A 144179-nucleotide genomic window follows, 5' to 3' on the forward strand; every position below is an offset into this window, starting at 1 on the left:
TCCCTCATGCCTGGGAAAAAAATAAGTGGAGGCAGTGGCCTCGGAGGCTCCTAGCAGGTATACTTACGGGAACGGGATGCCCGTCCAAGTCGGAGCTGATCTTCCTCAGATTCAGCAGCTCTGCCTCAGGGAGGAAGCCAGCTTCAGCCCAGACTGCATACAGGATGGGAGCTGCATGGCCCTGCCGGGAAGTGGAAAGCAAAGGTGGTCACATAGAGAGCCAATAATTGGGGCTTTTCCTATTGCATGTTGAGCCCCAGGGCCTGGCTGAGCCAGCTCTGAAACAGTATCTGTTTCAGAGGAGGAAGCAAATGAAGGCCACTTCTCCCCTTTCATCCCTCTTCAGCCTCTTGGTTTTCAGCCTGAAGTTCCCACAACCAAAGCCAGGCAGGCACTACAACAAGTGCAGGGGGCACAGCTGTGCAGCTGAGTGAAGCCAAAACCTCCGCAGGCAGCCGGCCACTCTAATCCCTGGTTTCTGGCATGTGACAGATTTGGACAGACTTCTAAGCCTTACTATAGCCTGCCCTGACACCAGAAGCTGCTGAGCCAAGCCTGAGGACAGGTGGATCTCAGGCAATTGCTGTATGGTTTGTGCCTGTGACTTTCACCAAAAGAGGAACAAAAGAGCGACCCCATCCCAAACACTATTGAAGTGGACCACCTCTTCTAAAGGGGAGCAAGGTGTGGCCTTCTTCTGAGTGCTAGCACACACAGAAAGACTGGGCCAGAAAGCCACAATGTAACCCCAGACCTGGATTCAAGTTCTGCCCGCCAATGATCAAAGCAAGTGGAATATTCAGCAGAAACATCATTTCCATTGGCCTCTACCTCATTCCTCTGGGTTAGAGCCTTGTTAATGTATCTGGCTCTGTGGAAGTGTAACCTGTTAACTCCATCACATGTTCCTCAGCTCAGGTTAAGTTTGCTGGTTGGGTCAGCACAGAGCAAGGTATCAGGACAAACAGGTGGAGAGGTTCCTGGGAGGGCTGCATCAGGCCTGGGCTTTAATTGGGTGAGTAGGGGTAGCTCTCCTTGCACTTACTATTCCAGGGCCCATGTGACACCCAGCCACAAGTGAGCGGTGCTGGCAGTGGGTAGGGGTTCTTACCTTGGAGAGAACAAAACGGTCATTGTGAGGGTTCCGGGGGTCCAAGGCTTTGTAGCGCATGGTGTGGAAAAAGAGGACAGCCATGATCTCAGCAGCGCTGCAGCATGATGTGGGGTGGCTGTGGCCCAGAAGAGAAGACAGACACATGTATCATGGCCCCAGACTCCTCACCTATGGCACTCACCCCAGGCCTATGTATTCCTGTCCCTAGGAGGATCACACAGACCTGGCTGACCACACAGCCACATGCTCCTGTTCCCTGGTCTCGAGGAGGCCACTGCTAGTGGCTTGGGAGCTGCCTTCTAGTGGATGCCAGGGACAGTCATACCTTCCCAAGGGCACCAGCCTAGGACCTCAGTCATGGCCCCTGGAAAATTCTACGGCTGGATTACAGCCAAAGAAAGGAGGGGGCAGGAGAGACCAAGCACAGCAGATTCAGCCCAAAGCCAGCATGGGAGGTGCGGGAACTATGTAGCAGTCAGTATGGGGTGGAGCCCAGTTTTCACTGCTAGCAGTAGTGTAAGGGCTCAGCTGAGGAGCCATGGCACCTCTACAACTGACCAATGAACCACATCCCAACAGTGAGTCCGGGGTCTGCTCACTGTGAGGGGCACCTTGCCCTTTCCAAGATGCTGGTCTTCTTGGGGCCATGGGGCAGTAGAGACTGAGGCTCACTTACCACAAACCTCCCAGCAGCCTACACACAGGGGTGGGAACCTGAAAAAATCAGGTTTTGATTTTTCTAATCATATAACTGGGCTACCCTGTAGCTTTTTAAAATGGGCATTTTGGGGGTTAGTATAGTACTTGGAACCACATTTTTGTGTAGAAAAGGCAAACATACAATGTCATCCTCTACAAAGGCTAAAATTGTAAAAATTAAAACCTTTTCTGTCTGTGGGTAAGGGCTGAGGTGGGGCTAACACAAGCAAGAACCTGCCCTTCCAGCCCGGGAGTGGTTGGGCCAAGAGGGCGCCCCTCTTACACTCTTGTTTTAGTAACTGAATGGCTCCTGAGCAAAGGAATTAATACGAGAAAGTGCAAGGATGACATCCTAGAGATGAGATTTGTTCAGGTCTCCAAAGACACCCCCACCTGATTAAGCTAGTCTCTGCCTCTGAACGGGGCCAGAGGCTGGAGGTCCTGCTGGGCATGCCGGAACTCCTGGTTAACCCTGGAGCCCTGGTCTGTAGTTCCGTTAGGAGCTCAGCCTCCCCTACATGCAGCACTACTCAGCCCTGACACTGATCTTCAAAGAGCTTCACACTAAAACATGCCCAATGTCAAACCCAAGGGCACATGCAACACTGGGGACTCATAGAAGCCACCTCACAGAGACCCCTTTTCCCCTCCATGTCTCCCCCCACTGGGTTAGGGGTGAGTCACTCCCAAGATAGACACATTAGTAGAGGAATCGAGAGAACTGTCCATGCTGGTTTAGTGTCCACGTTGCCAGCACACAATCACCTTATACTTAACCATTTCTATGAACTCCTGGTCACGGGGGAATGACACTACACCTGAAAGAGGGAGGTGAGGACATGTAAACAAGAATCTTTCCTGCCTGGCAGGGACCCTAATCCCCTGCCCCCAGTGCCAACTTCAGCTGGAGGACACCTGGATTAACACCAGTCAGGCGGACCTCCAAAGGCAGCCCCACCCTCCCAAGGAACCCTGTTTGAAAAGTCATGGCCCTATAATGAGGAAGTGATAGTGGGGAAGGAAGCAGATAGATTCTGGGCCAAACTGCTCTAAGGAGAAAGAAGTCAGGATCAGGGGCTCCACTCACCACATCCACCGAGTGACCACAGGGTAACATTTCCACATGCCCACTAGGAGGAGCTCCAAGGAGAGAAAGGGCATGCCGTAAGTGCTCTCTGCTTGTGGCAGAGGCATGCCAGAGAAAGGGGATGTGGAGGAAGGTGGTCAGCCATGAGAGACACCAGAAGCCACAAAGTAGATGCAGCAGTTGATTTTATGCTCTCCTTGCTAGGCCCCTGAGGAGCTTGCAATATTTTATTCCTTTCAAAGCCTGTGTCTGGTCAGCTCCTGGCACTGTCTCCACACCCACCAAGTAAACACATACAAAATAAAAAAAAAGAAAGGTCCTCCTCAGTTCTTTTGAGGTTCTCCCTTTGCAAAGTGTCCTGGAACGGGGATATGGGCTGTGCCAATTGAGGTGTGTGACTTACTCCTTTCATTTCTCTGGGGCTTGGCTTCTAAACTTCAAATGGGGATGCTGTGAAGGGGTACTGGGGGGGGCAGTAAGAGAATTCATGGGTAAAAGGTACCCCCATCCCCACTGCCCACCATCAACTAGGGGACAGGTGCCAAACCTTTTGGTGCCTCCAAATCCTCATCTGCAAGCTGGGGATCTACGCCAGCTATGGGCAGGCAAGAAGGAAGAACTGAACCAAGGACTGAGATAGGGCTCTGTGTAAAGTACTGAGCACACAGGAGGCTCAGCTGTTTTTAAGTTCAGCCCAGCAGAGGGCAAAAGCAAAGAGTCAATGGCCTTAGGGCTCAAGCTTTTCTTGAAACCTCCACCTGCCTGAGTCAAGACACCTGCAGGTAGGGGTCCCACCCTAGGGTCCGGTGTGTGACACACCCTAAGATGCAGACTGGCTATAGAGGAAGTGAGGGATAGGGTGCAGGGGCAATAGGGTATTTACCCTACCACCTGCCTCTTTGTGCTGTACAGGGGTCACGTGTAGACTTGACAATTTGTTCAAAAAGCTACCTTAGCCTGAAGAGTCCATTTTCAGTACGAATTAGTTCGATCGATGCAGGATGTGGGGAGCTTGGAGCTAGGCCCACAGTTTCTTGAAGATCATCTTTCCTACCTGACCTCCTGCAGAACACACATTCTTCCAGAGTGGCTTCTCTCACCTTTTAGCACTCACTCCTGATCACAAGACTTCCTGAAGGAAAGAACCAGAGAAGGTCCCTTCCTCTGGCTGGCTCCTTCAAGAGATAAGGACATAAGCTTCCTCTTCCCAGATGCAGGCTGGGCCTGAATGAGGAGGGGTCACAAACTTTCTCAGTGAATGAACAAACCAAGGAAGCTAAGATCCTAAATTACAGCCTCACCTTGGCAACTGTGAATGGTTAGAAACTACAAAAGAAGTTAAAAGAAAAAAAAAGAAGTTATAGAAAGGACACAAGCACCCAAAGACAATCAACTTTTATCAAATTTCTGACATTGAAGAATCAAGAGAATGAGAAGAATGACATCAGAAATAAAGTAAGGGTACGAATAAAGATGACAAAAAGATACTCTGAACTATATGATGTAAATAAGTTTGAAAACAGGAAAATTTCTAGGGCAAAATAATTTACCCAAATGGGCTCAAGAAGAAATAGAAAACAAGAATAGTATTTTAACAATGAAGATACATAAAACTATGCTGAAGATGTACATCCCCTAAGATCAATTCCAGTTGGAGGAACACAGACATACACATGAACTCTGTGTGTGTTCTAAGAAACAAAATAGGGGTGTCCCCACACTAATGGCAAGGGCATGACCTGGAACCACCCACATTTACATCAACAGAATAGACTGACTCCAGCACAGTCATCTAATGGAGTAGTATGCAGTAGTGAAAATGAGTGATCCACACTTTACACATCCAACACAGACCCATGTTATCTCAAAAATATAGTATATGGAAAAAAGAAAATCACAGATCTGCAGAGATAACAGAGACCATATTGTTTAGAATATACAAAATGTTATTTTTATATACTATAACGAAACAATGGAATGACAAAAAAAAAAAAAAATCCAGAGTGTTCTTTCTGGGGGAGTAAAGATGAGGGAGGGACTACAGTACTCTTGCTCATTGTTTATAATGTATGTATGTTATTTATATTTATTATGCACATACAACTATAAAGGATTTGGAAGACAATCCAGGATGGCGGAGTCTAAGTTCCTCAAACTACTAAGCCAGATTCTGCCTGGAATGAACCTGACTCCAGACCTCAGACTGTTTCTTCAGTTCTTTGCCCCATGTTATCTCCTCTGAGAAGCCATCCCTGACTATACTACCTGATGCACAAACCTGCCACTCTCTGACATTATGTGACTACTTACTGCCTGTGTGTCCTACTGAACACAAGCTCTCTGAGGACTTGGAGAACGTTCACTTTGTGTCCACGGCCTGAAAAGCACCTGACACACAGTGAAGAAATGATGTATCCTGACTCTGTGACCTTGGGGCTATGACCTCTTAGCTTCTGTTTTCTCTCTGTAAAATGAAAATAAGAGAAACTGACTAAACAAGGTAGTGTGCACGTGTGCAGAATAGGGTACAGTGTGCAAAAATTGGCAATTGATCACTTAATGGTCACTTCTACCAGTATCAGAGATTAAATTTAAACTCTTGAATTTGAGGATGGGACACTAAGGTCCACAGAAGACAAGTGACTTGCCCAAGGATAGCAGAACCAAGACAAAAGCAAAATGCTAAGGGGGAAAAAAGGTAAGAGAATTAATGAATAAGCAAAATGTGAAATAATCACAAGGAATATTCAGTCATAAAAAGAAATCAAGTACTAATCTGTGCTATTATCTAGATAACTTCTGAAAATTAGGGTAAGGGAAAGAAGTCAGACCTCAAAAGACCTCACTCTGTAATGATTCTATTACTATGAAATGTCCAGAAGAATTAAATTTGCAGAGATAGGAAAGTATAACTGGTGGCTGCCTGGGACTTGGGTGGGAATGTGGAGAGATTTCAAGTGGGCAGGTGGAATCTTTTAGGACCATGAATGGCCTAAAACTAGATGTGATAAATTCACTAAAATTTATTTTAAGTCACTTTTTAAAATCCCAGATTTGTACTCTTACAATGGTATGATACACAAATTACACCTCCATAAAGTTGTAAAAGGAGGAAAAGGGTGCTGAGAGCCCAGTGGAGGAAGTTCTCAAGTGTCTGCACTTCTCTCACCAGTTGTGCAACCCTTGGAGATTATGTCCAGTCCATGACTGCAACTGACTTCTGAGTGTGAACCTCATCAGGCAGACCCACCTGCTGGTGGAACTATGCCAGTTCCCAGCAGATCCACTCACCCCCATGTTGGCTCCATGTAGGGCAAGAGCAGAAGTCTGCCTAAGAGCTCAGCTCTGTGTAGGTCCCAGCTCTCAGGGAGCACTCTAGGCAACCAGGGTAGGTAACTGTGGTATGTGCAACAAGAAAGTTCCTGATTTTGTGGGACCAGGCTCTGGTGACAACAGGCCTGCTGAACAGACCAAGTTCAAGGGCCAGAGTTACAACAGGGGCCAGTGTTGAAGTTCACAAGAAGTTATGTCTCTCTCAGACCCCAGCCAGGGAACTACACCTTGTCCCTAGCTTTAAGAATCAATGACCATTAGCCATGCTGAGTTCAGAGGTCACTTGGGCAAAGAACTCAGTCGTCTCAGGGAACCCAGGTGTCTTCACACGGAATTGAGCAATACTGTTGCAGCAGCTGTTGAGGTAATCTCAACGACTTTGCTCTTGCCTCGGTCAGGGTCAGGTGGGACAAGAACTAGAGGTTCCAAGGCAGCCTGAATGGAGAAGCTAGCCCAGGACAGCCCTTTCTGCCCAGAGATGATGTATCCACATGAGGCCAGGACCCAGTGGTGGCACTCTTGAGCACTTAGCTAAAATACCTCTGAAGGCCAGAGCTAGGGAACAGGGATATAATCCCAGCCACTACATAGTGACCTTAGTACAAGCATGTGAAGCTATTACAGCAGGTTGTGGGACCTGCTCACTGTGCTCTTCCAGCTCCACTCCTAAGGAATTCAGTTTAAAAACTAACTGTCATGGTTTTTGATGTCTCTCTCACAAAAGGTTAGTGTTTGAACCTCAGTCTCTAGTATGGCAGTGTAGAGATGGTGTGGAACATTTAAGAGAGAGCCTACCGGCTAGTGGCTCAAGTGGTAAGAGTGCCTGCCTAGCAAGTGTGACGCCCTGAGTTCAAACTTCAGTGCCACCAAAAAAAAAAAAAAAAAAAAAAGATGTAGCCTAGTGGGAAGTTGTTAGGTCAATTGGGGGCATACCCTTGGACTTTCTGATTTTCCTGACTTTCTGAGGAATTGCTCTCTGGCTTTCTGATCTCTTCACCCACCCCACACACTATGCTATCCACCATGAGGGGGAATGCTTCACCAAAGCCTACACTATGCTATTTGGACTTTATAACTATTAGCTAAATAAACCTATTTTCTTTATAAAGTTAACTGACTCAGGCATTTTACTGTAGCAAAGACAAAACAATATACCTTTCTATGAACCTCACCTTTAAATATGAACAAACTGAGTCTCTGGAATAGGCAGGGCCTTTCTGACAAGGATACAGCTGCCTGGAATAGAGCTGATTTAGATTCTTCATCTCCTTATGCCCAACAGCCAGGTTTGGCTGTAAGAAGTCCTGGGGGACATCTTCCATTTTGAATCAGGCCTGACTGTGATGGTATCTAAAAATGACACTTGGCTCCATTTGCTTAACAGTCTGGCCCTGGTAGGTAAGTACTGAAAAATCTTTCTGCTAGGCTCAGCATCCTGGTTACTTCTGATAAGGCCACTGGGGTTTCCCCTTTTTTAAAAGCTTGGATGAGTTGGACCCTTGCCAGTTTCCTCAGCCCATGCAGGGAGATGACCCCAGAGACATTCTGGCCACTGTCACAACAAAAAGGCCTCTGTGAAGGCTCTGTCCCTCTGCCTCTGGGCCCAGCTCCTAACACAGGAGCCAGTGTGCTCACTTGCTGGGGCCTGGTGAGGTCTATTGCCACAAGGTTGGTGATGGTATAGTACTGAAAAGCCATCAAGAGATCAGAACTTCACCCAATATCATTGGTCCTCACTGATAGAACATCTGAGTCCAGCCTCAGTGGGGGACCAGCAAAGACTGGACTAAAGTCCTGTTTCATCACCAGATTGTAAATTGTCCTTGAAGAGGGGACACTCTAACAGGGTGGTCACTTCAGCTGTGACTGCAGCCCAGATTGGGCCAGGACCTTAGTCTTGAGTCTTTCCTTGATAGAACTCACCCACTATGGTGAGGGAGTGGTGGGGCAACCAAAAAAACATCAAGGAACCATGTCTCAAGTTTTCTTTGAATATTTTTTGTACACACAATTCTTTGCACATACATTTCAAAATCTCTCTTGTGACAAGTGTTGCATAAAATGTTACTTCCTTCTGTAAGTATTTCTTTTCCTGCATCTTTTACTTATACAGAGGAATCACAGATTTTACACACCTCTTTTTTTCTTTTTGCAAATTAATACTTTAGAGTTCAGTAAATTCCTCCTTAAGGCTACAATGTAAACATGGGTGTAACTCTCTGTAGCAATATGCAGTATCTTTTCTGGGTGGAAACTATCTAACAAGGACCATGAGCCCTACTTGATTAACTGTTTTGGGAGCCCCCTACTGTTGTAAATGTAAATGTTACTTTGTTTCTCTCCTAAGTACTTTTTAAACTAGTATCTGCATTGCTGCACCTGCCTTTCCCCTTGCCTTCCTTTCCCCAGTCTGGTGCTTTCCAAGTGCCCAAGAGGATTTACTCATGACAGCCAGACACCAGGCAGTGTGTCTAAACACCACCAATTACCAGCGGGGGCAAATCACTTAACACACTAGCCTCAGTGTTCTCATCTATAAACATATGAGCATAATACAATCTGTCTGACAGGGTTATTCTCAGAATGCAATCAAGGATGCTACATCGTACCAGGAATATCCACTTAGCTGCTTAGTGACCCTGTAAATGTCTGCATGTCTTATCCAGCTTTGAAAAATGCTCAGATATGTAACACTAGCTGGGTAAGTTCTGTCTCTCCATCAAGATCTCAGACCCCATGAAATATCCAAAAGACGCAGATCCGGTAGTACCAAACAATATTGCAGTAGTTCAGCAATATAAGGTGTGTAGACCCACTGTGTACCAGGTTGGGGAGAGGGGCACACTGGGAGGAAGCCAGGCCCCTGCCTGGGCAAGGCATATCTCATATAAGGCAGGGCTAATTAAAACCCAGGAGAGATAACAGGTCCAAAGAATGCATGGAGTGGGGTGGGAAGAAAGTGACTTGCAGAAGATTCAAACCTCTTGAGAACAGTGTCTTAACAGCTCAAAGGGTGAAAGCATACCTACACTGAAAGGCATGAGTTACTTTTGGGGCACTTGCTGTAACAGGGCCTCACACCAGGCCAGAAGTGGAGCACTGGAATCTTTGACATCACCAAGTGTGGAGACACCAGGACTTCATCACTGCGCTGGGATCCTGGAACTCCTTAATTCAATTAGCTTTCCAAGTCTCCATCCGGCCTTCCCAACTCCCTACCCCAATCTCCCGCCCCAGCTTAAGATCTCAGACCTCCCCTTTCCACCGCCTGGAATCTGCGTGCACGTGCCGCTTCCCCCCCCTCCCCCCAATTCTCAGCAGCCCCCACATCCAAACTCCAGACCCATCCTACTATTAACAGTAATGTGAAGTAGTGACGAGGGGAGTGGGGGAAAGCACAGTTTGAGATGCTGAGAAGGCCGGCCTGGAGCCTCCCGCAAGATGGTGGATGGAAAAGAGGCATTCTCGAATTGGAACTGCTAGGGCTCAAATCCCAGCTCTCGCTGTGTGATCTTGAACATCTGACCCAAACTCGGAGCTTTGGTTTCCCATTTGCAAGGCGGAACGCTACCGAGGGAACCCACAGGCTTGTGAACAGGGCCTAAGCGGGATGCGCGTGCGGCGCGCACGGCACAGGGCCGGCTTCTCCAGGAGAGCAATAATGGTGGCTTTCTCGGTGGCGTCGCAGAGGGATGCTTGGCGAAATTACGAGCACCACCCCCGTGCCACGGTGCAGAGCGGGGAGCTGGAGTCTAGGACAGCTCCGAGGACCTAGGCCCACACGGCCGAACCGGGAAGCCGGGGCCCGAGTGCTGGCGCAACGGAAGACGCCTTCCTCCCCGGGTCCGCGAGGCGCAAGGCTCCGCCCGGCCGCCTCCCTCGTGGTGGCATCGTGCAGAGCGACACAGAGCCTGCGAGGCCGCGGTTGACGGCTCCTCCGCCCTGCCCGAGCCGCGCCGTGCCAGGCGCTCCTCCCCGGGCCCGCGCCCTGCGCTCACCCCGAGCCCGCTGCCGTGGTGGCCTGGATGGAGCTGATGCGCAGACGGTTGGCCGTGTCCTTCAGGGCCTGCAGTTTCTGCTGGTCAGGCTTGTGGTAGCCTTCCATGGTGCGGCGGGGCGAGGGCGAGGGCGCCGAGGGCAAAGACACAGCAGGGAGCTCCAGCGGCGACTGGCAGCGGCCGAGGCCCAGCGCCTCGCGGGGGCGCGTTAAGACTTCCGGAGACCCGCCCCTGGAGGCGGGGCGGCGGGCGGGGCGGGGCGCCGGATCACCCCAGGCCGACGAGGGGACGCCGGCCCCGCCCCGCCCCGAAATTGCTAGACACCTAGAGGCCGCCTGACCGTGTGCGTCAGGCTGCGTCGTCCTGCTGGAATTTGCCCTAATGCGCTACTTCTACTACTGCTAATAATAATAATAATAATAATAACAACTCCACGTTCCAGGTTTGGCTTAGAATTTAACTTTTTCCTCCAGTCTTCGGTGAGAGAGGGGAGGTAATCAGTGGAAATCCCACTTTACAGAAGAGCAAATTGAGATTTGGCAAGGTCAATCAAGGTCACAGGGCTAGTGGGTGCCAAGCTCTGTCCCGGCAGACCAACCCCAGCTTTAAGAGATGCCAGGGTTTTATGGGGTGTACAAGCGATGAGAATATACTAGTAGTAGTAATGATAAGGCCAGCTAATGCTGAGAAATTACTAGTGACAGACTCTTCACAGATTGGGCTATCGAAGTGGCTCAAGCGGTAAGAGCGCCTACTTAACAAGCATGAGTTCAAACCTCAGGGCAGCCAAAAAAATCAATAAATCTTACAGATTGGCCGAGGGGCAACTGACTCAGGGAGACTACCGGGTTTGCTTTCAGGGATGTAGGGACAGAAGCATCGACCTCTGTTTTGCCAGACCTCGTGGTCCACAGAGGGATGAAGCTCCCCAGAGTGGAGATAAGGGAAGGGACTGTCATCACAGAGAGTCTCATTGAATCCACTCACCACACACACTCTGAGATCTAAACTGTTTAGAAGCCTATTTTCCAGAGGATGAAGCTCCATTTTACAGAGAAGAGATAAGGGCAAGCCCTACGAAAGGGTGGCTGAGCAGAAGGCTGAACTCCTGAGAGATCAAGAGGCACCACTACCAGCCCTGGCCTGGGTCTCCTCTGGGTCCACTCCCACATAGCCCATACTTAGAGAGCGATGGTCATGAGACAATGGGTCAATCTAGATGAGTCCCCTCTCCTTCCCCTCGGTGCTCCTTGACTGGCCTGGTTTCAAGATGGCTGATAAGATGCCAAGTGTGGCATCCCATAGCTGGCTCCTGCTGGCCCACACCACAGAGTCTGGCCCCATAGTGTCTACCTGCTGAGGATTACAGGCTAGGATTGGATTAATATGTCCCCAGGGTGCACCACCCTCAGAGGCCTGGAAGGTGACACCTCTGTCCTCAGGCTACTCACTATCTGGTAAAAGCGACAAACCCTGGAACCTTTTGAAAGCTCTGTGCCTTCTAACTCTGGTTATTATGGAAGTGGCTCCCTATTCCAAACCAATGGGACTAATCCTGTCCTCTCTGTATCCACCCTAGTCTTGGATGATGGTGCATGTCTCATTATGGGTCTGGAGACTCAGTAAGATGGAAAGAAAAATGCCCTCTACCCCTCATGAGACCTGGAGGCAGCTCCCTCTCATCTTGGTGATCTATATGTATGGGGTCCAGTTCATCCTGGATTTCAGCTACATTCCAGTCTTCTCCAAGGATTGCTTTGGAGTCAGAAATCTGGGCTGGCAGGAGGTGTTGCCAACATGCTATTTGTCCAGAGTTGTTACCCTGACCCCAGGTCTAGGGTCTTTATTCAGATGCACACAGCTCATAAATTCCCTAGCATTTGATAAGGAGTCCTTGAATCCTGCCTAGCTTCTAACTAGCTGCCCTTGTACAGCCTCTTTCAGCCTCTCCATGGCAGCCAGTTTTGCTCCCTGTTGATCTCCCTCCACCTTTGAAATAAAATTCACCATCCCCTTCCCATTTTCCTGCTCTTGTGCCCGCTATCCATTCTAGCTCACTAGATTTCTTGGTTTTCTTTAAGAAGACCAAGCTCAGTGGGACATGGTGGTATATGTGCAATCTCAGCACTCAGGAGGCGGAGGCAGAAACATCGTGAGTTTTAAGCCAGTGTGGGCTACATACTGAGACCCTATTTTAAAAACAAAAACAAAATAACAAGGAAAACCCCACCTAAACATAGAGGTTTTGCCTCTGCTATGCCCTGAACCAGTAAAGCCCGTCTCATGGCTCTTCGCATTGCCTGGATGTAGAGCAGGCCCCCCCTTTGCCACAAATCACCTTCCTGTCAGTCTCTGCAGGGCATCCCTTCTACCTGCATTGTCTTGTCAGCTTCAGGAGTGCAAGTGGGATGAAGACTCTTGCTCTGACTCCATCCCCAGGGACCACAACTCTCCCACATACACAGAAGAAGGTGCTCAATTAGTGCCTGCAAAATGAAAGCATGACTGACTGTCAGGTGATGTGCCAAGATCACAGAGTCAGCAGGAATCAGAGCTGTAGCCCAAGGAGAAAGGGTATCAGGGAGACCTCAAGAGAGGGAATCTGGCTGCTCCAGCACCTGCCCTCCATTCCAGCCTGTCCAGAGTAGAGACACAAAGATGCTCTGTTGGAGAGTAGGCAGTGGCACAGATGTCTTGCTGCCAGCATCAGGTGATAGCAAAGGCCACGGCCACCTAAGAGCAGAGCCACACACTGGTGTTGTCAGCCTTTCTTCAGGACCCACACAGGACCTAGGGCGAAGGGCATCCTTAGGGAGTCAGGATCATTTAAGTGGCCACATGAGTGTCCAGCTCCCAGATCACCAAAACACACTGAGGGGAAATAGGGGTCATTAGGGTTCATTGGGAAGGTGCTAATGGGTCATAAAGGCTGCCTCCAACAAATTCTTTTTAAATTGTGTTTGTGACAAGCTCTCCCTACACATCCCAGGAAGGCCTCCAACTCACTATGAAGGCCAGGCTGGCACTGAACTCTCGCTGCATCTGCCTTCAGTGTCCAAAGTGCTGAGATTACAGGCAAAGTCTGAGTTGCAACTCGGCAGGAAATGCCAGGACTGCTCAGCAAAACCAAGCTGGGGGACTAAGATGGGAGAAGGGCCACGCAGACACCCACTTCTGGGGGTTCTATTGGGTCCCCAAAGTACTGTAGTTGGGCCATTTGTGAGAAAGCCCAGGTTTCAGGGCTCATCTGACATGCACGCTCATACTCTCTTGTACACTCTCACCGCCAACCCTCACACTCACACAGTCACTGTCATGTGCTCACATACTTTCATATACACACCCTGTCACACATCCTCACTCTCACACTCTTAAATTCTCACCTGTCACACTCTTACGTTCACCTATGCACTGGCAGGCACATGCCCTCACACACTCACGCTCACTCACCCTCTCTCACACTTGCATGCATGCATACACAGCTCTCTCTCCTGTTGTCATGCACTGCATGACATGGCTGAGCAGCCCAATGGGTGGTCATTTTTCTAGGCCAGTGTGAACAGCGAACCTTCCGAGATTATTTTTTTTTAAAGATGTGCTATATGGTCCAGGATGGACTTGAACTCATTTATGATCTTGCCTAAGCCTCCTGAATTCTGGGATCATAGGCATGCACCACAATGCCCAACTCCAAACCTCCTGAGAAAGGGCATTCTTCTCAAGTATATTCACTTGGGGACAGAAAATGCAAGGGCCTGCTGAAAAATGTTGCCCCTAGTGGTCTCAGCAGACATAGCAGTCCTCTCACTGGTCAGATGGTAATTGTCTGAAGTGGTTTTTAAATTGTGTTTAACATCTAACCTTCTGTGTCACTCTCTGGAATGGGGTCTGGGACTCTTCATTGCTAATAAGACCCTTGGGTAATTATGTTGGGGTTCTGGGAACTCTCCAGGGAAAAAACACAGACCAGGCTGCTAGGACTTGTTTCTGAAGCTGGACGACTCTGGGTTCAATGTTTTGCTAGGTACCCACGAGGACTGAAGGCACATTTAAAGTCAGCACGATCTGGGTGTGGTAGCATATGCCTGTAATCCCAGCATGTGGGAGGCTGAGGGAGGAGGATCATGAGTTTGAAGTCAGCCTGGGCTATAAGACAAGTGCCAGGCCAGCCTGGGCTACATAGTGAGACTCTGTTTCAGAAAAACAAAAACACATGTGCTGCCATGATGTCTGTAATACACTGTAAGCAGAGTAAAAAGCAAGGGATAGAACAGCAGGTAAGTATTTGTTTCTGTCAAAAATGTGTGTGTGCATATGTGTGTGCACTCATTGGGCAAAGCAGAAAGTCTGCCAGGACAGACTCAGGGGGGATTGGAAAGGTGGGATCAAGGGAGACCTACAGTATCTTCTTTATTCCTTTCTTTTCTTGTTGGGTTTTAGTGGCAACGAATATAGTGGGCTTCTATAATCAGCAGAAAGCAAAAATAAAATTCCATTTTGAAAAACATCCTGATGAGGTTGGGGGAGGTGTGCCTTTGTATGAAAGTGCATTTTCTCTTCATTTCTCATGATTATATAAAGCTGTGCCTGTGTTTCATAAACCAGGCTGCTGCCCGGGATGTTGTTGGGTTGAGAGCAGAGCCCCAGGCTGTGGGAGCTCCTGCCCTTGCTTGGCTGTCCACGTGCAACTCAGAGCAAAGCTACCCTGATGTGCTCCGGCATGTCTGCCATCCGCTCTCCACCAAGTGGGCACCGATGAGGCATGAATGGCCCTGGGCAACTGTGTTCCTGAGTGACAGTGCTGGGCATCGTTTTGGCAGGGTTGGGCAATGTGTGTGCTTCCTGGGGCATGTCTTGGCCGGATGCTGTGAGCCCCAAGCCAGCACAGGGCTTGAATTGGAGCCAACATCTGCATCTGTGTCCTTGGGACAATTCCTTTGACTTGCATCCAAAGCTCCTGGTGAGCACAGACATGGGATGAGTCCTTGTGGGGTTAGTGCCCAGCCTTGCCCCTCCCCACTGCCTCATGGGCATCTGACAGAAGCTTATAGGTTGATTTATGGAGTTTTAATAAATCCATCTCTCCCCCAATGCCTGAAATTTGCTTCTAGAGGCACTTAAGGGAAATACCTCTTTTGATAATGCTTCCCCAGGAAGGAAAGAATGCAAATGGTTCCCTCACAGAACCTCTGATTTCACTTGTATTGAACTGGTTTTGTCTTGTTTAAAAAAACCAATGGGACTTTTCTCCTATTTCTTGTGTGAGGAAACAGGAAATTAAAACAAACAAAGAAACAATCCTGTAATCTTAGCTACTTAGGAGGCAGAGATGGTGAGGATCATGGTTCGAGGCCAGCCTGGACAAAAACTTTGACCTCATCTCAATCAATAAAAGCTCTGGAAACAGCTTTGCCTCTTTGGGTATGGTGGCATATGCCTGTTATCCCAGCAATATAAGTGCACTTAGGAGGATCTTCACCCAGGCTGACTAGGCATAAAGAGCCAGACCTTATTCAAAAAAAGGGCAGAGGGCTGGCGGAGTGGCTCAAGTGGTAGAGCACCTGCCTTGTGAGGCCCTGAGTTCAAACCCCAGTACCACCAAGAAATAAAACAAAACACTTTTAATTTCTGATTATAAAATGAAAATATGCTCATTGTAAAAACTTGAAAAATATATAAAACTAAATCATGCATGATTTTACTCAAACAGGACACTGTTGCAGTCATTTGTTCATCAAATACTGATTTATTCTAATTGTTATGAAGAACTTCAAACAGGGGCATTAGGTCAGGATCTAGGGATTTGCTGCAGAATAGGAGTGGGAGGTACATATATGCCTCAGACAGTCAGCCAAGACTTAAAACAGGTGGTCATTGCTTAATATATGTTTGCTATTGTGGCTCTCTCTCTCTCTCTCTTTTTAAAGAAAAAGTGTTAGAATCATATGAAATATACCACTTCTCTTACATTTTCCCCCATAGTATTTCAAAAATTCTTCAAAGACATTTTCACTGCGTATTGTCTGATCATACGGCTATGTCCTCCTTTAGAGACCACCTCCAGAGATGAGGGTTTGTCTCCTGTTTTTCACCATTATATATTTGCCCTGCATTAATATTTTGGAGTCTACATCCTTGTCCTGGTAGGCTACCTCCTGGACCAGAGCTTTAAACAAGAAACTACTGGGTCAGAGGGTGGCAACCCTTCCAGAGCTCTGGATACAAATTTGCCAAGGAGCTCTCCAGAAAGTCTGGTTCTGCTGGCTCTGTCACCTTTGCCTCTGACTGGTGAAATTCCATCCTGGGCTTGAGAGACAGTGTGGAGAGAGGGAACCTAAAGCCTAATTGGCCTTGGGCAGATCTTTGCTCTTCCCTGGGCCTCACTTTTCTCACATCTGTAAAATGGGTTTTTTCTTGCACCACAGAAAGGCTGTATTCTCCCTTTGTGTCAGACCCTATGTGCTGGATCAGACAAAACCTTGTGGGCAGGTCTCTGCCTGGGAAAAGCAAATCCAACTAGGCTAAGAGGGCAGAAACCTGCTGACATGTTCAGATAATGACTTTTCAGGCAGTGATGGGCAGAGGCAGGGAGGGGATTGGACTCATGAGGCCAGGAAGCAAAGGGAAGTGCATAAGAGGAGAGATTTGGGAGTTTTGCAGAGCCCCTTCTCCAGGACACCTGCAGATTCTAGGGCCCTGTGCATTGGATGGCCTAAGCCCCATTTAAGGGTGATAAGGGCAAGGAAAGAGAACTGCAGACAGAAAAGATATTCTGTAGCCTCTTGGCTTTGCTAGCAGCCAGCTCCCTCAAGCATGTGGCTTTCCTGACTCTTTTCTTTCTCACTTGTTGACTTTATTTATTTATTTTTGGTGGTACTGGGGTTTGAACTCAGGGCCTTGTGCTTGCTAGGTAAGTACTCTACAACTCTGAGCCATGCCTCCAGTGCTTTATTTGTTGACTTAAAAAACAAATCACAGCCTTATTGGGATATAATGAATATACTATGAAATTTATCTTTTTAAATTAAACATTTTAAGGTATACAATTCCATGATTTTGGGTATTGAGGTATAGAGAAAGAAAAGCAATTTTTTTCTTATTCTCATACAACATAGACCTACTTCTGTGACCCTGGACACCAGAGTGTATGGGGCTTTCTCTCCATCATGCCATCCTGCAGCTCACACCAGTTCTGGTCCTCTAATTTAATCCGATCTTGACATCATCTACCTGGAGATAGGGACAGGTCTCTCAGGTTGAGAGCTCAGTCCCAGAAGACTGTCTCTCCCTACCCCTGACCCAGAACTTCTGACCAACTGACTATAAATTGGAGTTTCCACAACTCTCTCACTGGGTTTGACTAACTCATTAGAGTGACTCACAGAACTCAGGTAAAAATTTGACTAATATTTATCCATTGTTATAAATGATATTACAAAGGACACTGATGAACACCAGATGAGAGATGGTTAGGGTGAATTATGGGGTATGGATGCTGAGCTCCCATGCCCTTGTAGGGGCACCACCCTCCCAGTATTGCCCCATGTTCATCAACCCTGAATCAAATAATCAAATATTGTTCAAGAAATTTTTTCTTACCTTTCTTTCCCCTCCTCCAGATCTTCTCCAGCCATCTGCTGGGAATTGAACTCAGACACTCATAAATGCTAAGCAAGTGCTCTTCCATTGACCTACAACCTCAGCCCCCAAGAGTTATTATAGAACTTCATCTTCAGCCCCCTCCTCACTTCCTAGAGAAGGGGCAGGTAAGTCCCAACCCACTATTTCTCTAATCACTGGTCTCCTCAGCCTGAGGCTTTCTGGGGAACCTAAACTAAGTCACACCAACAACATAAAATCAGGTGTTATCAAGGGGCCCTATTCTCTAGAATAACAATAGACACTCCTATAGATTCCACAGATTTTGGAACTGGGGACAAATATCAAATATATTTCATATACTACAAGTATGTTTATAGGACTGCACAACCATCACCACTCCAGCTTTGGTTGTGTGTGTGTGTGTGAGTATGTGTGTGGTACTGGGGGCTGAACTCAGGGCCTCAAACTTGCTAGGCTCTACCTCTTGAGCCACTCCACAAGCCCTAAGCTTTGGAACATTTTCATTACCCCCAAAAGAAAAGAGAACTGGACCCATTAGCAGCTGTTCTCTATTTTCCCCCTCTTCCCCAATCCCAGACAACCACTACCTTCATCTCCTTCCCTCTCTATGGATTTGCCAATTCTAGATATTTCATATAAATGACATCATATAATTTGTGGTTTTTATGTCTGGCTTCTTTCATTCAATGTTTTCAAGGTTCATCAATGTTGTAGCATTTATTAGTACTTCTATTGCTGAATAACAGTCCCTGGATGGATATACCACATTATCTAGTCATCAGCTGTCTCACTATTATGAACAATGCTGCTTTGAATGGTGACATGAAAATGTTTATGTGGATATATGTTTCCAGTTCTCTTGGGTGTATGCCTAAGAGTAGAATTGCTGGATCAGATGACAGTTCTACACTGTAACCATTTGAGGAACTGCCAAACTATTTTCTAAGTCACTATGTCATTTTCTATCACAGTGGAACTCCCTGTAGAGGGTTTTTTTTTTTTTTTGTACTGGGGTTTGAACTCAGGGCCTACATCTAGAGGCACTTCACCAGCCTTGTTTTCTTGTGTTGGGTTTTTTTCAGATAGAGACTCATGAACTATTTGCCTGGGCTGGCTTCAAACCATGATCCTCCTGATCTCTGCCTCCTGAGTAGCTAGGATTACAGTGTGAGCCACCAGTGCCCAGCCCTGTACAATTATCTTAAACAAACAAAAATCAAAAATGTCTTTTTTCAAAAATAGAACAGGAAGGTAAAACAGATCCTGTTTGGGGGTTGGTACCAGCAGGAAGGGAAAGGATATAAGGAAAGGATGTAGGGGGGTGAATATGGTAGAAATATTATGTACTCATGTGTGTAAATGGAAAAATGAGACTTGTTGAAACTATTCCAGGAATGGGAGGAGGGGGATAAAGGAGAATGATGGAGCAGGTGAATTCAACTATGATATACTGTAAGAACTTTTGCAAATGTCACCATGTACCCTTAGTTAAAAAAAAAAAGTCACCATACCTTATTAAATTTACCAGTGATAAATGAGGATTCCAGTTTATCCTTGACCTTGTTAATACTTATTAGATTATCTGTTTTATTTTAACCATGCAAATGTCATTTACTGCTTATTAATTTTTTTTGTGGTGGTGGGGATCAAATTCAGGGTCTTACAAATGTTAGGCAAGAGCTCTACTAGTAAGTTATACTACCACCCCCCCCACTGCTTTTTTTTTTTTTTTTGGTGGGTGGGACTCGGGTTTGAACTCAGGGCTTTGTGCTTGCAAAGCAGGCACTCTATTGCTTGAGACAAACCTTCAGTGCATTTTGCAGTGCTTTTTTGAAGATGGAGGTCTCAAGTGCCCAGGGTGGTCTGGAACTGTTATCCTCCCAATCTCAGCCTCCCAAGTAGTTAGGATTATAGGCATGAGACTGATTTCTGGCCCCTCTGGCTTCTTAAAAAGGCACTGTGGAGATTCCAAGACGGCGACTAGAGGGAGGAAGCAGAAAGCATGCTTCCTAAAGTAAAATCTTGGACAGATGCTGGAGATACACCTTACAGGAAAAACCACCCAGAAGAGGCAAAACTCCGACCCCTCCATACCCCCAGCCCACATATAGCATCCCCACTCCACGTTAAATGGAGAAACCATTAGGGCTCCCGCGCCACCAGACGCCAGCTTCCAGACTGCTTGGGAAGACGCAGACCACCAGAACTAGGACTGGTTGCTGAAGGACTAATTGAAACTGTATTGCATTTAAATTTGGGATTTATTTGTTTTGATGTGCTTTGGTTTTTTCATTATTTTGTTTGTTTGTTTGTTTTTTTCCCCTTTGATGAGACAATGTCAGAACTTTTTCCCAGACACCAACACCAGGACTAGAGGATGAAGGACTAACACCAAAATTATTAAGACTGAAACTTTATTGCATTTGAACTTTGAACTTGCGGATTTTCTTTTCTTTTTTTTTTTTCTGCTTTACTATCCTCTCTGTCTCGCTAATGCCTGTATAGCTCACTGTTGATTAGTACACTACCTCTCCCTGTTTATTTCATTTGCTCTATTTTTAATGTGTGTGTGTGTGTGTGTGTGTGTGTGTGTGTGTGTGTCTTTGTTTTGGTTTTTTTCCCCCTTTTTCTTTACCTTCTTTGCTTTCCCTCTTCTCTCACCCTTCCACGCTAGAAATCACCATTGTTATTATTACAAGATAGACAATATGAAATTACACATAGTACAGGGAGGGGTAATAATTGCAAGGGCAATGATGGGAAGATGGAAAAAAGAGGGAAACCACTTTCCCACCAATAATAAATCAGTACAGGAGCCAGAGGGAAATGAAGAAAACAGATACCCAGATCCAGACTCCAACAAAAAGAAGATAAACTATGCCAAGGAACCCAAGGAAGCACATAAGAACATGCTGAAAGAAGAATTCCTACAAGTAATCAATGAGAATTTTACAGAGATGATACTGAATATGGTTAACCAAAATGTATAGGAGACACTCAAGAAATTCCAAGACAACAAAAATAGAGAATTTGAGAAAGCACAAGAAGAAATAAAAGAAACTATAGAAGCATTATACAAACACCAAAGTGAAACAAAGAACATGATTAGTAAAGAGATAAATGAACTCAGAATGAAAATAGACAATATCAAAGAGGAAGGGACTCAGGATATAGAAAACCTCAGAAAAAGGAATGAAACAGAAATGCAAAACAAAATGGAAGGCCAATCCAGCAGAACAGAACAAGCAAAAGACAGAATCTCAGAACTTGAAGACGAAATGGAAATTAAAGGAAAAAAATGAGGAACTATTAGTTAAATAACTCAAGACCTGTGAAAAGAAAATGCAAGAACTTACTGACTCCATCAAAAGACCAAACTTGAGAATCATGGGCATCGAAGAAGGAGAAGAGGTGCAAGCAAAAGGAATGCATAATATATTCAACAAAATAATAACAGAAAATTTCCCAAATCTTGAGAAATCTATGCCCATACAGCTGCAGGAAAACTCCAGAACACCAAACAGACCTGACCAAAATAGAATTACCCCACGGCATATTATCATTAAAACAACAAGTACAGAGATTAGAGAAAGAATATTGAAGGCTGTAAGAGAGAAAAAACAAATAACTTACAAAGGTAAACCCATCAAACTCACAGTAGACTTCTCAACAGAAACATTAAAAGCAAGAAGAGCTTGGGGTGAGATCTTCCAGGCACTGAATGAAACTAACTTCAACCCTAGAATACTCTACCCAGCAAAACTATCATTCAAAATAGATGGAGCAATAAAAGTCTTCCATGATAAGCAGAAACTAAAACAATATGTAACCACAAAGCCACCACTACAAAAGATTCTTCAAGGGATTCTGCACAAAGAAAGTGAAACCCAATGTAACCATGAAAGGACAGGCAGCACCAAACTACAGGAAAAGAAAAAGCAAGAAAGTAGAGAGTAACCTCAACTTAGGTACACAACACTGAACTTTCAAACAACTAAGACAACTAAATGACAGGAATCACCACATACCTATTAGTACTAACGCTTAATGGACTTAATTCACCCATCAAAAGGCACCGTTTGATGAACTGGATTAAAAAGGAAGATCCAACAATTTGTTGCTTACAGCAGACCCATCTCACTGACAGAAATAAGCATAGTCTTAGGATGAAAGCCTGGAAGAAGATTTACCAAGCCAATGGCCCTGAAAACAGGCAGGAGTAGCAATACTTACCTGACAAAGTAGAGTTCAAACCTACATTGACAAATGAGATAAAGATGGACATTCCATACTAATAAAAGGGGAAATAGACCAAAAGGAAATAACAATTATCAACCTGTATGCACCCAATGTCAACGCACTCCATTTCATCAAACATACCCTGAAGGACCTAAAAGCATATATTAACTCCAACACAGTGGTTGTGGGAGACTTTAACACCCCATTATCATTGCTAGATAGGTCATCCAAACAAAAAATCAATAAAGAAATCCTAGATCTAAAACATACCATAGATCAAATGGACCAGGTTGATGTCTACAGAACACTTCATCCAACTTCTACACAATACACATTCTCAGCAGCTCATGGAACCTTCTCCAAAATAGATCATATACTAGGGTACAAAGAAAGCCTCAGCAAATGTAAGAAAATAGAAATTATACCATGCATTCTATCTGATCACAATGCAATAAAACTAGAACTCAACAACAAAAATAAAGACAAAAAACATGCAAACAGCTGGAAACTGAATAACTCATTGCTTAATGAACAATGGCTCATTGATGAAATAAAAGAGGAAATTAAAAGATTCCTGGAAGTCAATGAAAATGAAAACACAACTTACTGGAACCTATGGGACACAGCAAAGGCAGTCCTGAGAAGAAAGTTTATAGCCATAAATGCATATATTAAAAAGACTGAAAGATCTCAAACCAGTGACCTAATGATACATCTCAAACTCCTAGAAAAACAAGAACAAGCAAAATCCAAAACAAGCAAAAGGAGAGAAATAATAAAAATAAGAGCTGAAATCAATGAAATAGAAACCAAAAACCCATACAAAGAATTAATGAAACAAAAAGTTAGTTCTTTGAAAAAATAAACAAGATCGATAGACCCCTGGCAAACCTGACTAAAATGAGGAGAGCAAAACCCAAATCAGGAAAATCAGGAATGCAAAAGGGGAGATAACAACAAACACCTTGGAAGTCCAGGAAATCATCAGAGACTACTTTGAGAACCTATATTCAAATAAATTTGAAAATCTTAAAGAAATGGACATCCAAAACTTATGATCATCCAAAACTGAACCAAGAGGACATTAAACACCTGAATAGATTATAACACAAAATGAAATCAAAGCAGCAATCAAGAATCTCTCAAAAAAGAAAAGTCCAGGACTGGATGTATTTTCTGCTGAATTCTATCAGACCTTTAAAGAAGAACTGATACCAACCCTCTTTAAACTGTTCCATGAAATAGAAAGGGAAGGAAAACTGCTGAACACATGTTATGAAGCCAGTATTACACTTATCCCAAAACCAGGCAAAGACACCTCCAAAAAGGAGAACTATAGGCCAATCTCCTTAATGAACATTGATGCAAAAATCCTCAACAAAATAATGGCAAACCAATGGTGGGGGGGAGAGGGAGAGGGCTGGAGAAGGGGGGAGAGATGACCCAAACATTGTATGCACATATGAATAAAAGAAAAAAAAAGGCATTGTGTGTGTGTGTGTGTGTGAATGGTATTTTGTAGATAGGTTAAAGTTGAGAATTTGTGGATTTTTTTTTTTCAGACTGGGGTTTGAACTCTGCCTCATCTTGCTGAGCAGGCACTCTACCATTTGAGCCATTCCACCAACCCTTTTTGTGTTGGGTATATTTGAGATAGGGTCTCTTGAACTATTTGTCAGGAACTGGCTTCAAACCTCCTGATCTCTGCCTCTTGAGTAGCTAGGATTACAGGTGTGAGCCACCGTGCCAGGCAATCATTGATTTTTAAGTAAAGATTATCCCAGATAATCTGGGTGGCCCGACTCATTCAGTTGAGAGGCAGAACAGGAAAAAATTCCTTTTTGGACAGCAGCTTCTCCTGTGCTGAGAGTCTAGCCTGCCCGGCAGATTCCTGATTTGCCTGCCAGCCTCCGAGTAGAGTATGCCAATACCTTGCAACAACTAACTTCAGCTATCTCCCTGAGCCCTGACTTACACAAAACCAGGAAGAAAACATATAATCCTACCTTGCTACTCAGCGATCATCACTGACAACACTGGTTTTTTGCTTAAAGTCTTTATTTTCTGTGCATGCACATAAATATTTTAAATAAAGTCATGAACACTGTGCAAATCCTTTTTACATCATTGTGCATTTTAAACCTTTCCCCACATGAATCCACTATCCTTTCTACCTAGGACTACTAGTGTACAAAGGGAAATCAGTTATTGTCCCCATTAGTTGGACATTTGTTTTTATACACTAAGACACAGCACTGTGTTTTGGTTCCAGTCAGCACTGTGTTTCTCGGAGAGGACTTTGGTTGTCACCACAGACAGGACTCTGAGTGTCACTGGCCAATCCAGACTGTATTGTTGATCCTCTGACTCATCCCTGAAGGCTCCTGGCTGGAGAGGCCTGGTGTTTCTGAGAGGCGAGAGCCAGGGTTGAAGCCCAGCCAAGCCCTGCCAGGCCTGCTTTCCTTGTACATAAAGAAAAGGTGCTTAGTCATTGCAACTTGTAATTTGAGCAGTGGGGTCAGATCCTGCCTGGCACTGCTGAAGGCCTGGGTACCTCCCTGGGTGCTACCACCTTACAGCAATGTTCTGCAGCCCCTGTGGGCTCTGACTCAGGGGCACCATGCCAGGCTATGGGCTGGGCTTGAGTGGTGTTAATACTTAGAGTACTTTTGGGGGGTTGGGCCTGGCCTAGCACAGTCTGCAGGACAGAGTGGGAAGAGATCATCATCTGTGGCTCCTTTCCTGGAGGCTCTTGGGTTTCCCTGTGTGAGGCAGGAGTGATGGAGGTGTCTCTGATGCTCTCATGGATATAAGATATGCTTTTTGGTGAGACTGGGGTTTGGACTCAGGGCAAAGCAAGCACTCTGGCCTTGAACCATGATTCTTCTGATCTCAGCCTCCCAAGTAGCTAGGATTATAAGTGTGAGCTACTGGTGCCTGGCATAAGGTTAGTTTTGTTCTGTTTTGTGGGTAAATTTTCTTCTGGGCTGGTTGTTGAGCAGCTGAAGTGAATGGCTGCACAGGGGAGGACCAAAGAGCACTGAAGAGTCTGGTAGGGGCTGCTTAACTGCTGTGAGCCACAACCTCTCCTGGGAAACATGGAAGCCATTAGCAAGTTGGGAGATAGGGTTAGTGTGCAGATGTGTCAAGTCCCAAGTCTGAAGGTTCCTTGGTTTTCCTCACTCTCTCCCAACCCCTACATCCAGAATTAGCAATGCAACTCAGTCAGCTTCCTGTTCTGGTTACTGGGATGAGGCATAGAAAAAACATTTGCTCTGTGCCACTGTGCACAACAGAAAGTGCTGCTATTGTTGGTCAGGACCAAGAAATTCTGCCGATGTCATCCCTTTGAATCAGCTGTCAGTTCACTTGCCAAGACCTGTGTGCAGGGTGCCATGTGAAATGCTTTGGACAGCAGGATGTCTTGGTTCTGGGCTCTGAGGAGGTCCCAAGTCTGCAGGAACCTGTGTTCCTGGGATTTGAACAAAGAATTGCCTGCTGAGACTGCAGATCAGGGAAGACTCAAGGAGAAGGTGAACACGGACAGCCTATTTTGAAATAAAAATATTTCCTGAAACAAAAAACTAAACATGGGCCAAGCTGGCATGGGTGAGAAGGTGGAGGCAATAAACTCCTTTCAGCTGGCAGAGTGGCTCAAGTGGTATAGCACCTGCCTAGCAAGTGTGAGGCCCTGAATTCAAGCCTCAGTACCACCACCAAAAAAAAAAAAAAGAAAGAAAGAATATACCATCCTCAAATGTACAAGCACTGAACTATAAAGTGGCAATGGCCGTAGAGGAGGAAAGAGGGCTAGGTCTATGCCCACCTCCCACCCTGGGCCTCAGTTTCCTCTCTTGGCTTGCGTCCTGGCAGGATGCTCTGGCTTAGGGCTTGAGAAAGCTCTCTGAAAGCCATACCTTTCAGTAGTTGGGAATGGTCATGACAAGAGAAGAATTCTGAGATGTCCAAAATTTAGTTGCAGGCTGAAGAATGGAAGAAAGGAAAAGAATAAGTGGTATTTATTTATTTATGTTGGTGCTGGGCATCCAACCCAGGTCCTCAGCTTGCAAGGCAAGCACTCAGCTATGAGCTGTACTGAGCTCACATCTCCACTCACCTTCCTTTTTAGTTTAATTGACAACTTTGGGCTAAAACAACAAAGAAAAGAAGAAAAACTGCCCCTTTCCTTTGCTGTACCTTGAAGACTAGCCTTTAAGGTACACTGCAGTCTACTTGCAAAACTAACCAATCAAGAAGCAACAAGCACTTCTCCTCAAAGACCATCGTCCCATCCCATGAACTTGCCCATTCTTCCTATGCAGCCCATGCAGGTTCCGTGTAAGGAATTTGTGACTACGCTGCTCAAATTCTTATCATAAAGTACCTTGGCTTCTTGGGGTCTGTGGACATTTTCACAGAGCTATCTGGTCATGCTGCTGTGGGCATAGGGGATTTGTTCCAGGATTGGTCCTTTTATTCGTGCAATCTTTAGGTCTCTAAATTTTGATTTAGTAATGACAAGAGGCAAAATAGTCCCTTGACCTTATCCATTGGGCACCCAGGGAGCAATGTCACTGTCATTTCAAAATACTCACAATTCTTCAGGGGCCTAGAGGTCTGCTCCACGCTCTGCAAACCCAGAGGAAGGTGTAAACCGTCCTTGCTGCTCTCTAGATGAGTGAACTTAGGCTGAATGTCTCAATTTACTCAGTGGTTCTTTCATCTGTAAAATGGGGTAACATGTCTTCCAGATTGTCATGAGGGTGAAATTCATTCCAGTCAACAAATATGTACCTCTGGGTGCCACCCTATGAGCACAGGGTCTAGTGCATGGACTAGACATGGACAAGCATGGACGCAAGCCACTCCCAGCCGGATGATCAGATGAAGAGACTGACAAATAGCTTGTGTGTGTCCCTTCTCCCTCCTTCCTGCCTGCCCACCATTCCATTGCACCCTCTCTGAGACACAGCCTAGGGAGGTGCTGGTGATTCCAAGGTGCTGAGCCATCATTAAGGACTCCAAAGTACTCTGGGAACTTTAATTAGTAATCTCACCAGTTTGGGTTAGAGCACAAACAGCTCCTCAGTCTCCTTTTGGACAGGAGCCCGGGTGAGTCAAGAGCTGTGAGAGGCTGAGGGCTTGGGCTGGGGGTGGAGGGGCTGATTCCCAGGTATGATGGGCCTTGGGCAGGCTGCATATAGGCGAGCAGTGAGCTTTCCAGGGAAGTAGAAAGGTGGTAAATTGAAGACCAGGGGCCCTCTATGAAGGCATTTTGAGGATTTGTAGAATTAGCCCTTGGAAATTACATATTTAACACAGAATAATCATTATTACTTTAAAACTTCTTTATATCACAATTATTTTAAAATAATAAGTAATAATACGATTTTAAAATAAATTAAATGGAGCTGTGGCTCACACCTGTAATGTACTTGGGAGGCAGTTTGGAGCCAGCCTGGGCAAATACTTCACGAGACCCTATTGCAAAAAAAATCACTGCAAAATAGGGCTGGTAGAATGATTCAAAGTGGTAGAGTGCCTGCCTAGTAAGTGTGAGGCCTGAGTTCAAACCACAGTACGGCCAAAAAAATAAAAAAATTAATGACTAAAGTAATAACTATTACTAAATTTTTAACAAAAAACTGTGTGGAGTTACAGGCTATATTTTGTGAATTCCAGGTCAGGACAAGCAAAGGGGAAAAATTAAGCACATTTGTTTATAAAGGGAGTGAAGTGCCTGTTGGGGGTCAAGGCAATCTCTGGGGGCAGGGACACACAAGAGAAACAGCAAAATGGGGCTTGCACAAAAAAAAAAGTGTAGAGGTCTGGGTTTTGCAACAGGGCACTGTTCCTAGCACTGAGACTTGCCACAGGAAGTGAGGGGTTTTGCTAAGAGTGCCACATACAGCTTTGCTGGGGCTCAGGCAATGCCAGATCCATCATTCTGAGGTGGCAGGGACCTGGTAAGAAGCAGCAATTTCTAACTAGGCATGGTGGTATACCTATAATCCCAGCACTTGGGAGCCTGAGGCAGGAAGACTGCAAGTTTGTGGCCAGCTTGGGCTACATCCTGTCTCAAAAAAAGCAAGCAAGCAAATAAACAAAAACACCATTAGTTTCTGAGGATTCTGACTGCTTTCCTGGCCCTGCATTCTTTTCAGACTGGTGGACTGACACCTGCTCAGCCACAGCCAGTGCCCCGTCCATTTGCAGGGGACTTTCCCAAGGCTACCCTGGGAATAACCTCTCCTTGGGGGTGAAGAGGAATTTAAGGAGAATGCACCCAGAGCACAAATTTGTAACAAATATCAGTTATGAACTTCAAACTTATTCAAACTCCTGTGAAATGTTTGTTGAATATTATGGGACGGACTGTCACAGTAACTTTGCCCTATGTCCTCCCAAGCCATTCTACCTTGGTGGATTATAAAAAATCTGTTACTAGCTGCCTTTACTTTCAGTTATTGCAGCCTGGGGAATCTGAGATGTGTGTAAAGTGTTTTAAGACTCTTGAAAAACTGGGAGCCAGATCCCCTTACCACTGTGGACAGCACAAGCTCCCCATGGACCCCCTATGTCTGGTACCATCTTAACCCAACTTCATTTGGCAAGCTCTAAGAGGTTTAGAGTCCTGAATTGGACTGTGGGGGGAGGCAGGTAGCTCAAGTGGGAGAGTGCTTGTTTAGCAAGCTTGAGTCCCTTGGTTCAATCCTCAGTAATGGGGGGTGGTGTGGGGGACTGAATCCTGAATTCATCTATGCCCCTTAGAAGCCCATCAAGACTCTTCACGTCACATGAGAGTGGTACCCAGTTGCACGGTCTGAAACATGGAAACATAGCATCAGGATATTTGATTCTGTGACTGCTTCTTCCTGCTTCCCCTGCCTCCCTCATAGTGACAACATGGCTGCCTGATTTCTAGCTTCTCCTTCAGTAGGAGACTGGCTGGTTACTGACAGTTCTGGGACAAACACCATTTCTCAGAAGCCTTATTCAAAGATCAGATTTTTTAGGAACACTAATCTATGAACCATGGTAAGCAGTGAGTAAAAACTCACTGTTCATTAGAAATAATCAAGAACTTCTCCCTCTCCAGTTTACATATATATATTTTTCAAATCTTTTATTTTTTTTTTTGATGGTAGTGGGGTTTGAACTCAGGGATTCACACTTGCTAGTCAGGTGCTCTACCACTTAAGCACTATCCCAGCCCATCCTTGTCCCCCTCCCCACCCTTGTTTTGTGGTATGGTAATTGAACTTAGGGCTTTGTGCTTGTTGAGCAGGCACTCTGTTGCTTGAGCTATATCCTCCCGCCATAGGCCTATGTTTTCTTATAAGAGATTTATACTTTTAATTCTTACATTTAGAACTTTTGAGTTATTTTTGTATATGGTGTGGAGTCAAATACACTTTTTTTCCCTTTTTGTTTTTTTGAGACAGGGCGTTGCTATGTAGCCTAGGCTGGCCTCAAATTAGAGATCCTCCTGTCTCAGCCTCCCTAGTTCTGGGATTATACACATATGCCACATGCTTGGTTCAAGAAAGAAATTCTAGACTAGTCCTGCAGTCCTTAACCCACTACTGGCTTAATATGTAGCCTTTGTCATATGCTTAATAACTCTCGGCTTCAACTTCTTTCTCCCTAAAGTGAATTGTGAAGATCAGGGAAATATGGGATAGCAATTCTTAAGTGCTGAATGAATATGTACCATTGACTGGTGTGTGTAAATAAGCTGTTAGCTGTAAGGTAGACAGGCGTAGCAAACATTTCAGGGAGAGCTGTGTGTGGAAATAATGTACCCTCTATCTGGGGAAACCTTAGAGGATAAGCAGAATTCCTGCAATGCCCCTCCATGTGGCCACACACTTCATGTTTTGTTACGGGGGAAACACGTTTTGTGTTAGGCACAGGACTCAAGAGGCTTCACACTCAAGAATCATGGTGGCCTGTGAAAAGGCTGAGTGATAGTTAATTTTGTGTTTGCTTAACTGAGCCATTATTTCTGGGTGTATCAATGAGAATGTTTATTTTTTCCTTTTTAAAAATTTTTTATTAGGATATATTCATTATATGGGGGGCAGATTTACAGTGACAATTCCGATTAGATTTATACTGTACATTATTTACATTGTCCCCAAGAGTGTTTCTTGAAGAGATTAGCTTTTGAGTTGGTAGACTGAGTGAAGCAGGTGTGCACCCTCACCATCGTGGGTAGGCATTATCCAAACCCCTGAAGCCCTCAACTAAAAGAAAGTAAGAGGCTGAATTAATTCCACCTGACTTTTTAGCTAGTACAACCAGTCTCCTGCTTTTGAAGTTGCTGGTTCTCAGACTTTCAAACCAGGTCTATAATCTATACCAACAGATTTCCTAAGTCTCCAGTTTGCGGGTGGCAGATTGTGAACTTCTCAGCCTCTGTAATTGTTAAAAAAGTAAAATTTATAGGTCATTGTTTGGACTGAGTTTCTAAAGTAGGCCCAACAGACTGAACCAAAATGGAGTCACTCAAACTGAAGTTTCATGTTAGCAAGCCAAAGCTAAGTTGATATTCAGAGAAATCAGGAGAGATCATAACCAAATCCCTAAACAGGCCATTTTTAGCTAACATGATTAGAAGTCTCATCTGTTTTCACTTTTGTAAGAAAAGTTACTGTGAAATAACCAATTACCTTTTTGTTTTCTATTATAAAATCAACCTTCTAGGGGCTCTGGGGTGGGGGTAGTTTTCTAGCTTAGTGCTAGAAAACTTGCCCAGAACACCTAAGGCCCTGGGTTCAATCCCAAGCACCAAAAACAAACAAACAAAAAACTGACAGAATGAGATGGTGCAGGATTCTAGACTTAAATAAAGCCAATTAAGATCCATAAACTGAATTTGTTGGTATTTTATCTTTTGACATAATAAATTTCTTGTTTATCTATTATCTTCTAGTGGCTCTGTTTCTCCGTTTCTCTGTTTTTCTTCCCTCCCCTTTCCCCATCTCACCAGTACAGGGCTCTGGCAAGGTACAGCAACTTGTTAAAAAATTCCTATTTCTACAAATGAAATAAAAACACAATTAAAATTTAGTAGGTGCTAAAACTTGGTTTTGAAATTTTATTAAAAAAATATATTTGCAAACATATAAAAATTTAGGATGAAAAATGCTCATTTTAAAACATGTAATAACTTAATATTTGCAAACATACACAGATGGTACAAAATCCATACCATTAAAATGTTAATGATGCAGTATTGCGCTCATGGAACAAAAACCTTGCTGTCACTCCAGAGCTTCTCATCTCCACTTTTCAGGGAGCTGAGAATCCGGTACAATGAAAGTCATGAGAGCCACATGACCAAAGCAGGAATACAGAATAAAAGATCATTTAGAACGCATATTTTAAAAACATATTTTCTAAGGATTCACACAGATAAAAGGGAAACACAATTTTGCATTTTTCCCACTTCAAAGTGATTGATATTGCATTTTAGCATTTTAAAAAAAGATGTCAAATCCAAATCTGAGTGAAACATTGCACACGTTTCTCCTGCTGAAATTTGCTGAAAGCAAAATAGGCTCCTCAAGACCCTAGCCCACTCATGAAAATGTTCTCAAGTGCAGCTTTTAAAAAGCCTAGTGTAAGTTGCTTTGCTCTGTTCAGATCTTAGTATTTTAGATACCTGAAAACACAGGGCGTTGTTGGTTCCATAGAGTACTCTGAATAGTACTGAAGAAAACCAAAGGTAGGCAAGAAACACATGCTTCACAGCAAATGTGCAGCAAGGACGTAGGATTGCGCCCGTGATTCCTAGTCCTCCTCACTATGTGGGTGGAGTCCACTTGTGCCTGTGCCACCTCTCACTCCTCTGTGAGTTACAGTATGATGGCTGATTTTATTTTTTAAGCAGTTAGGCACCTTCAATTTCATGTTGCATTATTACTAACATGATGGCAGTTATGGCCTCTACTACCAAAATGAGAAGATTTCAAACTACATTCTTTGGGGGAGGACAGTAATAAAGCTGCATGGTTTAAAAGTATTTACCTAGTAGTGGATTCAACGGGGGTTTATAATTGCCACAAGAAATAGGACGAATGCTTGGACATGAGATTCTGGTCAAACATATTTGAAACTAAGCCTGTGCATCTATCTTCCTTCTCTGCCAAGATTTTGACTTAGATTCTTAGTAAACTACCACTCTTTTAAGGGAAAGCTGAGGATGTTGCACATGTGGACTACATGAAATGCTTCTCCTGACACTGACAGTCACTTGAAAATTTAGGATTCCAAGTCAAGCAGGCCAACTTTTACATCTCACAAATCCTGAGAGAGATGCAGAACAGAGGGGAACAAGTAGTCTGGGAGGTATCAGGGGTGAGGTGTGGTATGATGAGTATCCATTCAAAGATATCACATTAACTACAACAAAAAGAAGAGCAGCATCACCCACTCTTGACACCCCAGACACACCATAATGCAAGCTCTGAGCTGCTCCTCCCAGAGCCTACACTTGGACTCCAGGGGCAAGGCAGGTGGGTTGGGTACACAGCCTAAATGCAAGTCTTCTGGGGTTCTGCAAAACCTACCAAGAAGCATTTCCATCTTGGTGTCTATTTCAATTCAACTAAGGTTCCAGTAAAGGACACTAGCATTGTAAACATGCAACCTAAGCTAGCATGAGGTTCTGGATAGCAAGCCTGCATGAGGACTAAGGCAACCAGATTGTGGCTTTCAGGCCAGGGCCATCCAGCTGCAACTATTCAGGCGTGGCTTGGCTCTCTGGGACTCTTCTGGCCTGAACTCCCTGGTAATCACGACCATGAGCTTCTGGCTTCGAATCGTAAGTAAATGCTTAGAGTATATACATTTGGGAGTTGAAACAGGTTTACCCTTTTCAAGTCTCCATCACTTGGGCACTTAAATGTTTATGTTCACACTAAGGAAGCCTTACTGTAGATTCTCTTTTACTGTCTATTATATTCATTCTTAGGATTAAAGGGTGAAAATTAACAGACTTGATTATAGACCCTCTTTAGGATATTCCCTCTTTATACTCTCATAATATTCTACATTTTCAAAAGCGTTATTTAAATTTAAATGTCAATTATAACAAGACTCCCTTGATTTGTCTATTTACCGAAGCCCACTGAGACCACACTTGGGGTAATCTTGGTCAAACCTACTGGAGTATTCATTTTATGAGAACAGCCACGTGGTTCCCTTGGACACCACCTCGTGTTGTCAGCAACACTCCTTATTTTACTACTGCTTTATCTTTCCCAGATGATGCACGAGCAGTTCAGTTTTGGTTGCTGAATTTACACACTATCTTTGAAAACAAACAATTCCTTACTGAGTATGAAAACTGATAAGCTTCCCTGAATTCTGCACAATTCACACGTAACTAGGTAGACAGCAATAGAAGAGATTAAATCAAGAAGCAGAAACATTGTCCAGGAAGCATGTTAGATTAATGCAAGCCAATCGAAGTTTGAAAAACTAAGACAAAGTTAAAAAACTAAGACCAAACTAAAAAAGTATGTAATTCATAAGTAATTTTCTAAAATTTCAGCTAGAAAGAAATCTATGGACTTATGATCAAGTTACCATTAAAGCTTAAATGATTGTTCCAGAGGAACCATCACATCTGTCAGCATTATTCACAGCTAATCCTTATGCTAGCTGGTTGAGCCAAGTGGGTTTTTTACCCCGTCATTAAATAGTGCTCAGAAAAGTAAGCAGTGCATCTTAATTGGTTAAATACTACAAAATGACCTGTATCATAGAAACAAAGACACTCATTCAAAGAATATCTTAAAATTACTATTGCTGAAATAAATCAAATTTTACATTAAAATATTACTAAACGTCATTACATGCCATAAAAGAATAAATATAAATCATGGCAGATCAATAGCAGCATAACAAAGCATCTTTACATATTTTCACACTGTGGGCTGCAAAAGTACTCACAGCCTAGGAATACATTGGTAAAGTTCTGAATCTCACACTTTTCTTTTTTAACTCCATATTCTACAACAAAGTAAGGGCAGTGTGAGTAACAGCTCCCTTTTCTGCATAGCTTTAAAACTGTTCTCAGTACACTTGAGGAATGGAACCAGAATGGCTTTGTCAGATTGGTCCACTGGTCCTTTTGTCAAAGTGTTAAGGAAAACAATCAACAATGATTTCTAACTGTGGTTAGACAGAAAAGGAAAATAAGGCTGTGCTTCACACACAAACTTAACATTTTCAAAACCACTGGAGAGTTTAACTTAAAATGGAGATTTCTGGTAGGATTTGGGCATATGCAGCCCCAGCCTCAAAGGTGTGACATATCTTTTCCCACATTAGCCTCACAAGGCCCTGTTCAAACAGCAATGCTGCACTGGAGCTTACCACCATGGCAGGACTGGGACCACTAAAAGCAAAATGCAAAGAAATTTCAGGACTTTTAAGGCCCAAATGGGAGTGTTCATATAAAATACACTTCTCTTTAACAAACAATTTCTAATTTATCAGCTTCAACTCTGATCCTTAAAATTTAAGCTAGTTTGTAGAGCTGACTACTACTTAGTTCAGAGCTTGACTGTCAGCCCACATTTCTAGGTGACTGGAGAGGGGAAAGAGTGTGGGTGAGGCTGAGCTCTGCTGAGCTCTGCTGAGCTCTGCAGCAAGGCTGGTGGCTACTCCTCCCTAAGTCCTTGAAAGTGAAAGCAAGTTGAAAATCAGACTCCTCATTTCACATACTTGCTTACAGCTGATGAAAACACCATATAACACAATGATCTTTTTTGTTGTTGGTTTTGTTTTTTTTGTCAAAACAAAGGTCTGCTGGTGATGCTTCACAGTGAAACCTCCATTATCACTGAGAATGTCACTTGGAAAACATTCTTAAGGAGTGAGTCTCTTTCTCATAGGCTCAATTTCAGGATTCTCAAAACTCAATGTTCTATTTAGAAACAAGTTTCCATGATGAAGCCTATTTGTTTTTGAGGTTGCTCCTCTACCTTCAGATTTGCTCCACTCCAGTCATAGGTTGTGGTTGTCTTTGTTCTTGGTCAGAACCTGTAAGTACACTTCATGAAGTGTACTGAGGAAGCTGGAATCATTCTGGAAGAGATGGCAAAGGTAAAAACATGTAACGTTGCATTTACCTCCTAAGAGCTTATTCCTCAATTTATTAACAGTTTAGGAAAAAACTGTATAAATGATTGGTATAACTAATTACAAATCACCCAAATAATCTCACTGCTTGGAGATAATCATGACTGATATCTTGAGTTTACTTAGTTATTATTCCACCAGGAGTGAATGCTGGGAAGAGAACATTACTCCTAGCTAATCTTCTGAATTTACCAGAACTTAAACCTTGTTTTCTTTTATTAAAGAAAAAATTCAAAGACTAAATTGACATCCCAGATACCTTTATTAGATGTATCAATGTATCCTGGAGCTGAGACTTGCTGAGAATAATGGAAGGCTTTCTCTGATTTTCTGGAGTTCCTGCAGTGAGGGGAGAAGGTGAGCTTGCTCTCCTTTCAGGGTCTGTGGGCCGTGGAACGGACTGCTGGAAAACGCTTGGGGACAGCAGGACTGCAGACACTGCTGTTGTTGCTGCAGTGATGAGTGCAGGACCTGCAGCCTGCAGGGGAACAATGGTCATTTTGCACTGAACGTACAAGCCAGCAGCACCCATAGCCCTCTCTCGCTTTTATATTTCACCTTCTCATGTACAGACAGCAAAGAGCTTGCCAGAGCTTTAAGTCTGTGGTCTCTGGTATTTGACCCATTTAGTTTGCTTTTTGGTACAAAACCAGGCTGAGAGCTCTTGTTGATCACCACAGAGCAGGACAAGCAGGCTGGCTTTAATTCTGAGCCTAAAGGAGAGGTATACAGGCTTAAAGGCAAGTGGGAATATGACATGAAAGGAAATGAAAAATAGAATGTGCATTTCAAGGTGTGTGGGTGATGGAGAGTGGGGACAACAGATGCAAAAAGTGAGGTCAGGGCTGGGTTTGGTGGCTCATACCTATAATTCCAGCTACTTAGAAGGTAGAGATAGGGAGGATCAGGGTTCAAGGTCACCCTGAGCAAAAAGTTGGCACGATCCCATCTCAACCAATAAATCTGGCACAGTGGCATATGCTTATAATCTCTGCTATGTGGGAAGTAGAGGTAAGAGGATCGTAGTCCCAGGTCAACCCTGGGTAAAAATGTGAGATCTCATCTGAAAAATAACTAAAGCAACAAGGGCTGCAGGTATGGCTCAAGTGGTAGAACTCAAACAAGTGTGAAGCCTTGAATTCAAAACCTAAGACCCACAGAGAGACAGAGAGAGAGAGAGAGAGAGAGAGAGAGAGAGAGAGAGATACAGAGAGGGAGGGAGAGGGGTACAGTATCAGGCCAGGAAAGGATAAACAAGGGACAAAGCAGGCAGGCCTGGGAGGCTTTGTTATCAGTAATGGGAAATGAAGAGGATTGTGGCAGGAGTGGTTCTGTCCCCTGTAACATCACAGCTCTGCCAGGGCACTAAATATTTCCTACTTAGAAAAACCATGCTGACATACTCTCAGCAGTCACCCACTTACAAATGTCCAGTGAAGGCCCACCCAGTGGTTGATCTGACCTCTATACACTCAGGGAAGACATTTACACAGGGATGACATGTGGCTTACTAAGGCCACAGCAATGAACTCTGCCTGGGGAGCAGAGTGGCCCAAGATGGGTCAGGGCTTAGAAGCTAAAACTTTCACTAAGGCAGCAGTATTTTACCTCAGACCCAGCAGAACTTAAATACTGAACATGTCCTTAAGAAGGGCGTGCTTACCGGCATGGCACTGGATAACACCTTAGGCTGGGCAAACACTTCAGGATCCTGGTTTTGCTGCATAGACTGAAATGTTCAATAAGAAAAGATGAATAGAGGTAGGTAGCAAGTTTAAATTAATTACTGGTGAAAAAGCTAGGCTAGAAATAAGGGGTGGTTCAGACATTAGCCAGCTACTAGATCGCTGAGGAGGCAGACAGGAACTGTGACACTGCAACTAATGACTCAACTCTACAATGAGAACGTTGGACAGCACCTCTCTTGAGTTCCCCTGAGAAAACGTAGGCAGTCTTTAAAGTGTCTCAAAAAGAAAGGTGGTGCATGCCTATAATCACTCAGGAGGTGGAGAATGGGAGGATTATAGTTCAAGACCAGCCTGGGCAAAAAGTTAGTGAGACCCCCCACCACTTCAGCCAGTAAGCTGCCTGTGGTGGCACATGCCTGTGATTCCAGCTATGTGGGAGGCATATGTAGGAGGATTTCAGTTTGGGGCCTGCCCCAAGCAAAAGTGCAAGACACTGTATGAAAAATAACTGAGGCAAAAAAGGGCTGGGGGCATGGCTCAAGTGGTAAAGCACCGGCCTAGCAGGTGCAAAACCCTGAAAAAAAACCTGAACAATCAAAAACAACCAAAAAACCCCTCAAACATGTATCTTTTATAAGAGCTGAGGATCAGCTCACATCCATTTTGTTGCTGAATGTGTAGAGGGATCCTGGCAGCTGATGCTTTTTCTTTTTGGCTACAGTGCTGGTACACTCACATATGTATATTTGTGGTGTTGAGGAGCAAACCCAGAGCCTTGTATGGGTGTGTAAACACCTACCACTGAGCAGCATCACTAGCTATAGTTTTCTAAGCTCATCAAATGCTTTCTTATCTTCAGGCCTCTGTATACACTATTCTCCTTGTCTCAAATACTGCTCCCACTCTGGAATGGTCTGGTTAACTTGAGTCTTCACAAAGCAGCTGAAACTAGGAAACTTTGTTTGACCTTCAGATCTGGAATGCTCTTATGGTATCTCCCCAGGTCCTTGGCATGAGGTAGGCACTTGTAAGTGTACTGAAGAAAGTGGTAAAGGACCTAAGCTTGGAGTTATTTGGATCCATGGTCCTGAGACAAGTAAGGCCTTCTAAAACTATCAGGTAAAAATGAGGACCCTAACATGCATACCTGGATAGGAAAATATTAAAAAATATAAATATGGTTTCTTAGCTTTTATCAGGTGAAAGAATTCTGGGAAGCAGAATTGAGCTATGACACCAGTTACCAATCAAGACTAGTACACACAGGGCTTCTTATCGCCCCTTTCTCCTAGCCCCTGATATACTTCATTGTTTTTTTGAGACAGGATCATCTTGTTGAGTAGCTTAGGTTAGCCTTGAACTCATAATCCTTCAGCCTCCTGAGTGCTGGGATTACAGAACTATGCCACTAAAGACCCTGACATACTTTACACAGATAACTCTTTTTAAAAACTACTCTGTCTCATGTTAATCAACACCAAGGTCTTTGTTGTTTCATCCAACCCACACCCTCCTGCTCCTACCACTACCTGAAGGGGAGCAAGCACCACGTTGCTCAGGGAGGCTGAGGCCGCTGCTCTTGCTGCTGCTGTCTTAGAGGGAGGCTCTATGAAACTGTCAGGTGTGGCCAGCTGGCCAGCTGCTGAAGAAAAGCTGGGTGCCACTGCACCTTTCCCAAGTGGCTGTGTCTGTATTTGGTCATGCTGTGGGGTCAACCTGAGTTTCTGGAGAAGATCCACACATGGGAGGGACGTGCCAGCTGTGTTTGTCAAGCTCAGTGAGGCTCTGAAGGGGTTCTGGCTGGCAATCAGACTGGCTTGGCTTAGCTCATGGACTGGCTGGTTCAGGAGTGGAGACCTCTGTCTAGGCGTGGCCTTCACTGCCTGCATTATGGTGCTGTTTCGAGGTAAGCTGGGGGGAACCTGTGTGGTGGGAACTTCTGCTGGTAGAGTCGGACTGAGAACAGGGCTCAATGGGATACTGTAGCTTGGGGCATGCTTTTCACTAGACTGTGTGATGGAGGCTGGAGTGATTAGCACCGGGGTAGTGACCTCAGGTTGGACTGTGTGGTGGGTAGCTGAATGGACACTCAGGTTTTCTGACTGAGGGGCTCCTCCTGATTGCTCAAAGGAAAATGGGAGGAATGAGCTGGGCTCTTTCTGGGATGCATCTCCTGGAAGCTTTTCTACTTCCTCTGGATCCAGACCCACAACTGCTGGCTGTTCCTTTGGCAAAGAGGTTCCAAATAATTCTTCCACCGTCAGATGTTTGTGTCCAGATGAAGCAGACTGCAAAAGAAATCAAACCATCCAATGAAAGAAATCTCTGGAAACCTATGCAACCAAACTTCTTTTCCATCAACCAAAGCAGTCTGCAGACGCAAGTACAGATGGAGTCTGGAAATAAGGAATGGAGCAAACTGACAATGTACTAGGGGTTAAGACCAGGTATACCTAGTCTCTCCAGATTGGTAGATAGAAATCTGCATTACTAATAAATTTAAATTTTTGGATTCCAGATAATAGTGTTAGAATTTACCTTTATTTCTTGGCAAATGTATGTAAGGTGAAGGGATAATCTCACCTTATTACAAAGCTAACTGTGCCTAATTGCCCCATAGCAGTAACACACATAAGGAAATGATTCTAGAGAGAACAAAGGGTACTCGAGAGACCAGATTCTGATCAAGTGATTTATTTTTACTGTTCTTGATAAAAACCTAGCACTGCAACTCAGGGATTGGGTCCTAAATACCAGAAAAAAAATCCAACCATTTAATAGCAGGCACTGTGCTATGACTGTGAGGTGGGAAAAGAGGTGAGGACAACTGGTGACATGGGCTGCTAGGTCCCACAGAGGGAAAGAGGCACCCAGAAGGCGGCCCTTAAGCTGAGAGGAGAGATGAAGGAAGCCAGCTGGAGAGGCTGGGTGGAAGAAGTGATGAAGGAAGAGAAAAACACTGTTCATACTGTATTGTGTCTGAGACACACTGGGAATCTGGATTTTACCCATAGGGCCCCGGGACAAGTTCAGGGAAGGAGCCATTTAGCTTTTACTGTAAGATGTACACTTTGGTGGCCATACAAAGGATAGATTGGAAAGGTGAGATTGAGCAGAGTCTTGACTAAGTCCTGGCAGAGAAGTCAGAATGACAGGAATCAGTGGCTGGATAGCCAGTAGAGTGGAGCCAAGAACACCCTGGTATCTGGATGGTGGTGTCACTTCACTGCTTGGGCAGGCAAGCCCAGAAAAGGTCTCCAGAGGGGTGGTGGGGAGGGGAAGCTGAGGTAAAATCTGAACACAACTGAGGTCTCTGTGGGACACCTGAAACCTACAGGCATGGATTTGGAAGTTATTAAAAGTGTTAATACAAAGGCTGGGGATGTAGCTCGGTAGTAAAGCACTTGTCTAGCATGTGCAAGGCTCTGGGTTTGATCCCTAGCACCACCAAAAAAAGTGTTAATGCATGTCCAGGGAGCCTAGGCATTCTACTTCTTCGGGAGGTTATAGGGACAAGGCCTCAGCACCCTGCCAACCAGCAAGGGCCTCTAGCAGCACTGCTGCTGCCTGGCTCTGTTTCTTTCTAGCTGTCCAGCTAGCGCATTCATTCATTTCTCTGAGTCTCAGTAGAGTAGGGAAGTCTGGTGGAAGTTGGAAATGTATACAGCCTAGCACATAGGAAGTGCCTCTTTAACGTCAGCATTCCTAATAACAGCAGTATAGAAAGTAAATTCTTCCAAGGCACTTTTTTTTTTTTTTCCGTTTATTCCCTAATTTACCTTGCCCTTCTCATGGAACTACCACCTAGTACCAAAGACTCAGTAAGTACGTAGTAGAGACTCAACAATGCTCTCTCCCCAAGTCCTCCCAGGAGGGCATGCAGTGGGCCCTGTGGGGGGAGGGCAAAGGATTCCCTCTATCAAGGGAAAGACCAGTATCTGGGATTGATGGTGCAGGGGAGTTTGCATGTAGTTAAGGGAGTGCCATTTTATACTTTCTCTCAGGTGTGAGACCCCATGTCAATTATTAAGCTGGGTATGGTGGTACACTCCTGTGGTTTCAGCTATGTGGGAGATCACAGGCAGTGGGATTGCAGTCTGAGGCCAGCCTGGTGCAAAACACATGAGACTCTACCAGAAAAATAACTAAAGCTAAAAAAAAAAAGGGCCGCAAGCACGACTCAAGTGGTAGAGTGCTTGCCTAGGAAGCATGAGGCCCTGAGTTCAATCACAGTACTGGAAAAAAAAAAAAAAGAGAAAGGAATTATATAATATTCAGGCACCCACTAATAATGCTATAGTAACAGTGGTAAGATGACCTGTCACAACATTTCCTAGCACTTTAAAAAAAGGAACTTTCTAAGCTTAGGACCTCACATTAGATATAAGGCAACACTGACATCAATTTATAAACTATGGATATAAAAAAATGCTAAGGATTTTATATGGGCCAATTTCCTCATATTTTTGCTTCAGAAAAAACTGTAGAGTTCAGGGTTTGAAATCAATTATTTCACAGAACTGTTGTAAAAATGTAATTCTCAGTATGTTCGGTGCCCAACAAGCACTTCATAAATTGACTTATTATTACCACAACCATCATACAGGTTTTTTTTTTTTTTTTTTTTTTTTGGCGCTGGGAGATCAAATCCAGGGTCTCATGTATGCTAGGTAATCTACATTCCCAGCCCAAGCATACCACCTTTTGTTGTTGTTTTTTTGGGGCAGTATTAGGGTTTGAGTCCTGGGCCTTATGCTTTGTACCAAGGTGCTCTACAACTTGAGCCACTTCACCAGTCATTTTTGTTTTGGGTATTTAGAGATACTTGCCTGGGCTGGCTTCAAGCTGTGATCCTATTGATCTCTGCCTCCTAAGAAGCTAGGATTACAGGTGTGAGCCACCCGGTCAAACATACTATCTTAAGAGCAATCATGACGAATATGTTTGGATACTTTTTAAGGAATACTTTTTAGGTAAAATCTTGGAATAGTAAAAAATCTATAAAATACTTCTGCAATATCATATCCCCATAATGCAAAATCATATCACAATCACCTAAGGGGACACCAAGGCTGTGCTATTCTAAACCAACTTGTTATTCCCTGAAGAAAGGAATAATTAAGAACATTGCTTTTTGTTTAAAACTCCCTGGTAACATTTCACATTCACTCAAGGTAAGTAAAAATAGACAATGATTTCCTCTCTGGGATATAATTTTCAGTCTAGGACACATTACTGTAGTCAAGTGCACAGATTCCATTTGCTACCCTCAACATTGTGACTTAATTACTTTTGGATTCCTGGTATCATAAATGTCTATTGATGGCAGAGATAATTTCTTTCTCCTCCCCCACCCTCCTTAAAAAAACCATGGTTGGACCCTTTTTTTACCAAAATGGCACTGAAAGGGAAGAAGGAAGCTCCTGTCCCTCCCAAAACCTAAGCCTGAGCAAAGGCTGTGAAGGCCAAGAAGGTAGTACTGAAAGGTGTCCATATCCACAAAAAGAAGATATGCATGTCACCCACCTTCCTGTGGCCTGATATGATGCAGCTCCAGAGGTTGCTCAACTACCCTCAAAAAATACCCCCCAGAAGATGCAAGCCTCACTACGTCATCATCACCTTCCCTGTGACTACTAAATCAGTCATGAAGAAGACAGAAAATACACTGTGTTCATTGTGGATGTCAAGTCAACAAGATGTGAGGAACCCTTATGACACTGATGTGGCTAAGGTCAATACTTTGATCAGGCCGGCCGGATGGAGAGAAGGCATGTTTGGCTCCTGATTATGATGCTTTGGATGTTGTCAACAAAACTGGAATTATCTAAACTGAGTCTTACTGGCTAATTCTAATATATATTTTTTCATCATTAAAAACAACTCCCTAAACCTCCCCGCCCCCCAAAAAAGCAAAACCGACAACTGTGATAGAGCTGGGCACAGTGGCATCTGTGTATAATCCCACCTACTTGGAAGGCTGAGGTAGGAGGATCACTTGAACCCAGGAGTTTGAGGCCAGAATGGGCAACACAGCAAGATCCCATCTCCAAAAAAAAAAAAAAAAAGTTGCATAACCATCACCACTATCCAATTCTAGAACTTTCCCATCATCCCAAACAAATATTTTGTTCCCTTTAAATAATACCTTCCTATTTCCCCTCCCGACCCTCCTCAGTCCCTGGTAACCTCTGTTCTATTTTCTATTTATATGATTTTGCTGATTTGCCTAGGTACCTCATAAAGTAAATGATATATTATTTATCCTTTTGTGACTAGTTTATTTCATTTAGCATGTTTTCAAGGTTCATCCATGTTGTACCATATGGGAGAATTTCATTGGCTAGTAGTATTCTACTACTAAGCTACACCCCCAGCCCGAGTTTAACTTTCTGAGGAACTGCCAAACTGTTTCCATAGTGGTTGCATATTCTATTGACACCAACAATCCAAGAAGTTTACAATTTTTCCACATCTTTCCTAATACTTGTAAATTTCATTTATTGATATTAGCAATCCTAATGGGAATGAAGTAGTATCTCATTGTGCTTTGGATGTCCCTATTGAGCAATTTTTCACGTTATTTACTGGTCATTTGTGTAGCTCATTTGGAGAAATGTCTTATGGGTTTCTTTTCTCCTTTTTCTTTTCTGGTGTTGGGAGTCAATCCCATAGCCTCAAACATGCCAGGCAAGCACTTTACCACTGAACTACATCTTCAATCCTGGAGATGTCTATTTGTGTCTTTTGTTCATTTTTGAACTGGGAAAATTTTCTTTTTTTCCTGAGAAACTGGGGATTAGACCCAGAGACTTGTGCATGCTAAGCAAGACTCTCCATCTAGCTGAAATCTAGCCACCTCCCACTGTCTTTTTTCAAGACATGATCTCATTCTAGGCTGGCCTCCTCTAACTCTTGATTTTTCTTCCTCACCCTTCTTCTTTTTTCCAGTACTGAGGTTTGAACTCATGGCTTACACCTTTAGCCACTCTACCAACTGTTTTTTGTGATATGTATTTTTGAGATAGGGTCTCTCAAACTATTTGCCTGGGCCAGCTTTGAACTGTGATCTTCCTGATCTCTGCCTCCTGAGTAGCTAGGATTACAGGCATGAGCCACCAGTGCCTGGCTCTTCCTCAACCTTCTGAGTGCTTCGATTACAGGCATGTGATATTATGCCCAACAAATTTCTTTATACACCAACTATGTTTAGAATAAAAGGGGCCAACACTGTTTGACAAAAAAAAGTCCTGGAAAACAACCCTAATTATAGTGTTCTAATTATAATTATAATTAGAGTCACAAATTATGTGACTCTTAACTATCACTTTCTGTTATAATATATACAATACAGATATACCTACTTTGTAAAGCAGAGTATACTGGGGATATTTTACAGAAACTTCAGGTAAGAAATACTATTTTAAGAAAGGGGTGATCAAACAACAGGATGTGAAGAAAGCTCACAGCAAAAATCCCTGAGGTGTGACCATGTAAAGCAAACAAACAAACAAACAACCCAAAACAAACAAGGGAAATAGAAACAAGAAATTTTTGCCATTTGAGACAGGGTTTTTCACTCATGCAGCCCAGCCTGGCCTCAAACTTGTGGGACCCTCCTGCCTCAGTCTCCTTGGTGCTAAGGTTATAGGCCAATGCCATCACACTCAGACTCAGAGGAATTAAAAAAGTGAACTGTGGAAATGCAATGGAATTTAACACTGTTAAGGTTTGACAGCACACTTTTTTCCTTAGCACTAGATGGCAGTGTTAATAAACAAATGCAGTAGCTACCTTTAAGGGTTGATTATGAATTTGGGCTATTTCTAGGTAATCACATGACTTCTAAAATACCCAAATCTCAGTATTTAGTTTTTAAATTTTGGCCTAAAAGCAGAATTTCACTGAGACAGGATCTTGCTCTGTAGCCCAGCCTGGCCTTGAACTGGAGACCCTCCTGCCTCAGCCTTCCCAGTGTTGGGATTACTGGCATGTGCCACCATGCCTTGAAAAAAATGGATTTTAAAAGTATGTAAGAACTAAAGGAATAATAAAGGTATCAGCACTATTTGCATTAGAGGATACATGTCCCTAAGTATGCATTTGAATTTTGAATGTTTACACATCTATCCATCATTGGTGCTGTTGTTAAAAGGCTGAGAATCTATGGCTTGTCACACTCATCTTCCAATGGGCAGTACTTTATATTTTTTTTGCGGTATTGCAGTTTGAACTCAGGGCATATACCTTGAGCCACTCCACCAGCCCTGTTTTGTGGTTTTTTTTTTTTTTTTTGAGATAGGGTCTCATGAACTATTTGCCTAGGCTGGCTTGGAGCCTCAATCCTCCTGATCTAGGTAGCCAGGATTACAGGCATGAGCCACTGGCGCCCAGCCTTTACGGTTCTTAAAGCATTTTTTTTCTGGTACATGCTACCTTTGGGCTGCACAACAACTTTGAGTTAGCAACGTAAGAATCCTTAACCTCAAGATTCAAAAATGAAAGGGGAGGTAGCTATCATATTGAATGCTCCTGGCTGATAAATAGAACAAAAGGAATCTGTGGGCCTAACTCTCTCTTGAATGAAAAAGAAAAAAAACCACATATATATACACACACACATATATATGTACATATATCTTTTTTTTGAGACAAGATCACACTACGTAGCTAGTGTAGTGAGTGTAGGCAGTGAGTGAGGCTAGCCTCAAACTCACTACTGTCCTGCCTCAGCCTCCTGAGTGCTTGGTTAATAGATTAAAAAAAATTAAATGTGTAATTAGATTTTTTAAATAGAACCATATTTAATGTATATTTGACCTTCAGGAACCTAAATCCAAATATAGTAAAAAAAGTAGAGCATGAGAATATAGTATATAGAAATCTGGTTTAAATTAACTATCATATAGCTACCCCAAAATACTACGGATATACTGCCGATGGTGATGTAAAATGGTGCAGCCTATCTGTAAAAAAACTTTGGCAGTTTCTTGTTAAACTAAAACATGCAATCACCAAATAACCCAATGTTTGGGCTCTTGGGGCATTGATCTCAGAGAAACGGAAGTTTATATTTACATAAAAAGATGTAGGTGGAGTGGTAGGGAGGTCATGGGGTGGATAAAGGGATTCATCAGTACATATTATATGCATGTGCTGCAATATCACAATGAACCCCACTAATATATATTATTATGTTAATAGAGAAAAACCTGTACACAAATACTCACAGGAATTTTATTTGTAATAGCAAAAATACCAAAAATCAAAAACCAAACACCCAAAACAAACAAAAACAACAACAAAAAACTAAAACAACCTTTATTAGGTGAATGGTCCAAAACAGTTAATGAAATTATGGTACAGGTGAACATCCCTAATCTGAAAATTCAAAACTCAAAACTTTTTGAATGCTGACACGAGACCAGTGGAAAATTCTGCAGTGACCTCATATGACAGGTTACAGTTAAAATACAGATACACTACAAATACTATATAAAATTATATTCAGGCTATGTGTATAAGGTATATGTGAAACATAAATGAATTTCAGGTTTGGATTTGGGTCCCATCCCCAAGATATCTCATTATATATATGCAAACATTATATACATGCAAACATTATATATATGCTTCTGGTCTGAAGCATTTTGGTTAAAGGATACTCAACCTATACTTCCATATCATCTAATACTCCTGAGCAATAAAAGGAAAGAAACTTGGTCTAAGGACTTAGCTTAGTAGTACAGCACTTGTTTAGTATGTACGAAGCTCTGGATTTAATCTCCAACATGGAGAGAGGGGGGTTGCAGAGAAAAAGGGAACAAACTTGTCACATACAACAACTTCAATGAATTATGCTGAGTGAAGACAGGATCTCAAAAGGTTACATATTGTTTGATTGCATTTGTGTAACGTTCTTGAAACGACACTATACAACTAGAAAACAGATTAGCGGTTGCTAGGCGTTAAAAATAAAGGTAAGGGGGGAGGCAGAGAGGGTATGCCAGGGAAATCGGTATGATTATTAAAGGGTAACACAAAGGATCCTTGTGATGGAGATAGTCTGCATCTTGCCTGTGGTGGTGGATACACAAAGCTATACAAGAGACAGAACTACATAGAACTGAACACACACACACACAGTACAAATAAAACTGAGGAAATATAAACAAGATGGTGTGGACTGTGTCTGGAAATATTATACTGTATTTTATAAAATGTTATCAATGGGGACATAGGGAATGGGTACATAGGCTTTTTCTTATTATTTCTTATAACTGCAAATCTGTAGTTGTTTCAAATTAAAAAGTTTAATTAAAAACTATGGGTTTGACTTGACATCTGTTTTTACATCAGAGAGATTACGAAAAGAACGAATTAATTTATCAGATATTAACAATGTTAGATGCTAAAAATACAGCACCGAACATGGCTCACATTTGTGATCCTAGGTACTTGGGAGGCTGAGATAAAGAGCTTTGAGGTTCAAGGCCAGTCCGGGCAAACAGAATGCAAGACTCCATCTTCAAAATAACCAGAGCAAAACTGACTGGAGGTATGGCTCAAACAGTAGAGAGCCTGCTTTGCAAGTGTGAAACCCTGAGTTCAAACCCCAGTCTACCCCTTCACCCCCCAAAACTGCTGCCTCCATGGAGTTTATATTTTGGTTGGCATGAGACAGACCTAAATAAGGAGAAACAAACCATGTCTACTGAGAAAATAAAGCAAGCAGGAGGATGGAGAATGGGGAGGGTTTTAAATAGGATAGAGAATGGACTGAAGGAGTGACTCAAGTGGTAGAGCAAGCACAAGGCCCCGAGTTCAAACCCACTATGACAAAAATTAAAAAAAAAAAAAAAGAAGGAACAAGAACAAAGACTGGTTTTGAGTTAGGTGCATGCCTGGCACATCTGAGGAAAAGCAAGAGAGCTAAAGAAGTTGGGGCTACCCTACACCAAGATTAACTCAAAATGGATCAAGGATCTTAATATCAGACCCCAAACTCTTAAGTTGATACAAGAAAGAGTAGGAAATTACTCTGGAGTTAGTAGGTATAGGTAAGAACTTTCTCAATGAAATCCCAGCAGCACAGCAACTAAGAGATAGCATAGATAAATGGGACCTCATAAAACTAAAAAGCTTCTGTTCATCAAAAGAAAAGGTCTCTAAACTGAAGAGAACACCCACAGAGTGGGAGAAAATATTTGCCAACTATACATCAGACAAAGGACTGATAACCAGAATATACAGGGAACTTAAAAAACTAAATTCTCCCAAAATTAATGAACCAATAAAGAAATGGGCACGTGAACTAAACACAACTTTCTCAAAAGAAGAAATTCAAATGGCCAGAAAACACATGAAAAAATGCTCACCATCTCTAGCAATAAAGGAAATGCAAATTAAAACCACGCTAAGATTCCACCTCACCCCTGTTAGAATAGCCATCATCAGCAACACCACCACCAACAGGTGTTGGCGAGGATGCGGGGAAAAAGGAACCCTCTTACACTGTTGGTGGGAATGGAGACTAGTACAACCACTCTGGAAAAAAATTTGGAGGCTACTTAAAAAGCTGGACATCGATCTACCATTTGATCCAGCAATACCACTCTTGGGGATATACCCAAAAGACTGTTACTCCAGAGGCACCTGCACATCCATGTTTATTGCGGCACTATTCACAATAGCCAAGTTATGGAAACAGCCAAGATGCCCCACCACTGACGAATGGATTAAGAAAATGTGGTATCTATACACAATGGAATTTTATGCAGCCATGAAGAAGAACGAAATGTTATCATTCGCTGGTAAATGGATGGAATTGGAGAACATCATTCTGAGTGAGGTTAGCCTGGCCCAAAAGACCAAAAATCGTATGTTCTCCCTCATATGTGGACATTAGATCAAGGGCAAACACAACAAGGGGATTGGACTATGAGCACATGATAAAAGCGAGAGCACACAAGGGAGGGGTGAGGATAGGTAAGACACCTAAAAAACTAGCTAGCATTTGTTGCCCTTAATGCAGGGAAACTAAAGCAGATACCTTAAAGCAACTGAGGCCAATAGGAAAAGGGGAACAGGTACAAGAGAAAAGGGTAGATCAAAAAGAATTAACCTAGAAGGTAACACCCACGCACAGGAAATCAATGTGAGTCAATGCCCTGTATAGCTATCCTTATCTCAACCAGCAAAAGCCCTTGTTCCTTCCTATTATTGCTTATACTCTCTCTACAACAAAATTAGAAATAAGGGCAAAATAGTTTCTGCTGGGTATTGGGGGGGGGAGGGGGCGGAGTGGGTGGTAAGAGAGGGGGTGGGGGCACGGGGGAGAAATGACCCAAGCCTTGTATGCACATATGAATAATAAAAGAAAAATGAAAAAAAAAAAAAAGAAGTTGGGGGTAAGTAAGTAAGGAAGAGTAGCAGAAGATGAAGTCATAGGTAGAGAGGCCAGATCAGGTAGGGCCTTGTGGGCCATTGTTAGGACCCTGCCTTTTATTTGAGAGAGACAGGATACCACTGGAGGGCTTTAGGCAGAGAAATTAAACTTTTTTTTTTTTAAACCAAGTTTACTCTGGCTGCTGGGTTGAGAGTACAGCAGGCAGCAGCAAGGGCAAAAGGTGGAAGACCAGATAGGAAGCAAACTATAGATGAAATAGTTACATGGGCACAGGAAATGACCTGGATAAATATTAGTATGCCTTTGACAGATAAGTGACACAAACTTGGAACAATTAAAATTCTAATAAAATGTTACTCTTTGTTTTGTTACTGTGGACAAAGTTAGGGGTTTAACTGTACCAACCTTATCTTGTGACCCAGCGGGTATCTCTTCTAGAGTCTCAGTGCTTCCCAGATTGGAGAGCTGAGTGCTTGGCTGTAACCCAGGGCTGGAGATATTTGAGTCAGCCATCTGATTCTTGAAAAAAATTGTAAGAAAAACGTATCATTTGAAAAAAGTCTGTCACCTATAATTTGGCTCATAAACACCATTTCAAGTTATCAGAAATAGGATAAAAAAATAGGCAAAAAGAAAATCCCTAAAAAATGCCTCCTCTGAACTTTCATATAAATACCATATAATAAAATTTCTATAAAACTGAACATATACTTTTAGACATTAGCCACAACTGTTACAGTTGTTACTTTTTATCACTACTCCTTTTTAAGGAAAAGCCAATGGCTCTTGTATTTTATGTTTTTAAGCTAACATATGATGGAATTAATTGTTTTGGGGGTATACAGTTCTATTTGTGCATTCTAACTCCACAGAGTCAGGATACAAAATAGTTCCACCATCACAAAAAGCTCCCTTGTGATGTCCCATTGTAGCTATATACTCTGACCATTCTTGCAACCAGTGGTATTCTGTCACCATAGCTTTGTCTTTTCAAAAATGTCATATAAGTAGAATATAAGCAGAATGCTAGCTTCTTTCATTTAGAGTATGCCCCTGTGATCCATCCAAAGTGTCACAGGGTATTAATGATTCATTCCTTTTTATTGCTGAATACTATTCCATTATATGAATATATTATAGCCTAACCATCCAGTCAAAGAACACATTTGAGTTACATTAAGTTTTTGATTAAGAATATAGTTCTAAAAAGTCTTGTGTAGCTGGGGACTGGTGGCTCACGGTTGTAATCCTAGTTATTTGGGAGGCTGAGATTGGGAGCATCATGGTTCAAGGCCAGCCAATCTAGGCAAACAGTTTGCAAGACCCCCATCTCCAAAATAACCAGAGCAAAATATACTGGAGGTATGGCTCAAACAGTAGAGAGCTTGCTTTGCAACCATGAAGCCCTGAGTTCAAACCCCAGCCCCACAAGAAAGAGGGTTTGTGTACACAAAAGTTCCATTCCTCCAAAGTAAATTACCTCTTGAAAGTATTTCTGGGTCATATGGCAAATATATTTTTGTTCTAAAAGTTTCACAGTTTTACATTTACTTATTTTGGGGAGGTGATATTGGGGGTGTGAACTGAGGACCTTGCACTTATTAGGCAGGTATTCTACCACACCCCTAGTCCTTTTTTTTTTGCTTTATTTTTAAGGTGAGGTCTAGAATTTCTCTCTGGGGCCAACTTCAGACTGTGCTCCTCCTACCTAGCAGCTTCCCACATAGCTGGGACAACAGGTGTGCACCACCACTTCCACCTTATTGAGATGAGGTCTTACTTGCTAACTTTTTGCTTGGGCTGGCTTAGAACTGTGATTCTTCTCCATCTCTACCGCCTAAAAGAAGATAGGATTACAGGCATGAGCCACCACACCTGGCTCATACTTTTGTATTTTACATTTAGATCTATGACCCAGTTTGAGCTGATTTTTGATAACATGTTACATTTAGGTTGAGGTTCATTTTTTTCTGGAAGTATCCAATTATTTCAACACTCTTTAAAAATTTAACTTACATATGACACTAAAAGTGAAAATGCTTTTGATCTTAAAAAGAAACTTCAAAAATCATCATTAGATGAACATGGAATCATGAATTTTTGGAAACCTAAATTATATCCGGGCTATCTGATTTAGCAACTAGTAAGCACTGTCCATCTCAAAATAGCTTTTTAAAAAAGTTCCAAACTTCAGTTCAGAGACAGCATAATTTTGATAACATACAATAAAGACACACACTTAGCACAGGAATAATACTTAAATGTTAAATGAATGCATAATATGTATTTTTTTCTACTCATGTGACTTAATATATTATTCTGGAACCCCATTTACCCACTGTTACTCATTTAAACTAGGGCAAATTAGCCTATGAAATATCTTAATACTCTAACATACCTCTTTGAGCAGTATCAGCCCCATTATGGAGAATGCTTGGAATTGAATTCTTTTAAGAGAAAATATAAACTCAAAATATTGTTCATAACAAGTTCTTAAAATAGATGATATAATGTTCAAAAACATTAAAAAAGTTGGGAGTTTCCTTGTAAAATCCAGACTTGTCATTTTCAGAGAGAGGCTGAATGATTTGGTACTACTAGGTCATCTGCAAGCACTAGCTGGGGCTGAGCTCTAACAACCCTTTTACCCAGTGAACCGAACAGGCTCTTAGTAGGTCTCAGTTCCATTCTGGCCTGTTTTCACACTACCATGATCTACTCTTTGTGGCATTTGAGTTTGTAATACTTAAATATAAGCTACAGGATGGGTTATGTTGTCATAGTATTATTTAATAAAATTTTTTTTTTTTAATAAAAATTCTTAATCTCAGGTAGTTTTGATGCTTGTGTAGGGTCTTTGCTGAAGGTTTACTTTATGTGTGTTAGTAATGGCATCAAAAGTGTGGAGAACAGTGGCCTATAATCTGTTACTTGAGAGAGAGGTAGGAGGATCATGGTTGGAGGACGGCTTGGACAGAAGTGATCATCCTATCTGAAAACCAAAACTAAAAGGACTGGGGAGTGTCTCAAGTGTCAGAGTGCTTGCCTAACAAATGCAGGGCCCTGAATTCAATCTGCAGTACCATCAAAAAAAAAAAAAAAAAAAAGATCCTGTGTTTATAAGATTGAGAGGGATATTCATAATCAAAGACAAACTTGCTGGAGCTGGAGGGTAATTTTACAATGTTTGGTTAAAAACATTTTAAACTTCCCAAATTCTTTTATCTACCAATTCCAACTAATTTATCTTAGGAAAAAAAATTAATGCTATATATAAAGACTTACCTCTAAGGTTATAGTGTTGAGTTCTTAATAAAGAAAATTAGGCATTGTTTGTATAAAGCATAGAAGGAGAAATATACAGGTATCAGTATCATAGCAGTTTTTAAAAAAAACTCACTTTACCAAATGAAATCTCACAGAGACTTCCTGTGAGATGATTACTGTTAACCAAAAAGGCAGATCTTTGGGAAAGAACCAGTTACAAAAGGATTTTTGATAAAAGTAATGTACATAAACATACCATATATATTTGGACACAGTTTTGGAAGGATACATAAACAAAGTATTAGCAATGATTATTTCTAGTTGGCAGAATCATAGTATTGTCTTCTTTTTATTTTATTTTACTTTTGTAGCAGGAGATTGAATTCAGGGCCTTGTACATGCTGGGTAAGTGCTCTACCATTGAGCAACTCTTCCTCCAGCTCTTTGTGTTTACCTTTTTTTTGTTTTGTTTTTGTTGATAATGGGGTTTGAACTCAGGGCCTCATGCTTGCTAGGCAGGCGCTCTACCATTTGAGCCACTCTGCCAGTCCAATTGTGTTTAGTTTTTAAGCATAAATTTTCTATAATAATATATACTGCTTATATAACAAGAAAAATAATGGTATTTCCCCTCTCCCCCCTTTTCCTCAGTACTGGGTATTGAACCAAGGGCCCTGTGTATGCTGGGCAACTCTACCACTTAGTCCATGCCTTTAATGTGTACTTTTGTAAGGACAACAACAACAAATCTGTCCTTAAAGAAACTTATTTTTTTGCAATTAAACTAAAGCAAAACAAAACAAAAAAATCCCCACCAAAATTGAGGAAGAGCTAGTAGAAGCAACTCAAAAACGGGTCAACTACAGAAGACTGTGGTTTCAACTACTTTTTATTACATGAAAAGCTGAAAAGTTGGTTAAAAGACATTATAGGACTTTTATGTAGAATACCCCACTTAAACATCTGGACTTCTCTAGTACAATGAAAAAAACAAAACCAAAAGAACAGGCTGAACTTGTGCTGGATGTGGTGACATGTCTGTAATCCTGGCATTCAGGAAGCTGAGGCAGGAGGATCATGAGTTTGAGGCCAGTTTGGGGTACACAGTCAGACCGTGCCATAAACCAACCAACTAACCAAACATCTGTTTTTAAATCCTATATACACTGGACAGGTGAGATTTAGAGTTGGGATTAAATCCCACAGCTGAAGCCTGGCTTATATCCCTGCCCTTGACTCTAACAATCCCCCAAGTCTCTACCAAAGATAAAAAGAGGGACCATGCTAAGCCATGTGGCCACTGGGGACAGTCCATCCAAATACTAAGATGGATTCAAAGGTCAGAGACAATACCAGACCAACTCCATTTGGTTACATGCTAGGCAAATGCAGACCAGAAAACAAAACTCTTATTTAAGGAAGTAATACCTATTACAGTCTTCAAAAACAGAAGGAATATGACAGAAATGTTAAAGATTTAGCTAAATCCCCAAAAGTTCCATTTTAATCTTAGACAACATTTACTTATTCTATACTATAGAAGAAATTTCTTTACAACAGAAATGCTATGTTCTCCATATACTTTACTTTTCTAATATTTATGAAACTAGAAATCTTCCAGATTTTTCTAATATTTATGAAACTAGAAATCATTCCAGATTTTTAAACTGCCCACTTGACACTAGAATTCCCTTAAAGCTTTGTGCACAAAAATAAGATCTTGGTGCTGGGGGTGCAGCTCATTGGAAGAGCACTTGTCAGGATGTGAAAAGTCCTGGGTTCTATACCAAGCACTAGAAATTTTTTTTTAAAAAGGACAATAGTAAGGTCTTACTTTCTGTTTTCCTTTTGTGGCTACACAGCTAAAGGAGTAAGCCAGGCTACTTCCCGGAGTAGTTGCCCTAGTGTGCAATAACGACAGTTTCTATCTTGTGAGCACTCTTGAGTCATCACTGGGACAGTGACTTATTACCTACTTACGGGAACATAGAAAGGCCTTAAAAAATAGGGTAAGGTATCTATGCAGGTAACTCAGATCTCATTAAGAATATGAGAGGGCATTTGGGGGATATAAGGTAATGTTTATATTAAAAACAATGAGTTTTGAAATTTATTCTTTTTCCTAAGAATCAAGGAATTCATTACAGAGATGAATACTTTTCCAATATACAATTTCTACAGATACACAAATTGTTCCTATTTCTCTGAGACACTGAAGAATTTTATTACAACTTGGAATACCTCATGGGCTCTAATGAAGCATTTCTACATCCAGGAGGTTGGACTGCTGTTGGTATTTGGACATAGGTTTATTGTACTTTATGATCAATATGACTTATTTTTTCTTTCCTTTTTTTTTTTGTTTTTTTTTGAGAAAGGGTCTAGTTGTACAGCCCAAATAGGCCTCTTAACTGGTGATCCTCTTGCCCCAGTATCTAGAGTGCTGGGATTATAGCTATACACTACCATTTCCAGCTTGACTCTTCATCTTTAGTTAGAGGAAACTACCATCCAGTACACTTTTTCCAAACTTTGTTTCCTGAATTCCAGATTCCTGAGCAATTAAAGGGTAGTATGTGAAAAATGGTTTTGTAGTCAAACTGATATAGGAACTCTTGTCACTGTATCATTTATTGTGGAATGTCTCAGAATTAAGGACTGTAAAAGGCCTAAGAGGATTCAAGGAACAAGACATCTAACAGTATTTCCTGAATTCTTCTGACCTGTTTGAACTCCCCCCACAAAGGATTATCTATTAATAACTAGGAAACATGGTTTTAGATGGTGGGTGTTGGGATCAAACTCACAGCCTTGGTAGGCAAGAACTATTATCACTGAACTATAACTCCAGCTAGACAGTACTTTCACATTTTGACCCTTGAAGTTTTGGTGAGGTAAAGATGAAACAGAAATGAAGAATAAGGTAACAACTGTAATTCTGCTGAAACAAAGTACAACAGTAGAAAACTTTGGTCTCACTCAAATGAAGTATGAGGCCTAGAAGTTCTGATGTCAAGGAAAAACCAGTACCGACCCACTGCCATAAGGTTTGAGACACTGTCAGGAAGCACCCACTGTTTGACACATAGTGAATGATTCAAGAACATGAGTTGAATAAATTGAATAATGTACCACAACTTTCACTTTATTTAATGACTGGGAAAAAGTTTTATCAGTTAAGTTACAAGGTAAATGGAAAATGGAAGAGAAAGAAAACAGCGAATTTCAGAAAAGACTCACTCACATTTGGGTAAAATTCCAAATGATGCTTAATGAATGAGGGTTGTACGCCTATCACCAATTAGAGATCAGGAATGTGCCTTTTAAAGTTATGGGGTACAAATTATCAGAATACTTTCCAAAATCTACATACAAGATTATTCAGCACACTAACAGAAATTACAGGGGTGAAGAAGCCCAAAAGCTTTTCCAGAAATATCTGTTGTGGGCTGACTTCTACCCTCAAAAATCATTTTCTCCCATGGTAATTTTACACTGATGGTAGGAGTAAAAAAAGAGCATTCTAAATTTTCTTTCCTAAGCAAGCACTCTCAGGTGAGCAGATTTTCCTAGATCTTTTAGGCTTGAAATTATAGACCTGCTTTCTTTTTGAACTAATGATTACTGCTGGCCCTGGAGGTGACTTCCTCAATCTACTAGACTCCTACAAGCCTCATCTCCCTCTTCTGGTGTTGTGTCCAGTACCCAGAGAGCCTCACCCTCTCGTACTCATCCTTGGCTCTGCTCAGCATCTCTAGAATGTCGATGGGCCTCTGTTCGCTGCAGCCATTGGCCTGGCTGGGACTCTGTTTATCTCGAGCAGCTTGCTGGGATCGCCGTGTCTCCTCTTCTACCACGCTAGAGGAGGAGAACCAGGTTTTAGAAAGGTCTTTTTGCACTATCTGACCCCAAAACTCTTTTGGACAAAGTAATAGTCATATGATACTGTTCTTACAATAGGTAATACTCACTCCTGGTTACCTTATTCCAGAGATACATGATTTACCATTTCACCATCTCATTCACAACAGTGCCAATGAATATATTTCACCTTTAAGTGGACAAAAATGCAGAATTTCTTCATATAGGTGGTAGAAGTTGGTACATTAAAAACTTTACTAGAAGCTGGGCACTGGTGGCTCATGTATATAATAATAGCTACTCAGGAGGCAGAGATCAGGAGGATCAAGGTTTAAAGAGAGCCTGGGCAAATAGTTTGCAAGAGCCTATCTTGGAAATACCCAATACAAAAAATAACTGATCTGTGATTTTGATTCAAAAGAAGAAAATTTCTAACAGTCACCACTGTCAACCTAGGAAACTGGAAACCTCAGGAAGATCACCACTACTGAAAGTAAAAGCTGGCAAAGGTAGTATGGAAGGGTTCAAAACAATATTTTCAGATAGGCCTTCAGTCTTTAGCTTAATATACCACCTGAAGTCTTGCATTTAGAGTACCACTAAAAAGGAAAAAAAAAAAAGTCTGCTAAGGAACCAGAAAAGGAATTCATCCTTCCATCCATCTTTCCTTCCCTCCTCCCTACTATATTCACTCTTCTACACCCTTCCTTATATTCTCCACCCTCCCACTGGTACCAACCCCCCAGACAGACCTATTTTGCCTTCACATTTTTGTTAAAAAACAAAAAACAAACAACCCCCACCCCAAATTTTGTTTAAGATGCTATGCAAGGTGTTTCACTGTGACATTTCCATGTACATATGTATTATAACCTGAATTGATTCATCCCCTCTATTTTTCTCCCTTCCTCCTAAGTCCCCTTATGGTGATTTCAACAGGTTTAAAAATTCTATATTCATTCTTATAAGAAGTACATCAACTATATTCATCTTCAACTTCCTTCATTTACCCTCCCTGTCTCATATGTGACCCCCCCACTCCCTTTTTTAGAGTGACCTGTTTTCCATAATATTGCTTGTAATTGTATTGGAGAAGTCTGTTTTCACTGTCACTTTCAAAACTAAAAAAAGTGATCATGGGCTGGGTGTATAGGTCAGTGGTGGAATGTGGGCTTAGCATTTGAGGGGCACTAGTTTCAATTCCCAGAACAAAACAAACACACAAATAAACAAACAAAAGACCCAGCACCTCCCCTCCCACCTCCAACAACAAAAACTCAATGAAATAAATGCCTTTGCTAGGACAAGAGGTGAAGTGCTTCAAGATGGCATTAGTGGCTTTATAAGAAATATAGAGCTAAGCTAGCATGCTTGCTTTGTCATTGATGCCCTCCATCATGCTTTGATACAGTTAAGAGTTGCCCTGTGCTCCTGGACACCTTTGAGCTGAATATACTTTTGTTCTTTATAAATTAAATGAACGCCTTAGTTGAAAAATAATTTTATCTTTTTTATATATAAAGTGTTCTAAAAAGGAAATGTGCTTATAATAAGAGTGACTACAAGTTTCCAGGGAGCAATGCCCTCTGGGGTTCACCTAGTAATAAATATGGGCCTATCTTGCAAGCTCACAGCCACAACAGATGATAAGCAGGAGGCTGATAAACATCCAATCAGTTAGTTCTGGAATATAATTTGGCTTTAACTATGTGTACCTTTAAAAAAAATGTAAATATATCTGGAACTGAAGTCTTGGGGATAGCTATTTATTTGTCCTTTTAGGAGAATTAATTAAAAAATTAGACTGTTAAAAAAGTTAGACTGCTTTCTTCCAAACATGTAGATATAAACCCTGCAGAAGAGCAGGGGAATTTTGATCTGATAGATAGGGAAGGGAGGTCCATAGATGATTCAGGCAAAAATTGAAAAGGAAGCAGAAACATATCACCTACTGCAACATTTCACCTAAACTCTGTAGCCCCTCATGCCCCTCCAGCACCAGTTTCTTGGACTTTCAGAATCCACAGTGGTAGTCCAGTTATAATGATAGGCCATATAAAGGACAGTTTCCAAAGGCTAGCTTGAGAAAGGATGAAGCACCCTTTAGAACATTAAGTGAAAATTATCTAAATTTCAAGATTCTAAGTTAAAAATATTTTCTGGAAGACAATCTGTTAGTGAACTGGGGTGTGCTAAACCTAGTCTGTGTCAAAAACAAGTTCTCTTAAAGGAATCAAACATGGATGTGTGCGGGAGTTCTCTATCAGGCTACTGAATACAGTACCATTTGTCAACACTGGAAATTTGGATAGCCACTGCATTTGGCTGTAAGGCTGTGCAATGGAGGTAAGTGATATCCTCTGGAGCTAAGCAGTTTGGTAGCTCTAACCTACAGTAAAGTTCTGATTAAGTTATAAAGTTCCTATAGTATTTGATTCAATGCAGTTATTATACATATACAGAGAAAAAATTTAATGCCCTGAAAAAATGCTGTTGACACTAAAAGCAGGATATATAGCATGCCCTTATTTTTATAAAAAACAATTACACCTATGAACCTAATGTACACACAAAGAAAAAGACTGGAAGGAAACAGATATTTGGAAACACTTGGGAGCAGTAGGATCATAGATAATTTTAGTTTTTTTTAAAGTTCTCCTGCCTTATTTGAATTTTTGGCAATAAAAAGGAAATCAGGAGGGTTAAATGAATTAGTAGACTTTAGTAATAAAGAGAAGTAGGACACATTTATCATTAATTAAACCTATGTAATAGTAAATACTTACTCAGCCATGAGTTTTGCTATGCGGTGACAGTCATTCTTGTCATAAAACCAGATACTATATATTGACACTTGAAAAACAAAGGAAAAAAAGATGAAGGGAAGTGAGATTTTAACATCTGAATATATATAAATAGATATTCTTACCAAAGAATATTACTGCATTTATCATTAGAACCCTAAATTAATAATAATTCCTCTGAAGAGAAAAAAAAAAAACAACCAAATAAACAAACAAAAAACAGAACAAAGACCTCCCCCTGCCCTCGTTAAAATCAGGACAGGTGAAAATTGCAAAAAATAAGATGGGCGTGGAGACTCATGCCTCTAATCCCAGCTAATCAGGAAGCTGAGGCAGGTAGATAGCAAGTTTGAGAGTTCAAGGCCAACCTAGTTAACTTAGTGAGACTCTGTTTCAAAATATACATGAAAAATGGCGGGGATGTAGCTTGGTGGTCCTGAGTTCAATCCCCAGTACAACACACACACACACACGCACACGCACAGACACACAAAAACTTGGCAAAATGTAGTTGGTTTTAGACATTACTAGGTCTCATTGAGCCTAGGATGCCACTGTACCTAGGATGCACTATTATTTATTATCAAGGAGGAAAAAAGACTGCCAATTAAACTAAGATTCAACCAATATTAATTGTAAGATGCATTCTAAACTGATACAAAAATATTAATTATTGAAAACTAGTTCACTGACTAACCAAAGACCAGAATCATTTGAGTCTATTTCTGAATCTTAAAATACAGAATAAAAATTGTTACAGTAAAAATAAAGTTTTCATTAAAAAATAGGTCTACATCCAACCCCAGATCAACTGTTTACATGTGATATGAATTGGGCTGAATCACATGTCTTTTACCATCTTTTTTTTATTCCCAGTATAGTGATCAGTACAAGAAAAGCCTTCAAGAAATATTTGTTGCAAGATAAATGACCTTTTCATTATTAAAGATGACAGTATGTAAGAGCTACTGTAAAGACTTTTTTTTTTTAGATAAAGTAGGTAGAAATACTGAAGATATACTGAAGATACAAGTCAAAACAAACACATGGACAAGAAAGACTTTTTGTTATCATGTGTACTGCTACCATGTGCCATGGGACCCTCACAGCTTGTCCTAACTTACATTTCCTTTGATACTTAAAATAACTCTCTGGCGCAGGAAAGGTGGATATCACTATGCTTTTTTTTTTTTTTTTAAATAAACTTATAAGCCAGGCACCAGTGGCTCATGTCTGTAATCCTAGCTACTCAGAAGGCAGAGGTCAGGAGGATCATGGGTCAAAGCCACCTTGGGCAAATAGTTCACAAGACCCTATCTCAAAAATACCCAACATAAAAAAAAGGCTGGCGGAGTGGCTCAAGTGGTAGAGCCTTGCAAGCGTGAGGCCTTGAGTTCAAATCCCAGTAGTTGGAAAAAAAAAAAAAGAGATTTCAGTGTCCTCTGTTTTCTCCAAATATAGAATTTTATATAACTATAGTGTATTATCACAACTGGGATACTCACACTGACTGATCAAGATACAGAACATTCTCAGGTCATGGATCCCTGGTGTCTTTTTATAGCCTCATCCACCTCCTTTGGTCCTCTTCTGATTCTGACTCCTGGCAATCACTAGATGTTCTCCATTTCTATAATTTTGTCATTTCAAGATAGTCATACAAGTGGAATCATAGAGTATGTAACCTTGCAAGATTGACTTCTCTGGGTCAGAGTCTGTAGAGTCATCCAAGTCGTTGCTTAAATCAGCAGTTGGTACCTGTGTAACTATTCACACATCTAAGGAAATTGAGGCATTTCCAGTTTTGGGCTATTATGAATAAAGCTGCTATGGACATTCATACATAGACTTTGTATAAACATAAATTTTCATTTCTCTGGATTAAATGTCTAAGAGTACAGTTACTGAGTCACATGGTAGCAGCATATGTACTTGAGCAGGAAATTGCCAGACTGTTTTCCAGAGTGGCTGCGCTTCTTACAGACCTTCAAGCACTGTGTGAATCATCTAGTGCCTCTACATCATTGCATGTGCTGTCACTATTTTTAATTTTAGCTATTCTGATAGGTGTAGTGATATTGCATTATAGTTTGGATTTGTATTTCCTCAATAGCTAATGATGCTAAACATCTTTTCAAGTGCTTCTCTGCCATCTTAAATCCTTTAGTGAAATGTGCTTTCATGTCTTTTGTCCCTTCTAATCAGTTTTATTTTTATTTTTTTTTTGGTAACTGTTTAGTTTCAAGATTTTTTTTCCTTTATATTTGAGGTACCAGACCTTTGGTGAAAAATATGGATTGAAAATATTTTCTCCCAGTCTCTATCTTGTCTCTTTAAGCTTCTCTCAGGGCAAAGGTTCTTAATTTTGGGCTGGGTATATAGCTCAGCAGTAGAGAACCTGCATGGCATGAGGAGGCCCTTGGTTTTAAAAAATTAAAAAAAGGTAATTTTTAACAAGGTCCATGCTTTTGGTATCAAGTCTAAGAGCTCTGTGTTTAGCTTAACTTCCAGAACTTTGTACTTTTTTCCCCTACATGGTTTACAGTTTTATACTTAAGCTTGAGGATTTGTGTGTGTGTGTGTGTGTGTGTGTGTGTGTGTGTAAAGCATGAGGTCTAGATTAATTTTCCTTTTTGCAATACTAGGGTCGTATGCATGCTAAGCAAGCACCCTACCATTTGAGTTACACCGTCTTTTGCTTTTGTTTTCGAGAGAGGGTCTCAGTACTACCTTCACTTAGGCTGACCTCAAACTTGCAGTCTTCCTGCCCCTGCCTCCTGAATAGCTGGAATTACAGATGTGAACCACTATGCCTGGCTGCGTTAAATTTTCTCTTGATCTAATATTCTAGCATTATTTGTGGGAAACAACAGCTTGCCCTTATTGAGGAGTCTTTTGTACTTTGGCAAGGTATCAATTGGGCATATTTACATAGGTCCATCTCTGGATTTTCTTTTTTTTGCGTGTGATACTGAGGTTTGAACTCAGGACCTACACCCTGAGCCACTTCACCAGACATTTTTTGTTTTGGGTTTTTTTCAAGATAGGGTCTTGCAAATTATTTGCCTCGGATGACTTCAAACCATGATCCTCATGATCTCTGCTTCCTGCTAAGATTGCAGGCTTGAGCCACTGGTGCCCAGCTGATTTCTGGATTTAAAAAAAAAATTGGGGGGGCAATACTGGGGTGTGAACTCAGGGCTTTGTGTTTGCTAGGAGGGTGCTCTATCAGTTGAACCATGCTCCCAGCCCTTTTTATCCTAGTTATTTCTGAGATAAGGTCTTGCTTTTTTGCCCAGGTTGTCGTGGATGGTGATATTCCTGTTTGTGCTTCCTGAGGCAGCTGGGATGACAGGCATGTGCCACGCACTCAGCTATTAGTTGAGATGGAGTCCCATTAACTTTGTGCCGGCTAGCCTCAACTTCCTGAGTAGCTAGAATTACAGGCATGACCTGCTGCATTTGGCTCCGTTTTTCTGGATTCTTTATTTAGTTCAATTTACTTATGTAATAACTTACTTATTCCTTGGCCAATACCATAATGTTTTGATTACTGGAGTTACATGATAGGCCTTAATATGTAGAGTAATTCCTGCTGGGATTCAAACCCATGACCCTCACTCATGCATCTTACCACTCCCACCCAAGTAAATTTTAGAATAAGCTTGTCTGTGCCTACAAAAATCCTTCATTGGTGTTGATGAGAAATGTATTGTCAGGCATAGTGGTGCGTACCTATAATCCCAGTACTCAGGAGGGTAAGGCCATCCTGGGCTACATAGTAAGACTCTGTCTCAAAAAAAAAAAAAAGTATTAAACCTATAAGTCAATTTGGGGAGTCTGATTTCTTTCATCACTATTTTTAAATTTCTAACACATAGATCCTTATGTTAAGATTATATCTAAATATTTAATTTTCTTTGGAGTGACTGCAAATTATTTTTGTTACATTTCTGATTCAAAGTCTCTTTATGTAGCTTTGAACTCTGTACTCTCCTTCCTATCTCCCAAATACTAGAATTATAGGCATGCACCTTCATGTCTGCTTTAAGGTACTGATTTTTAACTTTATTTCCTATATGTCATTAGTGTGTAAAAATGAATATATTATTGCTTTAAGTGTCAATTTCTCTTCTATTATTCTTAGTTCTGCTAAAGTTTTATAAGTTTAATTGCCTTTTTTCCCCAAAGAACAGCTTTTTGTTTTATCTTCTCTACTTTCATATTTTCAATTTCATTGACTTATGCTCTCATCTTTATTATTTCCTTTCTTCTGTTTGCTCTGAGTTAATTTTCCTTTTCTTTTTCTAATATACCGAGATGGGAATTTCCTAGGGTCTTAGCCAGTGCTGCGTAGAGAGGTGGGAGGAGTTTCCTGTGGCCAAGCACCAGGTGCCTCTACGAGGGGATGGGAGCATCTGGCCTTTGTAGATAATGATTGTTTCCCAGGCCAGGATGACTGAGATATGATCCCTTTTGCTATTTCCATCCTACCCTCTTCATGGAAGGGATGGTACCTCCATGGTGGCCACTTATTATCAGGAGGGCCTCCAATTTTGCCATTGCTTGGTATGCCTACTATTGATGGCAGGAGTATCACTCAATCTAGGGGAGGCATGAGCTTACCCTGGGCCACCTTCTGTCACTAGGCTGGAGGTCAACAAACACTAGGCCTGAGTTTTCTTCTTCTGTGAGGTAGTATTTAAAACACACTGCTGCTGTGTTGGTCCACACTTCTGGGACTCTGATTAAACTGTCTCCCTCTTTCTACTTTTCAGAGTTCTTCTGATTATTTTTTGTGTCATTTCTACGTTTTATAGTTATACTTAGCAAGGAGAAACAAATCTATGCCATTTTGTTTGATCATTTAAGTCTAATGCATTTTTATGATCAGAAAAAGAAGGTTATCAGAAAGTCCTAGTGACTTATTTATAAATCCGAGAAAAAAAATTAGTCTTAGGACCATAATTAGAACATAGGTCTTCTCATTCCTAGGTCAGCTGTCTTGCCACTACATATTAACATAAAACCTTTTTATAGCAACAAAAAGTTAGTGAGCTTCAATTATGTTTGAAGACTAATGCTTCAAAAGAAAAAAATCTTAAAGAAAAAAGTTCATGAATAATTAGGGTAAAACTGCATGTCAGTACATAAAACCAGGCATGATGGTACACACCTATAATCCCAGTACTCTGGAGATTGTGGCAGGAGGATTGAGAATTTGAGGCTAGCCTGGGCTACATACTGAGATCCCATCTTTGAGACTGTTAAAAGATCTCTTTTTTGATAACTATTGACTTAACTCTAAAGATATTACTAGTATACAGCAATTAAAAAAATTGTTAATAAAGATTACTTTAGGGCTGGTAGAGTGGCTCAAGTGATAGAGTGCCTACCTAGCAATGCCCTGAGTTCAAACCACAGCACTGTCAAAAAAAAAAGACATTGATTATTAATTATTTGTTTCATCATGAATTAGAGCCATTATTTCACAAAAGAGGTCATGGCAAACTACAACTTAAAAAATTCCGTTCTCAAAAGATATAGAAGTTAAATAGAGCAAGCAAATGGCTTCATTTTAATGAATAAAGATCATGAACAAGAATTCTCTTTTCCTACCTTGTTTATAAGGGGACTTTTCTGGCAGGGAAGACCTCCAATTACACTAAAATTACCTTAAACCTTTGGGCCCCATCTCTGGGCATAGATCCTTAAGGTGATGACACTACCGGAAGGCAGCCCAGGCTGGCTAGCCTTTGAGCCTTCACCCTTCTGTGGCCTACTTCCCATGTTTGGAACTCATTTTCACAGTGGCTCATGGAATCTCAAAGTACTACAAGTGCTTCCAATGAATAATAAGAAATTCTGGAGTGTTTTTCTTTTTATAGATCAACAGATTAACTCAGCTTTGACATCCTAATGAAAGGAACATAAAAGTAGGCTTGTCACACAGATGATAATTATTAAGCATTGTCTACTACTGCAATGTCTTAGTTATGCTCTTAGCAGCTAAAGCTTACTCCAACATAAGGTACATCAGATTGGGGCCCTGAAAAGATTCCATATATGGCAATTACATACAATCACCTTTCTTTAAATATTCCTCTTCCTGCTTTGGCTAAGGAACAGAAAACACCAAAATCCAAATACAAAAGATTCTAGTTTTCCCCTAACACACCAATATTTATCTGGATTATACCCATATGATATACAGTAATGAGAATATTTTTATGATATGTAACACTAGCCTCAGGGAGGAACACAAAACCTTTTCTAGGCTAAACAGAGGCATTTAAGTTTGTTTCCAGAGGGAATTCTAAATTAAAACTCTTTGGAAACAATTCTACATTGAAAATCAAAATAAGTTCATCAAGGCTGTCAATTTATGACAATCTTCGCTTAAGTCCCCCGTTTCTTTCAAAGAAATCAAATATAATTTAAAAATAAAAGACACATGCTTCTATACTTGTACATTATCAAATAAACTGCCAAAAAAGAGTCAAACACTTTTAAAGGCATGTTTGCAGAAGAAATGAAGATAAGGAAGCTATAATGATAGCTTAATGGGTAAAGGATAAGAGTCACACTCAATTCTGCCAGAAGCAGACCTGTACAGGTTCAGAGACGCATCCAAGAATCAGCTCTGTCTGCCAACATATCAAATGCTCAGTGCATGCAACTGGCAAGAAAGCCCAGAGAGCTGCCACTAAGCCTGTCACTGCCACTAGTGAGGAAAGACAGATAAGTTCAGCAGATAGCTAAAACTGCAGAGAACCTTGTCCCTAACCAAAGTTAAGTATTGTTCCCTGAAGGGAACTTCACTTGAAGGCCCAGCATATACCGCCAACAATTCACTTGCTTTGACATTCTGAAATAATTTTCTCTGATTAACTATACCAAAGAGGATTTAGGCTTTTTGCAATACAGTATTATTTTGCCATAGCAAGTAATGATAGCACCCTGCTTTCTAAATGGCTTTTCTCAAGATGAAAGTAAGTGAGTTAGTTTATCCACCATATATCATGAACTCTAGTCTTAAGTCGGGTATGTATATAGGCAAGTCACTGAAAAGTCAGGGAGTGTGACAGAACACTTGATTGCCTTTAGGTTGTACTTTCATGAAAAATATTAAGAGAGTCAGATAAGAAAATCCTGAGTCTCAAACAAAAGCCCTTTCCTTTTGAAAATGTAAAAAATAATATTAATGACAGAGGCTAAAGGTATTTGGGTTATATAATATTGAGAAAAATTTTATAGCTGAAGGGAAGCTTTCTATTCTTCTAGAAACCCTGTTTGAAGATTTAGCTGCTTATTATGATTTGATGTTTTACTTTACTCAGCTTCTCATCTTGAGTGGTATATGACTCATACAAGATGAAGAAAATTCAAATGATTTGGAGATTTTGTCAAATCCTGGGAGTCTTCTAGAGATTCTGTAAATTGTCACAAAACAAAGCTGAGACTCTCTCATATATATGTTATCATTTTGATTCATTTATTATTTAGATTTGACCTACTTTCTAAAAGGATCTGAGACTAGAGATTTTTTTCAGTATAGTGCCAAGGAAAAAAGGGCACATTTTTCCTTGATAATGCCTTTTGGTGGTGGTATAAAACTTCTGGGCTGGGGATGTAGCTCAGTGGTAGTATACTTGCCTAGCACGCACAAAGCTCGGGTTCAATTGCCAGCACTGAAAAAATAAATAAAAAGTTATAAAACTTCTGAAGATATTGACAAAGGTTTTTTGCGCCAGGAAACAAAAACAAGAAAAAGAGGGCTTTAAGTATAGCAACTATACGTTTATACTTTTATAATCAAAAGGAAATACAAAAGTGGTTTACTGAAGACACAGATGCGTGCGCGCGCGCACACACACAGACACACACACACACACACACACACACAGAGAGAGAGACAGAGAGAGAGAGAGAGAGAGAGAGAGAGAGAGAGAGAAAAGGGAATGGAGCCAAAGACTGACTGGTTTGCAATTACAACAGGAGATTTTGATAGGCTGCAAACAGCAGGTGAGAAGATTCTGTGCACCTACAAGTGAAGCTGGTAAATGTGGCTCGGTTACCTTAGCAATGTATCCTTTTTGGCCAAAAGAACAGTCATCTCAGAACACTATTGTGGTAAAGAAAGAGTCCAATTTCTAAAATTTAAGTGGTAGTATCTATTGAACACAGGTTATTTTAAAAGGCTATTCCAAAAGCTTCTCAGTTTGTAATTTTAAAATTTGGTACCCTTTTCTAAATTAAGTCAGAAGGTATTTATCAAAAACAATGCTTCCAGTTTTTTTTTTTAAAGTATTGCAGTCTCAGTAGGATTCAGACACTGTGCTTCTTTGGGGAATTAAGAAAATAAATCCAACAGTTTTATGACTCATCATTCCTATTTATCAGGTTTTTATTCTTAAATGATGGGCAACTCGAAATAAAACTGAGTCACACTAGAGTTTTGCCTAAGCTGGTAGGATTTATAGCCACTACTGCCACACAGTACTCATCACTCTTTAAGGCTTGGCTTCTGAAGTATGTGCTGGAAATGATTATGGATGTAACAACATGCTCGTATAACAGAAACTTCTTTTCTCTCCTTTTCCTGACTTCTACTCTCCTACATTTTTTCTACCAATTTACTTAGAAATCATCCACATTAGAATTATAAGCACAGATGCCTAAGGGTATAAGAAATCTCAAAGTATAATGGGATTAGAGTTCTGACCCAGAACTCTGGCTATCAGTATTTGCAGGAATGCTAGTGCTGTATGGCCATAAAATCCATGTGTATGTGTGTGAATAGAATGTCCTAATTTTTAAATGTTGATAGCAAATGCTCATCTTGTGCTTTCCATTTTCTGAAAAGAAAAACCTGGGCATGCCTAGAAAAAGTGACTGTGTCACATGTCAGTCATTCAGGTCTGTCCAGAGATCTGAACCTGCAATGGTCAGTCTTTTTTTTTTTTTTTGCAGTGCTGGGGCTTGCACTCAGGGCCTATACCTTGAACCACTTCACCAACTCCCTTTTTTTTGAGACGGGTTTTTTCGAGATAGGGTCTCAAGAACAATTTGCCTGGGCTGGCTCTGAATCATGATCCTCCTGATCTCTGCCTCCTGAGTAGCTAGGATTATAGACGTGAACCACCAGCTCTGGGCTAGGGCTCAGCCTTGAGTGGCTTCAGTCTTCCTGGACTTCATTGCTACTCTGGAGACTTTGTAGTTAGTTACTTTTCAATAGTAACTTTTTACAATCAATGTTAATAAATCACACTGAACTTCACTATGCAAATATGTTTGAACCACATGTTACTACGTTAACATATTCTTGTCAGATATAATTGTACTTTGCTTTGTGAATTCTCAAAAGAAAACAACTCATCAAAAGTATTAAATACTTAATTACCTAAAAGAGATCAATGGTATATATATATGGTTAATCTTTAAAATAATGAAAATAATCCACTTTGGAAATTCTAAAATGTTCATGGACTCAAAAAAAATCACCAAGAAGGCACTTGGTAAAGGCTCTATCAGATTACTAATCAGTGGTCTACAAAGAGATAGAAAGCAGTACATATTTTTAAAATGTCTGACCTCACAGCATCAGGGTCAGCCTTTCAGTCTAAGTTCCTATATGTTCTCATGGTGTTTTTACCTCTTCAATCTATCAATGTGGCAACAGTGAGGCTCTTTCCTTATCTGGGTCCAGGAGGACAGACTAATGCAATTGCCACAGATCCTTTCTCTTTCACTGATTACAGAATCATACCAACCACAGCAGTGCTGCAGCTGATGGTGGGAGACTGCCTTTCTTCAGACTGTGGAAGAAATACTGTGCTGAACTGAAAGATTACAAAGAATGAACCGTGGAACTTTTCTTATTGTTTATAAATTCCTCTTTCAGTTTGGAGGTAGAACTCACATTTTTTGACTTGATAAATTATAAACTCATCTTGCAAAGAAACTTCTTGCACTGTGCTTTAAGTCTGAAGATCTGTTCCAAATGCCAACAGTCACCTACCATCTCTACTGTTCTGAATTTTGCCCTTGAACTGAAAAAGGACTAGCAAAGAGACAAAAAAAGCACACACTACAGCATTTCTTCTACAAAAACTTTCCATTTGGCAGCTGCATTTTTCAACACTATGGAAATGAACCTACCTACTTTTTCTAGTGATTTAATCTTAATTAAAAATGCTCTTTATCAAGAGACTGATGCCCGATATAAAGGAAAAGTTGTAAGTGAAGTGGAAACAAAGGGGTACTTCTTCAAGGCTTTTGCAGGTAAGTTCTTAAAAATATTAAGTAGCAATAATATTTTTATTTTTAATTGTATTTGTTAAGTAATTGACTTTTTTTGTTAAGCATGCAAAAGACTAATATACTAGACTAGTAACTATTTGTCATTAATGCTTTCTTCAGAAAATTTCAGCTGGATTCTACCTGCAGATGATTGTGTTTTATATAAACCACAAATCCATTTCTGTAGAAAAGTGTCAAGGTAAAATAAAACCAAGATCTATTTAAGTTCTTTTGAAAAACTTAAAAGGACTGTTTTGTTAAGTTTTCTAAAACTACATTGGAATTATAGAAAACATTTTAAGATGATAAAAGTAGCACCCAGTGGAAGATACCTGCCTTAAGGTATTGGGTAGAGAAAACCCAAAAAGTTGTCTTTGTTAAAATGATTACCTTCCAGTAAAAAGATGTCAAGTTTAACACATACATAATATAGTCACTTCTCTTTTGGTTAAGACTACCATTACACAATTTCCTAAGAACAGAATAAAGTTAGCATTGAGAAGAGAGAATCTAGACCACACACTCTAATTAATGGATGAGTAGTTACTGAAAATGACCAAGAACATGTAAATATCCTCACATCTCTCTGACAGAGCATACTTTCACTATCACTAGCTAATCATTCAAATTTACTGACTTTAAGTAATTCATTTTTACATTAATCCACAGGTGGTTGGTTAAAAATAAACTTACATAGCCGGGGGCTTTATTAATGTAGCAGCATATTTCATTAAGAATCTCGATCCTTACAAGGAAGGCAGAGCTCTGCCATCAAAAGCTCCAATATACTTTAATGAATTCTGTTTATAGTTCTCTAAGAAAATAAATATAACTTAAGGCCTAAAAAAATAAAGTTCTTTAAAAGTATATGAAAAATTTCAGGTATGCATCTAGAAAAGTGCTCTTTATCATCTGAGTTAAATTTAATCACCTTTGTTTAGTTAAAAACAAAGTAAATAGCAATACTGTTTTTTTTTTTTTTTTTTTGCTGCTTGGGCTTGAACTTGGCTTCTTACTTGCTAGGTAGGCACTCTACCACTTGGGCCATGCCACCAGCCCAATACTGAAATGGTTTTTGCTAAAGAAAATCATTAAACGCCAGAACTGATTTTATAGAGCTCGATGGTACCATAAACCTGGACCTTAATATTTTCAATTAATCAAGTTATATTGTATTATAGACTGCCATCTAGCTATGAGAAAGAGGGAAAAAAGGTTTTATTTTCTTATTGATTCACATATTGAGTTTTATATTTTTAAAATATTACTCAGAATTCACCTTACAAAATATTCCTGGGGGCATTTCCTACTTAAGTGATAGGTAAGTGTACATAAAAAACCCAGATTCCAGGTTACCACTTTCACTCTAAGAGGTATCCAAGAAGTAGTAATCAGGGCTGGTAGAATGACTCACTTAGTAGAGTGCCTGCCAAGCAAGCATGAGGCCCTGAGTTTAAACCCCAGCACCCCCCCCCCCAAAAAAAAAAGTAGCAACCAAAGAACCTCTGACATTGGTCTTTGAGAAAAGCACCTTCTAGAAGGAGAAACATTAGTGAGATATGTTGTTTGTGGCAGGTGCTCACCACCTTGCTGAAGGAATAGTGGGTAAGAGAAGTATGATTTCCTCACACAAAGAATGGCCTGAGGAGACAAGTTTCCTGTGTAAAGAAGAACAGAAATGTATAGATCCTGAATCTGCCTTTTCTAGGCTAGTTTGTAAATGAATAGTTCTAGTATCATTTATTGAATAGAATATTCTTCCCAGCATTTTCTTTAGATGTGAGGTGAGAGATTTCTAAACCATTAGACCAAATATTTTATTGTTTATGAGTCCATTCTGATCTATTTATGCCTGAGGACGTTTTTGTTAAATTGTGCTTTTCTAGGAAACTCCTTGTCAGATATCTAAGTTTCAAACTTATTGGCAAAAAAGTTCTTCATAGTGGTTTGTTTGGAAAAACTGCATTTTAAAAATCTTTATTAAAATACATATATATACATTTATTCCTAATATTGCTGATGGAGCAATTACATTATGAGTTAAGCTTTTTTGTGTTGTGGATTTGCTCTACTGTTTTATTGCAATTTCTACTTTCTGCAATTAATCGCTACTCTTATCTTTATTTTCCTTCATCTCTACTCAGATATCTTTTTCTTGGGCTGGATGATCTACATTCACTATCACATAATCTTATTACTTATTTCTTTTATCTCAATGTGATTAACTTTTAACCCTACTGGTGCTTTCGACCAGTTTTGCATGATAAATCTCACTCTACCTCCTACTTTCAACAAATAACCTATAGGCAAATTCTTATGTTTATCTAATCTCAGTCTTCTTTAACTGCTGGAGACAAACATTCTGCTTTTATTGAACATGTCTTTGTTCTCTTTAGCTGACTTGCTGTTTGTTTTTTCCTCAATCCTATAAGGAGTATGGTGTTAGTGTGACTGTGCTCCTTCTCAATTAGCCTTTGGTTTGTTTTAGTATCACAATGTGACACAGTGGGTATTTATTTCTATTATGCTTGGGGCCTACTCTACTGTCTAAATCTAACACTAATATCTTTTGTGGATTTTGGAAAAATTCTGTCATAATCTCTTTAAATATTGTCCCTCTAAGATCTATTTTATCATTCTGAAATTTTTATCCATCATGTTAGACTTTATAATTTCATCCTCTCTGTCTGTTCCATTTTCATTTTTTCCTGCTTTTACATATACATTTTGGATCCCCTCAGATATTTCTTCTAGCTCATCAATTTTCTTTAGCTGTTGTTAATTAACTACTGAATCCAAGTAGAGAGTTTATCTTAGTAATTAAAAATACAATTTCCATGAGTTCTATTTGGTTACTTTTCAAATCTGTTATTTTAATACTATTTGATTCTTGTATTTTCAATTTCTTTAATTCTTTATTTTATAATCTACATTTGATAGTTATATATACTGACATCTCTAACTGATCATTCTATTAAATGAAGTTTTTAGGAAGAGTTGTTTAAGTCTGCTTTGTGTTGTGTATCACTTCTCACTCTCTGACCATCACTTCCTTGGCTATTTAGTGACTTTGGACTATGAAACTTTTTTTGTGAGATCCCAGGGCAATCTGAGTTAAGGATGTTACCTTGCAAAAGGTTTTGCATTTGCTTCTGCCAGTTATCCTAGAGTACTTACATGACTGGTTTTATGTAGTTTCTTGGCCTGAATAAGAAATTATACTAAATAAATGGTATAACTTGAACCCCCAATCTATATGAGGAAAGGCCCATGATTATAATTTTCAGGGGAGACATTTTCTTCTAACTCCTAACTCAAACTGAGACAGATAAACTTGGCTATCATCCTCATAGGTTGGTGGAAAGATGTCTTTCTTGTGTGTGTACTACACATAGTACTGGGGTTTGAACTCAGAACACTGCACTTGCTAGGCAACTGCTCTACCTCTTGAGCCATACCTCCAGCCCTGGACAGGTATCCTTATAATTAATTTATATGTAGCTCATAGGAGATCTGGCTATATACTGGCATGTGTGCCTCGGCTCTAACTGCACCTCATGAAGTCTTATGTCCTAATTTTATTATATTTATTACTTATTTTTTTGGCAGTATGGGTTCGAACTCAGGGTCTTATGCTTGCCAGGCAGGCACTCTAACACTTGAGTCATGTCCCCAGCTCTTTTTGCTTTAGTTATTTTTCAGATAGACTCTTGTACTTTTTCCCTGGGCTGACATTGGACTGTGATTCTTCTACCTATGTCTCCCATGTAGCTAGGATTACAGCTGTGTGCCACTACACCCAGTGTTAGCTGACATGGACCTTGCTACCTTTTTGCCAGGGCTGACCCTGAACTGCAGTCCTCTGACTTCCACCTCCTGAGTAGTTTATATACATTATTAACAGCATCCTTAATTACGGGGAGCTCTCACACCCAAGGACCTCATAACAGTTGATGGCCAGTGTCAGCTCATACACCTCCTACTTTAGCTTTCAATTTTTACTTTGATGCTGGCCCATGGAAATGTTTTCTACTCCCTTTGGTTAATGCTATGAATTATTATTTTTTTGGGGGGGGGGCAGTACTGGGGTTTGAACTCAGGGGTTATTTAATATTAATCTTCTATAGCATTTCTTTTTTCTTTTTTTAAAGTATCAGTTTTATTACCATATATTAGTCGCCCAAAGCAATGGATTTTATTGTGACATTTCTATACATGCATATAATATACTTTGGTCATTTATACCTTCTTCTCATATTTCCTTCTCTTTTCTCCTTTTTCCTTTTCTGTATCTCCAATAGTCCTCCTTTTACTTTCATGTCTTTTTTCTTTCCTAGATTCCACATGAGAGAAATCTTGTGACATTTGTGTTTCTAACATTTCTAAATGTCTATAGAGGGCAGATTTTCTGTCTAGGTATTGCTGGACAATAGTTGAGTATTTTCGTCAATGTGCCTATGTGTTAGAACTCCTAGAAGTTTAGAATCTTCAAGGAATGGTTTTATAATCTAGTTAGTTACTCAAAGGGATTCTGTTTAAAAGCGAAAACAGATCAGTAGATTGGTGATAATGTATGTTTACACAGAACTCTGTAACACCATTACCTAATCATTAGATTTATTCCAATGAAAATTTAGGGGGGAAAAGAAAAAAAAGTTTGACCCCGTACTGCTGGCCCCGCCCCCAACAGTCAGGGGGCTGGGGATGTAGCTCAGTGGTAGAGTGCTTGCCTGGCATGTATTAGGCCCTGGGTTTAATCACTAGTACTCCCCCCAAACCAAAAGTATCCTCAAATATTTCTTTCTCTCTTTTTCCTTTGAGGTACTAGAGATCAAACCTAAAGCCTCACGCATGCTAGGCAAGTACTCTAGCACTTAAGCTATGCCCCCAATCCTTTATGTTGTTTTTGTGACAAGGCTGCAGTACTGGGCTGGCCTCAAATTTGCGATCTTCCTGCCTCCACATCTTGAGTAGCTGGGATTACAGGCATGTACTACCAAATTTAGCTTAAGATTTCTCATTTGTAATATACATATTTTTTCCAACTTACCATATACCAGACTGTCTAGTAATGGCTCCTAAAACATTTGAAAATAATATTCATAAAGAGAAACAAAGAGGTCTAGGGGTGTAGTTTAGTGGTACAGTGCTTGCCTAGCACGTGTTAAGTGCTGAGTTCAAACATTAATACTACAAAAAGACAGAAAGAGAGAAAAAAAAAAACACCAGAGTCTCTAGCTCCTCTACAATACTAGTCAGAAGGGATAGGAAGAAGCACACTACAGGCCTAGCTTACAAAAGAACTTTGATATACTGAAGTCCCTACAACTGTTTCATTAGTAAGATCATTTGGTTTGAGTCTAGAGTGGAGACATAATCTAATATATTTTATATTTATATGTGCTTGACAAAAATATCTTATGTTCATGATGTTCTTTCAATACAAGCAGGTCAGATCAGTGGTTTAAATGACTTATCCTGGGTTACTGTTGGTAAAATGGCAATGCAATGAATAGATATGCAAACAAAATTCTATGCCAAAAAAGTGTTACCATGGCAAAGCCACCCTCAGAAATATATTCTGCAGCTTTTGTATCTAGAAATCATGTATAAATTTCAAGAAGAATGACTAAGGATTTAAAGCCTAACCCAAAGCTTCCCAAGTGATTTTTGATTCAGGCATGATACAACCAAAGGTATGTTAGTGTACAGATTCATGTGTTACGAGTTTTATTCAATGTTGTAGCCACCAGTGCGTATAGCTGTATAAACACAAAGGGATTACATAAACTGAAAAATTTAATTTTTCATACACATTAGCCACATTTCAAGTGCTCAGTAGTTAGTCACTTGTGGCCACTATATCAGACAGTGCTGGTTTAGAACTTGTCCATCATTGCAGAGTTCCACTGGACAGCACTGCTCTACAATGTGGACTGATGAATTATATAATTTTACTATTGCAGTACTGGGAAGAACACTGGCTTTGCAGAACAACAGTCCTAGATTTGAATTCTACATCTCTCACTTAGTACCTCTGTGACTCTTGAGCAAATTTCTAAACATCTTGTTTCCTCAATAAAGAGGCAATCAGAATTCAGGCGATGAGAATATTACCACTGATCAATCTGTAATCCCCCTATTCTTTACTGAAGCCCATTACAGCCTTTGTGGCTGCCAGAAGGTCCTTGTGCATAATGAAAATACAGTGCTTGTGAAAGACCTGAGAGAATTATTAAACCTAGGTCCTTAGTTAATGAAAGCATTTTCTCTGTAACATTTCATCTTTTTCTTAGGAGTGGAGAATGTGGGTAGGCATTTTGCATAAATACAAACTAAAAAAGTAACTGAAAAAAGTTATAGTTCAATAGTATGTTACACTAACTCTAAAACTTGATTTGAATGAATGAAGCTGGATATGAAGGTATAATTTGAATTAAATGGGTCAGGTGTCTTGGAGGCTATTTCCCTCAGGAGACCCAACAAAAGGAGAGCTACAGAACCAGGTATAATTACCCATATGCATCATCAGATACTACTTTTTATTTAAAGAACAAATCCCTAAACAACTCAACAGCTTACTGACCTGACAAGACTATTTTCTACTTTTTTTTTAAACTTTTCTACACACTCAAGAGAGGCCTAAATTCCCAATATCACTGAATGCTGTCTTGTCATTTCTTTCTGAGAAAGCTCTTTCTTTAAATACCTTCCCCAACGGAATGACCTGGTTAGGTGAGTTTCCTGTTCAAACAAGGAAACCTTTGTTTCTGGCCTCTGTTGAAAATCTTTCTAAACCAAAATGCATTAATTGACTTTTCTCCTCAAGAATATTCTAATAAGCATGATAATAAATACTCCTGATGATTTAAGGTGTTACTACAACAAATTAATCTACAATACTGTATTGGGGTTAAACTTATAGAACATTAACATTTTTTGTTGTTTTTGACTATAGTACAGATACCTGCAATGTTTTCACAAAATAAAACCTGGTATTTAAGCTGGAGGTGTGATTCAAGTGGTAGAATGCCTGCCTACCAGGCGCAAGATCCTAAGTTCAAACCCCAGTACCACCAAAATAAAGAAAATACAAATACGTAAAAAAACCCAACAAACTAACAAGAATTCCTGACATTAGCTTGTTTGCTTACAATCTGCCTTCATTTGTTCTGCACAAATTATTTCCAAATAACTGAAACTCTAGTAAATTAGGTTCTGGATGATCATGGTTCAATTATATGTCATACGTTTAATTTCACTGGTTCCTTTACTTGTGAGAGAAATACAATTCACTACACGCCTTATACTAATGGTAATTAGGTCCATAAGTCTCTTAATAATTTTCCCTTGCCAACTATTAGAAGCAATAGATTGAGTTTCCAGGTAGAAAAGAACATACTTAAGATAATTTCATTTCTTAAAAATAAATTGGATCTGTGTTCCTCTGAAGAATTTCTCCCTTAATGGAATGTTTACCATAAACAAATCAGCCATGAGAAACAACTCTACTTTTATCCTTGACTCTGCTTTCAAATGAATCCATCTGAATTCACAGGTATTGAAAAAGCATTTCCAGTATGTCCACCACAGAATTTAAAATTTGAAAGGTAATTATCTGACAAATAATTTACCAAAAAGTCAAGTGATAAACCCTATTTCATTCAGATATTTAAAAATGAGTGAAGAAGAATTTGTGGCCTCCAACAAAGAAGACTTTGCTCATTCAGGGAATTAAACAATATGTACTATCTAGTGGTTTTTTATGTTTTATACTGAAGACATCTTCCAATAACAATTACTTCTCAGTCAAGTAAAATTTGAACACAGTAACTTTTACTTTTTAAGTTTAAAACAGCATTTGTCCCTCAATACCCTCAGGTGAGCATAACTACTCTGTTACCATAACCAGTTTTGATATCCTTATGGTCAATGCCCAAGTGACTACCTTCTGTCGTCAATTATCCATACTTTTCATACCCGCACTGAAATACTGGAACATGTTGTTTTCTTTTCTTTCTTTTTGCAGTGCTGGATGGAAGCCAGGGGCACACACTAGGCAAGTGTCCACCACTGAGCTACACTTCAGCCTCAGAGTATACTTTTTAGTACAGATGATCCCTTATTTACGTAAGATTTTTTTTGACTTTACAGTGAAAGCGATACACATTTAGTAAAACCAGTAGTCAGAATTCTGAATTTTTCCCAGGCTAGCAGTATGCAGTATGATACTGTCTTGTGGTGCTGGGCAGCAGCAGCCAGTCAGAGCTCCCCGTCAGCCACATCATACAACAGAAAGCTGACACCTTACAATATATGGTATACTATGTCGCTAAGCTATGAAGTATGTTAGTTTAGCTCTACTGAGTGCATTTTTCAACTTAAGATGGTTTTATCAGGAAGTAACCCCATGATAAGTTGGGGAACAACCATACTGTACTTTTATTGAAAGGGCCACTCTAAGCATTGCTGACTTCACTCAGTCATTATTGGATCTCTAAAATGCCTGAAAAGACCCTGGACTAGGAAGCTGAAAAAGGGTTATAGTCCTAACTTTCCAACTAAGTGTCTATCATGCATCTCTGAGTTTCAGTGGACTAAATTACCTCCCTATCCCATACAGGTCACTGCATCTTTAATACTGAAGCACAATAGCTTTTGGTGTAGCACTCGCATCCAGTAGACATTCAAAACATCACTGTTCAGGGCAAAGACAGCATTTCTATGTAGAAAGAAGCATCAGTATCTGTTCCCATCTTGTGTCTCCCAAATCAAGTTCTGATGCTCAGGGGCATGTCAGCCAAGAGTTCAGTGATAAAACAAAAACAAAGGAGGAAAACTTATTTTCATTAAAAAAAAAAAAGTGCTGATTGTGGTGGCTCACACCTGTAATCCTAGCTGATCAGGAGGATCGCGGTTTGTGCCAGCCCCCACAAATAGTTCTCGAGACTTTATCTTGAAAATATCCAACACGAAAAAGGGCTGGCAGAGTGGCTCAAGTGGTGGAATGCCTGCCTAGCAAGGGTGAGGCCCTGAGTTCAAACCCCAGTGCTGCAAAAAATAAAAACAAATATAATGCTAATAAACAGAATAGTATAGTTAATTAAAATAGTAAGCTATTACATGCAAATTTTAGAGCCAGCTTAAAAATCCTGACTGAGAGACTTGTTTATAATCATAAAACAGAGTATAAGCAGTATTTTGTACTGTAATTTGAAACTCCAAAAATAATGTGATGAAAATAAAGTCACTCAATAATAAATGAAAACAGATATACTCACAGCTTGCATTTCTGTAAAGAAGAAATGGTTCATGGAGCTGAAATTCCAAATCTTTATTCACTGGTTCAACTAGATTGTGCATATTCAGTCGATTTACAATGGTAAAACCATGGTAAGGTGATGCTGACCTTAGATTTAAAAGAAGAAAATCCAGTTACCTTTTAATATGCAGAAATGTTATCTACTACTTTATCTTTTTTTTAAAAAAGTGAGATGGAGGCCTGGCTTAAATGGCAGAGCACCTGCCTAGCAAGTGTGGGGTCCTGAGCTCAAATTCCAATACCACGAAAAAGGAATTAATACATTAATACATTATACAATATTACCAGCACTTAAAAGCATAAAAAAAAATTTAAGTTAGGTCATATTCCTCCTCTGTCCCTAAGTTTTCAAGGACTCAGTTCCTCAGTATAAAGACCAAAGTCCTTACCAAGGCCAATAAGGCCCTATCTGATGTCCTTATACCCACCCCCACTTCATCTCCTATGTTTCTTTCCTTACTTCCCCTGCTTCAGCCACATTGGGCTCCATGCCACTTTCTTTGTACCTAAGGACCTGTGCCTGGACCACTGTCCCCAAATCTGCACAGCTACCCCAACTCCAGCAAGTATCTGCTCCAATGTCACCTTCTCATTGGGGACTACCAGAACTAACTACCCCTTTTAATGGTCCCAACCTTAATACCTCTAACCCTTTTCTCTTCATCTGTATTTTTTAATAGTCTTTCTCCTACCCCTAGAATGTAAGCTCCACACACATGGGGATTTTTGCTTTATTTCTCATAGATGTATCCCAAGATAGACACACAGTACATGTGATCAATATTTGCTGGGAGAAATATCTTTTATTTATTTAAAATGTGGTATAGAACTAGCAATAATGACTATCCACCATTATAGTAATAATTTCTTATCTCAAATATGTCTTTACACAGTTTTCTTAAGTTAGATGGAAAATGACTTGACTCCTACAACATGAACATCCTTAGTCCCCATCAGGGGATTCAGTTTACAATCCTTTGGACACTCTTCACCTGTATCTAATACATCCTAACTTCTCATTTGTTTCTTTGTGATGTACATGGGGAGACAAGAGAACCCTATTCTACAAACTAGGAAACAAGGTTAGCATGATTAAGGCTTGTGCCCAAAACCACAGAAATAATGTAACTGAGATTCAGCTGGGTTTTTTTTTTTCTTCCTGTTTTAAAAAGCTCCAAATCTAGGATTCCTCTAAGTGATTACTGCAAAGTGATAATCTGACATGCTGGTATAATCATCCAAGGCATACAGAATGTTCTTGTATTTCCCAAATAGTTTGAGTCTCTTTTTTATTAGAATCAATGTCAGATAAGCCTCTCTGAATTGGATTAAACTAAAGTCACTCACTTTATGAAATCTCACATTTTCTATAATCAATAGGTCTGTTCTATACTTTAACAATACGGCCAGTAATACTTTCCAAATATCAGAGATAATATGGTTCTAATAACATTTAAGAGTTCTTGGATTTATATTGCTAATTAAGAATAATGAAGGGGTTTTCTGAAGATTTTTTTTTTAAAGGACAAAAATGATTAACAGGAAACAAAGTGGTAAAAGAAAGAAGAGGCTGGTGTATAAATACCAAAGCAGTTACACTTAAAAGAAAGATGTGGGGCTGGTGGAGTGGTGCAAGCAGTTGAGTACCTGCCTAGTAAGTGTGAGGCCCTGATTCAAACTCCAGTGCCACACACACACACACACACACACACACAAATAAACAAACAAACAAAAAAAACCACCTTAAAAAAATAAAGATGTGTTTAGACAAGATTTCAAAGCTTTACACCAAAATTTAGAAGAATATTTGATAAAATCTTTTAAATTAGCAGCAATGGAGAAAGGCAATCTTTAAAAGATAACACACACACACACACACACACACACACACACAAAACAACAACAACAAAAAACCAGATGCCAGTAATGACTCCTCCTGCTGCCTCCTAAGCTGTAGAAAACAAGGGGAACCTGCCTCTGTTAGAACAAGACCTAGAGGAATCCAGGACATCAAGCATTCTATGACTCTCAGTTACCTTTAGGGCTCCTATGTTGCCCAACAACACAGAGTTACAAACCAGTCACATTTTAAAATAATTCTTATTAGAGAAACTGACAACAAAAAATGTACAACTATGAGTAATCCAGGCTTTCTAAAGAACTCTCAAACTAAAAATACTATTACTAAAGTACATAATCCAGAACTTTTTTGGGGGTGGGGGGGGATGGTGGCTAGAAAGAGGCAGAACCAGTCACAAAAGGGACTTCTCATTTAGAAAGCACAGACCAGAGGGACCAACCTCTCCATTACTTTACTTTATAGAATTAGTGTATTTATTATATTTTCCTCATAGATAATACAGGGGGAGGCAGGCATCTGTTTCCGATTTATTTCTTATTAGGAAATGCTTCCTATTTGAAATCTCTCTCTCTCTTTTTTTTCTTAAGTGGGACTGGGGTTTGAATTCAGGGCTCTGTGCTTACAAAGCAGGCACTCTACCAATTGAACCACACCTCCAGTCCATTTTGTTCTGGTTATTTTGGAGATAGGGGCTTATAAACTATTTTCTCAGGCTGGCCTCAAACCTCAATCATCCTGATCTCAGCCTCCCAAATAGTTAGGATTACAGGTGTGAGCCACTGGCACCTGGCCTGAAACCATTTTGCTAGGTTCCTATACTCTATTTCTGTTCATTCTGAATCAGAGATGGGAAATAGCTGTTAGGATCTCACAGCTAGGAATGGATGAAAACTTGAAGGGGACAAACAGGAAGGTTCCAAAGACAAATAAATACACAACAGAAATGAACCATTTCATGATTATGAAATGGTTTCATATGACCATTAAAAAAAAAAAACTCCGTATTTTTAAAACCTTACCTTCGATATACAAATAAGGTCCCTTCTATATCAGTCTTCTCCTATAACAGATAAATAAGTCTATTAGTTTTTTCCTCATAATCCAACCCTAAGTAATCCTAATGGAGAAGATCAACTTGTTTTATTTACTGTGAAATTAATCACTTTTAAACAGGTAAAGCAAGTCTTCCTTTCCACAAATTGCTACTACTAGTTTCTTATATATCTATTTAATACTGTTGATGCACACAAAAGTATGTGCGACATTCAACATTACTATATCTGTAACATTTTTGATTTTTTAATTAGCAAAGCAGAAAAAGTGAAGTTTCTAAAAGCTAAAATGTTTTGATTAGATTTCAAGGTTCTGTGTATGGCAATTTCTTCACTTTAATAAAAGTTTATCAAAATTAACACAAAAAGATTTTCTTAGAAGATACTTTGTTTCATCACTGGAGTATTTTGGAATTTTTCAAGAGTAACAATTTTTATGGTTAGCTAGGCTCACTATCAAACTGTTATTTTTAGAACTTTTGAAGAATCATGGATGCTGGAACTACCACTCTATCTTAAGTGATTATTATAGGATTTACAAAGAATTAATTAATTAATTTTGTGCTACTAGAGTTTGAACTCAGGTCTTCATGCTCGCTAGGCAAGCACTTTACAACTTGAGCCATGCTCCTAGCAGGAATTAAACAAACAAACAAAAAAATTAAAGTAAAAATGGGATTAAGAAAGTATAAATTGAGCTGGGGTTGTAGCTCAGTGATAGAGTGTTCACCTAACATCCTCAAGGCTCTCATCTCATCTCATCATCCCCAGCATCTCAACAAAAAACAAACAAAAAAATCCAAGAAAGCATAACTCATTGCTATCTTTCACTTACTAAGAGTGTACTTCAGTTTTAACCAGTTATAGTGTTGTTTTTTTTAAAATAAAAATAATGAAACCAGTTTGTAGTTCATGGCCTAGACTGGATCTAAATATTTTAATGTAATGAACAAACTTTAATGTCAGCCATATCACATTGAAGTTTTGGGAATAAAAAAATTAAATTAAAATCAATTACTATAAAAAAACCAACTGGTAATCAACTGCCTCACAGCAAAAGAAAATTTGCCTCCTCTGAAACATTGTGCAAAGTTACAACTCTCTGAAAAATAAAAGAAAAAAGATAATGGATTTGTGCTATGAACCATGATCCAAATAAACAAACAACATCTTACTTTTCAATTGTTTGTTACAGTTTCTATTCAATATTTAAAACAGAACTCCATGCTTTAAAATTCTAAAATGCTGAAAGTCTTTGTGAAAACTACAAGTTAGGTAGTAAGTCTTAGCCTCAAATCTTCACCATTTGTAATCTGTATTTCACAAATTTATATATAGGTTAAGAAAAATGATTGAAAGCACTTCAAATGAAGGCAATGTCTAAAAGAGCTGTATTTATAAAACAATCTATACTTTTATTATTTGTGACCTCCCATACCTCTTTCTCTTCCAGGAAGTGGAAAGATGATTATTAAAACTCTTAATTTGAATGAACTGTTCACGAAAGCCAAATAAGTTCCACAAAAGTACTATAATTTGCGCATGGGTTTTATTTTTTAATAAACATTACGCTGATGTTTCAGTTTTGTTACCTTAAGGATTTCATTACTTATGGAAATGTGGACGCCAATCACTGATGAATTAAATCCAGCCAACAATTACAGATTATAAACGTGAAGTTTATAGTTGAACGAGTTAATTAGAAAAGAGTCAATTACAAGGAAACGGGATTATTATGTAAACATCTAGAGAAGTTTTCAAGCAGAGGTTAACAAGTCAGTGGAAACAACTAAAGAAGCTTCAAGCACAGGCTAACGAGTAACTTTTTGCATCCTCTGGTGCACAAAAGCCAAAAAGTACTTAGTCCGATGGGAGTACTGAGTGACATCACTGGTTTTTTCCCTGTAAAAGGTCTCTGAGAATCCAATTAACAGAGAAATACTTTCTCTAAGTGCCCTAAAATTTTTCCCAAAACTCTGGAAAAGGGTATAGAGGGTGTAGTTCAATTAAAGGCGAACTGACTCCACCCTCTCTCTTCCAAGAATTCAAACTAATTGGATTTCAAGCTTCAAATCCAATGACCTCTGCAAAGGGGGCTCCTATTTACGTTTGTTGGGCGGACAGGAAGGGTGTTTATTTTGTAAATTATGTATATGTAATTTATTTAATAATCTTCAAAGTCTCAAACACAAGTTTTCGGGGACCTTTCTGATCCCACCGGTCTCACAGCTATCCTTCGATACATCTGTAAAGAAAACAGGTGGACCACGTCCCCAGACCCGACCCCAAGGGATTGATCTGCTCAAATCTTCCCTTCCATAGACTTTTCCCAGAGATGTCTCCGGTCTACTTCTCTCACTGCCCACCTCCCCATTCCGCGCGCCCCCATCACCCCTCAGAATGTGACCCCGCTCCAGGCCAGGCTCTGGCCTCGCCTTTGCCGCGCTGGCCTCCAGCTTGGTCTCCCACCCTAAGCAGCGGGCACGGCCCCTTTAAAGAGGCGGCGGCCGGGCTGGCGTCCCCAGTGACTGGACCTCACTCACCCACTGGTTGGCTTTGGGGCAGAAGGTGTACAGAGCGACCTGGCCCGTAAGGTCTGCGATGCTGGTGATGTAGGGGTCGTGCTGCTTCAGGGCCGCTAAACTCATCTCCTGCCCAGCCCGACTCGGCGACTCCATCTTGAATTTAGGAGCCGAGCCCCTCTGTCGGGGGCGGAGTCGCGAACCGGAAAGTGCCACCCAGGCAAAGTTCCCCCAACCCCGACAGCCCTCTCAATTTCCGTCTCCCCCCCTCCCCCCGCCCCCGGCGCGTCGGTACATCAGTCATTCCGTTCCGCCGTTTACACACCCTGAGTGTCGAGTTCCGGTATCGTTAGTTCCCATAGGCTCCACAGTTAGGCGTAGCATCTACCGCTGCGCTTTGGAGCTGGCGGGCGGGAGGCTCTGCGTTTCCTCTCCGTGAGCTAAAACGTTAGTCGGGGTCCGTGCGCCCTCCGGTCTCTTGCCGGGAGAGGCGGGACACCCCGCGTCTCGCCCAGGAAAGACCAGGATACCGCTGGAAACTCAGGGGTCCACGGTTGTGTAGAAAGCACAGAGAAGCGCGTTAAGGGGGAACAGTGGATATTATCTCCGACCTCAGACCTTACTACGTCATCACCTTCAATAATTTGGCGATTTCTGAAAGAAAAGTTTCCAAACAGCCAAACGAAACTGCCTGGAACTACACAGGAGTCTTTTTTCCATGCACTTTTGCTCTATTTTCCTTGTCTGGATCCCACGTAAATATCTCCATCCAGCCCTGGGAAGAGCCCATGAAGATTTGAGTTTATTTTGCATCCTTAAAAGTATTAAATAGAGCATTCTTTTTCCCCCCATCTCAATGAACTCTTTTTTAAAAAAAACCATTTTTATTAGCAAATATTAGTTGTACAAAGTTTCATTGTGATATTTCCATGCATGCATAAAATGTATCCTGATCAAATTCACCCTCTTTATTCCTCCCCTCTCCCCTCTTCTTAAAACGATATCAACAGGTTTATTGTTCTATTTTCAGACATGTGTGTAAAGTATCTGAACCATATTCACCCCCTTCACCCTCTCTTTTTGCCCTCCCGCCTCCCTTTGGTACTCACCCCCTTACAAGACCTGTTTTACGTTCCGGACATTCATTTTTTTTTTCTCGTTATTTAGAGAATGTTAATTTCTGTAATCAAACCCACGTAAATAAGACCTACATATTGAATACAGTGCCCTTGTACAAATGGGAAAAAATTAAGTTTAACGTCTCTAGACCAATATAGCTATTAATTTCAATGCCAACTCAATACAGTAACCTGGGATACTTTTTTCGAAGTTGCCTGCCATTGATTTTTAAGTACTAGTTTCTGCATGTGAGAGAGAACATGTGATGTTTGTCTTTCTCATTCTAGCTTATTTTGCTTAATTAACATCATGATCTCCAGTTCCATCCATTTTCCTGCAAATGATACAATTTCATTCCTTATGTCTGAATAATACAGCATTGTGTATATATAGTATATTTTCTTCATTTTAATATATAATAGTTGTACAGGTGGTGTCATTGTAACATTTCCATATATGTGTACAATGGACCCTGGTTTGATTCATCCCTTCCATTATTCTCCCTCACCTCCCCTTTCAATATTCTATATTCATACCTGTGTAGAAAAGACATCAACCATATTCACCCTCCTTTACCCTCTTCATTCAATCTCCCACTAGCATGATCTGTTTTACATTCCTGCCCTTCATTATTTAAGTGTCTATCCATTGTTCAGTGGGGTGTTGCCTTGTGTACCACATTTTCTTTACCTGTTGATTGGTTGATGGGCACCTAGGCTGATTCCATATTTGGGCTATGGAGATCACCCATTCTTCTGGCAAACATTTGTCTAGCATTTTAAGGCATTTAAAGAGCCAGATACTAGCTAAAGAGTAAAACAAGGTGTGGAGACTGTAGGATGCATTATCCCCACCCCTCCCAAGACTTGTTTAAAAGCAACATTTTGTTTTATTGAAGCCACACCTCCTGGAGAAATTGAAAGTTTTTGAAAGAAAAAATCCATATTTTCATCAAAATAACATGACATATTTGTGGTTTTTAATAATTTTACATCCCAGGGCCATTTCTTAATGGAAAGAAAAATCTTATGTTCTTTACAGACTCATGTATGAAGCATATAGAAATGGAGGCAAAAACCCTACATGTATCCTTCACTCTTTGTTGCACAAGTATTTATTGAATTCCTAATTGTGAACTGGTGTCCCTGTGGACCTTCCAACTCTGTTTAAGACATTTTCTTGGCTCTGGGAGAAATCGAAAGAAACAGGGCAATGCAAACAAACTGGGACGATGTATAGACATTTCTCCTTGAAACACAGAGGATGGAGCCACTAATTCCATCTGTCCAGGAAAACCTAGGAAGGCTTTAAGGCAGAGGTGATGTTTGAATTGATGCTCCAGGGATGAGTAGATGTTCCTCAAGGAAGCAAGGTAAGGTCTATGTTTATTTCACAGCCCAGTCAGGAGGTAGAAAGATGTGGTCATTTCTATTTGACAGATGATTTAATTCAGACCTAGGAGGAAGAAGCCAGTGGCTCAGAGTTCCATGCTAGTCAGGGGATTCTTGTACTAGAATACAAGGACACTTGCCTTCTACCCTGGGATCCTTTTTTCCACACCTGGGCAGACTTTCTTCCTCCCACTGGCTGGGTGCAGTAGCCCATTCTCCTCTATCTTCAATCTGTTTTAAAAATCTGTACCCTAGTTTAAATACATATATGTACATATGTATGTGTTAATTTTAAATAGGCAATACATTTACTTGGTAGTAAATTTAAAAGGCACACCTGATACTGCATTTAGTTTTTTCTTGCATAGATTTCCTAAAGTAATCCAAGATACTTCCTTTCAATCTACTGTGTTTGATTGAGCAGGGTTAGACTAGTGAAGAGAAGACCTAGCTATTTTAAGGATTTTTCATATTTGAATAGAAAATCACTTTAAAATTCATTTTTGGCCAGGTGTGGTGGTGCATGCCTATAATTTGAGCACTTGGGAGGCTGAAGCAGGAGGATCACAAGTTCAAGGCCAGTCTGGGTTACATAGTGATATCCTGTCTTAAAAAATTAATTTTGGCATGCCCTAAACATGTTAGTGCTGATTCTCCTGTCCTATATAGTTCTTAAGTTATATGGAAGACAATATGAATACTTTGGAGGTGAAAATTATCCTCATTTATCTTGAGATCTAAAATTTTCTTATATTTGTGAATCAAATCTTTAGACCATTTTTGAGTCTTTAGACAATAGATTCTGAGAGGGAGAAAGGGCATCTTAATCTGTTACATCACCAGTACCTAGCATACCCTCTGGCATAGGGTAGACTCTTCATCAATGTTGATGAATGAATGTCAACTTGAAATCTAACTCCTTGAAGGCCATACAAAATTCTAGTTGGAGGGGAAGGTAGGAAGGAGGCTTACGCTACATCAAAAATCTTCAGTTTTGAGTCATGACTATTATTATCATCATTATTATTATTGAGGCATGGTCTTACTATGTAGCCCAGGCTGGACTTAAACTCCCATCCTCCTGCCTCAGCCTCTGAATGCTGGGCTTACAGGTATGTACCACTACACCCAGCTTGAATTATTTAAAAAAATAACAATTAAAAAATGAAAACCTAAAAATCCAATCAGTCTCAGTCCTCTTCTCCTCCCATCTGAGCATCACTGTAGTAAAAAATAAAAGTTGCCATTTAAAATTGTAGAATCAAACCAGGTGCAGTGGTGCACAACTGTAGTTTCAGCTACTTGGAAAGTGGAGGTGGGAAAATCACTTGAACCCATGAGTTTGGGGCCAGCCTGAGAAAATAGAAAGACCTCAGTTCAAAAAAACATTAACAAAATAGACTAGAATAAAATGATAAGGTACAGGTCAGGCAATGAGTCTTTTAGTTCCAAATCTACAACTGTGTAACTTTGTTAATTAGTTACACACTTCCCATTTCTCCATTGTAAAATCCAAAGGCCCTGCCATGGCCTGGGAAACATTGCTCTATCTGACTTCCTGCTAACTTTCTATCTCTGCTTTCTATGAATTGTTCTCTCAATTTTTCCATTTCAGCCCTCTGGAATCCTTGCTGTTCCTATACAGATGCTGTCAAAAGGCATAACAAATTTAGTTTGAATATCTAACTGGCTTTTATTTATGGTTCTAGAACAAGTAACCCTTCACACTTCTATGAAAGAATGTGTAGAATATTCTGGCAGCCATAGCAACCAAACATATTCTCTGTAATGCAGAAGCTGATATGAGAATCGACCTGTCTCCTTCTGAACCAGCCATTAAAGAAATTTGTAAAACTGTAAAAATGAAAAGAATGAATAGAATGAATGTTCTGATGAGCTGAGTAGGGGAGACTACAGAAAAGGACTGAAGAAAGGACACATGGAATAAAAAGGAAATTGGTAACTTTGAAGTTACTTTCCTTATAGGGACTTCCTTGGCAGTCTGGCTCAGGTAAACTAAACCAATCAGGTAAACTGGTTGGTTGCTGTAAATCTTCCATTTTTGGAAAACTGGCCTATTTCAGAGTGCAGTTTGATTAAGTTAAATGGTGATTTCAACTCCACCACCAACAAAGCATTTGTTTATTGTAATGCCTGATTTGCTTGTATTAATATATTTTGATTCTTAAGCTCTATGCTTCTTAAAGCCAAAATATTGTTTTTAGTTTTGTCCAGAATAATTATTCAGCACCTTTTCAATCTTGCAGTGTTCCCCATGTGTGTTTTTTCCTTTCTGTCTCTCCCCTCCTTGTCTTTATCTTTCTTCCCTTCTTCCCACTCCCCCTGCTCAGATTTTAAAGATTTATTCCAGAAGTATCATCTTATTACTGTTTTCTTTCTTAGCCAGAGAAACAAATTTTCTCAAGGTCATATAATAACTCATTTGCTGACTTGGGATTAGCATCTTCTAGCTTTGGCTTCCAGGTAGATCATGTGTCTTGTTACTTTTCTTCCTGATACACTCTTAAATTACACTGGCTACACGTGAGTGAAACTTCTTATCCCTGGGCTGATGCTATTTTAATTTATTTTACATGATTGATATCTAAAAGGTTGTGGGATTGCTATAAAATTCATTATTTGGTCCTTACTAGATACTTTGGACAGTAATGCTTTCATTTCTCTATAAACATTTCAGACCTTTGTATTTTAAAAAGTTATTTTGTAAATTTTTTTTATACTGGATCTCACTATGTTGCCCAGACTGCTCTTGAACTCATGAGCTTAAGTGATCATACCACCTCAGCCTTCCAAGTAGTGGGAGTAGCCTCCCAAGTGGCATGTACCACTATGCCTGGCTTATAAAATATTTTTAAAGGTGCTAGCTGTTTTCTAGAATTACCTTTCTGATACGTGAACTAGTTTAGCCTCTCCATTCTGGAGCAGAAAAGCACATGCTTCCACTAGGAAGAAAGAAATAGCTATTCCCTTTGGAGTAATTTAACTAGAAAAAAAAAACAACACAGGATAACAATAGAACATAATTTAGCTCATCCCTTTATTGCCAGGCAAAATTACATTGAATTTATTATGTTGTTGATGGTGAGACTGGGGTTTGAACTCAAGGCTTCATGGTTGCTAGGCTGGTGCTCTACGACTACATCAACCTTGTTCTGTGTCGCATATTTTTGAGCTAGGGTCTCATGAACTATTTGCCTGGGGCTGGCTTTGAACCTCGGTCATCCTGATGTCTGCCTCCTCTGAATAGCTAGGATTACAGGTGTGAGCCACCAGTGCCTAGCTGAATGTATTGTTCTTGATAATATTTTTAGGTAGAAAGCTTTATGCTTTCTGTTGTTATTTAATCCAATATAATGTTTCAAATAGCAATAGCACAGCAATGGCCTAAACAATAGCAAAATTGGCAATTGACAGACTGTCCGTGAACTTTAAGTGTGTCATATGTATACCTATTAAGAAGCTCTCAGCGTTGACATTAGATGTACATAATTGGTACCCATTTGTAAATGGAGGAGCCCAGAAGCATGAGGAGATTGGTTGACTTGTTTATGGCAGAGCTTGTTTTCAGATCACCAGCAATCCTTTTATCCTTTCCCATTGTATTGGACATATGACTAGTCTTCATTCCCCAGCTCTTTTGGGTTAGGTATGACTATGACCCAATTCTGGTCAGTGGAATGTTAGAGGAAGTGCTGGGTGGCATTTCCCAGGTTTTAAAGAGTACATTGCCACTCACACTTTCGTATCCACTTTCTATTGCCTGAGTGTAAGCAATAGTGAGGTTTGTAAGGAGTGGCAGAAGACAGGATGGAATGAATTTGGAACCACATAGAGAGGAGATGCCTGTTTAGGGTTGGGGGATGTCTTCAGACCATAATGTGAGTGATAAGTAGACCCTATGTTTATGTTTGAGGGATTATGTTTCATTATTACCTCAGTTTAACGTGTCTCAATGAATTACACTGCTGTACATTGTTAAGGAATTCAGCAATAAAATTCAGTCTCCTGAAACAGAGTACAAATTAAGCATATGATTTACCAGAACACAGTGCTTAGTGCTTTGACAATAAGTCAAGATTTTAAAAGAACTCTGGTCATAGCTTTGCGTTTACAGTCAGTTATAGGCATAAATTTGCAGAGTCACTAAGTGGCTAAAGACCAAATGTTTTTGTCTGTACCATTAAGCAATTTTTTCACAATTGCATCATGAAGCAATCTGCTAAACCAAAATGAGAGATTGTCATTTAAAATTCACTTTTGCATGACAGTTGTACAGATACTCTCAGATTTGTCTTTCTTTTCTTCTTAGGCATATTAAAATACAAGAATTTCTTAAGTGAACACAATAGGAAAAGTTTGATTAAAGGAATCTGTCTGTTGTGTCAGTTCTGAAAACTGTAAGTTTCTTTGTTGACATTGCAGAAGTTATAACAACAGAACCTGTACACTCTTTCTGCTTGAGGATTCTTTTCTATATCTTCCCAATTTCAGTTCTAGGATGCTTCTAGTGTTTATTAATTTTATCCACTTACTAATATTTGTTTTTCTGGCAAAATTAACATCATAATCTTTCTTATATGTTTATCTAACTCAATGAGTTTTAGCTCCATTGGATCTGAAATTTGTTCAGTAACTAGGGCATGTGGACAAGCTGTGGAATGTCTATGAATTGAATCTGCACAGGAACATCTGTAAGGATGAATTATTTATCTTTACTGTCCTCTCCCATTTTGAGGTAAAACTACAATGGTAAATACTCAAAGGGTTCAATTGCTTTCTATTCTTTCTGATGGCATACAGTATTAATTTGGGTCTACGACATGAGTCTCTTGGGACAAAACTGACATAGGATTTTCTGGGACTCTTTCCTGTATAAACCACTCATTAGATGATTTATAGAATAATAAATATAGCCAAAATATGTTATTTTGTTAAGCTTGAATTAATTTATTCTTTATTCAAGAATTTGAAAATTCTTTTTCCATTTCACTTTCAGAAATACATTAAAAACCACCCCAAATTACTGAAATGCTGTAATTTGGTGGAGATTAATTGTCACAATATGAAAAAACATTTGCTCATCAAGGCTGCAGGAATGCAGCCTTGAATTTAAGGAATATTACCTATTCTGGGCCCTACAGGTGATCTCAATATTCATTATCTAATGAGAAGGACATAAATTATGCTTTGCCTTTCAATAAGCATTAGCCTAAAAGATAATATAGAATAACTAGTTTCTCTTGCACAATAAAATTATCACCACTACTGTGATAAAAGAGATTGAACTAGGTCAGGAGTGGTCCTTTTTACATTGCTCGAGAACAGTAGGAAGGATTAAAAATTTATACATTACCTTCTAGAAACTGATCTGGTACAGAAATGTAATAAAATACCTGCTCTCTTGTGTCTCCCTAAGCTGCTCTGTGCCATTTCACTTTGTGATAGTATTAGCATGACAACTTTCTGAAGCTCTAGCATCTGTTGGCAAAGATGAAGATTCACAAACCAAAAGATTTTTAATTGAAAATCCAGAGGCAGATGTTGTAGAAAGGTAATGTTAAAATGTGAACCAAATAGAATCTCATATTGTATGTTCTATATCCTCATAATTTTATTCTATTTAGGTCACTAATATTTTATTTCATTTAGATCACTAATAAGTACAAACTAAAAAAGTGAAATAAAAGAGCATTATGGAGTAGGGATGTTACTAAGTGGTAAAGTGCTTGCCTAACACAAGTGCCTTGGGTTTGATGGTTAGAACTTAAAAAAAAATCATTAAAAATATCATACAATATAAATGCCTTTCCAGGTAAAGTTGTATCAAAGATATGGGGTGGTTATTTTTATATGAAATCTTCCAGCAGCAAAACTGCCCAAACTAGTTCTTAAAAGATCTCTGTCTAGTTTGGAAAAGTTACTTGTTAATGTTTCTTTAACTCCTCAGTTATTTCTGTTTTTTTAAAAAATGTTTTAAACACATGTATTTCTGTAACATTTAATGCTGAAAAATAATCTACTGGGACTGTTTGATAATATATATAACTTTGTTTTAAGGGATGCTGGGGGCAATTGGAACTTCTTATTTGTAAATGTTTATAATTTTTAAATTTTCTAAGAATTGATGATTTAAATGAATGCTTGCATATAGAAAGCTTTTTTTCCATGTTCAATGACCTTATTCCTAATATTTTTCCATTGATGACCTTTCATTGTTCAGTAATTAAACACATGAGAACATACATGGTTTCAAACTTTGTCCATTTATCTGTTTTTAAACTAAATTACCTTCTCATTTAGTAGAGGTAATGGAAATATGATTACTCAAGTGTTACCTTACTGTTTAGGCATTTTCTGCTTTCTACAGATTGCTGCATTTAAAGTAATCTACTGAGAACTGAGACTTGTATGGAAAAAATGCCCATCTATTATACTCATAGAGTATGTGTGAATGAAACTCTTTAGTCAGTGAATCAGGATTGAGATACATCATTATAGAAAGCAGCAAGAGAGCTGTTGAAAGGCATATCACACCAAGGAAACAGAGCCTTGTAGCTTCTAATTGTTGGAAATAGTCATTTGAATCAAACTGATAGGTAACTTTTTGTTTTCAATACTGGTGTTTGAACTCAGGGCCTCGTGCTTGCTAAGAAGGCATTCTATCACTTGAGTGACTCCTGCAGGTCTTTTTTTGTATTGGGTGTTTTTGAGAGAGGTCTTACTTTTTGCTCAGGCCAGTCTGGAACACCATTCTCTTATTTATGCTTCCTGTATGACAGATGTGTGCCACCCCATCCAGTGTTTTCTGTTAAGACAAAATCTCATGATTCTTCTTTTTTTTTTTTTTGCTTAGGCTGGCTTTGAACTGTGACCTGCCTGATCTTGTCCTCCTGAGTAGCTAGTATTAAAGGCATGAGCCACTGATTTCTGGTTCTGACAGATAATCTTTTTATTTATTTAATTTTAATTTATTTTTTATTGTTTTATTATTTATATGTGCATACAAGGCTTGGGTCATTTCTCCCCCCTGCCCCCATCCCCTCCCTTACCACCCACTCCGCCCCCTCCCTCTCCCCCTACCCCTCAATACCCAGCATAAACTATTTTGCCCTTATCTCTAATTTTGTTGAAGAGAGAGTATAGGCAATAATAGGAAGGCACAAGTGTTCCTGGTTGAGATAAGGATAGCTATACAGGGATTTGACTCACATTAATTTCCTGTATGTGTGTGTTGCCTTCTAGGTTAATTCTTTTTGATCTAACCTTTTCTCTAGTTCCTGGTCCCCTTTTCCTATTGGCCTCAGTTGCTTTTAAGGTATGACAGATAATCTTAATGTCTTATTTTGCTATGCCTTCTCAGAATGAGGAAACATTCAGTCACAAACATTCAGACCCAAGCATTCAGACTATAGCAAGCCCATATGCATTAGACCTGCTTAGTTTGTAGGACCAAGTAAATGAGCAAACTGTCATCTGAACATTCTTATGGTATGGCCATGGTGGCAGCTTCTTCATTACCTCCTTCTTTGGGGTTACCTGTTCCCCAAGATGAAGAGAAAATAGTATTTTGAAAGCTGAAAAACCAAAACAGACCTGGATTTCTTTTCATCTTCTGTTGCAGTTTTGAATCTAGTTTTATTTAAAATTATCAACATTGTATGCATGTGTGACAGTATACTAAAACACTTTACTAACTTTAAACCCAAACCCTAAATGTTTTAGAATATTTTTCTGTTGCTGTAACAGAATACCTGAGACCTGGTAATCTATAAAGAAAAGAGATTTATTTTTGTTCAGAGTTCTGGAGGCTGGAAGGCCAACTCATGGTAGAAAATTGGAAGGGCATGTGGGCACATGCAAAAGAGGGAAAAAGGAAAACTTCTGAATTTGCTAACCCATTCCTAAAGAAAGGCATTAATTTATTCATGAGTGCTCCACCCTCAAGACCCAAATGCCTTCCATGAGGCTCCACCTCCCAATACTACCACATTGAGGAATTAAGGTTTTCACACATGAACTTTTTGGAGAACATATTCAAACAAGAAAAATATGCAACAAACTTTTGAAGACTCCATAGCATTTCTTTCAGTGAATATTTAAGCAGATTAATTTTTTCCCTGTGTCTTTCCCAGGTTTGTTAGAAATCATTGTGATTTTCCAAAAGGTATTAGACAAGTATGGATAATAATAAAAAGGCAAACATTTACACCATTAACATGTTAGGCAGTTCGGACTTACAGTTCAAGGATAGTACCATTGATAAACTACATCAGAACTCTGTTGTGATGGTGAAGGACCAAGCTTTTGGTTCTTTGGCCTTTAACATCTTCCTGTCGTGGGAATATTGACCCTTTACGTAGAGTATCTATATGTATTATCTCCTTTAATGTTCAGTCCAGAACCAGCCAAAGTCGTTTATCCTTGTTTCATTTAGGGGAACGTGGGTGCTGTGACATATCAAATGACACAACTGATCTCCATGGAGATGGAGCCAGTCCTGCTACAACAGTGTCCATCCCACAGGACTACTGTGCCTCATTCTGCATGGACTCATCTGGAATCTCAATCCTTGGGTTTCCCAAGAATCACTTAGCAAAATCCGTAAACAAGTGCTAATTCACTCATGGTGGTCTAGAGAGCTATTCCCAGGTGATATGCATTCTATCTGAGGCACCCCACTAGCAGCATTTTTGGTGGATGTTTCATCATTGTATGAAAGATGGTTTTATGCCAGCAAGGTAATGAAACTGGTTGTGGAGAAAGACAACAAATTTTGGTGTCCATAAAATTTTATTAGGTACCATAAAAACTTTGGGAACTATTTCTGAAAAACACTCATGATTGACCTCTTTTTTTTCTTTTTTGTAGTATTGGGGTTTGAACTCAGGGCCTCTGCTTTACCACTTGAGCCAGATTAGCCAAGCTCAAAAAGCCAAATATCATGTTTTCACTGATATGCAGAATCTAGACCAAAAATGATAATGACGATGACAATGATGATAATGATAATGGGACATGAGAGTAAAAGCAGGACTATCTGGTGGGGGGAACCAGTGAGAGGGAGAAAGAGGAGAGAATGCTGGGAGATTCTCTTTGGGATTACATTCTTACATCCTTGGAAAGAATGATTTTTCTTTTCTCCTGTTTTCTGTGATGTGCTAAAACAGCATTTCACTGATGGCTTTGAGACAGCTGGCATGTAAAACATTCTAAATCAGAAAGTCAAATCATCTTGGCTATACCACCTGATGGCTGGCAATTGTAACTTGAAGTTCTGTAACTTCCCTAGATCTGTTTTCTTGCAGGGTTAATAATACCTATCTCCGAGGCCTATAGACATTGAGAAATTTGCCACATTAAGAAAGCATGGACACATTAACTAACATAGTGCCTCAGTCAATAAGGAGCATCTCTTCCCCTTTCGTAGGCCATAAATGATATATTTGTGTTATGAGTAGGAGACAACCAGTACAGCTCCTGGCAGTAAGTGGAGAGTATGGTAACTCTGTGAATGCTTGTCCCTGGAATTTGGGTCAGTCTTCTTGGGAACCCAAGCCTGACTTCTCACTGGTAGCTGCTTGAAGACCCTCATCCCTGTCTGGGGAATGGTTGCTGGTACCACAGTTCACACTTCCTGGTGCATTGCCATCCACAACCCTCAGGAGCCTTTGGACACACGCTAGCTGATGAGAGAATGAAAGGACAGTAGAGTATGGGACTGAAAAGTGCTGAGTCCAGGCATATTTCTTAAAAGGTGAAGATATTTGTTAGCCAAGGCCAAGCACATACTGCTAGGTAATCAGAAGCTTCCCAGTGAGCTGGTCCAGCACAGAGTGACAACAGTTTTTCTTTCAGATATTTTCCCTGTGTGGCCTTCTAAAAGCCTGCAGTGTGCAATCAGATGGGGCAGACAGGCTGGTCGAGCCTGCTCTCTACTAGCAGAGATGGAGAAATGACTTTCCATGCTCTGTTTAATTAATTAAAACCACTTATGAGACTGCAGTCACTATATGGAGAATCTGAATCTTATTTTGAAGTGTTTTAAGCCTAGAATTCAAAGAAAGGTGAAAGTCATATTATCTCAGGCCCTCTTGCAAGTTAAATATCATTCCTTCAAAAGCTAAATGTAATTTTAGAGGCAATCAGGTACAAACCTATAGGTCCTGTGATTTTATATTCCAGGGTTTTCATTGAACAATAAAAAAAGAGTAAACAACCAATACCAAAATATTTCTGGTCAGAGAAACAGATCCAATCCCCCACACCTCCCAGAAATTGGCCTATTTTAACATCTGCTACTAACACTGGAAGGGAGGAACTTTTGATTTTCTTCAACTGGGTAGCCAGTCTCCACAGAGCAGTGTCATCATCTTCCAAGTTTCAAGGGCTTCCATTCTCTGTTTCTTGCTCTAAATCTCAGCTGCTCAGCAGACAGGGACATTCATGTTGGAGAAGGTGCTTCTTCTTTGAGAGATGCAGTTAGGGTTTGTGTTGGGGACAGGGAAGAGAAAGCCTTAGAGGTAAGTAAATGACATTCTTGTTATTACTCTCTTTTCCTTACTTTGTCATTAAATGATCTGAAATATTTGAATATACCCTCTTAATGTTTTAGGCAGATTATTAAACTCTTGTTCAAAGTGGCCTTTGGACTGGGAAAGAGGGATAGTCACCTGGCAAAAAGGGTATAGTACGAAAAGGGCACTGTATTACTACAGTGCTTTACTGTTAATTAATGATAGTGCTGTATGCAGACCCTACTTCGACGGTGACCTGAGCCTTTGTAAGAAGGCGATGTCTTACGACACTTCAGAAAAAAGATACTTTAGTTAGACTTGGGAAATTGAAAGGTGGTAGAAGAGAGAATTTTCTTTAGGGGGTATTTTTCATTTTTTTTCTTTTTTGGCAGTACTGGGGTTTGAACGCAGGGCCTTGTGCTTGCTAATCAGGTGCTCTACCACTTGAGCCTTTCTTTGTTTCTTATACTCATCTTGATAATTTTTTTGTTGTTGAATAACATTTCCAATTGAAAAATTAATTGTTAAAAAAATCAGGGACCAATTATTTCAGTTTCCTGATTGTGACAATTGAGATTATAATGAGCTATCCCTAAATAACCAGTCAGGCTGAGAAGATTTGGCATATATGCTAAAAGTGGGAATGAACTAAAAGCATGCTCTGACCCTGCTGAAAATGTAGATGTTCTGGGAGTAGCAAAACAGGGAGAGGAAATCATTAGTTCAGTGCCTTTAAAAAGGCACTATGGAATGACCTTTAAAAATTCTGTGAATGCCCTGATTTTAAAAGCAAGATTTTGTGTGTTTGTGCTTTTGTCATAGGAGAGGCTTAATAGTTTTTGTGAGATATTAAAAGGTCCCAGCTCCTTCCAAAAGGATAAAACCCACAGATGTTGGACTCAATTTTTAAAAAATGATAAAAAGTAATTTCTCTGGGCATTTGTAGCTTCCCTTTCCATATTGAAAGGCTTCTAATGTTAGCTATTATACGATGTACAACCTGAATAACCTAGTTAGATTATTTTTTGAGACAAGGTCTCACAGTGTATCCCTGTTCAAGGCTGGCCTTGAACTCAACATCCTCTTACCTCAGCCTCTCCAGTACTGGGATTCCAGGTGTGTGGGTGCACATCGAGCTCCTATTTAGAATTTAAAATCCCAATGCTATGACTATAGAAATTACTGCAAAAATACAGAATTTATATAAAAAAGTGACACCTTATCTTAGAATATAGGATGGTCTTAATAATTTAAATGAAACATTTCCTAAGAACTGGTGGACCATATGAAGGATACCTTATGCTGCATGGTAACCATGGTGCTGTGTGAGGAAAATGTCACCTGAGTGCCACTGGGAGGCGCAGTGGTACAGTGAGTGAGAGGAAACCAGTGTCTGCTGTTACCTCTGCTTCCACCTTGAACAGGTCACTTAATGTCACTCTGAGTCAGTTTTCTATCTGCAAAATAAAGATATTCTTTCTCAATGTATGTTGATGTGATAAGAAGCAAAGCTCTTTTTATTTTTTTTTTTCATTTTTCTTTTATTATTCATATGTGCATACAAGGCTTGGTTCATTTCTCCCCCCTGCCCCCACCCCCTCCCTTACCACCCACTCCACCCCCTCCCGCTCCCCCCCTCAATACCCAGCAGAAACTATTTTACCCTTATCTCTAATTTTGTTGTAGAGAGAGTATAAGCAATAATAGGAAGGAACAAGGGGTTTTGCTGGTTGAGATAAGGATAGCTATACAGGGCATTGACTCACATTGATTTCCTGTGCGTGGGTGTTACCTTCTAGGTTAATTCTTTTTAATCTAACCTTTTCTCTAGTTCCTGGTCCCCTTTTCCTATTGGCCTCAGTTGCTTTTAAGGTATCTGCTTTAGTTTCTCTGCATTAAGGGCAACAAATGCTAGCTAGTTTTTTAGGTGTCTTACCTATCCTCACCCCTCCCTTGTGTGCTCTCGCTTTTATCATGTGCTCATAGTCCAATCCCCTTGTTGTGTTTGCCCTTGATCTAATGTCCACATATGAGGGAGAACATACGATTTTTGGTCTTTTGAGCCAGGCTAACCTCACTCAGAATGATGTTCTCCAATTCCATCCATTTACCAGCGAATGATAACATTTCGTTCTTCTTCATGGCTGCATAAAATTCCATTGTGTATAGATACCACATTTTCTTAATCCATTCGTCAGTGCTGGGGCATCTTGGCTGTTTCCATAACTTGGCTATTGTGAATAGTGCCGCAATAAACATGGATGTGCAGGTGCCTCTGGAGTAACAGTCTTTTGGGTATATCCCCAAGAGTGGTATTGCTGGATCAAATGGTAGATCGATGTCCAGCTTTTTAAGTAGCCTCCAAATTTTTTTCCAGAGTGGTTGTACTAGTCTACATTCCCACCAACAGTGTAAGAGGGTTCCTTTTTCCCCACATCCTCGCCAACACCTGTTGTTGGTGGTGTTGCTGATGATGGCTATTCTAACGGGTGAGGTGGAATCTTAGTGTGGTTTTAATTTGCATTTCCTTTATTGCTAGAGATGGTGAGCATTTTTTCATGTGTTTTCTGGCCATTTGAATGTCTTCTTTTGAGAAAGTTCTGTTTAGTTCACATGCCCATTTCTTTATTGGTTCATTAGTTTTGGGAGAATTTAGTTTTTTAAGTTCCCTGTATATTCTGGTTATCAGTCCTTTGTCTGATGTATAATTGGCAAATATTTTCTCCCACTCTGTGAGTGTTCTCTTCAGTTTAGAGACCATTTCTTTTGATGAACAGAAGCTTTTTAGTTTTATGAGGTCCCATTTATCTATGCTATCTCTTAGTTGCTGTGCTGCTGGGGTTTCATTGAGAAAGTTCTTACCTATACCTACTAACTCCAGAGTATTTCCTACTCTTTCTTGTATCAACTTAAGAGTTTGGGGTCTGATATTAAGATCCTTGATCCATTTTGAGTTAATCTTGATATAGGGTGATATACATGGATCTAGTTTCAGTTTTTTGCAGACTGCTAACCAGTTTTCCCAGCAGTTTTTGTTGAAGAGGCTGCTATTTCTCCATCGTATATTTTTAGCTCCTTTGTCAAAGATAAGTTGCTCATAGTTGTGTGGCTTCATATCTGGATCCTCTGTTCTGTTCCACTGGTCTTCATGTCTGTTTTTGTGTCAGTACCATGCTGTTTTTATTGTTATTGCTTTGTAATATAGTTTGAAGTCAGGTATTGTGATACCTCCTGCATTGTTCTTTTGACTGAGTATTGCCTTGGCTATTCGTGGCCTCTTGTGTTTCCATATAAATTTAACAGTAGATTTTTCAATCTCTTTAATGAATGTCATTGGAATTTTGATGGGAATTGCATTAAACATGTAGATTACTTTTGGGAGTATAGACATTTTTACTATGTTGATTCTACCAATCCATGAGCATGAGAGATCTCTCCACTTTCTATAGTCTTCCTCAATCTCTTTCTTCAGAAGTGTATAGTTTTCCTTGTAGAGGTCTTTCACATCTTTTGTTAGGTTTACACCTAGGTATTTGATTTTTTTTGAGGCTATTGTAAATGGAATTGTTTTCATACATTCTTTTTCCGTTTGCTCATTGTTAGTGTATAGAAATGCTAATGATTTTTCTATGTTGATTTTATATCCTGCTACCTTGCTATAGCTATTGATGATGTCTAGAAGCTTCTGAGTAGAGTTTTTTGGGTCTTTAAGGTATAGGATCATGTCGTCTGCAAATAGGGATATTTTGACAGTTTCTTTACCTATTTGTATTCCTTTTATTCCTTCTTCTTGCCTAATTGCTCTGGCTAGGAATTCCAGTACTATGTTGAATAGGAGTGGAGATAGTGGGCATCCTTGTCTGGTTCCTGATTTTAGAGGGAATGGTTTTAATTTTTCTCCGTTAAGTATAATGCTGGCTGTAGGTTTGTCATATATAGCTTTTATAATGTTGAGGAACTTTCCTTCTATTCCTAGTTTTCTTAGAGCGCAAAGCTCTTTTTAAAAAGTACACTATGGCATTACTTATGTTGACAAAGATTGCCAAGATATTAAGTATAAAGGTACAAGTTATAGTTGTAATATTCTGGGTTTTGTGTATCACTTTTTCTTTAAACAAATATGAATGATATATGCAGTTTTAGTGGGTAGATAAACAAATACCATGGTTATCTTTAGAGAATAGGACTAAGAATGGTGAGGGAGGTTCCTACTTTTCACTTATTACTTCTAGTAAAATATTAACAAGAATATCTGGACAATAGGATTATGGAACGTTTTTCTTTCTTCTGTTATTTCCTCTTAAAAAGCTAAAAACTGCTGGGCACTGGTGGTTTACACCTGTAATCTCAGCTACTTGGGAGGTTGAGATTGGGAGGATCACGGTTTGAGGCCAGTTTGGGCAAATAGCTAGAGCAAAATGGACTGAAGGTATAGTTCAAGTGGAGAATGCCTGCTTTGTAACTACAAAGCTCTGAGTTCAACCCCAGTCCCACAAAAAAAGACTAAGAATTTATAATTAAAAAATTATAGGACTGAAGGAATGACTCAAGTGGTAGAACACCTACCTAGCAAGTGTGAGGCCCTGAGTTCAAACCCAAGTATCACCAAACTAACTAATAATTAACTAAATAGATAAATAAACAAACAAATAAACTGTCAACTAAAAATTTTGATGAGGGCTGGCAAAGTGGCTCAAGTGGTAGAGTAGCACATGCCTAGCAAGTGTGGAGCCCTGGGTTCAAACTGCAATACTTACCCCCCCAAATTCCAGTGAAAGACCCTTGGGGATGGTGTAGTATGTAGTTAGTAGAACTATTATTTGCTTTGGGTTTTTTTTTTTTTTTTGAGACAGGGTTCTCACTATGTAGCACAGGCTGGCCTTGAACTCAGATCTTCCTGTTTCAGCCTCCCTGAGTTAAGGGATTACAGGTATGTGTAACCATGCCTGACTAGTGGAGTTATTAATGAAGAATAATCATGGCTGCTTTAAGACAAGATCATAGAAAGGAGGGTTTTTTTTTCAGGAAAATGATCCTCAAGTATGAGATACCCCACATTCGTATCTGGGAAAGACACTGTGAGACAATGCTGCTGGATGTGCTTGTAGGGAACTGCCTGATGCTTGGTCTAGAGCGTCACTCCAGCAATTGCCCCTTCCCCAGTGTTCTTCCCTTTGTACTGGATCATTCTCTCATCAAATATAAACCTTCTTTAATTTCTGCCACTTTCAGAAGATCCTCCATGGATTCTACATCTTTTTCTAACTGCCTTCCCATTCTTGGTTTCCTTTTTACTGGTTCCTACGGAGTGGGCTTTGCTTGCTCTCTTGAGGCCTCTCCTTCCATTTTTTCCTTCAACATTTTTTTTTCTTCTTTTTGTCGTGTGGAGAGTGAACCCAGGGTCTCATGCATGCTAGGCAAGCACTCTACCACTGAGCAGCACCTCCAGCCCTCAACATATGTTTTAATGGTGAGTTTTAAACTGATCTAAAAGTAGACAGAACAGCGTAATGAACTCCCAGATACTCCTCTCCTGGCTTTAACAGTTATCAGTTATGTCAATTTTGCTTCATCTTTATCCTTATTCATTTCTCTTTTTTCACACTGAAGCAAATTTCATATATCTCCTCATTTCGTCTGTATTTCAGGGAGCATTACTAAAAGAAAAGGACCTTTTTATCATGACCAAAACCCTAAAGTAATTTTCAAGTATCCTTAAATATTCAGTCAGTATTGAAATTTCTAATTGTCTTATGTACATTGTAACTTTATTTTATTTTTATTTTTTGGTGGACCTGGGGTTTGAACTCTGGTCTTTGTGCTTGCAAAGCAGGAACTGGCATGTTGTAACTTTATTTAAAAGTCTCTTTGAAACAGGATTCAAATATAGTGTGTTTATTGCACTTGTTTCCCCTCTTCCCGTTTCCCCTGCTTGTAATTTGTTTCTTGCAGGAACCATGATTTGGTTCCTTTATTTTTTCATAGTCTGGATTTTTCTGCTTGCATTCTCTATGGAGTGGTTGAACAGGTTTCCCTGACTTCCGAATTTTCTAAAAATTGGTGGTTTAATCTAGAGGCTTGATTAGTGTGGTTTTGGGGAGGCATGTGATGGTATGTTCTTCCATCAGGAGGGTTATACAGTCTTTTGAGATGCTAGTAGGTATTGATGGTCAATGTCTAGATTCATTAATTCATTAAAGTTCCAAAATGGTGGTGTTCTAATTTTATTATTCCCTCATTATTGATTAGCTAGAATGTCTCTTAGGGGAGAAATTTACCCTCATCTACTATATGGGTATTCAGTGGCCCAGTTTGTATAGGAGAAGCAGGATAAAAGTTTTCCCTGTATTTACTAGTCTCAAAATGCTGTTTTCCTAGCATCTGCCAGTTTTATTTTGGGTCCTTTTTTTGTGATTTCTTTCCAAGTCACATTGTGAACTTACGTGTTTTAGCATATCAGATATATTTCAATCCATTAGTTGTTTTCCATATTGATACTCAAATTTTACCATTCTCATTCTCTCCTAAACTTACTGCAGTAACCCCCACCATGTTTGTCAAACTCATCATTGCTAAATCCAACAACGAGTCCTCTCTTTTTTTTGTATTTAAAAATTGAGATATAATTAATATAACACAATATTTATTCTTTTTAAAGTGTAAAATTTAAGTTTTTTGATTTGCTCACAAAATTGCATAGTCATCACAACTTTCCAATCTCAGAAGATTTTCATCACCTCCACAAGAAACCCCATACTTATCAATAGTAACTCCCTAGTTTCTCCATACCCCAGCTCTTGATAACCATTGTCTACTTCCCATCTGTGTAGATTTGGTCTATTCCAGATATTTTATATAAATGGAATTGTAGGGTATGTCTGTGAATCCCCAGTCCTCATCTTGACCATTGAGTAGTCAACTTGACTGATCACTCTTTCTTTCTCATCTGACTTCTGGGGTATCCTCTCTCTTAATGGTCTTCCTACCTCACTGGCTACACTTCTCACTCTTTCATATTTCCTCTTTCTCTTCCTGTCCTCCTAATTGTAGTGAATCCCAGGCTGCTGAGAAATCTCTTCTTCAACTATCTCCCTCAGGGGCCCTCAACCAGTTTCATGGGTTTAAAATTCCGTATTTATGCTCAACTCCTAAATTTCTATCCCTAGCAAGAAATTTCCCTTTGAATTCCAGAGCCATCTATTCATACCCTCTTGGATGTCTAATATGTATTGCAAAATCAGCATGCCCAAAATTGAACTCCTGAGTCACCACACCTTCATGCCTTCCAATTTGCTCCTCCCACAGCCTTCCTTCTAGTTGCTCAGCCCCAAAACCTTGTAGTTATGCTTTACTTCTTCATTTTCTTCACCCCCATATCACATCTATCAGCACATCTGTTGGTGCTTCTTTAAAAAAATCTACATAGAATCCAACTCCTTTTCATTACCTTCCTAGCTGCCATGCTTGTTGAAGCCCCCATCACCTCTTGTTAGGATAATTGCAATTGACTACTGATTGGTGTGTCTGCTACTTCTACAGTATATTCTTAGCAACATGAGGGATTGTTTTAAAGTATAAGTCAGTTCATGTGTCTTCTGCTAAAAATTTGTCACTGGATGTCTATGTTGCTCAGAATAAAAGCCAAAGTTCATACATTGTCCTTCATGCCCTGCATGCTGGGCTCTCCTTTCACTCCATCATCACATTCACCTCCTGCTACTCTCTACCTTGATTTCTCTGAGTCAGCCACATTGGCCTCCTTGCTATTCCTCGTATACAACACATGTAAGATCTCTAGCCCCAGGCTCCACACTTACTATTCTTTCTGTCTAGAATGCTTTTCCTCCAGATGTCTCACTTTCTCATCCTTCAGTTATATATTTACATGTTATCTAATCTATGCAGCCTGCTCCAACCACCCTATGTACAATAGCAACTCACATCCAACTCCTTTCCCACATTCTCCTGCCACTCTCTATTTCCAAAGCACTTACATCTGACACACATACAATATACCTAAGTAGATGTAGATACACATTGAAAACATTTATGTACATTCATGCATGTATACACACATATATACTTACTTGTCTATTGCATGTCTTCCCTACTGGCATGTAAGCATCAGGAATACAGGAGTTTAATTTTGTTACCTGTTTTATTCCCAGTGCCTAGAATAGTTATACATTATAGGCTGTTACTATGCATTCACTGAGTGTTTAAGCACTCTTCCAGTTTTCCCCCCAACCCCCAGCAAGTGGCAAGAACAGAAAAAAATTTAATCATTGTTTTGGTTACATGTGCTTGATGTAACCAAAACTGACCAGCTATACACCCTGTGAAATGGTAAGGGCCTTCTTATTTCCTTCCAAAACAGGATGTTTTAGGGACAACACGGTTCCTCTAAACTACAGGTTCACAGTGATTCCCAAGGGGCATTTAGTCTGCACATCTTCCCCTTTCATCTCATACAGCATCCTTGGGAGTCAATATTTATGACCATCTGTGAGCCTGACATAGAGACTTCCTTTCTGTCAGATGTATGGATGCTTGACTTTTGGGCAAAGATATCAAACAAGGAAAGGGGCTAGGGATTACATCTAAAAGTCAAATGTGATAGAAGGTTAGCAGACACACAAATAGCTTAAGAACTGATTGGAACAATGCTGCTTGCTACAGAGTTGAAAACATTTCAAAATATAGTTCCAAACAATCTTTCAGAATTGAAAAGACATTTCTCTCCATGCCACCCCTTTCCTTTTCTTCCTTCCTTACTCTTTTCTTCCTTGCTTCTTCCTGTTCTTCCCTCCCTTCCTCCTTCCCTCTATTTTTCCCTCTTCCTCTTCCTCCATCCCTCCCTCAAATAGGACACCAAAGGCTAGAGAAATGAGGCAGATCTCCAGGGTTATACATTTAGTGGTAAAGTCAGAGCTGAAACTCAGTTCTCCTAATTCTTATTTTTTGGAATACATTGTGCTGTCTTCCCAGAAAACAAGGGAAGAGCCAAGAAAATGTTCAATCAAATATCCCTGGAGAAGTTAACTAATTAGCTCTCGAAAAGCTCAGTGCTATTGTACAGGTAGCCAGAGTTTAATCCAAAGTTTATTTTCTCTGATCCTGTAGATTGTTTCCAAGGCTGTTTATCTTTTAGCTCAAACCATTATTTGCTCATTTGCATGCATAGAGCTTACATCTTCTATGAATAAGACCAAATGGAAAGGATTCCAAAAGAAAATGTATTTTAAAAATTACTAAAACCAATTTGAATGTATATTAAAATAATAACAACTAGTGCTGGAGATGTGGCTCAAGTGGTAGAGCGCCTGCTTTACAAGTGGGGTTTTCACACACTAAGATTCCACCTCACCCCTGTTAGAATAGCCATCATTAGAAACACCACCAACAACAGGTGTTGGTGAGGATGCGGGGAAAAAGGAACCCTCTTACACTGTTGGTGGGGATGTAGATTAGTACAACCACTCTGGAAAAAAATTTGGAGGCTACTTAAAAAGCTAAACATTGATCTACCATTTGATCCAGAAATACCACTCTTGGGGATACACCCAAAAGACTGTGACACAGGTTACTCCAGAGGCACCTGCACACCCATGTTTATTGCGGCACTATTCACAATAGCCAAGTTATGGAAACAGCCAAGATGCTCCACCACTGACGAATGGATTAAGAAAATGTGGTATCTATACACAATGGAATTTTATGCAGCCATGAAGAAGAACGAAATGTTATCATTCGCTGGTAAATGGATGGAATTGGAGAACATCATTCTGAGTGAGGTTTAGCCTGGCCCAAAAGACCAAAACTCGTATGTTCTCCCTCATATGTGGACATTAGATCAAGGGCAAACACAACAAGGGGATTGGACTTTGAGCACATGATAAAAGCGAGAGCACACAAGGGAGGGGTGAGGATAGGTAAGACACCTAAAAAATTAGCTAGCATTTGTTGCCCTTAACGCAGAGAAACTAAAGCAGATACCTTAAAAGCAACTGAGGCCAATAGGAAAGGGGACCAGGAACTAGAGAAAAGGGTAGATCAAAAAGAATTAACCTAGAAGGTAACACACATGCACAGGAAATTAATGTGAGTCAATGCCTTGTATAGCTATCCTTATCTCAACCAGCAAAAACCCTTGTTCCTTCCTATTATTGCTTATACTCTCTCTTCAACAAAATTAGAAATAAGGGCAGAATAGTTTTTGCTGGGTATTGAGGGGGTGAGGGGGAGATGGAGGGGGCGGAGTGGGTGGTAAGGGAGGGGATGGGGGCAGGGGGGAGAAATGACCCAAGCCTTGTATGCACATATGAATAAAAAAAAAGTGGGGTTTTCAAACCCCAGTCCCACCAAAACAAAACAAAAAAAACCAAAACAACAGCTGCCATTTGTTAAGCATGCTATGTGTCAGGTGTTATTATTACTTTTCATATGTTATTGTATCTAATCCTTATGATCTTTTTTTTTTTTTTGATGGGACTGGGGTTTGAACTAAGGGCTTCACACTTGCAAGCCAGGTACTCTGCTACTTGAACCACACCTCTAGCCCCCTAATACTTATAATCTTTGAAATAGGCACTATTATCATATCCCTATTTAGAGGTGAAAACAGACTTCAAGACATTAGGTAAATTTTTTTTTAAGGATTAAGTATGTATTTTTAATATTATATTAATGAACAGATCTGTCACTCACATATCCTTTGCCTCTCTATGATTTAGTGGATATGGGACTATATTAGACTACACAAAGATTTCACATTAATGGTATAAAAATACATACATAGCTATAAAGATATAAATGTATAGGGAATTATGTGTAAATACAGAAAGCACACATATATTTGGAACACTCATTTCTAACCAAGATGTACACAGTATCCAGAGGACCTCCTTAGATATGGTGACTAGAAGTTGAGTCTAGAATTTGAGTCCACTGACTACATTATAAGCCATTATGCTATAGAAGATTGGGCTAAGATATATTTTGTGTATTTTCTTTATATTTTTGTGGTCTTTATAATAAGGGAGTTTTAGCATGATAGTTATCTTACATAAATCAAAAAATAATAATAATGGCATTTTTCAAAACTGTAAAATTTTTAGGAAATGTAGATATAAATCTTCATGATATTGGAGTAGGCAACCAAAAAACCCCAAAAGCTAAATAACAAAAGAAAAAATAGACATACTCTCAAAAATTAAAACTTACATGCATCAAAGGACATGATCAAGAAAGTGAGAAGACAATGCACAAAATGAGAGAAAATATGCAGGAAAATGGGTGGAATTAGAGATTTGTCATGTTGAGCAAGATGAGCCAAGCTTAAAAGGCTGAATGTCATGTTTTTGCTCATATTCAGAATCTAGACCAAAATGACGATGATGAGGATGTATAAAGGGGGACTGTCCCGTCAGCGGAAAGGGGGAGGGGAAAAGGATGTGAATTTTATTTTAATTAAAATGGCATTTTAAAAGTTTTATGTGATATCTACATTTGTTTAAATTCAGTTTCAGTGCTCTTTATTGCAAGCCAGCTTTGATTCTGTTCATAATCTGTCAGGGTTTGATTTTGAACCAACTCCAGGTCAGGGCAAGTGTTTCTTGAGCTGTATGTGATTGTTATGCTTCAACTCCATCTCACCTTCAGAAGGTAGGGAAGAAGCCTGGCCATCATTAAAACTGGGTCAACCTAATGGCAAAATATTTGGTGAATTTAATCTAAAAATCAAGTTGGGGTCTAGAAGCAGGTGGCTCAGTGGTAAAGCCCTTACCTAGAATGGGTTTGATCCTCAGCACCTGAAAAAAAATAGTCAGGCTGGAGCTGGGAATATAGGCTTAATGGTAGAGCTCTGGATTCGATCCCAGCATCATAAGGGAAGGAAGGAAGGGAGGGAGAGCGGGAGGAAGGAAGGAAGTTAGGTAGGAGGGAAGAAGGTAGGAAGTTAGGTCAAGTTGGAAAAGCTAAACTCTTAGAAGTCAAGTTTGTGGTTGTTCTTGGTCAGGGGTAGGGGATGATAATAACTTGGAAGGAAACAGGAAAAGTGCTCGGGATATTCTATTTTTAGATCTAGGTGCTGGGTACACAGTTGTGTTTGATTTATGAAAATTCATCCTGTGATCCACTAATACACTGTGCACTGTTCTGAGTGTTTGTTATACTTCAGTACTGAGTTCACAATTTGGTTCAACCTCCTGTTATTTGCATATGATATCAATAAACTGGTGTAATGTACTGGGGATAAGAACTCAGTGACCTGATCTGATGCCTTGGAGACCAAACCTAACTATGGCTATTCTAACATGTTCTGTTTCTATGGACAGGACTGCATGTGTGCTCTCAAAACTGTGTGTCAGGGCCCTGTTGTCCTCATCATCTCCTAAAAATTATTTTCAAGAGCAAGGTCATAGCTAAACTGCCTCCTGTGCATTGAGACTGCTGGAATGTAAGCCCCCTGGACAAGGTGGTGCTCTGAATCAGGGACAGCACTACCAGGCAGTGTGTCCCACTCTTTGTCATCTGTGTCAGACATTCAGAAGCTGCCCTGGTGCTTGCTTTTTCCGGGTGGACCCGAAATGCGATTGTTGTTGACACCCGCAGCAAATCAATTTAACTAGCATTCTAGTGGGCTCAGGCCCACGATCACATATCTAAAGCATTTGATGCCAGATGAACCTTAGCATTCAGATGTTTTTGAATTTCAGAAAGGTGATAAATTGCATATGATGTTAGTCATGTAATACTGCCAACATGGCCTGGGGCAGCTTTCTGCAATCCAACAGTGGTGAGTAGTGGATTGTCTCATGTCAGTTCAAGGCAGGGTGTGATGCCAGATGAGTTTGCCTCAAACTTCAAGAAGCTTTTGGGTTTTCAGAGTTTGAAATATTAGGATTGCTCATGAGAGATGAGTCTGTCTCAGTCATTGTGCCATTGAATAGGTGAGTCTCAGTTTTTTCTTGACATGGGTTTTCATGAGCTGAGGTGCTGATCGGGAAGGAGAAAGGGGAAAGGTATAATCTAAGAAGGAATTTGACAGTCAACCTGGACTAAGGCTGTCCCTGAAGGTCAGTTAAGCTAGACGAACAAATGGTAAGATGATAACTTTGAAGGACAGAGCTGCCTGTGTAGCACAGTCCTTTTTGAATTCTACTCTCCTTGGTGGCTAAGCTGTCAATGCTTGTTAACATCTCATTGATCCCTATAGCACATTAAGGCCTTTTTGGAACATTCACATAGTTTATAAAATAAAATTTCTGATGACTAACATTTATCTAAATTAAGTTAATTATGGGGATGATAAAGCCTACTTAGACGTGTTTTGAAAAGATTAGAGCCAAATTTTCTAGGCTAGAAACAAGGGAAATCTTTTCTGGAAAATTGATTTGCCATCATTCCTGCTAATTATTCATAGGATACAAGTTCACTGTGGGAATGACTTCTAAGTGCCTCTGTTTAGGACCATCTTTTGGGGTTAAAAGGGAATAAACAGAAAATCTCACAGCACATTCGGAAGGTGTCCCCTGCCTCAAACACAAATATTGGTACAAATTGTTTAAAAGGAATAGTAAAATGAAGATGTGGGGTTGTATATGTGTGTCTGTGGGATGGAAGGATGGAAGCTAATGGTAGGTTTGGTGGTACTGGGGTCTGAACTGAGGGCCTTGGGCTTGTCAGGCAGGTGCTCTACACCTTAAACCATGCCCCCAGCCCTTTTTGCTTTAGGTGTTTTATGCCTGGGTCAGCCTGGACAACAATCATCCTACTTAAGCTTCCTGTGCAGCTGGCTGACAGGTGTGTGCCACCATACCCAGCTTTTATTGGTTGAGATAAAGTCTTGCAAAATTTTTTTCCAGGATGAACTCAAACTGTGATCCTCCTGATCTCTGCCTCCCAAGTAGCTAGGATTACAGGTATGAGCCACTGTGCTTAACTGGATAGGAATGGTTTGAAAGCTGATTTCAACTGTGGTTGATGATTGCATGTTACTATGCTGTCACTTCCCTTTATCCCTCCCTCCCACCCTCCCTCCCTTCCTTTCTTAATTCCTTCCATTATGCTCCAACTTAAAAAATTTTGTTTTTATCTTGCCAGCCACCTCTACCATCTTCTTCCTACCATTAAACTTCATTTTGATTCATTCAGTAGATGTTTACTGAGTGCTTTTTGTGGCTCTGGAGATGCCACAAAGGTATAAAGGTTTACTTTAGGAAAAGTAAACTATTCAGTCCTGGTTTTTGACTCTCTAAAGCTTGTAGTCTGATGAGGTAGACAAATGAGTTCCATGGTTGTATATGAACAGTAGGATAATTTAAATCCTGTGATAGAAGTATTCTTAGAGTGTTATGGGGGCACTGAGGAGTGATATATAAATCAGCCTGTGTTAGGTGTGGGACTCAGGGAAAACTTATAGGAAATGATGCTTTTGATTTGACTTCGTTATTGCTTAACATTTAAACATTTTAAATAAAATACACAGGTAATTATATAGTTCAATGATTTCTTTTTAGTTCATTGGATTTTTTTTCTATTTAAAATTCTTATTAACATATTATTGTTGTACTAGGGGTGCATTGTAACATTTACCAAAATTCTTACACTATATCATAGTTGAATCAACCCCCTCCATCATTCTCCTTTATCCCTCTCTCCTATTCCTAGAATAGTTTCAACAGGTCTCATTTTTCCATTTTCATACATGAGTACACAATATTTCCACTACATTCACCCTCCTATACCCTTCCCTTTATCCTTCCCCCTTCCACTGGTGTCAACCCCCAGATAGGACCTGTTTTACCTTCCTATTCTCTGATTCTGAAAGAAGACGTTTTTGTTACAACAAAAGTCTCAAGCCTGGCTACTTTATAAAGAAAAGAGATTTATTTAGCTCACAGTGCTGCTGGCATTGTCCAGGCTCTGGTGAGGACCTCAGTGTATGGCATCACAGGGAGGAAATGTGTGAGAAAGGGAGAGATCACATGGTAAGACAGCAAGATAGAAAGAACTACTAAAGGGCCAGGCTTACTCTTTTGTAACAGCTCTCTTGTGAGAAATAACCAGGGGTTCCATGAGACCCCTGAAGTTCTCCCCTTAATCTCTTCTGGGAGCTGTGCTCACAGAGACCTACTTACTCCCTAACAGGCTGCACATGTTAAAGGACTTACCACCTCTTAACATTGCCGTTCTGGGGTTCTAATACACAAACTTTTGGGGAACAAACCACATCTAAAACACAGCAGGAGACATGGAGGAGTTTTAGGCAGGGTTGTGGTATTAGTGGTGCACTAACCAATTTTTTAATTAATTAATTACAGAAGTGGTAATTGAACTTTGGGCTTCAAGTTTGCTAGGCAAACACTCTACCACTTGAGCTATGCCCCAGTCCACTAGTTTGTTTTTCAGGTAGGGTATCGTGTTAAATTTTCCCAGGCTGGCCTCAAACCAAGATCCTCCTACCTCTGCCTCTTGAGCACCTGGGATTATAGGCACGCGCTACCATGTCTGATTTGTTTTTGAGATAAGGTCTCACTAACTTTTTGCTGGGATGGCCTCAAACCATGATACTCTTGTTTCTGCCTCCTGAGTAGCTGGGATTATAGGTATGAAACACCATGCCTGACAAAACCTTATTTTAAAAAGATTACTCTGATAGTAATGTGATTGGGGGATTAGAAGTGGGCAAAGAGTAAAGGCAGAGAGACCTGTTTAGGAGGTAATTACAATACAGTCATCTAGATGTGACAGAGGCCTGAGACCCAACAATGTGTGGCAGAAGTGTAGCAAAGAAAATGGATGGGAGAAGGGTTAAGGATTTGGTTTTGTCTCTCCAGTACTTGGTGTGCAGGTGGAGGCTGGAGAAACAGGAGGGATTCACACACTAAGGTACTTACAAACCAGCATGTATGTGGTACTTTCTTTGGTAACAAGGAATTTTTGTGCCCCCTGCCCTATATTTCAAGATTTCCTTATTCAAAGTCATCAGCTAGTTAGTGGAGAATACTAGAACTCAAATCCTTGGCTCTCAGTTTAGGTGGAGAGAAGTTTTTTCTACCTTATTTTTAGGTATCCTTAAATGTCCCAGGAATAGGCCTGTTCTTATGCTTCGATAAATCTTGGGCCTCTTTTCTCAAGGAGTGACAGGTGCACTTAGTCTGTGATTAGAGAAAACAGCCTTATGACATACATGATTCACATACCTTACAGTTCACCCAGTTAAAGTGTGTCATTCACCAGTGCTTTTTAATGTTTCCACAGATTGTGCAAGCATTACTACAATCAATGTTAGAACAGTTTCATCACCCCTGAAGAAATCCCATGCCTATTAGCAATCATTTTCCTAATTCCATCACCTGCCCCCTGCCTTGGGCTACTACAAATCTACTTTGTTTCTCTATAGCTCTTCCTACTCTGGATTGTATTACATAAAATCGTGTAATATATGGTCTTTTGTGGCTGGCTTATTTCACCCAGTATGGTCTTTTCAGGATTTATCCATGTTGTAGCATGCATTAGCGTTTTCTATTAGTTGCTGAGTAATAATCCATTGTATTGGCTATACTAAAATTTGCTATCATTTCACCAGTTGATAGATCTTAGGGTTGCTGCCTCTTCTTGGCTATTATGAATAGTACTGCTCTGAACATTTACGTACAAGTCAGGACGTGAATTTGAATGGGCATGGCTATCTTGTGAGATTGTTGCAAGATTAAAGGAGGCATGGAAAGCACCAAACACAGTGCTTGGTGCACAAGTGCAAAATAAATGGGGATTCCATATGGTGACAATGATGACAAGTCTCTTTTAGGAGATAGAGGTGCTTTTTATGGCTCCCAAATGTTACTTTTTCTTCTTCGTCTTACTGCATGATTCCACTTTGATCTATTTTTCATTTCACCTCTTTTTAGTCTATATTCCTTTCTTTTTCCTTCCCAAGTCATATTGTAGCCTTATCAGTGATTCTCTTATTTATCACTTAGCACCTTGTAGCCTGAGGACAAGGCCATAGCGTTTGTTACTCTCTGGAATGAACTTGGGTACAACCAAGGCAATGCATAGGAAATTATTGTTGAAAAAAAACCTGTAAGAGCTTTCTGGACTTTCAGAGGTTCTATTTAGATGGCAAGACCTAAAGTAACATTTTCTGCCCTAATTATCCAACTTTCGCAGCTTTTTGTATATACAAGTGTTCAGAGATCTGTGTACTTCAATCAAAAGAATGCTTGGACTTTTTCTACATATTATGCAAGATAATTATTTTTCATAGGCATTGAATTAATATTTATCCTAATATATAAATTATTAAATTTATAAATATTAAGTACCTCATTTTTATCAATCTAAAGAAAGTGGAAAATTATTGGGGAGACAACTTGCATTTTATTTTGATTTACTTAATATTTTTTGGAGGTACTGGGGTTTGAACTCAGGGCCTTGTGCTTGCCAGGCAGGTGCTCTACCATTTGAAGCCAATGCCCCAAGTCTACAACTTTTATTTTAAAATTCAAATGGCTAAAATATTTTGAGGTCAAAGTTCTATTTTGTGGTAGGAAATTGTTAAGTTCATTCCTCTGTAAAATACAGTAATCTGTCCTTTTATGTGAAGAGAAACAAATATCTAATTATATAATATTGTTTGGCATCAAACAATTGATCAAATATTTCAGTGGAGATAGAATTTTTGCTCAGCATTGGTGTTGGTTGGTGTCTACATTTGAAATGCCCTGTCATATTAATTCAATATGGCATTGCTCTCTGTCTTGATTTCACAAAGGTGTCAGAGATGATTCTTTTCCATAGGAAGGACTTCAAAAGCAGAAGCTGAACTGACACTATAGGAGAAATGAAATGACTCATTAGGCCTTTTTGAAAGAATGTTTTTTGGTGCAGTATCTTCTGAATAAATTGATAGTTTTTTTGCTTTTGAAGTGTGAAATGGAAAACAGTTGAGCAAAGATGGCCTACTTTGGGAATTCTCAGTCTAATGTTGACTAGTTGGTTTTGTGAGCCTCTTTTCCTACTTTTCTCCTAAGGAAACACTGGATTAAAAATTTGCTTTTAAATTGAATTGTTTTTCATACTTTGTAGAGTGGACTTGGGTGGTCAACAATTCTTTGTACTTCAGTGTTTTCAGGCAAAAATTAAGGCAGAATAAACAATGAAAGCACTGTGGAAGACATGTTGAAAAAAAGAATCAAATGCAATAACATAGTGTTGGAAAAGAACTAAAAAGGCATTAAGAAAATGATAAAAATATTAAAGAATGTTGTGTTAAGCAGTATTTTTTTTTTGTGGCTGTGAAAAATACCTGAGAAATAATTTAAATGGGGGAAAGATTTATTTTGGCTCATAGTTTCATAGGTTTCAGTCCATGGTCAGCTGGTTCCACTGCAATGGGCCTGTGGTAAGGCAGAACATCATGGTCTAGTAGCATGTGTTACTCACTTCAAGATTCGGTGGGGAGATGCAGAAAGATAAGGGACCAGGGGCAAGATATATCTTCCAAGGCATTCCTACAGCAAGTCCTCCAACCAGGAATTACCTCCTAGTTTCATAACCTTCCAATAATGCCATCAAATTATGAATTCACCAATGGATTAACCTATTAATTATGTCAGAGTCCTTATGTTCCAGTCACCTCCCAATGATTGAATCCACCAGCTGGGGCAAAGCCATCAACACATGAGCCTTTTGGGGATATTTCGTATTCAAACAACAGCAAACATAATTCATGAGAATTAGAAAAACCTACAAATGGGTGGCAGAATTCAAGAAAGAACTATAAATGAAAAGGAAAAACAAGTCATTTTAGAAATGGAGACCAAACTGAAGGAACACTAGAGCAAAGAGAGATGATAGAAGAAAGAAATATAATTTAACAACCAAAAAGAAATGAAGAAATAAAAAGCATTTGAGAGAAGTGACAATCTTAGAAAATAAGGAGGATATGAAGTACTAATAGTAGGAGGTTCTGGAGAGGAAGAAGACCAAAGAAAGGAAATAGAACATGCACTAAAACTATAAGAAAACTTTCCTGCTGGAGGTGTGGCTCAAGCAGTAGAGCGCATGCCTAACAAGTGTGAAGCCCTGAGTTCAAACCACAGTACCACTTAAAACAACAATAAAAACCCAAAAGAACTTTCCTGAAACATTCCCTGGAATATTTTGAACTACAGACTGAAAGCACACTGTACCTAAGCATACTGACCCAGAGTTACCCAAACCAGAATACATTATAGAAAAATTATTGACCTTTAAAGAAAAATAAGAATTTTATTTAAACTTTTAGACACAAATAGTATAGGCACTTATGAAGCAGAGAAAATTAGATAATTATCAGACTTTGATAACAAAATTTTGTGCCAGAATAAAATGGAACAACATACTTAAGATATTACAAGAAATAAAATGTGAGTGAAGGATTTTATATCCAGTAAGATTTACACAAATTTTGATCAATATGCAAGAACCTGGGAAGATTGTTCTCATAGGCCTTTATTAAAGTGCCTAATAGAGATTAAGACTGCAAAAAAAGATTAGAGAGACTGAAAGTGAGCATAAAATGCATGATTGTTTGTAGAACGAAGACTAAATGAGGGTTAAAAGAGGAGATTATAATATGTAAATGTTAGGTAATCTGTCAACATAGATCTAAAAAGGGGAGAGAATGAGTTTAGCCTTGAACTAAATTATGTTTTCTCTAATCATAACTTGTGATGATAGTATAATTGCATAGCTAATGTTATTCTGAGACTATTGTACAGTTGCTGTAGGTGAGCACAAAAGATGAGCTATTCTAATCCTATCATTCTCATCCTGTCCTTGAGAGCTGGGACTCTTAGTATGGAAGGCTATAATGATAATGAGCAAGCAGCCCCAGTGTTCAGATTCTTTTCTTTTCTTTTTTTTTTAACATTACTGCAGATTAAACCCACGGCCTTGCATATACTAGGCAAGTTCTCTACTAGTTGAGCCATGCTCTCAGTACCACCTCTCCCCTTTTTTTGTATTTTGTCTTAATAGTCTAAATAGTCTTGCTATTGCCTGGGTTAACCTTGAACTTGTGATGCTCCTGCCTACACCTCCCACCTAGTTGAGATTGTAGGCATACACCACTACACTAGGCTCAGATGGTGGTCTTGAAATGTCATGTTCTACTAAAAAAAATCTAGGGTTTCTTGGAGAAATGGCTGATTCTAGCTCTGTAGGAATTATACAAAATGGATTAGAAGAACATCTTATTCCTATCACATAGCAGAGAAGTTATCATAGACTACTGGAGTTGTCCATTTTGAAGAGGCTCTTAGAAGTTAAACAAGAAAGAAATTGAGCTTTAAAGAGGATAACATTTAAATGCATTTAAATCCATGAGTTCATAGTATTTTAAAGAGAAACTAGTTGGTCACCTTCTGAGGATGACATAATCAAATCGTTACTGTGAAAACTGTGTAAGTAAAAGCAATCAACTGTTGGGCCAGGCATGGTGGTTCGTGCCTGTAATCATTGTACTCAGGAGGCAGAGACAAGATGATGGAGGTTTGAGGCCAGACTGGACAAAAATTAGTGAGACCCTATCTCAAAATTAAGTCTGGCATGGTGATACATGCCTATGGTCCCAGCTACTTGGGAGGCAGGATAGGAGGATAGAGGTTCCAGATCAGCCTGGGCACAGTTAATGGGAGATCCTATCTGAAAAACAAACAAAAACTGAAAGGGCTGGGGACATGGCTCAAATGGTAGAGCACTTGCCTAGCAACCTTAAGGCCTTGACTTCAATGCTAGCACCCCAAAACAAAAATACAACAACAAAACCCAATCAATTGTTTATCTTGCCTCTCTTTTATAAACTCTACAACTGGCTAATGGTCTGGCAGAGTGACTCAAGTGGTAGAGTAGCTGTGTAGCAAGCATGAGGCCCTGAGTTCAAATCCCAGTACCGCCAAAAAAAAAAAAAAAGAATAAAAACTTAGAAACACTACAACTGGCTAGTGAAAAAAATAGGGATAGAATTGGAATATCACCACCTTACTATCCAAAATAAATTAATGAACCTAGGCATTGAGCATAAACAACTGCCATCATAAAAAAAAAACCCAAAAAGTGAAAAGCAGACTTTATTTATGGTGAAAGAATCTATCATCACTTAATTTTGCCAAAGGAATGGAATCTGAATGTCATCAAAATGAATTCAGCTACCAATTTTCAGGAAATATAGAGGATAGAGGAAAATATTTAACTGTACCAACAGGGTGCAGCCATCAAAGTCTAAAGTATAGAGAACTTCACAGGTAAAATAGCTTTGGACTTTAACAGATACATTGCAAAAGAAGGAAAGGGATAGCACACTATACTAAGTTTAAACAGGAACCAACCCAAACTACTACTGGGTCTCAGAATGCACATTTGTGTGATGAAATCACAAAGATACACGTAGAGTCATTACTGCACTTTAAAGAGGGAGGAGAGTGACTGATTCGTGAGGGGCATGTGGAGTCGTTTCTCAGGTGCTGGCAAAACTCTTTCTTGACCTGGGCAGTGATTACGATAATGTTCACCAAGAGTTCTGTCGTTAATATATTACTATTCTTGTTTCTTCACACCTGTAGAGATCTATCCATCCCTCCATCTGTCCATTACTCCAAATTATTTTCCCATGCATTTCAAAGTAAATTACAGCCATTTGTACACTTCTCCCTCAGTTCTTCGGTACTCTAATACCATTAACTAGATTTTAATATTTATTTAGCTTTTTTCTTGTGATGTAAAAACATAGACACATATCTGAAGTGTATATCCACCGAGTTTTGACAATGAATATACACCCTTGTAGTGTAAACTCCTACACATTGCCATCACCCCAAACTTTCTCACATGTTCCTTCCAAGTCTCTAATATCTGAGTGTACTTTTTCCTCCAACCCAAGCATGAAATTAGCTGGGAATGGGGCCTGCCTGGAATCCTAGCACTGGATGGGGGCGGGGGGGGGCTGAAGCAGGGGCATCACCTGAGCTCAGGGCCCAAGGGCAGCTTAGGCAATATAGCAAAGTCCTTTCCTCCCAAAAAATGAAACTGATTTTCTTTTGAGCAAAATAAAAAACCTTGCATATTTTACTTCCTTTCTCATCCCCTTACTACCCCGATTTTGTAGATACGTTCTATTATTATTGGGGTATTATTGATGACACTATTGAGAGGTAGTATAGAATGTGATTAAGATTCTGGGGCCAGGCTGCCCAGGTTTGAGTCTGGGCTCTTTTTCTTATCGGTAGTGTGCCCTTGATACTTTTCTACCTCACTTTTGTTCTTTGAAAGATGGAAATAATGATAATGCCTTCACCAAGGGATAGTTGTAAGAATTAAGTGAGGAACTATGTAAAAAGCATATAGTAAAGAAGTGCTTGCTTTTATCATTATTAAATTATAATTCTTATATTTTGTATCATTTCAAGAACTATGACAATTGCTTTCATACTTTAAATTATATGAAAACAATTACTTTGACTTAATTAGATTGGAGGGTCAATTGGAGGCACCCAGTGATAGGTCATCCTTGTAATCTGGAACCTTTTGTTGCAGTATTCTTCAGAGACCACATTTGCATGTGGTCTTGAGGCAGCCATATACCTTCTCTCTTCAGCTTTCTTTTCCTCGAGATGTGAGGACTAGTACAGGAGACTTATCAAGATCATCATAGGAACTACTGTGTTATAAATTAGATTACCGACATGAAAATTTTATTATAAATTAAGTTATTCACATGGAAGTCTCAAGGAAATCAATACTTTGCAAATGACTGTGATTGTTGCTATTTATCATTTTCCAGAAAAGTGAGTCCTTTTCATCACACAGGCATACGAACATTAGCAGACAGGGTCAGCCTGTAGATCAATTATTGGTGTCTCCTTCTTTCTTTCTCCATGAGTCGTCTTCCCCAAGACGACTTTTCCCAGCCACTTTTCCTGTACAACGTCCTTAGCAGTCATAATGACAGGCCCAAATCATCCAGGACTTTTATGGGGAGTCAATTTATCTTTTCTCTGTGGAAGACCAGGAAGAGGTCTGCCATGTCTTTGAAACAATTAACTTTGCAACTTTGGAATTTAGTGTAGCCATTTGGAATTCTGTTTGAGTTTTACCTTGTGTATCTGTTTCTACAAGTCAAGTTGTTTACTGAGGATGAGATATTTACTGAGAATAAAGGAATAGATCCTTTAGTCCATCAAGATGGAGTTTTTGTTAATATGCTAAAATAACTTGTTTTTTGTCTTTTGAGCCTCTTTTAATGTCTCCTTTCTCAGACAAGAGAACCTACCTTTGAAGTTGAGAAGCACATCAAAGCTGTCAATATGTGCTGACAATGACAAATAAAATTGAATTTTATGTTTTATTTTACATTTCATATGTTCCCTGAATATGATAAATATTTGTTAAAATTATGTTAAAAATTTCAAACATTCATTAGAATATTGCATATATGATTACATTAAAAATTTAAATGTCTAAAATATGACAATCTGAATTCATAGTAATTCTAACAAGCTGGAATGAAATCAGCATTAAAAAAAGGGGCTCTCCAATGCTGGAAGCATCACAATACCTGATTTCAAAACATATTACAAGGCCATAATAACAAAACAGCCTGGTAATTAGCATAAAAATCTACACATCAAACAGTGACATAGAATAGAGGATCCAGGAATAAATCCATGCATTTTCAGCCAACTGATGCTCAGTGAAGGTGCCAAAAATATGTATTGGAGAAAGGACAGCCTCTTTAGCAAATTGTGTTGGGGAATCTGGATATCCACATGCAAAAGACTGAAACTAGACCTTAATGTCTCATCCTGTACAAATACCAACTCAAAACAGATGAAAGAACTTAATATATGACCCCAAATTCTAAAACTACTAGGGGAAAACACTTCAAGATATTCGCACAGACAACTATTCTTTTGGATTGGATTGCAAAAGCACAGGGGAAAAAAAGCAAGAATTGACAAATGGCATTGCATCAAATTAAAAAGTTCCTGCACAACAAAGGAAACAATCAAAAGATTGAAGAGATAGCTCACAGAATGGGAGAAAGTCTTTACCAACTATTTATTTGACAGGATTAATATCCAGAATATATAAAGAAATAAAAAAGCTTAACACAAAAATCCAAGTAATCTAGCAAGAAAATGGACAAATGATCTGAATAGACACTTCTTAAAAGAAATAAAATGACCAATAAATGTATGAAAAATGCTCAATATTTTTTAGCCACCAGGAAATGCAATCCCAAGAGATAATGAGATTTCATTGCATCCCAGTTAGAATAGATACTATTAAGAAAACTGGAGAGACCACTCCTATTCAACATAGTCCTGGAATTCCTAGTCAGAGCAATAAGGCAAGAAGAAGTAATAAAAGGAATACAAATAGGTAAAGAAACTGTCAAAGTATCCCTATTTGCAGACGACATGATCCTATACCTGAAAGACCCAAAAAACTTTACCCAAAAACTAGACACCATAAACAGCTTCAGCAATGTGGCAGGATACAAAATCAACTTACAAAAATCAGTAGCTTTTCTATACACCAACAAATTGGGAAAGAATATATGAGAACAATTCCATTTACAATAGCCTCAACAAAAATCAAATACCTAGGAGTAAACAAAGGATGTGAATGACCTCTACAAGGAGAACTGCAAACCTCTGAAGAAAGAGACTGAGGAAGACTACAGAAGGTGGAAAGATCTCCCGTGCTCATGGATTGGTAGAATCAGCATAGTAAAAATGGCTATACTACAAAAAGAAATCTACATGTTCAATGCAATTCCCATCAAAATCCCAATGACATTCATCACAGAGATTGAAAAAATCTACCCTAAAGTTCGTTTGGAAACACAAGAGATGGCAAATAGCCAAGGCAATACTCAGCAAAAAGAGCAATGCTGGAGGTATCACAATACCCAACTTCAGACTATATTACAGAGCCATAGCAATAAAAACAGCATGGTACTGGCACAAAAACAGACATGAAGACCAGTGGAATAGAATGGAGGACCCGGATATGAATTAACACAGCTATCCCCACCTTATTTTTGACAAAGTCACCAAAAACATACAATAGAGAATAGACAGCCTCTTCAACAAATGTTGCTGGGAAAAGTGGTTATCTGCCTGCAGAAAACTGAAACTAGATCCATGTCTATCACCCTGTACTAGTATCAACTCAAAGTGGATTAAGGACCTTAATATCAGACCCCAAACTCTGAAGTTAGTACAGGAAAGAGCAGGGAATACTCTGGAAGCAATAGGTATAGGCAAGAACTTTCTCAACAGAACTCCAGCAGCCCAGCAACTAAGAGGAAGGATGGACAAATGGGACTACATGAAATTAAAAAGCTTCTGCACACAAAAAGAAATGGTTTCTAAATTGAAGAGACCACTCACAGAGTGGAAAAAAATATTCACTGGCTATACATCAAAGGACTGATAACCAGAATATACATGGAGCTCAAAGAACTAAACTCTCCCACAATCAATGAACCAATAAAGATGTGGGCAACTGAACTAAACAGAACTTTTTCAAAGGAAGAAATCCAAATGGCCAAAAAACACATGAGAAAATGCTCACCATTCCTGGCCATAAAGGAAATGCAAATCAAAACCACACTAAGATTCCACCTCAGCCCTGTTAGAATAACTATCATCAAAAAACACCACTAATAGCAAATGTTGGCGAGGATGCAGGGAAAAGGGAACCCTCATACACTGCTGGTGGGAATGCAAGCTAGTACAACCACTTTGGGAAACAATATGGAGGCTTCTTAAAAAACTATACATAGATCTGCCATATGATCCAGCAATCCCACTCCTAGGGATATACCCGAAGGAATGCAACTCAGGTTTTTCCAAAGGCACATGAACACCCGTGTTTATTGCAGCACTATTCACAATAACCAAGTTATGGAAACAGCCAAGATGCCCCACTACTGATGAATGGATTAAGAAAATATGGTATTTATACACAATGGAAGTTTACTCAGCCACAAAGAAGAAGGAAATTTTGTCATTCACAAGTAAATGGATGGAACCGGAGAACATCATCTTAAGCGAAGTTAGCCAGGCTCAGAAGGCCAAAAATTGTATGTTCTCCCTAATATGCAGACTTTAGACCTAAAACAATTGCAGTAATATTATTGGACATGGGTCACATGTTAAGGGGAGAATGCATACAGTAGGAATAGGGAAAGGGAAGGAAACCTAAAACTTGAAAGTGTTGGATGTGCCCACTGCAGAGGAGCTCATAAAGTGATTTAAACTGACAGAGGCCACTATGAGAAGGGGACCAGGAAGTAGTGAAGAGGTCTGGCAGAGATGAACCAATTTGAGTTGTAATACACATGTGCATGGAAGCAATGCTAGGAATCTCTCTGTATAGCTATCTTTATCTCAAGCTAGCAAAAATGCTGTCTTTCTTATTATTGCTTATGTCTTCTCTTCAACAAAATTGGAGAAGAGGGCAGAATAGGTTCTGCCTGGAAGTGAGGGGGGTGAAGGGGAAGGTGAGGGCGTGGAGGGGGCAGGAGGGAGAGATGGCCCAAACAATGTATACACAATGAATAAATGAATAAACAATAAAAAAAGAAAACTGGGGAGAGAGGAATGGAGGGGAGGTGGTAGAAGAGGAGTGAGTGGACATGTCATCATACAATATATGCATATACGGGAACGTCACAGTGAATGCCATAATTTGTATAGTTAATGTGTTAATTATAATAAAAAGAAGGGGTTCTCAAAATACATCTACAATGTCACTCAGTCTGCAAAAGTTCAAGTATGTCATCTCTGCAGAAAGGTGACACTTCTCTCTCTCTTTCTCTAATGTTACATTTTACTATCTATACCCACAAAATACTTCACATTAGTCCATGGCTGATCACATTATACAAGAGAACAACAGTTAGATGATCAGTTATGCTTCTTACCTTTCAGTTGTATGAACTCACATACAACAGATGCACATGTTTCTTGTAGCCAAAAGTACCTTATTCTTAGAGATGCATAAAAAATTTGACCACCTATCTTCCTTCTGGGAATTTCTGGGCATTTCTGTTCTCTTGGTACCTCTGGATCTAACATTATCCAGAAAAAGCTTGAGAACAAACAACTCTTACCTCCTTTAAGATGTTATTTTCTCTCTTGATGCCTGCCTAGATACAGAACATGATGCTTTTTCTTTGTATCTTTCCTGAAATCAAAAGGCATAGTGTATAACAAATATATAACTACATCATGTCATTTTGTTCCCACCCTTTTCTGCCAATTCTCCCTTTCTTACTTCTCCAACCTATCTCATTACCAAGTTTCTCTTTATTTCTTGGGCAAAAGAAATATTCCAAATCATGGCTGTCTATTTTTGGGCACCTAAATCAATGTATCTTGCTACATTGAAGTCCATTGTTCTGGAGAGACTTGTTCCACTTCCATAGTGTCAAACAGAAGTGATGATAGTGAGACATGTTTTAAAATAGTAGTGTTAATTTTCCCCCCATCACTTAGAACAACACAGAAAAGTTTATTAACATCATGTTGGAATTTTGCCACTAATTAATTGCAACTCAGTTGATTCTTTTTTTTATTCTTAAAGTAAAGCACCATAGAAGGCTTTGGTTCTACCCTAGGGCACATAATTGATAATCTGTAAATGTTAGATTGACTTCATAGAATTGCTGCTTTTTATTATACACAGTGTGTCTGTGTTGCTATTTCTGCATATATCCTAATCACTTTTTAATATAATTTAGCTGTGACATCTTGATTTGACAATACTAATTTATTAAAATTGGTTTGGGCTGCTAGTTCTGAAATAAGAGAGTAGACTTACTTTTCCCTGCTCTTCCCCACACAACATCCTTGGAAATGTTGAATAGACAATCATAAAAAGACACTCTAAAAGTTAGAAAAAAGATGACCGAGATTGCAGGGGAATCTTAGGATATGAAGAATGACATTATGAGTTGTTGGAATTTTCTTTTTGTCTCTCATATCCCCTGGCCTAGGTACTAGAGAGGCCCGCAATCTGGAACCACCAATAGGCACAGGCAAAATACTCCAACCAAAGTGCTTTCTCTGGTCAAAAGACTAGGAGAGGGGTAGCCCAAAAGACATCTCCTAGGGAAATTTCAACCCCTGCTGCATAGTGCAGGCCAATGGGGAGTTTAATATGTTGGTAATAGTGGCAGTGGCAAAACCCAAGGCCACCCAAAATACTCTCCACAGCCACAGCACTGGAAGAAGTTTGATCTGACCACAGTGACAGAGGCAGTCAAACCCTGCATCTTGCTGCCCTCTACCCACCAGCATAAGAAGTCCAAGGGCAGAGGCTTCTGCTCTATCTCCCCGTCCACTTAATAACAGCAAGTGGCTGAAGAAAGATAGATGACACCGGCAGGACCTGAGCACAAACCCTGTCATTCTCAAAGAAACAAAATAGATCGGAGCAGCATTGGAAGGACTCTCAAAACTAAATGTTAGAACTAAAGCTCACAAATATTTAAAAAAGAATCAAGCATCTCCTAACACAATAACCAAAATATCTAGTGATAAAAAATTATCCTCCATACCAAGAATGAAGAAAACCAAAATTTGAATGCAAAAAGACAGTCAACTGATGCCAATACTGAGATGAATCATGTGCTGGAATTCTTTGCAAGGATTTAAGTGACCATCATAAAAATGCTTCAAGAATCAATTACAAATTCTCTTCAAACAAGTGAAAAAATAGAAAATGTCAGCAAAGAAAGTTATAAAAAAAAGAGCCAAATGGAAATGATAAAATCTAAAAATCCAATAATTGAAATAAAAATCTTGCGGGATAGACTGAGTAGTGGGGTGGAGGTAACAGAGAATAGAATCAGGAGATTTGAGGACCAATAGATTTTATTTCATCTGAAAGACCTCCCATGCACATGGATTAGTTGAATCAATAATAGAAAATGGCATTCTGACCAAAAGCAGTGTATATATTCAATGAAATCCTCATAAAAATTCCAATGACATTCTTCACAGAGGTAGAAAATCAATCCTGAAGTTCGTTTAGAAGCAGAAAAGACCTTGAATAGCCAAAGCAATCCTGAGCAAAAAGAGCAACAATGGAGGTATCATGATATCTGACTTCAAACTAAATTACAGAGCCATAGTAACAAAAACAGCATGGTACTGGCACAAAAACAGACACATGAACCAATGGAGTAGAATAGAAGCTCCAGAAATAAGCCACATAGTGGCAGCTAACTGATTTTTGATAAGCATGCCAAAAACATATGCTTGAGAAGACAACTTCTTCAACAAATGCTGTTGGGAAAACTGGATATCCACACATAAGACTGAAACTAGATCCCTATCTCTCACCCTATACTAAAATCAATTCAAAGGAATCAAAAACCTTAATGTTAGACCTGAAACTTTGATACTACAGAAAAATACAGAGAAAAAACTAGAAGATATGAGTAAGGCAACAATTTCTTGAACAGGACTCCAATAGCTCAGCAAATAAGAGCAAGGATTGACAAGTGGGATTGCCTCAAACTAAAAAGCTTCTGCACAGAAAAAGAAACAGTCAGTCAGAGACAGCCTACAGAATGGAAGAAAATCATTAACATATATTCATCTGACAAGGGATTAATAACAAGAATATATAAGGAGCTCAAAAAAGCTAAACTCCAAAAGAACCAAAAACCCAACTAATAAATGGACAAATGAATTGAGCAGACAATTCTTGAAGGAAGAAGTAGAAATTACTAATAAATACACAAAGGAATGTTCAACTTCCCTGCCCATAAAGGAAATGCAAATCAAAACAACATTGAGATTTCATCTCACCTGAGTCAGAATGGCTATCAGGAAGAACAAAAACACAAATGCTGGTAAGGATATGGGAGCAGAGTAACCCTTTATACACTGTTGGTGGGAATATAAATGAGTGTAGACTCTGTGGAAGTTCATGAAAAAAAAAAACAACTAAAAATAGAACTCCCATATGATCTGGAGATACCTCTCTTGGGCATATATCTGAAGGAATGTAAGTCAGGATACAATAGAAACATCTACACATTCATGCTTATTGAAGCACTATTCACAATAACCAAGCTATGGAATCAGTCTAGATGACTTTCAACTGATGAGTGGATAAAGAAAATGTGGTATATACACACATATTCAGCCATAAAGAAGAATGAAGTTATGTCACTTGCAGGAAAATGAAAACTTGGAGATCATCATATTAAGCAACACAAGCCATGTTCAGAAAGAAAGTTTCATGGTTTCTCTTATATGTCGTATCTAGACTTAAAATATATGTGTGTATGTAATTGTGGGACTGGTTGGGGGGTGAGGGAAAGGGAGGGAACAAGAATGATGGATGATGAATAATATGAAAAATACATTGTATCTATGTATGATGATGGCATAGAAACCCACTGAAAGTTGATTAAAAATAGGGGAAGGAAGAAGAGACAGGGAAAAGAGAGAGAAATTGAGAGGGTTAATCTGATCAAAGTACAATATGAGAAATACCGAGATGAAACCCCTTTGTATAATTAATGTGCACTAATAAAAAAGAATTCAGTCCATCTGAATAATAGGAATACAACAGACTGAAAAGAACCCCAACCCTCAACAGAGCCTTAGAGATTTATGGCACAATAACAAGAGTGAACATTTGTGTAATCAGAATTCCATAAGGAGAGGATGAAGAGAACAGTTCTGAAAGAGTATATGGAGGAAATAATGGCTGAAAATTCCCAAGTGTGGTGATAGACAAAAACCTGTATATTCCAGAAAAGAGTGAACTTCAAATAGGAAAATCTCAGAGAAAAATACACCAAGACATGTAATTAAACTTCTAAAAACTAAAGAACAATTAAGAACAGTCAAAAGGAAATGATAAATTACCAATAAAAAATATCAATTTAAATGGCAGCCAATTTCACATCTGAAACTATGAAGGTCATAGGGAAGCAGCACAACATTTTGCCCCAGCTGGCTTTGACCGGTGATTTTCCTGATCTCTGCTCCTGAGTAGCTAGGATTATAGGCATGAGCCACCAGCACCTGGTCCTTGTTTTGTTTTTTTGAGACAGGGTCTCACTATGTTCCCAGGCTGACCTTAAACTTGCTTTGTAGCCCAGACTGGACTGGAACTTCCAATCCTCCTGTCATAGCCTCTGGAGTGCTAGGATTATAGGTATGTACCACCATGTCTGGCCTATAGTTATTCTTAACAAATGGAAAACTAACAGTATTTGTTACTATCAGACCTACCCTTAAAGAGTTGCTAAAGGGAAGTGGGGATGTAACTCAGTGGTAGCATGCACAAGACCCTGCAATCAATCCTGTGCACCACACAAAAACTGGCTAAATGAAGCTTTAAAAACACATGTCTGGAGTGGCTCACTCTTGTAATCCCAGGTACTTGGGTGGAAGCTATCAGGAGGATCATGGTTCATTGTCAATCAAGGCAAACAATTTGTGAGACCCCACTCAACCAGTAAAAAGCTGGGCACCTGTCGCCTCAGCTATGTGAGAAGTGCAAATACGAGGATCGTGGTTCAGGTCAGCCTGGGAATAAATGAGAGAGCTTATCCGAAAAATAACTAAAGCAAAAAGGGCTGGGGCATAGCTTGAAGGTACATATAGTACTTGCCTGGCAAGCACGAGGCTCTGAGTTCAAACCCCAGTATACAATATTTCATTTTTATTTATGACAGTAAAAATCTCTTATATATAAACACCACATTTTCTTAATCCATTCATCCACTGTGGAGCATCTTCGCTGATTCCATGTCTTGACTGTTATGAATAATACTGCAATAAACATAGGTGTGCAGGTGTCTTTATTGTAACCTTACTTACATTTCTTTGGGTATATGCCTGGGAGTGTTATTGCTGGATCATCTGGTAGTTCTAGTTTTAGGTTTTTTTTTTATTGCTTTATTATTCATATGTGCATACAACGCTTGAGTCATTTCTCCCCCCTGCTCCCACCCCCTCCCTTACCACCCACTCTGCCTCCTCCCTCTCTCCCCCACCCCCTCAATACCCAGCAGAAACTATTTTGCCCTTATCTCTAATTTTGTTGAGGAGAGAGTATAAGCAATAATAGGAAGGAACAGTGCTTTTGTTGGTTGAGATAAGGACAGCTATACAGGGAGTTGGCTCACATTAATTTCCTGTGCATGTGTGTTACCTTCTAGGTTAATTCTTTTTCATCTAACCTTTTCTCTAGTTCCTGGTCCCATTTTCCTATTGGCCTCAGTTGCTTTTAAGGTATCTGCTTTAGTTTCTCTGCATTAAGGGCAACAAATGCTAGCTAGTTTTTTAGTTTTTTGAGGAGTCTTCATACTGTTTTCCATAGTGGTTGTACTAATTTACATTTCCACCAACGGTATATGCGGGTTCCTTTTCTCCCACAACTTCATCAACATTTGTTGTTTGCATTCTTGGTGACAGTCATTCTAATAGGAGTAAGGTGGAATCTTAAGGTTTTGATTTGCATTTCCTTCATGGCCAGGGATGTTGAGCATTTCTTTATGGGATTTTTGGCCATTTGGACTTCTTCCTTTGAAAAAGTTCTGTTCAGGGGTTCTACTTTCTCTCTCTACACTTTTCTATGTCAATAAACTCTCCCGCTTTATACTTAAAAAAAGAAAAAAGAAAAATCTATGTTCAGTTCATTTGCCCATTTCTTTATTGGGTCACTGATTCTTTGGGCGTTTAGTTTTTTGATCTCTTTGTATATTCTGGTTATTAATCCCTTGTCAGATGTAGAGCCGGCAAAATTTTTCTCCCATTCTGTGGGCTACCTTTTCAATCTGGTGATCATTTCTTTTGTCGTGCAGATGTTTTTTAGTTTCATGTAGTCCCATTTGTCAATCCTTTCTCTTAGTTGCTGAGCCTGAACCATTGAAATACTATTTAGGAAGTCATTGCCTATACCTATATATTTCAGTGTGTTCCTTACTCTTTCCTGCACTAGTTTCAAAGTTTTAGGTCTTATATTAAAGTCCCGGATCCACTTTGCGTGGGTATTTATACAGGATGAAAGACAGGAATCTAGTTTCAGTTTTGTACATGCAGATACCTAGTTTTCCCAGCAACATTTGTTGAAGAAGCTGCCTTTTCTCCATCAGATGTTTTGGGTGCCTTTGTCAAACATTAGGTGGATGTAGCTATGTGGATTCATATCTGGATCTTCTATTCTGTTCCTCTAATCTTCATGTGTGTTTTTGTGCCAGTGCCATGCTGTTTTTTTATAATAGTTATGGCTCTGTAGGATAGTTTGAAGTCAGGTACTGTGATACCTCCAGTGTGGCTCTTTTTGCTCAGTATTACATTGGCTATTTATGGTTGATTTTTCAATCTTTGTGATGAATGTCATTGGAATTTTGATGGGGATTGCATTGACCACGTAGATTATTTTTAGTAATGTAGACATTTTCACAATATTAGTTCCACCAATCATGAGCATGGGAGATCTTTCCATTTTCTGATGTCTTCTGTGATTTCTTTCTTCAATGGCTTATAGTTTTCATTGTAGAGGTCTTTCACTTCCCTTGTAAGTTTATTCCTAGGTATTTTTTTGAGGCTATTGTAAATGGAATTGTTTTCCTAAATACTTTCTTAGTCTGTTTATTGTTGGTATATAGAAAGGTGACTGATTTTTATAAATTGGTTTTGTATCCTGCCACTTTGCTGAAGGTACTTACAATGTCTAGGAATTTTTTTGGGGGAGTCTTTTGGGGATAAGATCATATCATCTGCAAATAGGGATAATTTGACTTCTTCCTTTCCTATTTGAATTCTTTTTACTTCTTCTTCCTGTTTTATTGCTCTGAAGCCTGAGTATTTCACTTTACTTAATGAATGAGTGCAAAGACACTGGAGACTGATAGTATCTACTGAGGGTTTATAGGACCTGGCTGAAACACTGATCTCTCTTCTCCTCTCTCCTCTTCTCTCTCTCTCTCTCTCTTTCTCTCTGTCCCTCTCTCTCTCCTAGATGAGCACATGTACTTTGTCACACCACAACTGATAATAAAATATATTTGAAAAACATTGGGAGCAACATAGTGATGCAAAGCTCTCCCCATTCATTGTTAACACAAAGTTCAGCTGATTTCATAGCTGAGGACTAAAGTTCCACTTGAAAATCCTCATGTGTGACAATTCAGAGAGTAGCTCTTCTTCCCATGCCTTGTCTTAATTGCGAAGGTGATAGGGAGAATGCTTTAGATCTGAATTCAAGGCAAAGCAGGTTAACTAATTAAATACCGAATGAATGAATGAGTGAATGATCTCCCAGCTAGAAATATGTAGCATTGTTCTGGCAGAGTGGCTCAAGGTGTAAAGTCACTTGAGTGCCTGGGATTCACAATTCTGTTGGTGACTCACTATATGATCTTGAGGAGGCCAATTCCTATCTGTATCTCAGATAAGGCCTAGAAAGTGTGAGGCCCTGAGTTCAACCCCTCATACCAAAAAAAAAAACCAATCAAACAACCCTCAAACTTAGTATTAGGGACTGCCTTTGATACAAATTGCATAGGATTTCAACACACCCACACATATTAGAGCCTTAAGTAATTTTTAACATATTCAATAGCTCGCCATAAACATATGCAAAATATAAACAAAAGTTTATATAAAAAGTCTTATTCTTAAAGACACTATGTTTATAGCCATTGCTATGCCAGAAACAGGGACTAACCCGGAGGCCTTAGCAGGATGCCTCACACAGCATAAAACCCACTGTTCTCCAGTAATTCTAGGATTACTTTGCTTGCTTCTTAGGAATTTAGAGAACAAGGTGACAAGGTATAGGTGTTTGGTGTAGGATGTTCTCTTTTAATTATATCAATAAAGGGTTTTGTTAGTTTTCCATGTCACCATTTTCTCCTAAATATACTTAAGAATTCTTAAGTATGAAAGAAGATGGATTTTATCTTCCTCCAGAGTGTAAGCTGAGACATAGATTTGAATTGACCTGCTCAAGATCATACAGTGAATCATCAACAGAATTGTGGGTCTTAGGAGTCAGGAAAGAAAGGCATCTCATCATCCTTGACAGTCTCCTTTTTAATGATGCTTTCCCTTTCTCTTCCCAGTAAGTCTTGATCTCTCCTTCTTCTTTTTCACAGAATTCACTGCCCAGACTGTCATGTGTCTCATGTCTTTTCATATCTTCAGCTGACCCATCCAAGAACTGAGCTAGGATTTTCCCTCATTCATCAGCTAATCATAAAAGACTTTCTTGTCCCTCCATATGAAGCTACACAGTGGAGGGATGGATACTGGTACGGTAGTATTATATGAGCAGGGAGTCTGTGGTGCCTGCTGATGCAGCTTGCTTGTAACTTCTGGTCCTACTTGTATTCATTCCTGGATGTACTGCTTCTGTCTTTCAATGGATTGCTGCCAGACCACCTACCAATCTTATAACTTGGTGGGTCTCATAAAGTCATTTAGTGTCTCATTATTTGGCACTTCATTTCTACCATACCAGGAGCTATTTTTTTGAAAGGTATGTGCCTCTCTGCTGCAGAGGGTATGACCTTGTTGCAGAACTCTAGGAACTTTTGTTGTGATTTTCCCATTGGGGCTATCTCATGATAACTTTTCTCACCTGCTGTGTTGTATGGACAAAGAGAGAGAAGCACTTCAATTGCACCCTAGATCTGCCACAGAGCTATTTCCTGTTCTGCATCCATTTCAAAGCTGGCAGCCTATCATGTTACCAGATACATGGATTACAGTGTATTCACTGGTATGAAGTACGATGCCTTTAGAGCCTGTTGAGACCTATAAGCATTGTTTCCTTCTTTTTTAGCGTGAGGTACAAGATGAAATTATTTGTCTTAACTTCAGAAAGGATGTTCTGGCATCCACATATCACTGATTTTACTTATGTGGCAGACTCTAAATTTTAACAGGGCTTCTCTCCTTCCCTCTGGAGGGCACACTTGTCTTAAGTCCTTAATGTACTCGTTGCTTATCATCCATCTCGTCTTACTGGCACAGTTGCCATGTATATAGAAAATTATTATGATGGCCTGTGGGAGTTTTAGTATAGTCCAGTTAAGTTTGGTGGTCTGGTAGCAGAGTTAACATAGATCTGAGATAAGGTTATAGATGTGTACCATATACAAGACTATACATGCAAACTGCTGTTTGTTCTAAGTAACTGTAAACTTCTTCTGATCATCTTTTTCTGTGAGAGATAGAAAAGAATGCAGTTACCAGATATACCACATAACCTCATAAGATGAGGCTATCTTATTATTCTCTACTAAAGACAGCCTACCTGGCATAGCAGCTGCAATTGGATTGCTACTTGGTTGACTTTATAGTACTCTACTTTCATTTTCCCGGATTGTCTAATTTTTTTTGTAGGAACCAGACTGGTAAATTAAATGAAGACATGATGGAGACCACCATCTCTAGTTTTACCTAAGTCCCGTATGACCCACTGGGACCCATAGTGCTATTTTAGGACACTGGAAATTAATGTCAACTTGGACCCTGTGTCCAATAATCCTTTTGGGTAGTCTCCTTTCTTCAGTGTGTGGTTATCCAAGTAAATGCTGTAAGCTCTCCTGGGAAGAAATGTGGGGAAATATACTGTGTATGTTAGGTTCAAACTATTTAATGAAGCAAGGATAGATAAAAAAGAAAACAAACCGACATCAACCAACTGGTTGATGTTTTATTAAAAGCCAGAGAGGGGCACCAAATATGTCTGGATGAATCTCAAAGTAAGTGGCACATGGTTGTGGTAAAGCACGGTCCTTAAATAGGGAGGGAGGAGGAAAAAAAGGTCACCTGGTAGCTGGTTCCAGGAAGGGAGAACAGGTGTTTGGATGGGAGAAATATGTCATGTTGCAAGTCATGCAATGGTTCAGGGGAGGAGAGGAATTTTGAGGTAGCCTCAAGGCGGGGTTATTTGTTTAAGTCTTTTGTAACCTTCCATTAGTGTATTCTTGCAATGATGTTACAGAGTCATTCCATTTAGGGTGTCTGGTAAAGTGGGTAAGGGACCATGATATTTTATCAGGGGCAATGGCCCTCAGCCTCTTGATTATCAGTCTTTGATTTCTTTTGGTTTTACAGTTTGAATAATACCATTGGTGGCTTCCTACTTATTTTATTCCTAGGGATCCTGTGTTCTATTAATTGTTTCTATAATTCTGTCTCAGACACCCTTCTCTCCATGCCCCTCCTACCTTTGTACTCATTATGATAATTACTCTCGCCCATCCTCTGACCATGACTTCTTTTGGTTGGGTACCAGCAAGATGCTGGGAGGAAGGTCCTATATCCTCTTCCTCATTGCTGTCAATGGGCTGGTGGAGTGACTCAAGTGGTAGAGTGCCTGCCTAGCAAGTGTGAGGTCTTGAGTTCAAGCCCCAGTACCACACAAAAAAAATTCTACACCTCATTGCTATCAATGGGTCCAGTTCTATAATGGTTTCGCTACCATCAGCCTGGCCTACAGAAAGCAATGATCATTGAATTTCTGAGTGATACTGATATGTTTCATTGCTTTGGTAAGTGGTGTAGTCTGTGGGTCCTTCCATGTAGTATATACCTCTGGTGAATTTTCTGTCCTCATGGGGTATATACCCCACCTTCCAGTCTTTTAATCTCATTTCCATCAACCACCATGACAATATTTGTATGCCTGTTTCACATAATGCAGCCCATTGCCTAGGATTTTTGCCAGGGTGTAATATCATGTATCCCAGGAGAGCACTCCCCATAAAATAAACTCTCCATTCTTCAACCTTATGCTTTCTTTCCTTGATCCATCACCCTCTGAACACAGTCCCATGAGTCCTCTCTGCATTACTGCTAGTATAGATGGACAAGGTCCTGCAGCTCTTGCGTAGTATAGCCTCCTTCCTCCCTATCAGCCTGCAGAGTCAGGTCAATCTGCTTTTCTCATTTCCCTATAGGTTGCTTTAACATAACATTTAGTCTCTGAGTTTACTATTTGTTATTACATAACTAGATTATGTTATGACTTAAATTTCATTATCAGCTCAATGGCCAGACGGGGATATGAGGACAAATCCTGAGGGGGGAAGGGTAAATGTTGTTTTTCTGGGAAGAAAGCTCTGCATCATTTTCAACCAGAGGGAGCATTAGCCCCTACTTCAGAGTTGTGGGCCACTTTGACACACTCAGAAGATTCAGGGAAAAACAGGAAATCAATATTTTCAAGAACCCAGATGTCTCCATTCCATGTGTATTGGGCCCATCCTTTCCCCAGCAGGATCTGGCCCTGGCAAACAAACCTACCTTTGTTTCCATCTTTGGAACTCGACTGCTCTTGTTATTAAGACCTCAGATTAACCCTTGTTTTTTTCTGTTCTCCTATGCAGGCGATGAATGCCTCTCATATACTATGAAAGAGGCCATCTGGCTTTCACACTATCTTTTAATTGATGATTAATTGCTCTCAGCTTTCCATTATCTTTTTCCACAGTATCAAGCTACTCGATTTCGTTACCCTTATTTTTACTAGTTATTGCAACCCCAATTGCAGCTGCAATGCCTGGTATGCTATCTTTGGTAGAGGAAATTAAGATGGCCCATATTTCTCTATAATGTTTGATATGTCATACCACCCAATGTCTTTCTTTCTACCAGTATATACAATCCAATTCATCACAGGTAAGTTTTTTAACAATTGCCCCGGTTACCTTATTCCAGTTACCACCAATGATGAGATCCTTATTATCAACTGGGTGATCCAGTTCCAAAACCCTAACCTAGTGTCTGCTTTCTTAGACAATTGGTATCAATCAAAGATTATTAGCAGGAGATACAGTAGAAATCGCTCTTAGGATCAAAACATGTGGAAGAGGAGAGAAGTTGAGCTGTGATGCAATTTAAGCGGAGGTCTCAGCTGGCCTTCAGAGTTTGGGAAGAGATGACCTGGGGGAGGTGTTGTCCCAAGTTGGGGTAAGAGATTTAGCCTTTAAACATCTATGGCATTGAATGTGGGTTGATCAGGTAAGGGGCCATAACCTTGGCAAAGCAGTTATCTTCAGCCAGGGTAATTTCTCTAGGGGCTACTATCTGGGAGTAACTCTTTCAATTTTGAAGTGAGTATCACAGCTTTCAATACAATCACTAGTTGACATCTCCTGACCTCTCTACCTTGGTTGATGAAATAGATGGGATTACCTTTTTTCTCAGTGCTGGGATCAAACCCAGGGCCTTTCGCATGCTAGGCAAGCGGTCTACCACTGAGCTACATCCCCAGCCAGATGTGATTTTCTTAATAGTAAAGAGTAATTAGTAAACCTAAAGACTAAATGCTGTTTAAGTTTAGACATTAAACTAGTAAGGAAATAAGAAAAGCAGAACATAAGTCTGTGGTCATGAGCAAATCTTCACCTTTGAGCCTCTTTCCTTATCTGTACAGTAGAGTGACAATCCCTGTCTTGCTTGCCTTCTGCTGATTTTCAGGCTCTCGTTTGCCATTAGATAATGTATTCGAGAGTGATATCTGATTTAAAGCTTCAGCCAACCTAACCTAGCACCATTTCCTGTGCACAGCAGTGGTAGGTGGTAGAAGGATCTCCTTTTTCCAAATGAGTTCTCTGCATTTAAAAATTTTATATCACTGGAGTGCTCAACTCTTGAGAGAAACTGCATATGAAGTTGTCATCACTTGTTCACACCTTAGGGCACATAAAGAAGCCTCCAGATGTGAACAGAGGGGTCCCAGGAAGATCGCTGACCCTGTTAAAATAAGCTGCCCAGCCCTGAATCTCTTAGACACTTGTTTTATTGGGGAGTGAGCTAGAATAAGCAGGCTGCTGCTCACTGGTCTGCTCTGATGGGCTGCATTGAGTTTTCTCTCCTACAGCAACAATGGGACTTGCTTATTTTTTCTGATTAGGTCTCGAATCACCAATGTTTTGTTTAAGTCTACTGAATTCTATAAAAATTTTGAGTCCTTCAGTGGGTGTCAAAATCCCAGCACTCCTGGCAGTGTGTGCAAGGAACTGTGCAGGTATTCTCACTGTCTATTCAGTCAAAATTGAGTGGATAAGGAGAACTGATAAAGCACAGTTTCAAGATTTACTTCATTCATCATTTCTAGTGTTTTAGATGATAGCTAGTGCACTCCACTCAATCATTCCTCAACTCCTGGCAGGAGGTAATAATGACACCTATTTTGGGCAGAGTAGGTAATGATAAAAATTCTCTGTACTCACAAAGTGCCTTGTTCACAAAGGTCTTTGTGGAGCCCAGCTAAAATGCAGCCTGTTTTACTTGTCTTCAAAGAAGCAGGCACCAAGATGGAATTACACATCTTGTAAGCATGTGTAATTGGGGGAGGGAGAAACAAAGGCACAGATCATGATGCTGGTCTGACAACTGTGGGATGAAAAAGTGAAAGAAGCACAATTGAGTAAGAAGAGTCCCAGACTGCAGCACAGTTCCAAAAAAAGTTCCTCCAGGACAGTAGGGAGTCCTTAAGCCAGCATGATGTTGGAGGATTCCTGTGTCTTACTGGAACGAGCCTGGCTTAATGCCCCCACTGTGCCTAATTATTGACAGGGGCTGTTGGTCAATTGTACACTCTGCAACAGAAGATCTGAGCAGTCCATTTTCATGGTTGCCACTCTCCACCCTTGGCAATGTAGAAATCTATTTCCTTTACACAGATTTAGGGATCTGTTTGTCCATAGATCTCATTAACCTCTCTTTTTAAGGGGAAATTTGAAGAGATTAGTGGGATAAGCTACTTGGGTCAGGAACACAGCTGGTACTCATCCTCTCCTTCCTCCACTATGCATCCTTGTTCTTAGCCATCGTCATGACAGGTGTGTAACTTTCTGGCTGGATGACCCAGTCCTTTACCATGAGGGAGCTGAGCCCTTGGCAAACGTACCCTTCCCAGGTTGATGTGACTATACACCTCTGTTGACAGTTACAACGCGGTGAGGGAGTACCAGGAAGCAGTACCCAGCTCTCCTTCCAGGTTCCTAACTACATGACCAGTCTATTGACCACAGCCAGAAATCTTTAAATAATTTCACTCTGGGCCACCTCTACTTCACAGTAGGATGACCAAGGGCACTGCTTGATAGTCTACTCATTGAGAAGCTTTCCCCTCTCCTCTCTTCTCTCAAGGCTAATTATTTTCTGTTATTTATTTATTTTTGCAATAGCATTTCACTATGTAGCCCAGGTTGACCTCAAACTCACAATCCTCCTACCTCAGCCTCTCGACTGCTGGGATTACAGGTGTGTGCCACGATATTTGGCCTTTTCAAAGCTAATTCTGAATGTCCATTTGTAGCTTGTGTCCTTACACAGCTTGTGACCAACATAAACATTGAAATATAATTCACACATGCATATTTGTTAGCTTATTTGTAAGCCAAACTCGAGCCACTTCCTGCCCCTCCAGTGGGTTTTTTTATTTTTATTTTATTTTATTTTATTATTCATATGTGCATACAAGGCTTGGGTCATTTCTCCCCCCTGCCCCTACCCCCTCCCTTACCACCCACTCCACCCCCTCCCTCTCCCCCCCACCCCCTCAATACCCAGCAGAAACTATTTTGCCCTTATTTCTAATTTTGTTGTAGAGAGAGTATAAGCCATAATAGGAAGGAACAAGGGTTTTTGCTGATTGAGATAAGGATAGCTATACAGGGAGTTGACTCACATTAATTTCCTGTGCGTGTGTGTTTTGTAGTACTCTCCATATGGTCATAGATGCAAGGTGGGAGGGATGTATTTGTGTACTGTGGTGCGTGATCTGGAGTCTGGGCTGCTTTCTTGTGTCTCTGTACCTTCTTAGGCCCAATCACAGATGTACTAGTTCCGTCTTGTGATGGAATGCTGCTGGGCCTGTCCCACTTTATATCCTGGCAGGTTCAACAGAATACAGTTCTGAATGGATGTAGATGTATAGTCACTTATTTACCTCATGGTCAAGCTTTTTGACTCTATCAGGGCTCAGTAACATACTAGGAACTGCTTTCCAAAAGACAAAACTCTCCATTGCAAGTACTATTTTTCTGGTCCGGAATCCCAGGGGCCTACACTGAGATTCTTCCAATGGGGCTTGTCATAGGTTCCATAAGTACATATTTGTCCTACGCCTAATACTCCTATACTATATGGTCTGCTGCACTGTATGGCTCAAGAGACCTACAGGTCTGCTGTACAGGCTGTGTTGCCCTTTTCTGCTCTGTGCTGGGCTCAGAGTTGTCAGCCTTCCCTGTTACCTGGTGAGGCCTGGAGAAGTATTCCTAGGTATGGAGTGTGTTGCCTCCAGAATCCAGAGGTCTGTCGGGGACTGTGTTCACTTCTTTGTGAACACAGAAATGTATGAAACAGCAATTCTGACATGCCCCTGACCATGGAACCCCTGAAAACTTCACTGAAGCCAGGCATAGTAATACAACTGTAATCTAGTACGTGGGAGACTGAGCTCTGTGGAAAGATTGTAAGTTTGAAGCCAGCCACAGCTACATAAAAAATATATACTTTAATATAGTCATGGTATTTAACAAACATTTATATACAATCAGAGACTAATTTGTAGTATGCTTTCTATTTATTCCAGCCAGGAGAAAATACCATCATCGTAGTCATCATTAAAAGTATCCATCCATAAATTATTAAGTAACACTTTTGATAACTGTCCATCTATTTTGCCCCAGGAATGCAATGCTCTATTAACTGTCTCCAAACTCCCTTGATTGCCCCACTTCCTCATCTCTTTATTACTTTGGGCCCCATTGTCTCCATGAATATTAATGAGACAGGCTCTGATTGCCTTTTCTATCTTGAGCTCTTGCCTTCAGAGAAGAGCCAATGCTGAACTTTTTAGTGGTGCCAGGTGGATGGGAAATCCTTAAGCCACACTTGCCTGTGGGAGAGCTCTGTGTCTTGCTGGAATAAGCCTGCATTCACACCCCTGCTGTGTTCAATCATTGATTGAGAGTCACCAGCAGAAGCCTGGCACAGATGTGGTGGCAAATCCAGAGAAGTAGCAGCTGGGCCATCAGTCAGTTATTCTTCCCACAGCAGGGCACCTGAGCAGTGTGTTTTCAAGGATGCTACATAGCCTCTCTCAGGGAAGGGTCCAGGAGTGGAGAAGTCCTCTCGCTTAATGTAGCAACAGGAAGGAATAATTATAATAAAGTCACTAGCCAGTTTCTGGGTGGTTTTTCTCCCCTTAAATTATTATTGGAAAATTCACTTATACTTATTTGTCTATTTGTCCAACAGACAGTTGAGATATAATTCACAAAAAATGATATTCACTTGTTTAAAATACACAACTCAGTGGCTTTTAACATATTCACAAAGTTGTGTGCTATCCAATTTCAGAGTTTCCATTATCTCAAAAATAAACCCCATATCCATTAATAGTGGCTTCTCACTCTTCCTTCCTTACTCCCTCACCCCCATCCCTGGCAAACAATAATCTACTTTCAGTGTCTATGGATTTGTCCATTATAGACATTTTATGAAAATAGAATCATACAATATATTAACTCTTATGTATAGCTTTCATTGAGCATATTTTCAAGGTTTATCCATGTTGTAGCATATATCAGTACTTCCATTCCTTTCTATAGTTGAATTATATTCTATTGTGTGTATATACCAAATTTGGTTTTAGCTGTCCATCGGTGGATGGACATTTGGGTTGTTCCCACTTTTTAGCTATTACAGTTTACAGTAGTTGCTCAATAAATTTAGAGACCACCAGTGGATTAATGCATACAGGGAACAGAACCCTACATGTATTATTTTTTTCTCATACATACATACCTTTGATAAAGTTTACTTTATAAGTTAGGCACAGTAAGAGATTAGCAACAGTAATTAGTAACAAAATAGAACAGCCATAAAAATATGCTGTAACAAAAGTTATGTAAATGTGGTCTCTCTGTCTTTGTGTCTCTGTCTGTTTGCTTGCCTATCTGTCTGTGTATCTCTCACAAAATATCAGATTGTACTATAGATTTCAACAACCTCTGCAAACTTTTTTCTTTCCTTATTAAGTTGAGAATAGTCACCTTTCCTCTTATAGCTTCTGTTTGCAATATCCAAATTGCCATCATCACTACTCTTGTGTTTTGGAGGGGGCATTATTAAATAAAATATGGGTTACTTGAATTTAAAAAATGGATAAATAATCTGAATAGATACTTCTCAAGACTAGAAATACAAATAGCCAACAAATATATGAAAAATACTCAGTATCATTAGCCATCAGGGAAATGAAAATCAAAACTACTATGAGATACCATCTCTCTGGCTATTACAAAAATAAAAAACAAATGAGAGAATGTGGAAAAAAAAAGAACTTTTATACACTGTTGGTGAGAATGTAAATTAGTACAGCCATTATGGAGAACAGTTTGAAGGTTCTCAAAAAACTAAAATAGAACTACCATATGATCCAGCTGTCCCACTCCTGCGTACGTACCCAAGGGACATGAAATCAGCCTACCAAAGCGATAGCTGCATGCCCATGGTTATAGTGGCAGAATTCAAAATAGCTAAGATTTAGAATCAGCCTCGGTGTCCATCAGCCAAATGAATGAATAAAGAAAACACGGCATAGATACACAGTGCAATGCTGTTCGTCCATAAACATCTATATTTTGAAGGAAAATAGATGAAACTGGAGGACATTATATTAGGGGAAATAAACCAGACACAGAAAGACAAATATCATATGTTCTCTCTCACATGTGGAAACTAAAAAATGCCAGCCTAAAAGTAGACTAGTGATTCTTAGGGACTGAGAACAGTGCAGTGGGATTGGGAGGGTGGGGAAAGAGTGGTTGGATATGATCAGTGTACACTGTAGCAGGTATGGAAATTTTAAGTGGAATCCCACTAATATGGGCAATTATGATGTACTAATAAAAAGATAAAATAATGTGAACACAAGCATTGCAATACCACAAAATCCGTCTGATAACCAAGAAGGGTACTGACTTTAAGTGTAGCATACACAGAGTAAATACACTAGACAAAGGGATGATTCAGTTCCAGGACAGAGCAGTAGGGTGTGAGATTTCATCAGGCTTCTCAATTCAAAACTCGTGAGTTATTATTATTTTAAATATTGTATTATTGTTGTAATGGGGTACATTGTGACATTTACAAAAGTTCTTACAATATATCATAGTTGAATTCATCCATAATTGTTTATTTCTCAAATCTTTCACTTAATATTTTTGGACCATGATTGACCCCAGGTAACTGAAGCCACGAAAGCAAAGTGACATATAAGGGAGAACTATGGTATGATTAGTTCTTCTCTGAACATTTGTATTCAAGTTTTCACATATGTGTATTTTCAGTTCTCTTGGGTATAATTGTAGGTTGCTGGGGTCACTCTGTGTTTAACTGTTTGGGGACATTGCCAAACCGTTTTCCAGAACATGTACTCAACATTTTAATAGGCATTTTAGAAGACACAAAATTGAAAATGATCCCTCATTCCAAAAAGCGTACAAGTTACAGAAGATGAGCGATGAGATTAATATGAATCCATTAAAATTAAAATTATAGTACAGTTGAATTAAGGGCTAAACTGTATAACTCTTAAAAATGAATCTACACTTCTATATTCTTAGAGCTAGAAGAGAAAACAAGAAGATGGAATGATGAGGTGCATTATGTAGTTAGGGTTATGCCCTTCAAAAACCTTCATTTCCATACTCTCTTCAATAAGACAAGAGCAAGACAAGGAAATAACAATTGCTTAAGATTCTAGAAAACCTGCCTTATGACAGGAATCTCTTCTCTCTTGTTGACATGATATTTTTGATAAGAATTTGATATGGTGGACTAACCATCTGTAGACTCTCTGTTTTAGGTTTGTTTTTGTTTTTTCTTAGAGTGAACACAAATTTGAGTAGAGGTAGTTCTAGTCTCTGACTTAGTCTGCCTTGTGCTATATGGTAATTTGTTGACCAGGATCAGGGAGAAAGCGATTAGTCTATAGAGGAAGTGAACACTGAACTATATGTTCTGGGCCACGAAAAGAAATGTCTCAGGGTATTTTCTATGTCATGCCAAAACAATATTGCAGTTCTGGTGTTCTGCCTCCCTTCCTCCTTCAGTGGACTTCTTAGTGGATAGAGTCAAATAGTTTCCATTTTCTATCCTTTTATCTTTCAAAGACCACATAAATAATACAATGGAAGTTATTACCACTGAATTATTCTGAGATACTTCTTAAAACTGGCATCACCTTTGGTCTGTGTCATGTTGATATTTGCAGGTGATTTCCCACCTGTAACTCCTCCTCTCAGCTTTGAGTCCTCATTGTCCTTCTTAAAGAAATCAGCAGTCACCAGCAACTGTCAGAGACACCCACCTGAAAATGTTCGTCCAATTTGTCCTTCACGAAGAAATTTGTTGTGAGCTTTACACGCCCTCCTTTCTGAGCTTCCTCACCTTCTTGCAAGGCCAACATTCGTTCTGAATTTTAAGTAAGAAAATATGGGGAGTGGCGGGAGGGGGGAGGAGAGAAAACATTTTCTATTTGTGCATTAAGGAGTATGTTCTGAAGAGGGCCGGGGTTGGGGGGGAGGTATGAAGGGGGGAGGTGGCCCAAATAGTGTATACATATGTAAGTAAATGTAAAAACAATAAAATAAAATAAAAGGAGTATGCTCTGTTTGCATTTTTGAAGGAGAGACTTGATAATGGACTGGTTCTCTTCACTTGGT

At 39.8% G+C, this 144179-nt stretch overlaps 2 protein-coding genes and 1 pseudogene across 4 annotated transcripts in view; 1 reads left to right on the plus strand and 2 right to left on the minus strand.

The window, feature by feature from the left end:
- Positions 1-10441, minus strand: part of Tkt (transketolase) — a 23619-nt gene extending 13178 nt beyond the window's left edge. The window contains exons 1-3 of the mRNA XM_020175201.2: positions 10232-10441; positions 1112-1229; positions 68-181 (exon numbers count right to left, since the gene is read on the minus strand). Coding sequence (XP_020030790.1) covers positions 68-181; positions 1112-1229; positions 10232-10338 — 339 coding nt within the window. The 5' untranslated portion in view covers positions 10339-10441. The remainder of the gene's footprint in view (positions 1-67; positions 182-1111; positions 1230-10231) is intronic.
- Positions 10442-29570: 19129 nt separating this feature from the next.
- On the minus strand, positions 29571-84547 carry Dcp1a (decapping mRNA 1A). 3 transcript variants are annotated; one of them, XM_074043963.1, is made up of 10 exons: positions 84361-84547; positions 81785-81825; positions 78864-78991; positions 59263-59329; positions 56335-56473; positions 49754-49867; positions 38469-39227; positions 36915-36980; positions 35511-35729; positions 29573-35197 (listed from the first exon to the last, which is right to left on the minus strand). In XM_074043963.1, exons 1-10 carry the CDS (start codon positions 84493-84495, stop codon positions 35117-35119), a joined length of 1749 nt encoding a protein of 582 aa, XP_073900064.1. In that variant the 5' UTR covers positions 84496-84547; the 3' UTR covers positions 29573-35116. The 3 variants fall into 3 exon arrangements, with proteins under 3 accessions (XP_073900063.1, XP_073900062.1, XP_073900064.1); XM_074043962.1 differs by lacking the exon at positions 81785-81825 and having other exon boundaries at positions 29571-35197; positions 84361-84490; XM_074043961.1 differs by lacking the exon at positions 49754-49867 and having other exon boundaries at positions 29572-35197; positions 84361-84536.
- LOC109693715 (large ribosomal subunit protein uL23-like) lies at positions 42335-42916 on the plus strand (annotated as a pseudogene).
- Positions 84548-144179: the final 59632 nt, after the last annotated feature.

This window comes from Castor canadensis, chromosome 10, assembly GCF_047511655.1.
Source record: "Castor canadensis chromosome 10, mCasCan1.hap1v2, whole genome shotgun sequence".
NCBI lineage: Eukaryota > Metazoa > Chordata > Mammalia > Rodentia > Castoridae > Castor > Castor canadensis.

What these genes read in the sequence shown, in the direction of transcription:
- Dcp1a (XM_074043963.1), bottom strand. Translation starts at nt 84,495, where the DNA reads ATGGAGTCGCCGAGTCGGGCTGGGCAGGAGATGAGTTTAGCGGCCCTG. An exon ending in TCTTTACAGAAATGCAAGCT is followed by an intron (nt 59,330 to 78,863) that starts GTGAGTATATCT and finishes TTGTTTTTCAAG; the next exon opens with TGTCAATATATAGTATCTGG. An exon ending in CCAAGGATGAGTACGAGAGG is followed by an intron (nt 49,868 to 56,334) that starts GTGAGGCTCTCT and finishes ATTTTTTTCAAG; the next exon opens with AATCAGATGGCTGACTCAAA.